Source organism: Kogia breviceps, chromosome 16, assembly GCF_026419965.1.
Source record: "Kogia breviceps isolate mKogBre1 chromosome 16, mKogBre1 haplotype 1, whole genome shotgun sequence".
Taxonomy (NCBI): domain Eukaryota; kingdom Metazoa; phylum Chordata; class Mammalia; order Artiodactyla; family Physeteridae; genus Kogia; species Kogia breviceps.
This window is the reverse complement of record NC_081325.1, coordinates 9,189,900-9,294,007: the sequence shown is the minus strand read 5'-3', so window position 1 is coordinate 9,294,007 and position 104,108 is coordinate 9,189,900. Positions and strand designations below refer to the sequence as shown.

The window sequence follows — 104,108 nt, the reverse complement described above, 5'->3', positions numbered from 1 at the left end:
CATATGGCGTGAAGGTGACTATGACGGTAGCGGGGACGGTAATCCCAGCTCTGAACAGCAGTAGTGATGTCATCAGCAGTAGCTTGGCCACATCTACAAATCCTTCGGGTGCTTCCCGTCCGGCTGACGATCCCGGATCCGTTCCCCGGACAGACCACAAAGTCCACCCTCACAGAAATGAATCCAGTGCATTATTCACTTATCACTGAAAACATTTGCTAGTCTGGAAAAATGGTAAATACTCTTGCATCATTTTGGAAATCAGTTACGTATAAGCTACAAGAAAAATGTAGTGTTAAAAAACACACGCATGGATGCTTTTGGTGGCGTGGCTTTAAAACCCTGTCCCTGGCTATAAAAACGTTACAGGCAAAATTAATGAAAAACAATTTTTATTAAAAAAAAAAGGAAAGCATTTTACTATACCAAAACTAGTTTAAGACATTTCAAAATCAAATTTTATGCAAATACCTCTAGAAAACTGAATTATATAGTTAAAATGTTAAATACAGAATATGCTTTAAAATTAATAGTGTATTAAGTTACTGTATATTAAAGATAGGATTTGGAAATTAGAGCTGTTTCAAAATACTGTCTGCAAATTTCATTGTTTAAGAACCCTGGGAAGTTGCCAAATCACCATGCGGTCCTCCCAGAATAGACTGGGGGGTGTATTCTGAGTCTGGAGAGAGTCATTACATAACATACAAATAAAAATAAGAGTAAGGGCTTCCCTGGTGGCGCAGTGGTTGAGAATCCGCCTGCCGATGCAGGGGACACGGGTTCGTGCCCTGGTCCGGGAAGATCCCACATGCAGCGGAGCAATTAAGCCCGTGAGCCATGGCCGCTAGGCCTGCGCGTCCGGAGCCTGTGCTCCGCAACGGGAGAGGCCACAGCAGTGAGAGGCCCGCATACCGCAAAAAAAAAAAATAAAATAAAAAAAAAAAAAAAATAAGAGTAAAACACCAGGTACAATTAGTTTAATTCACTTCCTGAGACTCAGAGCTCAGTGACTTGAATAAAATATGACAACTTTTTTTTTTTTTTTAATATTGAGAATATTATCTTCCGGCAGCAGCCACTACACTTTTGTGTTACAAGTAGGTCATAAAGATAGGGCTTCAGGGAGAAATAGAACACAGATGAACCTATAAAGGAGGAGAAAGCTCTCGCAGAAGACTGATTATTCTCTTTTTATGAGGTACAAACAGAAAAATAGATAAAACGTAACAACCCGGATTATAGACTACAGGGGATCTTTCATCACTAGACTTTTATGATGTTTTATGAATGATCCTTAATACAGCAGTCTTCCTACTGAGTTACCAGGAAATAATTTCGATCATCAATAATATGGTTAAAAAGTTCGCCCCATTGTAATATCCAGATCAAGAGACCTTCCCTCTTCTTTCTTTTATGTATATAATTACTGACGATCACGTCTCTCCAGACTCACGCCCAACTGAAACTTTCATTATAATGAAGAGACAGGACAGGAAGGAAAATTCTGGTACCATTTATTTTTCTATGACAGAAATAAAGCTGCTGTTTCACAGCTTGAAAAATACACAGTAATCATTGTGTATTACAATAACTGCATACTGCTAAAGCAAGTGATCTTTCCCAGAAAACAAAAATCTGTTTCCCCTATGACTCCTTCCCCACCCTCAACTCGAAAATTACCATATAATCACGTCCACCTAAAGTCAGGAAGCTTCCGAGGCTGCATGTCGCACGTAAGCAGTGTGATCCAGCACAGCAGGACAATGCCAGTCTCTGCTTCTGTGTCCTACCTGTGCCCACGGGCCACCGTGCTTTATAACTCTTCTTTAAAGCCTTTCCGTGTCTCCTGCCTGGCTCTGTCTTCCTCACTGGGTGCCAACCATGTGAAATAGACCTTCACGGGATCGATGTTCCAGTGCTTGTGGAACGATATGGGAACTTGGTGAGAGAGGTAGTCCTTAGGGTAATCCACAGGCCGAGCCTGCAGGGAGAACAGAGAATCCCGCTCGATCGAAAACAATTTTGCTTCAGAATAGCATTTAAATGCGTGAAACGATTGCTCTCCTTCAATATCTGATGTTGGTTACGGGCATCTAAAAGCAAGAAGGAAAATCTTTTCCACTAAAATCTCCCCTCTAAGTGCAGGCTCTTTGCTTCTGCATCTCCAATTACTTTCGTATCCCAGATGCATCGCTTTTTGCTTCTAGGTTCCACAGTCATGCCTCTGGGATATTCCTCAGCCGTGGTAATAAATATGAAAAGTTTTCCTTGGTAAGTCATTTAAGTTACTATTATGACCTCTGCAGAAAGGCAGAAAAACTTATTTACCAGGTCTAAAGAAACTAAAAGAAACTTTGGCCATACGAGGTTGAGTGGCGAGGCGGGGCAGGGAATTTGGGGCGTCCCCACGGCCTGCCCGCTGCTCGACCTTGGAATTAGGCATATGTTTTTCAGAGTAGGGAAGGCCTAGAAAAGGAACCGTTACGGAGACAAAGCAAATCGGTGGTGTCCTGGGTCTGCGAATGGGGGTGGGGAATGAATGCAGATTCACGCAAGGGAATCTGGGTGGACATGATCCTAGTGTTTTAAAACTGGGTCTGTGGTTGCCTAGCTCTGGAAAGTTGCTAACATTTTTGAAGGTGCCATTCACACCATTACTGTGTGTGAATTGTGTATGGTATATAAATCATACCTCAATACAGCTGTAAAAAAAAAAGTGTCTAAAATACAATCAGTCTCCATGTGGTACACTGTCCAGTGTGCTGTAATCTTTACAGATAAGGTTTACATTTTGCCCAATTTCTGTCCCTCTCATGCAGCTTAAGCCAGCTCTCTTTCCGTGTGTACAGCTTCCCACCCGGCCCCACCTCTGCTCCTAAGTCCTCCTTCCTCACGCTGACCCTGCCTGTCTGGGACTGTCTTTTGGCATTTGGGGCACGGAGGTTGATTATAGACTCCTCAGCATCACAGATGCCTCTTTGGACGCATTTTACTCTTCTAGTTTTGTCTTGTTCTTTTCCATGACCTCACTTATCAGAAATGATTAGCACATTCTAATGCTTAATAATCCAGCTCTTCACTTGCAGAGATGACTCCTGAGAGGCAATTAATCACTTCTGGAATCTGCATTAATAAAGGCAAAAATATTATGGATTTATTTTTTCCTGTGTTACATCTATTTATATCTCCAACAGTTCATTTTTAAGTGTGAAAAACAAGCAACAATTTTAATATATTGCTGGACTCAGTTTGCTAATATTTTATTATGGATTTTTGCATCTATGTTCAAGAGTAACACTGGCCTGTCCTTTACTTCTGTAATGTACCGTTTTAATTCCTTTGTTAACTTTTTAGCTTTTTTTTTTTTTTTTTTTTTTTTAAGTGATTTTCTTAGTGCTTGCTCTAGGGATACAATGTACATCTCTGACATTTTAGGTTAATGTTGGCCTCATAAGCTGAGTTAGGAAGCATTCTTGCTTCTCTAATTCAACTTCATCAATGTATATAAGTTTAAATACATTTTCTATTTCTTCTTGAGAAATAGCCTTGCTTAAAAAGTGTAATCTAGAAATTTCTCCATTTCATTTATTTTTTTAATTTTTTAATTCATTATTAAAAAAAAATTTTTAGTAGCTTTACTGGAGTATAATTAATTGCTTTACAATGCTGTGTTAGTTTCTGCTGTATAACAAAGTGAATCAGCTGTATGCATTCATATATCCCCATATCCCCTCCCTCTTGAGTCTCCCTCCCACCCTCTCTATCCCACCCCTCTAGGTGTTCACAAAGCACCGAGCTGATCTCCCTGTGCTATGCGGCTGCTTCCCACTAGCTATTTTATGTTTTACGTTCGGTAGTGTATATATGTCCATGCCACTCTCTCACTTCGTCCCAGCTTCCCCTTACCCTCCTGTGTCCTCAAGTCTGTTCTCTACGTCTGTGTCTTTATTCCTGCCCTGCTGCTAGGTTCATCAGTACCATTTTTTTAGATTCCATATATGTGCATTAGCGTACGGTATTTGTTTTCTCTTTCTGACTTACTTCACTCTGTGACAGACTCTAGGTCCATCCAGCTCACTACAAATAACTCAATTTCATTTCTTTTTATGGCTGAGTAATATTCCATTGTATATATGTGCCACATCTTCTTTATCCATTCATCTGTTGATGGACACCTAGGTTGCTTCCACGTCCTGGCTATTGTAAATAGAGCTGCAATGAACATTGTGGTACATGACTCTTTTTGAATTATGGTTTTCTCAGGGTATATGCCCAGTAGTGGGATTGCTGGGTCATATGGTAGTTCTATTTTCAGTTTTTTAAGGAACCTCCATACTGTTCTCCATAGTGGCTGTATCAATTTACATTCCCACCAACCGTGCAAGAGGGTTCCCTTTTCTCCACATCCTCTCCAGCATTTATTGTTTGTAAATTTTTTGATGATGGCCATTCTGACGGGTGTGAGGTGATACCTCACTGTGGTTTTGACTTGCATTTCTCTAATGATTAGTGATGTTGAGCCTCTTTTCATGTGTTTGTTGGCAACCTGTACGTCTGTTTTGGAGAAACGTCTATCTCCATTTCATTTAAATTGTCTAATTTGTTGGCATAATTGTGGTAGGGTATATAATGATACCCCTCCATTTCTGATTTTGGCAATTTTTGTCTTCTCTCTTTTTCTCTTGGTCAAGCTCGCTAAAGGTTTACCAAATTAGAACTAATTTTTGGCTTAACTGATTTTCTCTATTTTTCTGTTTTCTATTTCACTGATTTGTGCTCTGATCTTTAGTATTTCTTTTATTCCACATAGTTCAGATTTGATATTATTCTTTTGCTTCTCAATGTAGAAACTGAGATTATTGATTTAATATCTTTGTTCCTTTCTAACATGTTTAAAACTGTAAATTTCCTTCTAACCACTATATAGCTGCACTCAAAGTTTTTGATATGTTGTGTTTTCATTTTCATTCCATTGAAGGTATTTTCTAATTTTCCATATGATTTCTTTTTTGACCCATGGGTTATTTTACAGTGTGTTGTTTAATTTTCAACTACTGGGGGAATTTCCCTAATTTTTTTTTTCTCGATTTCTAATTTCATTCCATTGTTCTGGGAGGTGAGTCTTGTTTTATGACTTTAGCATATGGCCTATCCTGCAGAATGTTCTATATACATTTGAAAATAATGTTCATTCTTTTGTTGTCAGTGAAATACTTTATATGTGACCTGTCAGTAGTAGTTAATACTTGTCTATTTCTGTTTTCAATTCTGTCCATTTGTTTCATGTAATTTGAAGATCTGTTGTTAGCTGTATATATACATTTATAATTGTTTTATTCTCTTGATGTATTGACCTTTGTCATGAAATGGCCCACTTTCTGTCTAGTAATATTTCTGTTCTTAAAATCTACTGTTTTTAATATTACTATAGCCACTTAGGCTCTCTGTGATCTACTGTTTGCACAGTATATCTTTTTTATTTAAATTTTTGAAACTTTTTAAATTGAAGTATAGTTAATTTACAATGTTGTGTTAGTTTCAGGTGTACAGCAAAGTGATTCAGATTTTATATATATATATAAAATCTGAATATATATATTCTTTCCATTATAGATTACAAGATATTGAATATAGTTCCCTGAGCTACATACAATATGTCCTTGTTGTTTACATATACATGCTACTATATATAAAACAGATAAACACCAAACTCCTAATTTATCCCCCAACCCCCAGTCTCTTTTGGTAACTATGTCTGAGAGTCTTTCTGTTTTGTAAATAAGTTCATTTATATCATTTTTTTAGATTCCGCATACAAGTAGTGTCATATGATTTTTGTCTTTATCGGACTTACTTTACTTAATATGATAACCTCTAGGTCCATCCATGTTGCTGCAAATGGCATCATTTCATTCTTTTCTGTGGCTGAGTAATATTCCATTGTGTATATATATCACATCTTCTTTATCCATTCCTCTGTTGATGGACATTTAGGTTGCTTCCCTGTCTTGGCTATTGTAAATAGTGCTGCAGTGAACATTTGGGTGCATGTATCTTTTCAAATCATGGTTTTCTCTGGATATATGCCCAGGAGTGGGATTGCAGGATCATATGGTAACTCTATTTTTAGTTTTTTAAGGAACCTCCATATTGTCCTCCATAGTGGCTGCACCAATTTACATTCCTCTCTATGATCAACTGTTTGCATGGTATATCTTTTCCTTTTATATTCAACCTGTTTGTGTCTATGAATCTAAAATACACTTGACTCTTATAGACAACATATAGACAAATCATGCTTTTTATCCAGTCTGACAATCTGTGCCCTTTGACTGGGGTATTTAGTCAATTCATATTTAATGTTAATACTTGATATAGCTGTATTTTCATTAGCCATTGTGGTTTTTTTGATGCTTTGTTTTTATTTCCTTTTGCTATATACCAGGATGTGGTATTACTGCAGCATATGGTCCTATATTTAATTTTTTGAGCAACCTCTATAGTTTTTCCAGTGTATATGTGATTTTTTAATACATTTTTTTATCCATCTGTTCCTCCTTTATTGCCCTTTTTTGTTAAAATCTTTTAGTGTACATTTAAGTTTCTTTAAAAATATAGCTAAAACATCAAAAAAGTTACTTTCTTAAAGGTTTCTCTAGGGATAACATGTATCTTTAACTTATCGGGTTAATACTGACTTAACTCCAACAAAATCAAACTTGCCCCAATAAAGCTCCACTTCTTTCCCCTGCCTTTGTTCTATTGTCATCATATATATTGCATTTATCTATGTTATAAAGTCAACAATATAGAGTTATATTGTTTTAAACAATCTTATGAAAGAAATTGAGAAAAACATCTGTATGTGTATATACACATCCATATATTTTATGTTCATACACACATTTTTTCCTCTCTTATATACACATAAACATGTATATACATAGTCTTTCCAGTGTACTTAATTCCTTCCTATATATTCCAGGTACCACGTGGTGCCATTTTCTTTCAGCCCAAAGAATTTTCTTTAGTTTTTTTAAGGGAAGGTCTGTTAGCAAAGAATTCTCTCACTTTTTGTTTATCTGGGAATGTCTTTATTCCACTTCCATTTTGGAAGGATAGTTTTACTGGATATAGAATTTCTGGTTAACTTTTTTTTTTCTTTCTGCCTTCAGGCCTCTTATTTCTTTTTCTTTTTTTAACATCTTTATTGGAGTATAATTGCTTTACAATGGTGTGTTAGTTTCTGCTTTATAACAAAGTGAATCAGTTATGCATATACATATGTTCCCATATCTCTTCCCTCTTGCGTCTCCCTCCCTCCCACCCTCCCTACCCCACCCCTCTAGGTGGTCACAAAGCACAGAGCTGATCTCCTTGTGCTATGTGGCTGCTTCCCACTAGCTATCCACCCTACCTACATTTGGTAGTGTATATATGTCCATGCCACTCTCTCACTTCGTCACAGCTTACCCTTCCCCCTCCCCCTCCCCATGTCCTCAAGTCCATGCTCTAGTAGGTCTGTGTTTTATTCCCATCCTACCTCTAGTCTCTTCATGACATTTTTTTTTCTTAGATTCCATATACGTGTGTTAGCATATGGTATTTGTTTTTCTCCTTCTGACTTACTTCACTCTGTATGACAGACTCCAGGTCCATCCACCTCACTACAAATAACTCAATTTCATTTCTTTTTATGGCTGAGTAATATTCCATTGTATATATGTGCCACATCTTCTTTATTCATTCATCTGTTGATGGACACTTAGGTTGCTTCCATGTCCTGGCTATCGTAAATAGAGCTGCAGTGAACATTTTGGTACATGACTCTTTTTGAATTATGGTTTTCTCAGGGTATATGCCCAGTTGTGGGATTGTGGGGTCATATGGTAGTTCTATTTGTAGTTTTTTAAGGAACCTCCATACTGTTCTCCATAGTGGCTGTATCAATTTACATTCCCACCACCAATGCAAGAGTGTTCCCTTTTCTCCACACCCTCTCCAGCATTTACTGTTTCTAGATGTTTTGATGATGGCCATTCTGACCGGTGTGAGATGATATCTCATTGTAGTTTGTTGAGCATTCTTTCATGTGTTTGTTGGCAATCTGTATATCTTCTTTGGAGAAATGTCTATTTAGTTCTTCTGCCCATTTTTGGATTGGGTTGTTTGTTTTTTTTGTTATTGAGCTGCATGAGTTGCTTACAAATTTTGGAGATTAATCCTTTGTCAGTTGCTTCATTTGCAACTATTTTCTCCCATTCTGAGGGTTGTCTTTTGGTCTCATGTATGGTATCCTTTGCTGTGCAAAAGCTTTTAAGTTTCATTAGGCCTCTTATTTCTAATGAGAAATCAGCCAGTAACATTTTAATTTCCATTTTCATTAGGTTTTTTTGTTGCTTTTAAGATTTTCCCTTTGTCATTGTTTTTCAGTGATTTGACTATAACATGTTCATGTGTGTTTCTTTTCCTGATTATCCTACTTGGGCCTTGTTGAGTTTCTCAGATCAATAGATTGTTTCTCATTACATTTTTGAGAAAATGTATTTCTTCAGAAAAATTGTTTTTGTCCCATTCTTTCTTTCTCCCTTCTCTTTTTAAAAAGGACCCCCATTAAATGTATGTTGGTATACTTTGTTTTACCACTTGTCTTTGAGGCTGTGTTCATTTTTCTTCAGTCTTTTTTCTGTTCTTTGGATTAGGTAATTTCTATTGATCAGCCTTCAAATTTACTGTTTCTTTTGCCATCTCAAATCTACTGTTATGTCCATTTAGATAATTTCTCATTTCTTTTATTGGGTTTTACAACTATAGAACTTTCATTTGGTTCTTTATCATAGTTTCTATTTTTCTATTAAGACTTGCCATTTGTTGAGTTAATGTAATCATAACTTTCCTTTGACTACAGTTTCCTTTAATTCTGTGAATATAGTTTTTTTTTTTTTATTAGCTGCTTTGAAGTCTTTGTCAAACCCAACATCTGGTCCCATTCAGAGTCCTTTTCCCTTGACTATTTTTTCCCTGAGTTCAATGTTTCTTTGCATGTTTCACAGTAATTGACTGGAAACTGGTTATTTTTAAATAATGTATTATAGCAACTCACAAATCTGTTTACTACTCTTTTTTAAAAACTAATTTGCCTGAACTTACACTGTGGAATCTTTCTCCCTAGAGTGTGTGGCTGCTAGTTTCTCAAGATTTAGTTTTTATTTTTATTCTTTAGGATGACTTTCTAGAAGTCACTCCTGTGCCTGAAAAACTTAGAAGTTAGTTTGTAATACAGGCAGAGATTGTGCTCAAATGTTTCAAGCCCATGAAGCTTCAATCTGTGTGTGGATTGGAAAGGACATTCAGAGCTTCAGTGGGTTTTCAAACATGCCTTGGCTTGTAATTACTTTCATCCACTGTCCCATGTGCACGCACATAGTTTCCCAATGGGCCAGATAACTGTGGCCAGCTTCTCTAGCCCTACTGTGCTCTCTTATTTCCAGGGTATTAGGTACTAAACTTCTGACCAACAATCCCTTCACTGTAACTGAGACTACAACCTCAGGCCAGCGAAGACGCAGGTTTTTCTTGTTTCCTATCCAAATTTGACAATTTTAGCCGACATACCTGTGGGTTTTCATCGCACCCACAAATCAAGTCCACCCCCTCTGACAGCAAACCTGTTGTTTTTTTTCCAGCCAGGCCCATACTGGTGAAACTACTGCTGCTCTCTCCAACCAAGCTGGGAAGGAAGGTGCGTAGGGTGGGGGCGTTTCAGGCAGAAAGGCCTCAGACTCTGTTGCTCTTACCCAGAACTACAATAGTTTTTCAGGAATTAATGCTTCTCAGTGCTTTTTGGTTGACGTCCAGATTCCTGAAAGTTATTTTGACAATTTTGTGCAGAGAATTCACTGACCCTTGCACACTGCCATACCCATTAGTAGCATATAATTTTGGAAGAGCAGAAAACCACATGCTGTAGACACTGTTTTTAACAGAGGGATATAGTAGACATTCCTTGAGGCTTCCCTTCTGAACCTGTGATCTCACAATAACCTTCCCTGACTAAAAGGAGAAGAAATGTGGCCCAGGAACCTTTGTATCTGAGCTTGTTTCCAAATGCCTGCTATAACTTACCAGGAATCCTAGATTTTATCTCTTTCTCAATATGAACAAATACACTGTTTGGACCAGTGTTCAAACATTACAAATGGAAAGTAATGTCCAATCAGAGCCTCTTAAAAGAGGCTTAAGAATTAGAAGATAAAGCAGTGTCTGTTGGGGAGGATACATTTTGAGCATACTTTATGACTTTGGAAAGGTTTAAAACATATATGAATTATAGAACACTTAAAAAATTTTTTTAAATTATCTTCAAAGGACTTTTACATAAGGAGAAAAGAAGGAAAATAATCCCTATCACTTCATTTAGTATTCATTTTTATTCTTCCCTAAGTGAAAAAGGCTGCTACAAAAACCTAAGACCGGGTCTTCCCTGGTGGCGCAGTGGTTAAGAATCCGCCTGCCAACACGGGACACGAGTTCGAGCCCTGGCCGGGAAAGATCCCACATGCTGCGGAGCAACTAAGCCCATGTGCCACAACTGCTGAAGCCCACAGGCCTAGCGCCTGTGCTCCTCAACAAGAAAAGCCACCGCGATGAGAAGCCCGCGCACCGCAACGAAGAGTAGCCCCTGCTCGCCGCAACTAGAGAAAGCCCGTGCGCAGCAACGAAGACCCAACTCAGCCAGAAATAAATAAATAAAACCCTAAAACTATGATAGTTAACAGTGATAAATTATTTCCCTTATACACCAACCGTTTTAATTACCTTTCCTTTCTGTGAGTGAAACGTTATGAGATAGAGTGAGAGAGAGGGTAAGAGAGAATAACTTGCTTTTCTAAGTCCTATAACACCACACATAGGCTCAAGGTTTTAAAAGATGGCAAAGTACCTTCTGACTAGTTCCAGGAGGGAGGTTTCTCGTACATTTCTTATTATAAAGGTCTATCTATATCTTTCCTTGCAGTCTTCAAGAATGCAGAAATGGATTCTGCCTTTCTTGGTAATGCAAGCACTTTCTTTGCCTTGTTCAAGTGATATCCTATAGCGCTATTTCTGTCATGCCCAATTCTCTATACGGCTATAATAGCGCTTGCTACTGGTTACTAAATAAAGCATGAAGACTATATTTTCAATGTAAGGGAGGGCACTTAAAATACCTATGCATTCAAATTTCAAAAAGCTTTGGCTTTCTTAAAGGAGAGCATTAAGTGAATGTGGGCTATGGTTATTTTTAGTGCAAATATATCTGCTATTATTCTTATAGTATCAGAATAGTCACTGATCAGAATATTCACTAACCCGATTCTTCAAAAAAGAAACTACTAAAAAGATTGCAAAAGGATTCCCTTCTTACCCCACACTGCAGGATGTATTAGCACCAACCACCTCTGGTAAACATCATCTCATCTCTTCTGTAACCCCCAGAGTATATGCTTATTGAGATATTATACTGAAATTTAATTAAGTTTAGCCTGTCAATTTAATAGCAACCAAAGAAAGCCCAATAGACAGTGTAAGGACTGAGGACAGCATAGAACTGCAAACACTTGGTGGCTGGCGGGACGTTAGGTCAGTCCTGTATACTTTTAAACAGCATATGATAATTTTTAAATGCCATCAATTTTTTTTTAACTCAAAGGAAAAAAAAAAGAACAGCTTTTACCTGAGCCTACATGCAAGGATGCTGGTCAAACACCATTTCATTTTCTAGATGTTTCTGCATTCCATCTTCATGCTGTACCTGGTACAGCATCAACCCTCTGGACAAAGAGGTCTGTTAAGGATTTCCCCCTGGAGCCTGTCCACACAGTTCTTAAGACTGTTGCCAGAAGAACAGGTGAAGGGAAAGGAGTAGTACCTTCAAGTGAGAAGAAAACCCCCCTCTCTCCCTCTGAGGTAGGAATAAAAACATTTTTCTCACCTGATGGAAGAGAGGGCTGTGTGTCACAGGGACTCCTAACCCACTAAAGCACATCCCCAGGACCATATCATCTGGAGCATCATTGCTGTAGCAGCGACACTTGCTGGCGAGGAGTCTCCTGATTGCCTCTCTGCTGAAGACCATCCTGGGGGAAGCCAGAGCAGACAGAGAAGGCGGTTAGGTTAGCGCCTCGTGACCGGTCATCTGAATAAGGCAACAGAGTTCAGAGCCACATGTCTGAAAAAGATGTTGACGTCAGCAGTGTTTTATATTTGTTATTCTGAGGAGAATGTTTCTGTTTCTATGAAGGGAAAAGCACTTTTAATATGTCTGCCTATCTAATAGGCAATTTGATTTCTTTATATATATATATATCCTATACACTAACACTTGGCAGTGTTCTTTTTCTAGTATGTCACTGGAAGATTAGAATAGTTCTTAAGTTTACACACTCTTGATGAGATCAGTAACAAAATCCGCCAACATTCCCAGCAGGTAGATGGGCCCAGAAATACTAGGCACCTCAGTCATACAGGTGATGACTGACAATGAGATCAAATCTCATTGGAAAAAAACATGCACCGTCCAAGTGATTCCAGTCCACAGAAGCTTCCTTAAGGTAATTTCGAGAAAGAGGGGAAAAAAGACAGAGAGGGGGAGAAAGAGATTGATATGCCTCAAATAGTGCTAAGATGCTGCTTGACCAGATACACTGGGTGCTTTCTGGTGGAACTCGGCCATCCCCACCTTTCTGTGCTCTCCTCCTCAGCACTGCAGGAGGCTAGAAACTCTACAGTATTTTCCAGACTCCCTGGCCAGATGGGTCCTGGCTTCGTCCTGATGACAAAGGGCCGAATCCTGGGGGAGGCCATCTGCTTCTGGCTCTGGTGGTCTCTGTGGCAGAGGCAGGTGATGGGGCGTGGGTAGCCACAGGCTCCAGCACAGCCCGCGTGGGGTGGCAGAGCATCGGTGATGGTCCCAAAGCAGCAGTGACCTGGAGCCCATCCCAGGTCTGCCCCAGATGCAGTGCTGTTAACCCGACAGTAGCAGCGGCCACAGCAACCCGCACCCTTTGCTCCTTCAGCCTCAGAGGCAACAGTGCTTCCTATAGTTACTGAGCTCTGGGTTAAGCCACCTACTCCCTCTTATTCCTCGGGCCCTTTCCAATACATCTGTACCAAGTTCCTACAATAAATTCTCCTCTTTTAAAAAATACAGACTGGTTTCTGCTTTCCTTTCTGGTCCTAGAGTAGTAAGGGATCTTCTCATATCATGAATACCCCAATAGCTGATAGGGCTGATATGGTTCACAAGTTCATTCCCAATAAGCAACAACTTTCTTGAAGGCAAAACTATCTAAAATTTATCCATATATTCCCATAGCCAAATACAGGGTCTTACATACAGTAAGCCCTTAGTAAAAGTCTAATGATCCAACAAGTGAGGACAAAGCTGCCTTTGCAAAGCTCTTCCCAGGGAGGGAGAGTTCTATGAATCAGTCTAGTCGGGAAGGAAAGAGGACAGAGCACTTGAGCACAATCCCTGATGCAAACATGTCGATTCCTGCTCAGCTGGGCTCAGTTCAGTGCCATATAACTAACACCAGTGACCATGGTTGGTGATGCAGCGACACGGAAGACACTCCCTGCCCGTACTGAGATGTCAGAAGACTGGATGGAATATGACCAAACAGGAGGAAAAAGAAGCTCTTCATTTAAGATGATACAAGGAAATATGACTGTACAAGAAGAAAAAAAAAGTGCTTATGACCTATACAACAGGGAAAACTGCAAGCCTGAAAACTCACCATAAATTGCCTCTCTCTTAAAAATCTAGTGTCCATCAGTGACTCAGGGCCTCACACCTATGTGCTGAGCCAAACTCCTGCTCTACTGACCGATCCCAGGAAAGAGCCTGTGTGAGGGGACATGTGTTCACCATAAACAGACATTTGCCTTGAAGTGTCTGCCTGATGCCCTGTCAAGGCAAGTTTCATAGGTAACTAATTGTCCCAATCACAGCGGGCATCTCGTCCTCTCAAACCCTATTTGAATAAAAATGCTTCTCTTCTGCCAGCATCCAGTAGACCGAAAAAGAAAAGGAAAGCCTTTCATTTTGGCCTGCTCTACCCACCACCCCCCACCCCAAAAAGAAAAATTATCAGTTACAACATAGTATGTCTGTTCTGCCAACTTTTAAATATTAAAAAGATGTTGATCAATAAAACCAAGAGCTGGTTCTTTGAAAGGGTAAACAAAATTGACAAACCTCTGGTCAGGATCACCAAGAAGAAAAGAGACAGAAACCAAATAAAAAGAAATGAAAAAGGAGAAATCTCAAATGATACCACAGAAATACAAAAAACCATAAGGGAATACTATGAACAATTATATGCCAACAAATATGACAACCTAGAAGAAGTGGACAACTTTCTAGAAACATACAGCCCACCAAAACTGAATCCAGAAGAAATAGATAATTCAAACAGACCGATCACTAGAAGTGAAATAGAATCTGTAATAAAAAAATTAAAAAAAAACTCCCTACAAACAAAAGTCCAGGACAAGATAGCGTCACGGGCAAATACTACCAAACACGCAAATAACTTATACTGATCTTTCTCAAACTCTTCCAAAAGATTGCAGAGGTGAGAACACTCCCAAAGACATTCTGTGAAGCCACCATCACCCTGATACCAAAACCAGACAGACACCACCAGAAAAGAAAATTACAGGCCAGTATCTTTGATGAATATAGATGCAAAAATTCTCACCAAAATGTTAGCAAACTGAATCCAACAACACATAAAAAAGATCATACACCATGACCAAGTGGGATTCATCCCACGTTCACAAGGATGGTTCAACATATGCAAATCAACGTAATACACCACATAAACAAAAGAAAAGTAAAAATCCACATGATCATCTCACTAGATGCAGAAAAAGCATTTGACAAAATTCATCCATTCATGATAAAAACTCTTACCAAAGTGGGTATAAAGGGAACATATCTCAACATAATAAAAGCCATTTATGACAAACCCACAGCCAATATAATACTCAACAGTGAAAAGCTGAAAGCCTTCCTGCTAAAATCTGGAACAGGACAAGGATGTCCACTCTTACCACTTCTATTCAACATAATATGGGAAGTCCCAGCCACAGCTATCAGACAAGAAATAAAAGGTATCCAAATTGGAAGGGAAGAGGTAAAATTGTCACTATATGCAAAGGACATGATACCATATGTAGAAAACCCTAAGGACTCCACACAAATACAGCTAGATCTAATAAATGAATTCAGCAAAGTAGCAGGATACAAGATTTACATTCAGAAATTGGTTGCATTTCTTTACACTAACAATGAAATATCAGGATGGGAATGTAAAACAAAAAACAATACCTTTTAAAATCACACCAAAAAAATAAAATACTTGGGAATAAACCTGACCAAGAAAGTGAAAGACTTATATGCTGAAAATTATAAAACATTAATAAAGGAAATTAAAGAGGATTCAAAGAAATGGAAAGATATCCCATGCTCTTGGATTGGAAGAATTAATATTGTTAAAATGGCAATACTACCCAAAGCAATCAACAGATTTAATGCAATCCCTATCAAATTACCCATGACATTTTTCACAGAACTAGAACAAATAATCCAAAAATTTACATAAAACCAAAAAAAGAAAAAAAGAAGAAAAAAACCAGAATTGCCAATGCAATCCTGAGGGGGAAAAAAACAAACCAGGAGATACAACTCTCCCAGGCTTCAGACAATACTACAAAGCTACAGTAATCAAAACTGTGGTATTGGTACAAAAACAGACATACGGATCAATGGAACAGAATAGAGAGCCCAGAAATAAACCCACACACCTACAGTCAATCTTCAGCAAAGGAGACAAGAATATAAAATGGGAAAAACATATGAAAATGTGTTTCCCAGTCTCTTCAGCAAGTGGTGCTGGGAAAGTTGGACAGCTGCATGTAAATCAATGACGTTATTAGAACACACCCTCACACCATGCACAAAAAAACCCCACAAAAACCTCAAAATGGCTTAAAGACTTAAAACATAAGACATGACACCATAAAACTCCTAGAAGAAAACATAGGCAAAATATTCTCTGACATAAATCGCACCAGTGTTTTCTTAGGTCAGTCTCCCAAGGCAATAGAAATAAAAGCAAAAATAAACAAATGAGACCTAGTCAAACTTACAAGCTTTTGCACAACAAAGGAAACCATAAAAAAAATGAAAAGACAACCTACGGAATGGGAGAAAATATTTGCAAATGATGCAACCGACAAGGGCTTAATCTCCAAAATATACAAACAGCTCACACAACTCAACAACAAAAAAACAACCCAATCGAAAAATGGGCAGAAGACCTTAACAGACCTTTCTCTAAAGAAGACATACAGATGGCCAGTAGGCACAGGAGAACATGCTCAACATCACTAATTATTAGAGAAATGCAAATCAAAACTACAACGAGGTACCACCTCACACTGGTCGGAATGGCCATCATTAAAAAGTCTACAAATAATAAATGCTGGAGAGGGGGTGGAGAAAAGGGAACTCTCTTACACTGTTGGTGTGAATATAAGTTGGTGTAGCCACTATGGAAAACAGTATGGACGTTCCTCAGAAACCTAAAAATAGAGTTACCATATGAGCCAGCAGTCCTACTCCTGGGCATATACCCAGACAAAACTATAATTCAAAAAGATACATGCACCCCTATGTTCATAGCAGCACTATTCACAATAGCCAAGACATGGAAACAACTAAAATGTCCATCCATTCAATGACAGATGAATGGATAAAGAAGATGTGGTACATATATACAAAGGAATACTACTCAGCCATTAAAAAAACAAAATAATGCCATTTGTAGCAACATGAATGCAACTAGAGATTATCATTCTAAGTGAGGTCAGAAAAAGAAAGACAAATACCATATGATATCACTTATATGTGGAATCTAAAATATGGAACAAATGAACCTATCTACAAAACAGAAACAGACTCACAGACATAGAGAATAGACTTGTGTTTGCCAAGGGGGCAGGGGGAGGGAGAGGGATGGACTGGGAGTTTGGGATTAGCAGATGCAAACTCTTACATTTAGAGTGGCTAAACAACAAGGTCCTCCTGTATAGCACAGGAACTATATCCAGTCTCCTGGGATAAACCATAATGGAAAATAATATTAAAAAAAGAATGTATATATGTGTATAGCTGAGTCACTTTGCTGTACAGCAGAAATTAGCACAACACTGTAAATCAACTATACATCAGTTTTTTAAAAATTAAAAATGTTAATAAGAAACATGTTGAAAGGCTGTAAGACTAATAATATGACTTCCTTTAATACACAATATACTAATTTTAAAAATAAGAAAAACTGAAATGAGAGGCAGGGATCTGCCCAAGGGAATACCTGCAAATCAAGAACAGCCATGCAGCGTAGCAACAAACAAACAAACATACAGCACGTACGGAAGATTGACTGCATCGTCAGAAACGGGCCTGCCCCCCTGGACTCCTAGCAGATAAACACAGGTCACGGCTGTCTCTTTGGGCAACACTGCCAGGGCCTCTTCATCCTGACCATACCTTCCTACCCAAATATATGTAAGGAAGTATTTTCAAAAAAGAAAATAGTTATTGAACTAATTGCCTCCAAATACCCAAACTTTCAAGAAGTAAGCAACAAAGCGGAAAACGGACACTTGGATTCAAATACTACAAAGGTCTCATTTTCCAAACAATACAGAGTACCTACACATAATCCCTGGAGTCCACACTCCTGGGTTAGCTCTGATAGTGGGGCTTAAGAGGGGTGATTTAAGGCAATGGTTTTCAAAAACTTATTTGACTATAACACAGTGAGAAAACAAGAAACACAGTTCATATGCAACCATTTATGTTTTGTGTATGTGTGTGTATAAAGACTGGAAAAATATCACGTAACAATAATACTCTTACTACATGTGATGTACATGATACATCTGTTATTCTATTCCAGTCTGAATTTCATTATTTTTAAATGACGGTATGATCCATTAATTGGTTTTACCGTCCGTTAGTTGATCCTGACTTGCTGATAAAAAAAAAAAGCTGATTCTTAAGCTAGATCACCAGAAAAATCTCTTGTAATATTAGAGAAACTATTATGTCTGCAGCTTTTATCAATGGTAGATATAAGACCATCTCATGAAGAATGTTTCTGCATCTTTGTAAAGTGCTACTAAGAATATTACACTGGTCAATGTTAGTTATGTAAAGATTAGTACCAGTGTTCATGCATCTATTCATTTATCCCTTGTTTCCTGTAAAAAAATGAGTCCCCATGCTAGGAAGGGGGAATGGAATGGGAAATGAGACTCAGGTGCTGCCTTCAAATAATTCATAATCTGGGTGGAAAACAAAAAAGTAAATAGGCAATTAAATGATAATGGTTTGTATCATATGCTATGAAAGTGTATTAGAAAGGCATCAAACCCAGATTTCAGGGGCTGGACTAGGCTGGAGGCTTCCAGGAATGAGTAACTGAGAGCGCTGTCAAGTCCAAGGGAAGGAGGAGGACCGGCCAGGTGGCAGCCGGGAGGCTGGGGTGAGGGGCGGTGCTGCGTACAGACCAGCAGACGCCGCATCGCAGCGGAGGAGTTAAAAAGAGGGTGCCTCTGAGGAACTGAAACAGGTTCCGCACAAATTCTTTTAAGATGCGGGTGCAGATAAACGAGGCTAAGAAGGTAAAACAGCGTCTGCCAAGATCACAGGAGGCCCGGGGAGCCTCAGTGAGGAATCCGGACTTAGATTCTAGCGGCAACGAGAGGCTATAAAAGGATGTGAAAGACTTTCCCTCCCCTGGTAACGTAACGCAAAGAAAAATCCAAATAAAATAAAAATGGCATTAACCTACGCCACTGTCGAAGAGATGGATGGCGTGAAGCCTAGGTGCTTCCAGGGAGGAGCCCTTCCCGGGGGAGTAGCGAGCGGGCAGAGCGGGTCTGGGGGCGGGAAGGCGGAAGCAAAGACCCGCGAGAGACTCTGGCTCCACGGCCTCAGGAGCACCCGGCAGGCTCGGAACTGGGCAACGAGAGGTGGTTAAAATCGAGGCCTGATCCGGATCAACGTGACTCTGGTTGAAATCTGAACGATGATCTCCTAGTCGGCTGACAAAAGTAGGAAAGAGTTCGCACTAGAATCGATGGGAAGGCAGCACAAGCCCCCGAGCAGGGGAGCGAGAGGACCAGGTGCTCTCAGAGAACCTGTGTGACTGCGGCGCGGAGGACAGCACGGAGCGCAGGAGGACGGAGGGCAGGGAGACCAGGAGGCTGTGGTTGTTCCTTCCGGGTTCGAAGTGTTAACAGCCTCCTGCTACAAAATATATAACCCCCGGTACAAAGAACAGGGCCCTTTACAGAAGGGGAAAGCTCTGGCTTAATGGGCACCAGCAACCTCACCCAGGAAACGAATGCATCACCATAAGCCTGCAAAGAGCTGGAACACACCTTGAGTATATGAGCTCAATACGCCTTGGCTTTACGCTTTAGTGTCTTCTCAAAGGCCTCTGTGGACCTCTGTCTCCTATTGCTAATGGAGGATCAACCTTAGCAATGGATCAGCAAAGCTCAGTACTCCTGCCCAGGCCTGGTCATCACTAGGAAAGGGTCACCTCCGCACCAATGCTGCAGTCACCGCTGAACGGGCCAGAGCAAACCAGAACACCTGGAATATGACCCCGGAGTCGTGGTCCTGCAGCAGGAATGGTTCTAATCTAGGAGATCGCAAAGTAAGAATATAAAGTCCTAGCCTTCAGAAGTCTATAATCCAGCGCCTAGAATGTCACTCAGCACATAGTGGCCACTGAACAAAAACTTGCTGAATAAATTTAAATTACTGTAGTGGATAACAAGCTTCTCCCTAGATACCCCAAGAGCAAAGACTATAGAAATAACAGAACAGACTAACTGCTCAATAGATTTACTTGCATAAATCAAAATCTTTCCCCATAACAGAATTAGGCAGATGCTTATTTAAAAGCACTGATTTTTAACTGTTATTTAAACCCTATAAATCCCAAACAAATATCACTTAATTGCTTACGTCTAAACTTCTACACCACTCTTTTCCCAAATGTGATTTATAAGCACCGGGTAATTAAAAAGTCTAATGACTTATTTTCTGAAATTAAAATCGATATCCAAAATTTTCTGCGTTTAGACTGTCAAAGCGAACTGGCTGCCTAGAAGCACTCACGACTAAAGGGACATTTCTACCGAGTTCCCCGACATACATTTATATACAGTGTCTTCAAGGAGTAAAACAGTCTTCCCTGTGGGTTCTTTTGAATGTCCACCTTCCTATTACAGTAGCAGCTCCTACTGACAGAGCCCTTGCGTATCAGTACAGATCCCGTGGCCACAGACCCACCTCTGCAGGCTGGAAACGGAAGTGTAATGTCGTGAGTGTCTGCAGAAAGCCACGTTCATAGTTACCCTCCTCCTCCTGTGACGTAGCTGTAGCCGCCGGTGCCCAGGCCGTAGCCGTAACGCTCTCCCAGGAACACGGGTCCACTGGCATCGTAACAGCTCAGCAGGTGCTGGAGCCTGGAGATGCTAAGATTCCCAAGGGAACAGAAGCGATAATCACTTAATCCAAATGTGTTTTCAGAGTAAATACTAAATGGTTCTTACAGCCCACTGGTCATATTATGCAATACTATATGGAAGTCATTTCCAGATGAAATTCAAGGGACTTACAGAAGAAAGATTTTTTTTAAAAAAGAAAAAAAAAAAAAAACGGAACACCATGCATTCCTGGAAACAGGAGAGAAGCTGAGAAACAAGGGCCTCCTCCCCAGTTTTACCAAAGCCCCTGCCTGGCGCGGCTGCCTTGTCTGGGTGGGCAGGGTGGCAGGTGTCCTAGCTCACTTCTACCAGTCCTGCGCCCCTCACTGAGCGTGAGCTAATCATCACACCTTTTCAGGTGTGCTTGGTATTTTGAAGAATTCTTCATGGCTAAAAAAGGAACTTCTGAAGTATAGATGAGGTCCACGTCAGGCAGGTAGCTAGCAGGTAGGGAAGAGAGTGTGTGAGCAGCAAAGCTTTCCAGGAAACCTTCAGCTTATGCGCCACTGTGCTTATGCTCTCAAATGAGGCTTCCCTAACCTACACTCTTTTGTGTCCATTTGTTTATACCTCTGGCCCCTATGCTTCTTTGTCGTGTGTCTTGCAAAGGGCCTTGAGAATATCCGTGAGCTGCTCAGAAGAAAGCCAGCAACTATGGCTGCTGTAAGGATGAGAAAAAAGGATTTCATAGGAAAATAAAATCTATAATTTTTTTTTTTAAGTGGAGACAAAGGTTGATGTTAAGAAAGGCTAGTTTTCCCATGTTTTAAGAACTTCTGTCACTTACAAATGCCTTGTGAAGTCCTTCTACTGTTTCTTCGAATTTAGAGCTTTTCAGGTCATACACACCAAATCCTAGCTTCCCTCATGATATTAATCAGCGTGCCTTGAAAAAAGTTTTTCCATGGCCGACTTTGGATTAAATACTTTCTATGCATGAAGTAAATTTCAATGTTTCTCAAGCCTGTGATTCATGAGCAGCATGCTTCTCTAAGAGCTCGATATGTCAAGCATTTCTCTCAATTATTAATCGTGAATTCTTTTCTCAAGAGCAACATTAACATCTAGAACACTGCTGCTCTGGAGTCTCATTTTTCCTGTCTTTGAGATGTACAGGAAGGGCCATCTTTTCCATCTGTGCTTATGCATCTTACACCCAGCTACTAAAGCTGACGCTGAAAGAGAAGAAAAAAAATTTGATGTATGAAAAAAAATCTCTTACAAGTGCGGTGCTCAGAGTCTACAAGTTGACTGATCGGGTTTATATCTGCCTAAAGGTCAAGGGCTCTGATAATGGTGACGGTTTCTAAGTGGCCAGAAAGTGTTTGAAAACTACCCTATTTTTGACACAGAAGTTAAACATTCTAGGCTCCTAGTTTGGAATCAGTATTCAGGAAGTCATCTAATAAATACCTCTGCAGGGGAAAGCAAGGAAGGGTGTGGACACCTAGTAAATCACCATTCGGTCATGGAGAGACAAAGATCTCTAAGGAAATCGCAGCCTTTGCTTGGTAAAAAGCTCCCTAAAAGCTCAAAGCCCCTTCTAGCAAATGCGTGAAGAAATGAGAAGCATTTCCCTTCTTCCTGCATATTGTAAAATTATCAATTAGACCATAAACCCTCAATTTCTGAGGTTAAAATAACTAGGATTTAACATCTCATCTGGGTTTCTTTTCCTAGTAACATTAACTGTTTCCGTATTTGCAAGATCATATTAAAGCCGAAGAAGCATAAACTGAGCCTGACAACTATTGCATACTTCATATTTGGTAAAAACTGGAAATGTGGCTAAAGCGGGCAGATCTCCAGTTCAATCCAGTTGAATTGGCTACCGAACCAGGAAAAGAACTTCATTTAACAATCTGTTACCATTTCAGGCAACGTGAGGCACAGAAATGAACGGAAACAGTATGGAGATGTTCAAGAGCAGTCAAAATTGTATTTTTACAATTTTGGTGTTTTATCGTTGTCACTCAGTTTCTCTCTATATACACACACACACACACACACACGTATACACAGACACGTATCTGTATTACGCCCCTTCCCCCCAAACAAACCGATGTGTATATTCTAAGAAGAGTGAAAGTCAATCCACCTCGGAAACTACCACTGACACAAGTTTCTTAAGAAGTTAACACGCCTATTATATGTCCCAAACACGCTGCTCCTGAGTATTTAGCCGAGACAAATGAAAGCAGATGACTAAACAAAGACACGCACACAGAGGTTCACAGCAGCCTCAATTATAATCCAGAGCTACGAATAGTGACACAGTGCCTGTATCTAAGCTAACACCCATTTTCCAATTTTATCGACTGACCCAATAACATTCTTTATAGCCATTTTTCCCTCCAATACAGGATGGAGCCCAGGATCCTTTACTGCATATCTTTATTATTCACTTTATTCTCCTTTAATCTGGAACAGTTCCTCAGCTTTCTGTCTTTCATGACATTGGTATTTTAAAATAATAAATGCCCACACACCCCTTTTTAATACGTTGATCCTCATCTTGGGTTCGTCTGATGTTTCCTCATAATAAAGGCAAGGGTACGCATTCCCAGGGGCAGTATCATATACGTGATGCTGTCTGGCATGTGGTGTCCACCCGTCCTCCAATGGGAGCATCTATTTTGATCACACGGTGCTGCCTGGTGTCTCCCCCGGACACTTAGAATTTTCCCTTTGCCATTTCTCAGTCTCCAGGCAGACACTTTAACAACCAGCAAATATCCTGGTCCTCATCAAAATTCACCCCGAGTTTAGCATCCGTTAATGATTCCTGCCTGAATCCATCTTTACTCTGACGGTTACAAAGAGATGACGTTTCCAGCTCCGTCACCACTCCACATTTATCAGTCAGAACTCCTCGTTACCCCGCTAGCAGGAGCCCGCCTGTTGTGGACTGAATTCTGCCCCCAACCAAAATATTCATATGTCGAAGCCTTAATCCGGGATGTGACTGTATTTGGAGATGGGGTCTATAAGGAGGTAATGAAGGTTAAATGAGGTCATAACGGTAGGACCCTGCCCTGACAGAATTAGTGCCTTTCTAAGAAGAGACACCAGAGAGCGCTGTCTCCATGGCACGCAGAGAAGAGGTCCCGTGAGCACACACCAGGCCGGCGGCCACCTTCACACCAGGAGAGGATGCCTCGGAAACCTCCCGTGCCAGCACCTTGATCTTGGACTTTTCCAGCCTCCAGAACTGTGAGAAATAAATGTGTGTTGTTTAAGCCACCCAGTCTATGACATTTTGTTATGGTGCCTGATCTGCCTCCTTTACTTACTTAACTATTTATTTCTTTATTTTAAGCATGAACTCCCTGATTCCTGATTTTAATGGTTGACAATCCATTACCATCCTTAATCATACTGATGCTCTTGTCCCAGATTCTGCCAAAGAGAACCTTTCCAAGCTCACTTCTGTGTCCTCCTGACATGCATTTTTTTTTTTTTTTTTTGCGGTACGCGGGCCTCTCACTGTTGCAGCCTCTCCCGTTGCGGAGCACAGGCTCCGGACGCGCAGGCTCAGCGGCCACGGCTCACGGGCCCGGCCGCTCCGCGGCACGTGGGATCCTCCCGGACCGGGGCACGAACCCGTGTTCCCTGCATCGGCAGGCGGACTCTCAACCACTGCGCCACCACGGAGGCCCGACATGCACTTTTCTTTCTTTTTTTTCTAAGCACTTCCTTACTCTCTGGTATAAAAAACAATGTTCCAAATATCTTCTTGTATCTTCCTTGCCTCGGCCTTAAAATCAGTGATTTCTCTGAGAGTGGTTCCTTTTAGTAGGAAAGTAGCAATATTAGTTCTGGTCATTAGTTCCTCGGGGTTACTGGGGTATCTTTGCTTCTGGTGGGAAGAACTAGGAAGATGTATGTGTGCGCGCGCGCACACACACACACACACACACACACACACACACACACACACACACACACACTTTAGAGATCATGAGTCTCACAGAAGTTATGAATTCTTGCAGATCTCTCCACTCCCAATCTTCCAGCCCTACCTTAGGCCTCCTCCTTGACCTGGCCCGTCCCATATCCTCCCCCAGTGGGCACCGCAGTTCTCAACCAACACCGTTACCACTTACCTACTCAGCCCTACAGCGCACCTAAAATACCTTCAGAGTTGCTTCACCCACGTGGCGACTGAAAACTCAGTTGTCTGACTTCCCCCCCAGCTCCCACCCCTGACTGAAGGTGTGTCTCTAAATCCTGTCTTCAGCAGTATTTGCATTTAAACGTTATATTTTCCCTTTAGTGTGATTATGTTTTCATTTGAAATGCAGTTGGGTTCATTTGTTTCAGCTCTCTCCTCATCCTTGTTGACTTTCCTCATCCTTACAGATTTATTTTATTTTTCAGTAGGTAAAATACTAGCATGCTTCCCAAAGTCAAAACTAAACTAAGAGGTAAACTCAGCAAAGGGTCACCCACATCCCCCACTCCGTCTACCCAATCCTCCCATCCACCCCTGTTTGGAAACTACTTCATGGTTTTCTGGCTTATCTGTCCATTTGTCTTTTGTACAGGTAAGTCTACATGGGTATGTTTTATTTCCCCTTCTTTCTTCCATACAGGGAAGAAAACTAAATACATTCTTGTGCACTTGGCTTTTTCCATGTACTGCTATCTTCTGGAAATCACTCAATACAATTTGATTTCTTTCTTTTTTTTTTTTTAAAGGAACCAAAATTTTGGTTCATTAGTTTGATCCTCTGCTTTTTTGACCTCTACTTCATTATTTCTGCATTTATCTTCCTTATTATTTTCTTCCTTGTTTCTGGGGGGTTGACTTTGTGATTCTTTTCCTAACTTGTTGAGTTGGGAATTGAATTTTTTATCTTTATTGTTCCCGTTGGCTTGGCAAACCTTATCCATCCCTTTATTGTTAGACTTTTTGAATGATTATGTATCTTTCATATAAAGCATAGAGTTGGGGTTTGTTTTATGAGCCAATGTAAAAAGTTTGTTCTTTTATTAGGGGAGTAAAATCCACTCACATTTTGTGATATGACTGATGTTTGATTTCAACACTAAAATTATTTTAGATTTGAATTATTATACATATTATACTATATGTACTGTGTCTCTTTATCTACTAACATTCTGGATATTAGAAAGTTTTCTTTTCCTGGTATTTATCTTCTGTTTAACTTTTCATGTCTTACCATGCTTTTTTTTCTCACTTGGTCTGTCAGTTTTACATCGGTATCCTTTGAATTCCATCCATTACCTGTATAATAGGCCATGATCTTATCCTATTGTCCTTTTTCCTTCCTTTTTTTTTTTTTTTTTTAAGTTGCAGACTTTCTACTTTGTCAGAACATATAACATTTACATACTGTTATTTACCCATGTCCCCACCCCTCTTGTGCTTTTAGTTCTACAGTTAAATACATGAAATGCCCACCATCAGTCGTTTTACCCAAATTTCATCTTAGTTGCATGAACTTCTTTCCCTAATATCAGTATATCCCTTAGGAAGGGCATGTGTGTACACTATTCCCTGAGTTTATGTACTGAGAACCTTTTCTGTAGCCTCAATACCGAAGAACATCTTAACTGCGTATAAAATCCGTGAGTCACAATTTCTTTGTTGAAAATGTTCCTCCACTGTTACCATAATTCTTATGTTATTTTGTGAAGTCTGACACCAGTCTAATCTTGTTGGTCTTTAGATTATTTCATCGTTTTGCCTAGAGACTCAGAGGACTTTATGATCAAAATCTAACAGTTTTACTAGGATATGTGAAGAAGCTGATGATCCCAGGTCAGTTTTCCCTGGGACCTACTAGGCCCTTTCAAGATACAAATTAAGGTCTTCTTTTATTTCTGGTAATTTACATATTATTTCTGTTCTTTTGATTTTCGTCCATCAGGGGCTCCAATTATACATGTGTTAGATTTCATTGCTTTCCCCCATTTCAAACACAGACATTGTGAATTTTACTTTGTTGGGTGCTGGATGTTTTGTGTTTCTATAAATATTCTTGAGCTTTGTTCTTGGATGCAGGCCAGTTACTTAGAAACAGTTTGGTCTTTGGGGGTCTTGCTTTAGTATTCGTTAGGCACGACCAAAGCACTGCTTAGTCTAGGGTTAGCTATTTCCCACTATTAAACCAAGACCCTTCTACAAACTCTACCCAATACCTATGAATCAAGGGTTTTCCAGCCTGGCTGGTGGGAAGAGGTACCATACTCAGGCCTCCGAGAGCGGTGGGCACCACTGCCTCTAATCACTCTGGTTGGTTCTTTCTCCAGCCTCCAGGAGTTTCCTCATACATATGCACTGACTAAACTCTACTGAATACTTAAAGGCTCCTCCACAGATCTGCAGTGTTCTCTTCCTGTGCAGCGCTCTCCTTTCCAGTGCTCTGTCCTGTAAGCGCTAACGGCCTTGGTCTCACCAGGCTCTCAGCACCATCACTCCAACTCAAGGGCTCAGCTGCATTCCACCTGGGCTCCCCTCCCTGAGCAGGGGCGTGGAAATGCTCTACGACAGTCAGCTGGGGCAGTCATAGGACTCACCTCATTTGCCTCACGTGCCTCTTGGATGACTGTCGTTTGTCGCCCAATATCAGTGTCTTAAAAACACTTATTTCATATATCGTGTCCTTTTGGGGGGGGTTGTTTCAGATGGGAGGGTAAATCCAGTCCCTGTTACTCCATCTTGGCCGGCAGCAGAAGTACCCATCACAGTTCCTGACTATGAATATATGTAGAATTTAAAGCCACCCTAGGACAGGAATGTCACCTTACCTTATTAATGTGTCATCATCCACAATGACTAACCATGCTATTTTGTCATAGCTGTGATTCAGAAATCTTTCCAAAATGGCAAATGTCTTTCCACAATGACCTAGGAAAGGTGAGAAGAAAAGTTAAAATGCATTATTTTCCTTAAAATATATAGAATTCATTTGGAAACATTATTTTAATTTTAAAGTGTTGTAAGTAAAAGTGTAAACATTGACATACACCTTAAGAATTTGAAATTTTAACAATTATCCTTTTCTAATTTCCATAGACATAGTGAACCAGGAAGAACATTAGAGATCATGAAGTCAAAGTCATTCATTTCGCACATGAGGGACTGAAGACCTAGAGAGGTGAGGGGAGTTACACAAGGTCAAGTACAGGTAGGACTAGTATCTTCACGCCAGGCATACAAGGAAGTTGTAAGCCTCGAAGAAATTACAGGAGCCTGGCATCTTTCCTTAGATCTACTTATTCTGAAGGGAAATGTTAGCACCTCAAGCATCACAACCTTAGGGAAACATGGTGCAAAAGTCCAATATTACACCTTCAATTATTTATTTTGTAAATATTTGCTATTAAGTTTCTAATATGCCAGACATGATGGCCAGTTCTCGGATGTGCACTAAAGATACAGTACTGAGTAAGACAGAGGCACAGTCCCCTAGATGCCAACAGATATCGAAGCTTTAATGGAAAATGCTGGGGCCAGGGTAGCAATGAAATGCTTGGGAAGAGAACTCAAGTCGATAAAAAAGAATAAGCCCCTCTTTTCAACAAAGTATCTGGTGACACAGTAGAGAACAAACCACTTGATTTAACCTTTATTTTCCTTATTCTTGATCTCTTTATGTATTTTTAACCAGTATAGTATGTATTTTTGAAAGCCACCTCAAATTCCTTTTGGATAAAGCAGAATATAAATATGAGCAATAAGAAGGTCAGACTAAAAATAAATTAAGAAATCAAGTAAGGAATGCATCAACAAATAAATGATTATTACAGTCAAAGTCTAAAAAGCAAGATTAGCAGAAACAAACAAATTCAAACAAAAATCATTTTTTCAAAACAGACAGACTTATCAGTGGTATGTTTACTAGCCTTGTCAGAATAATCGATTAGAGGAATGACATATCTGATCTACACTGTACTTTTATCAATCAAGCCATTAGGAGAAACACTGCCATAAAATAATCGAGATAAATTACTCTATAGAACAAGATAACCAACTTACTATTTTTTTTTTCATAAAAGGGTCTGGAGAAACTAGAAAACTACAGAAAAAACATGGCAGGAACACTGGATAAAAATTAAGATGAACAAAGAACATCTGAAGGTGAGGTGGCCAAATTTCTACTTCCTTTTTTTTGAAATAAAAAATGTTTTGAATTAGAAAGCCTGCAATCTGAAGAGAAAAGCAGGTATACTTCCAACAATTTACTAATTAAAATATTAATATAGAAGGACACATCTATATGAGCTTATACTTCATATAGCCCATGTAGAGTGTGGCTAAGTGCTACTCAGAAGTACAAGCAAAACGCGTCCTCGACCATAGCAGACCGTAAGCTGCAGGAGGGTGCAAACTGTCAGCTTCCCTCCCGCTTCCCTCAGTGTCTACCAAGGGCTGGCATATGCAGCAGTTGGGTAACAGTCCTGGCTGGATAAATGGCTGAAATTAAATGAGATGCTTTGTATGGGAAGGTGATAAATTAACTCTGGACACCCCATCATGGCCACAGTGAACTACGAAGGTACAAAGAAACCTATGGTTAAACTCTATCGTAACTGTCACATGCATAATTGTGATGTGCGTCAATCATATCAGTATGACCGACTGAAAACTTGTAACCTGTTAGCACTAAAAGCAGCACTTAAACTGCAAGAATCCGTCCACATCCATGGGTAAAGATGTGAGGGAAGGAAAGAAAGAGACTTACACGTGGCAAAAATTATACCATTTGTAAAATATTTCATTTTTATCCTAATTTATTTATTATATTTATATTTACAGAGTGGACATTTTGCTTTTTTTTTTTTTTTTTTTTTGGTGGTGGGATGGTGGCTTGCCGCACGGCTTGCCGGATCGTAGTTCCCCAACTAGAGATTGAACCCGGGGGCCACAGCAGTGAAAGCGCAGAGTCCAAACCGCTGGACCGCCAGGGAATTCCCCAGAATGGGCATTTTTGAATAAGAGTCGTCAGAGCTAAGGACTCACCTCTTTCTGTGTTAGGAATTCCCAGATCCACCGTCGGAACAGAACTGTCTGCGTAATCGCTGTAGTATTCTATGTGGCCTGCCTGCCCCGCCCAAGTCTGCTTTACGATGGGGACTGAAAAAATGAAAGAGGGGACGTCACTGGCACAGGCATCTAGGAAGCCTGGAATCTCAAAGAGGCGGGATGACCACCTATAAAGGAAGGGAAGCGTTACTTGTTCTTCTTCAGGTGTCTCAAGACTAAGAGCTTGCTTTCTACCCTGAGAAATGCCAACAGCACAGGAATAAAAGCCTCTTCTTGAGGCATTTTCACATATACTCTAGAGCCGAGCACTTCTCACTGCTGGCGATAAATACACTGCCTCCATATGAGGATAAATTTTCTAGTGTGATTACACTGTTGTGTTTACATTAATTTTAACTTTAATTAATTTTTCTCTTTTCCCAATAGGCTGCTTCATTTAAAATTCACAACTGGACTTTTTAAATGCTTTTGGGGGGGGGAATATAATTACTCCTAAGGATTGGAATATTGTATGTGGTTGTAGCTGAGATGTAAACTTGCCTCCCTCACAGTGGAGGGGGGGACCTTTTCAAACTACGCGTATCTCTGCCCAAAGATTCTTACAGGACCACCCAACCCTATACAGGGCATGACCCTACCCCTGAGATTCACTGCATATGATGGCTGATGTTACTGAGCTGCACTTTCGGAAGATGTGGAAAAAGAAGATTGAGAACCGTTGCACATTCTAAAACTCTATCATGAACAGATAAATTATTTTAATACAGTGAACACGAATAGCAGAAAACTCTCCTGGTGTTCTGCATTTTAGGGCGAGACGCTCAGAGGTAGCTGTGTCTCCACACCTGACATACAGAAATCTGCTTGATCACTGTTTGATATTAATGCACTTGACCAACTATCCCAGTAATTATTTTCTTCTGTACTTTTTTTCAGTTACTATCTGCATCTCTAAATTTTAAGAAGGGGTTTCCGTTGTTATTTTAATAGAAAAGATCATCATATCTAGATTTTATATTCTGTTGATTTAAGAATCTCAACTCTGATGAACCAAATCTTCAGTTAATATTTTGAGACTTTATCAGATCACTTATCTTTCCCTTTTTCCCAGTCTAAATAAAAATAAATGATATGCAAAAACTACCCAGGCAATGCCAAACTTAAGTGTCTAGCTATGTCTGTCAGCAAACTGGGAGAGAAACTCAGACAGCCCTTACATAGAAAATACAAAAAGTGCACCATTTTATAGTGCCACTATCGACCAGCTTTTTAAAAAGAAAAAGAAAAAGACCAATGAGTTCTGGACATTTGCTACAGTCATCTCCAAATTGTGTATTTTAAGCCACTAAGTATTATTTTTATACATTAAAATGCGATTTTTCTGCAATCATAAAAAGGCAGATATAAAGATTTCTCCATACCAGAATGGACAAAGATGCAGTAAATAATAGATAAGGTCGCTGAGGGGGAAAAAAAAAGAAGAAAGAAAAGAAATCCTTACTCTGTCCAAATTCCAGCCCAACAAAAATCAACCCTGGCCCTGCAGCGGCAGTTTGCTTTGCATATAATAAGCAGGACTCACCCAGACCAGGCTCCCCGCGGCCCGCAGCCGCTAGTGGTTGCGCTCTTGGGTAAAATGTCCTCCACTGCATAACGGGAAGAAGCTGTGAGGAAAGGCCAGGAATTTCCCTGGGTCCCAGCACCGGGGTCCTGCAAATTCTGCTTGCACTTTCCTCAGCCTTTAGCCTTTAGATTCTGTTTGCTCTAAGAGCTTTAATAAGCAGCACAGGCATGTCTTCTCAATTCTCTAATTTCAATGAAGTTAAAATCAAGTGTGAGTTAGCTCTTCACTACACCTAACTACTCGCTTCCAGTTTTCATTTGAAACAGATGAAACAGAAACATCACCAAAGGTAAGAATTACTGTTAGACTCAGTGCCCAACACCCCACACAGGGCCAAGGACATAGTAGGTGCTCAGTAAATAGCAGACTGAGGACTGGGTTTTCTCAGAATTCCAACAAAAGGCCAAGGGCTCTTTTTGGAACTAGTTTAAAGGAAGGTTTTATTCTTATCAACGATTCATCCTTTGGTACAAGACTGGTACCACCATTACCAATCATTTGAAAATAGACAAACCGTTTCAACACAGTAACGTGTTCTGAAACTCTTAACACCAAAAGCATCCAGCAGTGTATCATCTGTCCCCTTATCACTGTAACACCTGTGCGTTTGGAAAGTAAGGCTGTCTCCTACAACAGCAGGTGAAGACTGTTTGCGACCAGAGTTGATTGAAAATTACTTTAAAAACATTGGTCTAGTTTGTTGTCACTATTTGAATCCTAAGTTGAATTCATTCTGTTATTTATAATATATTTCACATTATTTTGAGGCACTAGATTCCTAAAGATATTAAACTTGGAGAAAATACTTCAATATAGTTATGTGATCTACTGTCTCATTTTCAATACAGAGAAGCATACTTTCTCCCACATAATAAAACAATAGTGAATGCCTCTTTCCAGAAAGTTTGCCACAAGATAATTTAAAATTGGGGCAAAGTAAAAACTGTACTATTTAAAAAAACTCTCTGCCCAGATGGCCCAAGTCTTCCACGTGGCTTTAAAGCTTGGAAGCAGGAGATGCATCTCCCTACGAGGCACAGAACCCACTTTTACTCCCAGTGAACTGACGTGCACAAGTGAAAATGAACTGACGCTGGAGCCCTGTACAAAACCTACCGCACAACCAATTGTGCGTGATCACTTTGATTTAAGGAGCCTGCTGTTTTCAATTAGCGAACGGACCTTTTGTCTCAGCATGACCACAAAGTCAAGCCCTGGTTTCTCTTCTCTCCTCAGGGAGAGACTTGGCGACAGCACCAAGCCTGTGCTCCGATTCCCATGTTTAGAGAGGAGGCACCTGGGAGACAGAAGAGCGCCCCTCCTGGCTGACCGAACGCAGCAGTTCAGGGCAGTCTGGCGGGTCTTCCTCTGCGCAGCAGCCAGGGGAGACCCAAACTCTCCTTAACAATCCACGCGCTCACTTCACCTAACACGGGGTGTGGCCCGCTAGCCGGCTGCATGTTCATTCACCCCCTCGTGTCTTCAGTGGGCTGACTGTGCCGCGGCACCTACCACAGGGAACACGGCTACCACACGCTCTCCCGGGTCAGTGTGTTCAGGCCTAGAGGGAAGATCGCTGCAGCGAACACGGCAAACAGGGCTTTTTTGTATTCTGAAAGGAGTCGGTGTTTATTTTTAGGAGCTCAGGAAGCTGTGAAAAGGAACTCGAGGCTGAGCAAATGGCAAATTAACCTATTTAATGAGAGGGAGGCGGCAGGAGGAGAGACACCTCAACCCACCGCGAACAGGAACGGTGGCCGCCACGTGGTATTTGAGACCCCGCGTGGGAACCGCGTGGCAGAAGGACACAGAGAAAATTCGTGACGTACACTGACAGCTCACGTCACACGAGGAAAAACACGAAGGCCAGGAGGAAGTGATCAGGTGGAACGTTAAACTCCAGAGATCCTTTTCCCTCCTTAAACGTAACTTCACGTGCCGTGGCAGTTCATCACTCTATGTAATACCTTCAAAGTTTCCTTAAAACCCTACCGACTGCTTGCATGTCAGCCAGCACTGCTGTTCCAATGCTGTCAATATGTATTTCTTTCTTCAGCCAAAAGACAGAGTATATTTTTGCTAACTGTGTCCTAAGCTGCTTTATTTCACCTAAATCAGAGTCAAGACACAAGCAGTTATCTAAACGCTTGTTTCACTGTTGGGCAAAAAAAAAAAAATTACAAGATGTAAAATCATTTTTTCTAATTTTGGAACTTGGCTTTATTATCAATTTTTCCAAAAGAGTATGAAAAACGAGGTCAATGTATATGTTCCCTTGCCTTGACCACAGCCTTAAACAGAATGTTCCATCCCTCACCCTCGTCCCTGGAGGAGCCAGGAGTAGGGGCCATGGCTAGGGCCCACCTACGCTCGGAACCCAGGGCAGTGCACACACGGTGAGAGCCCGCCTCCGGAAAAGTCACTGACTGTGTCGCCAGCTCTCAGCTGCTCACAGGTAAATACAGTCTTGTCTGTGTTTATTTCTTCCTTCACTGTCATTTGGTTCTTGTAACTTCAAGTGTTTCTACCAGAGTGCATACAGAAGAAAAAAGAAAACAAACCCCCCCAGTCCGTGTATTCTGCTTGACTAGAGCAGTAATATGCTAGGACAAGATGGGAATCTGAATTCCCAGCTCGATGTATATTTTAAATCACCTGCGGGTTTGAATTCCTGGCGATCCCCTCCTGCTACTGAAAATAAAAAGCCTCCCGCCACAGATTCTGGCCACATCAAACCTGACCCTGAGCACAGCAGAGCATCAACACAGCTATCCAATACTATTTATCAAGCATTAGATTTATAATAAATCCACAGAGAGTGCAGCACAGCTCTCTGTGGCAGAAAGAATTGGGAATTTGGAGCCAGAAACCCTGAGCCCCAGCTCCTCGGCTCAGTCTACAAGATGCCAAGCTATTTGTGTCTCAACCCAAAGGCAGCTTTCTCTATGATATCAAGTGAATAAAAATAATGACCACATCGCAAGGAACTGTCAACATGAAATCAGATGACAGAATACATGTGAAAAACACACCAGAAAATGTAAAAAAAAGATTAGCAGTCAGAAGCAGCTACTGTGGCGTTTTCACTGAAACTAAAACGATTACTGGATAATTCTCTGGGACAACTGGTGACTGGACTAGATTTCCAAAACGAGAAGCAGAGCCCACTGGCCTGGGCAGGTTTCACTTCCATCGAGCAAAATGGACATCAGAACCCCTAAAATCCTGCTGCCTAGACTATCTTTTCAAACAAACAGGTCCAAGTTTAAAAGTGGCTTGTCACAGCAACTCGGTTGTGAGATCCTTAAAATACCTCTTAGGTCTCAGGCTGCAGTGATCCCAGATCCAAATTAAGAGCTGGTTTGGGGAGGCTTGGTTTTAATGCTCCTAACAGGCTTCAAAGATTTTTATCATTTTTAAAGACCTTTGACTCAAAATTCAAATATAAAAGCATTTGATAGATATCTGAAAGGATTATCACAACCTTATGCAAAGTTAAGAAAGCAATAAACTAGATTATTATAAATGACTACATTAAAATTAGCAAACTTTTTTTTTTCATTTCTGTAGAACATGAAAACTACAACAGGGACGGTCCCTAATTTTACTGCTTTACTGTCAACTTGAAAAATGTGTTTCTAAAGAGAAAATACTACCACCCCCATTCCTAACATTGATACTGTACTCCAAATGCAGCTTCAAGAGATCAAATAAATCAATTTGAGCACTTCTGCTTGCTGTTTAAAAACAAAAACCAGCTAGTTCATTCCCCTTGACCCTTTTTTTTAACATCTTTATTGGAGTATAATTGCTTTACAATGGGGTGTTAGTTTCTGCTGCATAACAAAGTGAATCAGCTATATGTATACATATATCCCCATCCCTTCCCTCTTGCGTCTCCCTCCCACCCTCCCTATCCCACCCCTCTAGGTGGTCACAAAGCACTGAGCTGATCTCCCTGTGCTATGCGGCTGCTTCCCACCAGCTATTTTACATTTGGTAGTGTATATATGTCTGTGCCACTCTCCCACTTCATCCCAGCTTACCCTTCCCCCTCCCCATGTCCTCAAGTCCATTCTCTACATCTTTGTCTTTATTCCTGTCCTGCCCCTAGGTTCTTCAGAACCATTTTGTTTTTTAGATTCCATATATATGTGTTAGCATATGGTATTTGTTTTTCTCTTTCTGACTTATTTCACTCTGTTTGACACACTCTAAGTCCATCCAGCTCACTACAAATAACTCAGTTTCATTTCTTTTTATGGCTAAGTAATATTCCATTGTATATATGTGCCACATCTTCTTTATCCATTCATCTGTCATTGGACACCTAGGTTGCTTCCATGTCCTGGCTATTGTAAATAGAGCTGCAATGAACATTCTGGTACATGACTCTTTCTGAATTATGGTTTTCTCAGGGTACATGCCCGGTAGTGGGATTGCTAGCTCATATGGTAGTTCTATTTGTAGTTTTTTTAAGAAATCTCCATACTGTTCTCCATAGCGGCTGTATCAATTTACATTCCCACCAACAGTGCAAGAGGGTTCCCTTTTCTCCACACCCTCTCCAGCATTTGTTGTTTGTAGATTTTTTGATGGCCAATTTTTTGATGATGACTGGTTTGAGGTGATACCTCATTGTAGTTTTGATTTGCATTTCTCTAATAATTAGTGAGGTTGAGCATCCTTTCATGTGTTTGTTGGCTATCTGTATATCTTTGGAGAAATGTCTGTTTAGGCCTTCTGCCCATTTTTGGATTGGGTTGTTTTTTTTGGTATTGAGCTGTATGAGCTGCTTGTAGAGATTACTCCTTTGTCAGCTGCTTCATTTGCAAATATTTTCTCCCATTCTGAGGGTTGTCTTTTCGTCTTATGGTTTCCTTTGCTGTGCAAAAGCTTTTAAGTTTCATTAGGTCCCATTTGTTTATTTTTGTTTTTATTTCCATTTCTCTAGGAGGTGGGTCAAAAAGGATCTTGCTGTGATTTATGTCATAGAGTGTTCTGCCTATGCTTTTCTCTAAGAGTTTTATAGTGCCTGGCCTTACATTTAGGTCTTTAATCTATTTTGAGTTTATTCTTGTGTATGGTGTTAGGGAGTGTTCTAATTTCATTCTTTTACATGTAGCTCTCCAGTTATCCCAACACCACTTACTGAAGAGGCTGTCTTTTTTTCCATTGTATACGCTTGCCTCCTTTATCAATATGCGTGTGGGTTTATCTCTGGGCTTTCTATCCTGTTCCATTGATCTATATTTCTGTTTTTGTGCCAGTACCATACTGTCTTGAATACTGTAGTTTTGCAGTAGAGTCTGAAGTCCAGGAACCTGATTCCTGCAGCTCCATTTTTCTTTCTCAAGATCGCTTTGGCTATGCGGGGTCTTTTGTGTTTCCATACAATTTGTGAAATAGAGTCATTTTCACAATGTTGATTCTTCCAATCCAAGAACATGGTATATCTCTCCATCTGTTTGTATCGTCTTTAATTTCTTTCATCAGTGTCTTACAGTTTTCTGCATACAGGTCTTTTGTCTCCTTAGGTAGGTTTATTCCTAGGTATTTTCTTCTTTTTGTTGCAATGGTAAATGGGAGTATTTCCTTAATTTCACTTTCAGATTTTTCATCATTAGTGTATAGGAATGCAAGAGATTTCTGTGCATTAATTCTGTATCCTGATACTTTACCAAATTCATTGATTAGCTCTAGTAGTTTTCTGCTAGCATCTTTAGGATTCTCTACGTATAGTATCATGTCATCTGCAAACAGTGACAGTTTTACTTCTTCTTTTGTCATTTGGATTCCTTTAACTTCTTTTTCTTCTCGATTGCTGTGGCTAACACTTCCAAAACTACGTTGAATAATAGTGGTGAGAGTGGCTAACCTTGTCTTGTTCCTGATCCTAGTGGAAATGGTTTCAGTTTTTCACCATTGAGAACAATGCTGGCTGTGGGTTTGTCATATATTGCCTTTATTATGTTGAGGAAAGTTCCCTCTATGCCTACTTTCTGCAGGGTTTTTTATCATAAATGGGTGTTGAATTTTGTCAAAAGCTTTTTTCTGCATCTACTGAGATGATCATATGGTTTTTCTCCTTGAGTTTGTTGATGTGGTGTATCACGTTGATTGATTTGCGTATATTGAAGAATCCTTGCATTCCTGGAATAAACCCCACTTGATCATGGTGTGTGATCCTTTTAATGTGCTGTTGGATTCTGTCTGCTAGTATTTTGTTGAGGATTTTTGCATCTATGTTCATCAGTGATATTGGCCTGTAGTTTTCTTTCTTTGTGACGTCTTTGTCTGGTTTTCTTATCAGGGTGATGATGGCCTCATAGAATGAGTTTGGGAGTGTTCCTCCCTCTGCTATATTTTGGAAGAGTTTGCGAAGGATAGGTGTTAGCTCTTCTCTAAATGTTTGATAGAATTCGCCTGTGAAGCCATCTGGTCCTGGGCTTTTGTTTGTTGGAAGATTTTTAATCACAGTTTCAATTTCAGTGCTTGTGACTGGTGTGTTTATATTTTCTTTTTCTTCCTGGTTCAGTCTCGAAACGTTGTGCTTTTCTAAGAATTTGTCCATTTCTTCCAGGTTGTCCATTTTTGGCATATAGTTGCTTGTAGTAATCTCTCATGATTCTCTGTATTTCTGCAGTGCCTTCACACTTTTTTAATGAAAGGTATTTGTCAAAATTCATCCTACGCTGCCAATGCAGGGGGCACGTGTTCAACCCCTGGTCCGGGAAGATCCCACACGCTGTGGAGCAACTAAGCCCATGCACCACAATTACTGAGCCTGTGCTCTAGAGCCCACGAGCCACAACTAATCAGCCTGCACGCTGCAACTACTGAGCCCACGTGCCACAACTGCTGAAGCCCATGTGCTCTAGGGCCCCTGTGCTGCCACTACTGAGCCCACATGCTGCAACTACTGAAGTCCGCATGCCTAGAGCCTGCGCTCCACAAGAGAAGCCACTGCAATGAGAAGCCTGCGTGCCACAACAAAGAGTAGCCCCGCCTCGCAGCAACTAGAGAAAGCCCATGCACAGCAACAAAGACCCAAAACGCAGCCAAAAATATATAAATAAATAAAAGAAACTTAAAAAAAAAATCATCCTACAGAGCCCTTACAGATTATGAAAAGAATATTAAACCTAGGTTAAATTTATGATAAATGAAATTTTTAAGTGCTATACTGATTTTTGATAGTATTTTAGGACTCATATAATGAATGCATATGTTTATTTAGGCTGATTTAATAGGACTTAGAATTTATCATGACTATTTTAGGTAACCATGAAGGTTTATAGTAAATGTACTTTTAAGATAGTGTTGACTATAACAAGATTTGAATTTATGTCAGTGTCTTAAACAACATTTTAATCCCAAAGTATAATATTCTTTTATTTGGAAAATATGTTCCCCTTTAAAATATAATTTGTAAATATATTATCACATAAATTATATAAATGAACTCCCCACATAGCTCTAATCTCACAAAAAAAGACAGCTGGTTTAGAAATCTCTCCTCTATAAATATCACACTCTTGGTGAAATTGAGTCTGTTCATGGAAAAACATTAAAATATGTGCTAAAATTAGAAAATGCAAAAGACCGTCTAATCTTCAATTTCAGAAAAGTGCTGCTTGAAATACGGTGAAAAAAGAGATAAATTATGTATTTATATTTAAGGTAGGCTTTTTAAAAAATCGTATCATAATAACTTAGTAGAATTCTGTAATGACACCCACAATTTGAATAAAAACAACATTCATCTATCAATACATGCAGGATTTCCTTAAGAAGGAACCGTTGCTTGTAAGGCACATTTTTCCTTTTCTCTGTATATCTACATGTGAGCAAATACATATTCTTACTTAAAAGTTCTGACGTGTGCATTTGAAATAAATATAAGAAGAAGGAACAGTGTTAGAAAAACATTCTTTTTGGCGTTCGGTTACCCTGAAATCCCCTCTCATACTCTTCGCACAGCTCAGAGACTGCACTTGGACATAGAGGACATTGTTTTGCAAAATGGATTGTTATTCACTAACTGTCTCCTAGATTGCCACAGCTGAGCTTTTCCATTTGCAATTTAAAATACTGCTCTGATCAGTCCTTAGAAGGTCTATGGCCACTCATGTTGCAATACAAAATTGTCTTTTCTAATTGATCTTGGTGACTGAAGTGGTCTGATGAGGAATACTGATTAAATAACTGCTTTTACTTCAATGACATATTTGTCATTGTCCGTTTTATTTAGGTTGCGTTTATATCTGGTCTGTACTGTTTTTTTTAAAGGCAGTCTGGATTTTTCAAGTTCAATAAAAATGAAATAACCCAAAACATACTTCTGTCGCCATGAAATTTCTTGCATGTCTTTACTGCAACAAAAATATCCTTCTTCTTCACTGGATTTCCCTAAAAAAAGGAAAAAAAGAAAAATATATGCATACATGAGTCAATGCATCTTAACTGCACATCCACACTAGCTCTCACATGCTCTCAAGTTCAAATTCACCAATGTCAGGGACATCAAACTTGTCTCCAGGATTAAGTTTTAGGGGAAAAAAGGAACCGTAGCTCCGCTGACCACAAAGCCTTTGTTCGGCCAGACAGGCGCGGGGATCCCAGCTCTGCATTTCCACTATGTCACCTGGACGAGTGTCCTCAGCTCTCTGAACTCCTGTCTGCTCATTTAGGAGACTCGGGTGATAACCACCCGTAGGGCTGGCTGCTTTTATCACTACTATTTATTAAGCACATCACAGGTACCCAGTAAATGCTGGCTACCTTCCCTTTCCTTTTTCCAGCTGGTGAAGATTTTGACAAAGGGAGAGAGAAGTAGGGGGATGTTTTAGTGTAAAATAAGAGATGAATCCCTTCTGGGGGCCCAGCCTTACTTTGATGTTTAAGTATTTTTATGGCCCTTTATCGTCTACCCAAATCTCGGCAACAGCGATGTTGTGTCCTCTGCCAAAGGCAGGATAACTTCCAACACTCTGGAGGAGCCTGGAGCCCTGCCCCGGTTCCAGCCCAGGCTGAGCACTCAGATGAAGGGGCTCACGGAGGGGCTTGCGGACAATCCACACCCAGGCCGTGGGTGCTTCACGGAGGGAGCTGGGTTGGGCGGTGTTTTCTGGCCCCTTTATCCACCATCTTAGGCCTGTAGTGACACTCAATCCAAATTCTGCATCATTTGGGGCTGGTTTATAGCAACAAGTAACTGCAGTGTTGTCACGTCACTCAAGGCACCAGGAGGTCAACCCCTCCACACTGTCCAGGAGAATATTAAAGAACAAGCAAGCATAATGTCTAAAAAGCATCTCCCCCTCGGGAACTGTGCCAACAGTACAGATTCTCTCCCACCGTTGCAGTGTGTGTGTGTGTCTGTGTGTACGTATATTCCTCTTTGAAAAGGCAACACACAGACTTCTGTATCAATGACTTGAAAATAACAGACAACATCAGAGGTAGTGAATGTATTTTTCGTGATGAGGAAGGATTGTTAACCACCCAGTTGAGTCCCGGGGTCTTTGGGCCCATCCTGGGGACCGGTCCAAGGGTCTGCCCTAACAGGTAGGTTCATTCTGAAGGTTCTGGACCGTCTCAGGTGAGATCAAAGCGAGGTCACCGGCTGAGAAAGTAAAGGGGGGTGGGCTCGAGGACAAGGCTTAGGAGAAACGGGAAATGTCTGCGATTGCCTTTCTAGGAAATAGAATTGGAATTCCAACAGCGACATGCTACATCTTCGACAAAAGAAATGAGTCCGGGCTACACCTCCGCAGCTCTCAGCGCCACTGTGCTCTCTTCTCTTGGGCAAAACAGGGTAACCACAGTGCTTACCCTCATGGAGCCGATACCCCTAGAAACATGACACACAGTTCGCACCGGGCACACGGCAGATGTTAGGGGTTTTAGGAGGGAAAGTGCTAGGGCAACACTGTGCACAGCATGTGTGTTTCCTTTGACACGCGGGGAAGCTGTCCTTCCATTACTTACGCAAAGCGGTAGAAAAGAATGAAACGTGGTGGCACAGGAAGAGTCCACGCCGTCTGTACAAAACTCAGGCACAGGAGTGAGGGGCGGTCCATCGCCTCTGTCCCAGATGTAGAGAGCGATCTGTCACACAGGAAACTGGCATGAATGAAAGCTCTTAACCAGCACCACAGGTCCACGAAGGTACGAAACATCTCAAGGCAAGCAGACCTTTTACCTTCTCTAGAGAATATAAAAGTGAACCACGTCAAGATGTCAGCAGTCAACAGGGTTTTTGGTTTTTTTTTTTTTTTTTTACTTAAAAAAATAGTAATTCCATGTGGAGCAATCTAATCTTTTGTTAACCATAAACAATTAATTAAGAATCAGTATTCTGACCTCCAAAAAATTCCAAATTGTCGTAAGCAATTTTAGGGAAGCTATTTTAGGGATGCTAAAACATCACAGAGAAAGATAAAAGGAAATATCATGACTCTGGTTTCCTGCCGGATGGTAATTACATACCCTGAAAAACCGACTGGCTGAAAACATCTAAAAATATTGGGATAAAATACTTTTAAAAGCATTTAAAATGTATTGCCAACTTGGCACAAAAATGTGGAGCTTATGAGGACAAAAATGGAAAGTGAGAACCTGGGGGAAAAGGCCACTGAGGGCAGTTTTCCGCAGTAGGTATCAGCTGGGCTCTGAGGATGCCAAAGTTCTGATGCACGTTAAGAGAATAAAGCGTGCCCAAGGTGGGGCGTCTCTAACAGCAAAGCCCCACAACTGGCACTTGAGGGAGGGAAAAATCATCTCCAGATACCCTGAGATTCTGTAACCAAAAGCCAGGCCCCCCTCACTGGTCCCCTACGTGTTCCAGAAACACCTCGGAGTCATTTAAAGTGGCCCTAAGTCAGCCTGAGGCTCTAGCGGCAGGCAAAAACGAATGCAAATCCTTACTGAGGAGCCCACAACCTTAATATAGGACCCGGGGGACGGCCACAGTTCCCAAGGAGCAAAAGTACTCGGAAAAACCACACAAAGTAGTACAAAGAGACGAGTTGATGGGCCAGCGCCAGCAGACACAGCTGGCTCAGGCCCAGAAGACTTCGGGGGTTGGAACGATCGGGCACAGAATAGAAAATTACTGTTTCGTATATTTTTTATAAAGAAAAGAAAAACTTTGAAACATGAGCAAAATTTCTGAAAGACTGTACAAGAGAGCAAATTTGAAAAAGAAGTATCTAGAACTTGTAGATGTGAGAAATATAATGCTTAAAATGAACATTTTAATGGTGAGGATAAACAGCATATTAGACACAGCTGAATAAAAGCTAGGGAACTAAAAGATGAAGTCCTCCAAGTTATTTGAAATGTAGCCCAGCAAGAAACAGAGATGGGGAATGTAGAAGAGAAGTTCCAACCTCTAGCATGTATCTAAAGTTCCAGAAGGAGGTAACGGAGTGGATGAGAAAATAGCTGAAAAGACAATGGCTGAGAATTTTTTTTTAATGTAATTTTTTAAAAAATAGGATTGCTTAACAATCCTATTATAGAAAGGCCCAATGAATGCTAAGCGGGATTAGAAAAAAAAGAGTCTGCACCTAGACATGTAATATATGCCACAGTGAAACGGCAAAGAACAATCTTAAAAGCAGCCAGAGAAACGGCAGATTCCTGACGAAGGAACCATGTAAGAGTGGTGGTTGATTTCCGAAGCCAGAGCACAGGGAAACAACAGTATTGCGATGAGAGAAAATGTCTCACAACCTAGAACTGCACACGCAACGCAACTATGTCTCAAGAACAAAGTTGAAATTATTATTTTTTTTTTATTTTTATTTTTATTTTTTTGCGGTACGTGGGCCTCTCACTGTTGTGGCCTCTCCCGCGCAGGCGCAGCGGCCACGGCTCACGGGCCCAGCCGCTCCGCGGCACGTGGGATCCTCCCGGACCGGGGCACGAACCCTGGTCCCCTGCATCGGCAGGCGGACTCTCAACCACTGCGCCACCAGGGAAGCCTGAAATAAATTACTTTTAAAGAAAAAAAACCACAAAAAACGGAGAATTTGCCACCTCACTAAAAAGGACATTCTGCAGCGTATACTTCAGGAAGAATAAAAATGATCCCCACTGCCAGGTCCAAGAAGCAAAACAGAAGAGTGAGCACAGACACGGCAAATACAGGGTTAAACTAATACAAATGATTTAACTGTATAAAGTAAGGACAATATCTGAGTTGTGGGGTTGAAAAAAAAAAACAGAACAAAAATACTGGACAAAAGAGCATCAAAACTGGGAGAGGGATAATCAGAGTTATTATGCTCAGGCCCTTAGATTTTTAGGCTATTGATTAATTAGCCACTTACTGTACACGTTAAAGTACAGTAAGTCCCCTGCATACGAACAAGTTCCATTCCAAGAGCGCGTTCGTAAGTCCAATTTGTTCGTAAGTCCAACAAAGTTAGCCTAGGTACCCAGCTAACACAATCGGCTACATAGTGCTGTACTGTAATAGGTTTATAATACGTTCGCATCTTTGAAAGTTCACAACTTGAAGGTTTGTATGTAGGGGACTTACTGTATTTAAAACAACCATTAAGAAACAGACATTGAGAATGAACTTCAAAAATAACAGAGGAGGGAAAAAAATGGAATAAAAATTTTAAAAATCTAAAAGAAAGCAAGGAAATTTTCAAAAGAAAAAAATGGGGGACAAAGGATAAAATAAAGTGTTAGTAATCATGAAAAATGTAAATGTAAATTTGCATATGGTTTGAAGATAAAGATTGTCAAACTGGGAGAAAAAAACAAACACGTCCTCTTTAAGAGACACGCATCAAAAGAGGACACAAAAGAATTGAAAGAAATAAATGAAAAACAATGATGAAGCAAACACCAAAAGAAAGCTAGTATAGAAGTGTTCCTATCAACAAAATAAATGCTAAGGCAAAGAGCATTACTAGAGATAAAGATAAATTTACCGAGAGGAGGTAACAATTCTAAACTTGTAAGCATCTAATTAACATAGCCTCAGAGTATAAATAGCAAGAGTTGGCAGTTCCACAAAGAGACACTGTCACCACTATCATGGAAGATTTTCACATTCCCCCCTTAGTAAACGACGGATCAAGCAGACAAAATGAAAGCAGGAGAAGGGAGAGAGGGAGGAAATAAAATATGTGAAAAGCACAACAGATTAACTGATTAATCTATTTCCTCTTTAATAAACATAAAAAGAATATTATACCCCCCCCCCAAATTAGAGCACATACATCCTTTTCTCCGTTTATGAAAAGTGAACATGAACTAGGCCATAAAGCAAACCTAAAAATATTTCAAATGGCTGTTATATAGACCAATCATACTAAGTTAGAAATCAATAACAAAACACAATAACAACACGCAAATATACTGAGTCACAACGGAGAATGTATTTTTTAAATTCGGTCACAGTCAAAAAGCAGTTTAAAAGCTTCTGCCCTAGAGAAACTCTTGTAGATGATCATCATGACGCATGTCAAAAATATTCACAGAAGTGGTGACCGCAATAGCAAAAACCAGTAGCAACCCAGAGGCCCACTGCCAGCAGACTGGGCAGATCCACTGTGCAATGGTCCTGCGAGGGACAGTTATACAAAGTGACAATAGTTCACTGAAGCCACACGTTATCAACACAGATGACTTTGAAATTAGAACATTATTCAGGGTACAGTTCTGTTTATATAAAGGCCAGAAGGATGCAAAACTACATATTATTCAGAGATACATTCATATGTTATAAAATACGAAGAAAGGGGGAGAGGGAGAGAATTCAAGAAAGTTGTTGACTCTTGTTAGAACAAAGGGGGACCCCCTCCTGGGGAGATACTTACAGGTGGCCTCCAAGCAACTGATCAAGTTCAATCTCTTAAGCAATCTCTGACTGATCTTTATACCTTTCACGTATGTTAGAGGGTTTTTTTTGTATGTTATTCAATGTTTCATAGACTCCCAAACCTGGGTATCTATACCTGAGCTGACTTTTCATTAAAAATATCTAGACAGACCCTGGCTTTCGACTAGTCATGCTTTCCCTTCTGTGGAAAAGAATGATTTTTGACATGAATATCTCTCCTCAAATAACCTACTTCATCATTTAAAAATACTCCCCGAATTATAATCTTGTGAGCGCCCTTTTCACTCCTGGCAGGCTGCCAGCACCGCTGGACGGAGTCACGATTGGCCCCAATGTCCTAAAATACAGATTCCCACAGAGGGAAAGGCAGGTCTGTTGCAGGCAGTCAGATGTACCCATGAATGAAATGCACAGAGACCTTCTTGATGATGATCCAGGAGAGATTAATGCATTAAGGACGGGACGCCCGCCACCTGCCTCCAGGACGACTGGTCACAGATGTCCACTAAATGCCAGGGTGCTGGGGGACCAGCTGGCCCAATTCTGCTCCACAGGGTCCAGCACAAGAGACGTGTGGAAGGCATTATGTGCAACCAAAGCACAAAATAAGACCAGAGGTATTTTACTGACATTTCTGCGTGTTTTTAAAAATCCATCTCTGGACCCATCCACCTATAGCTTAAAAACAAAGGACGAAGAATCAGAGACACAACTGTTTTCTCCACTGTTCCTTCTCCACCTAAGTGACCAAAATGGGCTTAAAGAAGACGGCCCTCTCGGACTGTAGCATGTGCAACTTCCTTGTTGGGAAAATATGGATGTAAGTGGCAGAGGGGACGCACCTTTCAGGGAACACGAGACACCTTTTGTATCAAAAGACACGAATTCTTGATTACAAAGACTTTTAACCAAACAAATCATGACCTACCTCATGTTTTAAATCTATTGTGAAGTCGGATTTCAGGGACTCACTCTTCAATCTCTTGGTAAGCCTAGAAAAGAGAGACAATTTGAGTTTTTTGAAAAAAAAACGAAGAAGCATCAAACAAGAATAACACATTCTTGAGACTTTCTAATGTTTGAAAACAAATAAAAATATAAATTAAGACAAAAATAAGAGTTTAATTTCCTTGAGGCAAAGGACTATGAAAACACAATTATTTGTGGACCAGGACACGAACGCGAGGCTTGTTGCAAATGTAGTGTGCCTTATTCAACATCTGGAAAATAACGTAAAACAAAATATGATACAATAAATGTCTTTTAAAAAGCCATGGAGTGTGCTGACTCCTGATAATCCTTGACTAAATAATGACAGAGAAAGAAAAAGAAAGGAAAAAAGATTGCCTGATAGAGAAACACAAGTTGCTACTTTTCAGTCTCCTACTTTTTTTTTTTTTTTTTGCGGTACGCGGGCCTCTCACTGTCGTGGCCTCTCCCGTTGCGGGGCACAGGCTCCAGACGCGCAGGCGCAGCGGCCATGGCTCACGGGCCCAGCCGCTCCGCGGCACGTGGGATCCTCCCGGACCGGGGCACGAACCCGCGTCCCCCGCGTCCCCCGCATCGGCAAGCGGACTCTCAACCACTGCACCAGCAGGGAAGCCCCAGTCTCCTACTTTTAATGACCCTATGAATTACAGTTTGTGGAGTTTCCTGGGGGGAGAGAGCATGTGATTTCGGGGAAGAATAACAGTTTCAAGTCATCTTCTTGCTTCAGAAAAGCCGCAATGGCTCTCTTCAACACAGAAGAGAGGCCCAGACCCCTGGGCCCGGGCTCCAGAGCCCCCCGCTCGCCAGCGCACAGCGGCCGCCCCCGAGGCACGCTCCTGGCCACACGGCGGCCCAGTTCGCCCCGACCCAACCTCTACCTGGCAGCCTTTTCTCCAAGACCGAATTCAAGGGTGTCCACACTTGCCCACGAGAATAACTGGAAACTTCCTTTGCCCCCAGAGTGGGAAGCACAGCCCCGTTCGTCACACACGGCGAGCCCCCCGCGCACTCCTCCTGCTCTGGACCCCCAAACAGCGCCCACCACCCGGGCCCCAACGAGCACTCGGTGAGCGATCTGAAGGGGTGAGGGCAAATCGCAATACATTCCTCCGCTCCGGGCTGAGTGAGGCACGACGACATGCTTCCCGAGCCCACTGAACTGCCACAGCGCTTACGTTTACTACAGGGCTACAGACGGGACCCTCACTTCAATTACGAACCTCCTGATAAATGTTTTAACTACAAAGAGATAATCGTCATTTTAAAAGGAAAACTAGTAAATCGGTGTCAAAAGTCCTCGCTGAGTTTTAAGCCTGGTTGAGCCACAGACATTTCTTTAAAAATGTATCTCTAATCGGAGGAAAGACCAAGGAGGACACAGGTTATCATTTACGTGTAGTTGATATGACTGTGGCTTGAGGGCGCACAGCTCTGAAAGCAGCCCCATGGAACCTCTGCCACATTCCTGCTCAGTACCTGCCCACCGGCCCGTGAGCAGGAGTGGGTGAGGACAGTGCACAAAGCGACTGCGTTCTCAGAACATTCCCGACACGCATTAAGAGAAAAACCCGCCCTGCTGTGGAATCTTGTCCAACTTGAACTCTGCTTGGTTGGAGCCACTTTTCATGAAGAAACTCTTTCAAGGTAACTTGGGGATTTGGGTTCATGCCAAGTGCCTTCAGAATCTGAGCCAACCACATTCAGACACCAAAGGCCAAAAAAAAAGAAAAAAGAAAAGGCATACCTGGGCTTATCGCCACAGCCAAGGAACACAGAACTGTGATCAGAGTCCAATGGCATGTGACATCCACCGTCAGATGGCCACACTGCCTACACCCCTTCTTAACAGACAATAAACACCTCTGAACTGTTACCCTAAACATGCTCTCTACTCTCCTTGACTTTTTGCGGTACGCGGGCCTCTCTCACTGTTGTGGCCTCTCCCGTTGCGGAGCACAGGCTCCGGACGCACAGGCCTAGCAGCCACGGCTCACGGGCTTAGTTGCTCCGCGGCACGTGGGATCTTCCCGGACCAGGGCACGAACCCGTGTCTCCTGCATCGGCAGGCGGATTCTCAACCACTGCGCCACCAGGGAAGCCCCTCTCCTTGACTTTTTACGTTTCTTTCTCGTTCAATTCTTGTACATCTTTCTCCGAGGGAGACCGGAGAAAAATGTGACAGCCACTGCTAGAATCTCTTTAAGAGGAAAGAATCTCTTCAGGATGAACACGGACTGACTGGAAACAAATCAGTATGTACACTGACATGTGTAAGTGGCTACGTTTAGCTGCCTGTGGAATCTGCCAGAACCAGTGATGGTTACCTCAATATTACGAACTTCCGCGTGGATGAGTCAGCCTCATGGGACACCCGGGGCCCAACCCAGTCACCTTGCAAACAAGTCCCAGTTCTAAAAAGTGTGCAGGGGGGCATTCACCCTATTTAAAGGCCAGTCCTAGTGGTGGGAACTAGGTTTCGTTTTCCTATACACCAAGCAAGGGCTATACCCACGGGCTTTTCAGATGCTAATTTCAGGAACCAACAATGCCAAAAAAAAAAAAAAACAAGGCCAGGAATCCCAACTACTTTGCGAAAATATTTCTTCAATGGATATGCAGTTCCTGGCAAATAAGAATTTGACATTCAGCTTTCCTATTTTTAGAAGGCACCAAGTCATGTCCCAATAACACAGTTCTAATGACACAACCAGCTAGACCGGAAATTTGCAACAAATATAGGGCTCCTTCAACTCCTTCAATACCAGGAAAACTTCCTACCTGACTTTTCTAGTCCCACTTGTGAGACAGTCAACAGAGCAAGATACTGCAGGAAATCTAGATAAGGTTTTCTGATGGAAAAACAACAGGGGAAACCAGGAACAGCGTTCTGTAGTAACAGCTATTTGAAGAAGTCATCTTACTGAAAATCAATGAGCGTTTCTCCGAAGATGCGAGTTTTTTTTTTTTTTTTTTTTTTAACTGATGCTATCGTTAGGAGATCACGTAGCTGGAGCACTGGGAAATGCTCGGCAGTGTTAATTCAACGCTCACCGATGCACGACTGCTGGGCCCCCAGAATATTTTCGGTGAGAAAGTCTAAGAAAGTGAGTGTCATAAAGTGTCTTTAAGCAACCAGTTTTCCTGGTGACTTGAGGAGAAGAAATACTTGAGTCACTATAAATCGTTACCCTACCTACCACGTGAGCCATAAAGTCAAGGAAAGGAGACACAGGGACTCAACACTCCCGTAGTGGGCACTGTTGGTTACCCACGTGATACAGAGCCTCTCCTTCCTTCCTCTAAGAGAATTCTGATTTTGATTAATTATTCAGGCCAATAAAGGGGCTCCAGGGTCAGAATCAGTCTGATCCCAACTGATGCACTGAAGTTCGCTGGCAGCTGTTAATGGTGCAGAGGATGGTACAGGCCTGAAGTTGGCCCAACTGACTTCAATTGGACAGGATCCACCTAGAGGCTGGGGATAGGTACTTTCATTGCATGGTTAGAGGCTGTCTCCTGCTGTACATAAATAAGAAGTTCGTAGCCCTTACTGCCTTGAAAGCACAAAGCAAACCAGATTTAGGATGAAATGATGCTGTGCACTAAGCCAGAGAGACAGAGAGATCCAGCCTCTCCTCAGTAACACTGCTGAACTCCTGCACCAACCACCCACCCACCTCCGCTTCCAATTCCAGCAACAGTATTCCCTTCAACACTCGGCATGCTTTTCTGCTACCTGCATCGACATTGGGAAGGAGCGTGTTACACTGTAAGGAACTTTCAAATGTCAAGGGGCTAGTCCAGAAGTTTCCAGCAACCACAAATGACAAAGTACCTACTACCTTAGATTACTCCAATGGGCTACAAAAGCTTTTCAGGACTCCAAACCCTAGAAACAGGACACTTACTGTAAGAAATCACAGAAACATTTTCATCATCTTTGCAGATATAAAAACCACAACTGCCCTATCAACTTTCCATTCCCTAAAGAACAAAAACGCACAATTAATCTGCACTATTTAGGTGAAGAGGACAGTCAACAGCCATGCTTCTCCTGAGTTACGACTTATCTTCCCCTTTCACATGGAAAACAGCATTACCGTGATGATCACACCAAGAGCCGGGCATGCCTCCTGCCCAGCCCACGTTTACACGCGTCTACACACCCACGCACGTAACCGGTCACCCCCCCACCCCCAGGCGTGCTGCCGATTCATTTCCGCACTGACCGTCGGAGTCCCGGCTGGAGCTCACAACGGTGGTCGCACATCTGGGTGCAGGGTCCCGAGCCCTCGTGGGCCCCGCCTCAGCCTCACGGTTGAGCGCTCGCCTCGTGTTCTGCAGCTGAGTGCGAGGAAGGACGGCGCGGCCGAGCGCGAGCCTGAGCGCGTGCGTAGGTGGCGGGGCCTGTGTCCGGCCCCGGCCGCGGGTCTCCCTGCACTGCCACGCGCTGGCTCTGCTGGGACGTGCACTCAGATCCGCCAAAGGCGAGGCTCGGCGAAATAAAGGTTGATTCACACACGAAACGAAACGACAAGAAAGTCTAATAAGTTCTTACTTGTTTACCAGTGGAATACTAAGGGCCCAGCCAGCAGCAAAGTCTGGATATTTAAAAACTGTAGGATTTTCGGAAAAGGCATAATGGTGAATTATTGTGGATTCTTCATCATGTAATGCTTTTCCTAAAAACCATTCCTGTTAAATAAAGATATAAAAATTTTTTAAACAGCCATTTCATGCACGACCAAAACCAAATTGGTGTCAGTTTTAGTTCAATACCCTGGGTGACAGAGAATAAGCACGGATCATATGTTTCTCAAGAATTTTAACAAAAATATAATTATTACTCATATGACAATGAATACAGCATAACCTTGGTCTATAAAGAAAATAATTTAAGATCAGGATGAACAAAATGTTAGCATTATACTATAAACACAGAAGAGTGGTATTTTATAGAATATTCCATATCAAAATACTATTAATGTGAAGAAAACCGTGTTCCTTTATGTCCCGCTGAGGTTTGCAAAGAAGAATTTGAAAAATTCCTTCCAGAATCAGTGCCTATTTTATTCATTTATTCAGTCCTTCAATTAACGTTTATTATCATTTGTTATCAGTTAACATTTATCCCACGCCAGGTAGGAACAGAGCTTACACAATAGTGGGGAGACAGAAAGTAAGCAAGAAAGTAAGTTCAGATAGTGCTATGATGAAAATAAAACAGAATGACGGGTGACCCTGGAAAGAGAGGGAAACCTCTTAGGAAGTAACAGTTGAACGGCGAGCAAATAACGTCAAAGAACCAGCTAAGCACACATCTGGGGAACAACAGGTGAGGCGGTTAATACAAAGTCCCTGAGGCGGGAAAAAGCGTGATATGTTCCATCAGAACATAAGTGCAGTGTGCCTGGAATATACTGGGTATACATGGTATGAAGGAGAAGCAGGAGATAGACCAGGGTTCAGATGTCACAACAGAACAGCCTGGATCAGACCGACTTCCCCACCAAGAACCAGTACAAAAGCTGGAGAAATTCTTAGAGCAAACGACTGAGGGCATCAAAAAACAACAAAGGCAAATAGGATGTGAGGGCTAACATCTGAGAGAGAAGGGGAGCCCACCCATGGGAGCCCCAGATTCACCTCCTTTTACCCTCAAGGAACCTGCTGGGTCCCCGAGCAGAGGACAGCACACGACCCAAAGCAGCAGCTGGGGACTCGTGTAATCTGGCTGCACTGCAGAGACAGAGGTTGGAGCTGCAAGCTGCTGAGATGGTAGAGATTTAAGGGGATCCCAGAGGAGTGAGCCCCAAATTCTACCAATCAGAGTCACGCCTGGAGCTCACAACAGTGGTCACAGAGTCCTGAGCACTTGTGGGCCCTCCCTCAGCCCACGAGTTTTGGGCGACTCCTAGGCTGCACAAAAACCAAGGGGAAACACAAGAACCAAGCGGAAAACAGCAGTGAAGTGGCTAAAATCTGGGCAGAGACTTCAGCAGTAGTTCTGGGAGCCCAAGGCTGGAGTGCAGGGTCTGCGGGGGGAAAAGGGTCTAGAAGTAAGGGCAGTCTGCAGACAGACCTACCCAGACAAGGTCTACAACCCAGAAGAATATTCAATGCACAAGACCAGACTGATAACAGAGAAAAATGAGAAACAGAGATCGACAGATAAACCAGGTTTTGTAGTTTAAAAATATATAATTAATATGTTTAAGAAAATAGATGAAAAGATGATGATTTTTACCAAAGAACTAGAATCTATAAAGAGTCAAATGGAAATCCTAAAACTGAATAATGCAATGACTCAAGTTAGGAATTCAAGAGAATATTAGACATAACAGAAGAGAGAATAGGGACCTGGAAGGTAAGTCAGTCAAAAATATCCACGTTTATGCACAAAAAAGAAAACAAAGAGGAACACACAGAGAAGAGCTTAAGTGCAACACGGGACACAGTGAAAGGTCTAAGATACATGATGCTCAAACTAAGCGAAGTAAGTCAGAAAGAGAAAGACAAATACCATATGATATCACTTGTATGTGGAATCTAAAGCATGGCACAAATGAACCTATCTACAAAACAGAAACAGACTCACAGACATAGAGGAAGAGTGGGGTTGCCAAGGGGGGGGGGGGGAGAAGGATGGACTGGGAGTTTGGGGTTGGTAGATGCAAACTATTACATTTAGAATGGATAAACAACAAGGTCTTACTGTAGAGCACAGGAACTATATCCAAGCTCCTGGCATACATAATGGAAAAGAATACTTAAAAAAAGAACTATGTATGTGTAAAACTAAGTCACTTTGCTGTACAGCAGAGATTGGTACAACACTGTACATCAACTATATATACTTCGATAACAATATAAACAAAACACATGACGTTCAAAACCCAGAACAGGAAGAGACAGACAATGGAACTCAATCAATATTTGAAGAAACACAGACTTAGAATCTTCTTAAAAACGAACAAAAGTCATCAAGCCATAGATTCAAGAAGCTCTATAAACTCTAATCAAGAGACATACAGGGCTTCCCTGGTGGCGCAGTGGTCGAGAGTCCGCCTGCCGATGCAAGGGACGCGGGTTCGTGCCCCGGTCCGGGAGGATCCCACGTGCCGCGGAGCGGCCGGACCCGTGAGCCGTGGCCGCTGAGCCTGCGCGTCCGGAGCCTGTGCTCCGCAACGGGAGAGGCCACAGCAGTGAGAGACCCGCGTACCGCAAAAAAAAAAAAGAGACATACAAAGAAAACCACATAGGCAAATGCTAGTTGAAGAACCAAAGATAGAGAAAATCTTAAAAGTAATGTTGGGGGAGAGGTGTACACATTTCTTTCAAAGGAGCAAAAATAAGCCATACAATTAGCTTTTCAACAAAAACGAGAGAAGTGAAAGAACGGAGTATCTTTACAGTGATAGACAATTACTGTGGACCTGGAGTGCGACACCTCAGGAAACTATCTTAGGTGCAGTGGGAAACCACAGGAAGTTTTTGAGCAGGTGAGCAAGAAGATCTGAATTACAGAGATACTGGATTATGGGGATGGCAAGAATGGAAACCAGGAGATCAGCTAGGATGCTTAAGTCACGGTCAAGGACAGCGATGGCGGCAGCCTGAACCCGAGTAACAGTATTCAAGGCGGCGGGAAGACAGATGAGAGGTGTATCCTGGAGGGAGACTCCACCGAATGTGCCAGCATGAGGTTGAGGGGAAAGAGGACTCCATCACCGGCCCCAGGTTTTTTCCATATGAGCAACTAAATAGACAGTGATGCCATTTCTGAGATGCAGGAGACTGAAGATGGAAGAGGCTAAAAGGGGGCATGAAGAGTTCAGTTCTGAACAAGTTGAGTTTGAGGCTCCCGGTAGACAAGGAGGCGGCTGGACATAGGAGTAGGGAGCACATAACTCCCTCCCTCGGTTCCTTCACGCTTGGCTCCAATGTGACCTGATCTGTGAGATTTTTCCTGAACACCCTCTACAGAACAGTAAGCCCATCCCAATCTATCCTTCACCCCTCTTATTTTGCTTTATTTTTCTCCGTAACACTTATTACCACCTGACACATTGTTTCACGTTTGCCTGTCTCCCCGGCAAGAGACTGTCCCCTCCTTGTGACCAGGGACCTTGTCCGTTTTGCTCACCGCTGTATCCCAGGATACCTAAATGTCCCAGGTGCCCCTAGTTTTGTGTTAAATGATGCAGCAAGCCCCGGAGAGCTTCCGAAGGCAACTATGAAACAAATGTCAGCAGATAATTTAACTCAAGTACCCTAAGTTCTAAAAGTTTTATATATTTTCTCTCTTAACCCAACCATCACCCCCTCACTCCCTATCCCCTTATCAGAAAATAAAAGCCGGAGGGATACAGTGCTGTCTCCGCAGGACCCTCTTCTGCTCATGGCTGTGTTCCAGATACCTCCCGGAGTCTTAGTTTGAGTCAATTCAGCAACAAGTCATAAATGAACATACGTGAAAGCCAGTAACACAGCTGCGTGTCTACGTTCATAGTTCCACCCGAGGACTTCTTCCTGACACTTTATGGATATATTAAGTCACCACTGGGCAAGAGAAGTAATTATAAGGCACATAGCCTTGGCTTGAGATAGAATATTCAACATCTTTAAAAAAAAATCAAACTACTAAACATTAACCAATATGAAAACCATCACATTTAACACACCATGTAAATATAGCTTGTTTAAAGAAAATAAACACTTCAGTATATTTTAGCACCTTTCTCAATAATCTTTCACTATTATAATCTCCTGTTCCAAACATAAATTTATGCAGAACGTGTTTTTATGTTTCAACAACTAATAGCAGTGTTCAGCTATTATCTAGTATATAAGATTGTTTTTCAATATTTTGGGGGGGGGTTGTTCTGTAGACTGCTCTAAGGGAGAAATTAATACAGATTCTGTGAAGAGACACTCCCCCATCTTTCTTAATAATTTTCTTAATGCCTTCTTAATAAAGACAATTACAATCAAGACAGACTGTAAAAGAATAACTCAACGTTCCATTAGTATGTTAGAATTACTCTTTGCCAGCACTCCTGTTTCACCTCTATTAAAAATTAAAGACATTTCAGCAAATACACATGTATTAAAAGCATACTGTGGGGAAAAAACAGAAAGACTTCAATAAGATATAGAAATTTACAGAAATCACCTAGAAAGGCAATTTAACAAAGATTAATTACGTTAATAAAGAGTAAAGTTTTTCATTTAATATATTGTATAACAGCATAAATTTGCATTAGTAAGAATGACAAAATGATATTGAGGGAAAAAATGTCAGAGTCCAACAAAGTAACTGATACTCTAACACATAATTATGAGTTTAATGTTGTTTATCTCTGTCAATATCAAAGCCAGGTTTGTCTTATACTTTTTTCCTAAAATGTCATATGGTAGGGGGGAAAAAACACACTGGTTTGAGCCAACTTCAACATGATGTAATTTTTATTCCCTAATGCTAGTTTCAAAAGAAACAAAGCATCCTAGATTTTTTTTCACGTGGTATTGCTCACAGAAGAAGAAGAAAGCATCTCATTTTACCTCTGGCTCTGTACTTGCTTTTCATGAACTTGCTTTGAACTTATTTATCATTCCAATTTTCATTAAAAAGTACAGTGAGTCACCATCTTCTGTACAGAATTAGAGCTATGGATAATGGAAAAAAATAATCTCCAGGTGAAAGGAACACTAGGAGGAGATTAAAACTCCTACATCCCAAAAAAGATCTGGGAGTTTTTCTCAAGTCAGAGGCAAACATAAAAGCCTAACAAATGTTTTACATAAAATATGGCACCGAGTACACAGCTGCTGCTCAGCACCATCTGAAAAGACTAGAGGAGACACGTTCATAATTCTTTTCTCCTTTGAAGGAATTATTCTTTTAACCCCACAACCTTCTCATTCAATTATATCTGTACTTTCCCTGAAATCAAATGCATGAAGAGAAATCAGAATGGGTCCTTCCAGCATTTAAAAAACATCAAGACCAGTGGTTTTATTATAATGACAGACTTTCCAGCGTTTGAGAAATCAACCTGATGATCACTGTTGCCCAACTCCGTGTGTCTACATCAACAAACCAAGTGGGCACCCAGAAGCCACGGCTCCTTTTCCACATCCTCCTTAAATCTGACTCACTTCTGGAGTGGGCTTCACAACAGGGGTGGGGCAGGTGTCCAGTGATCCCAGAAAGGACCCAGTTCTGCTTATTCCACATTTAAAGAATTCCATAAGTTGATCAGGGTGCAGCCTGGGCTGCTCCAAGAGAACTGAACAGCCTGATTTCCTCTCCATATAACTCCAGGGCTGCCTCTAAACCTCCAGAGACATTGAACGTAGCCGAGCAGGACAGCTGACGTTACAGAGTTACTCAGTCGTATGCAAATATTTATTAACCATCTACTAAGTGTTAAACACTGTGCTCAGTGCTCAGACGGAACTTAGAGGTAAAGAAGATCCAGCTGCAACATCACATCTGCACAAGATAAAAATTTGTTAAAATATGAAACTAGCGGTGAATTTCTCACCCAAGATGCATGCTGTCTCACCTCCAGACCTTCTCAAATATTGTTCCCTCTGCTTAGAGCACCCTCTCCTATTAACTCCTACTCATCCCACGGGCTCAGATTAAATGTCACTTCCTGTCATGACCTTCCCAGATTCGGTCTGATACCCTGCTGTGGTGCTTCTAACAGTGCGCGATGTTTCCCTTAAACGTCTCCCTTTTTTTTTTTTTAACATCTTTATTGGAGTATAATTGCTTTACAATGCTGTGTTAGTTTCTGCTTTACAACAAAGTGAATCGGTTATACATATACATATGTTCCCATATCTCTTCCCTCTTGCGTCTCCCTCCCTCCCACCCTCCCTATCCCACCCCTCTAGGTGGTCACAGAGCACCGAGCTGATCTCCCTGTGCCATGCGGCTGCTTCCCACTAGCTATCCACCCTACGTTTGGTAGTGTATATATGTCCATGCCACTCTCTCACTTCGTCACAGCTTACCCTTCCCCCTCCCCATATACTCAAGCCCATGCTCTAGAAGGCCTGTGTTTTATTCCCGTCCTACCCCTAGTCTCTTCATGACATTTTCTTTTTTTCTTAGATTCCATATATATGTGTTAGCATAAGGTATTTGTTTTCCTCCTTCTGACTTACTTCACTCTGTATGACAGACTCCAGGTCCATCCACCTCACTACAAATAACTCAATTTCATTTCTTTTTATGGCTGAGTAATATTCCATTATATATATGTGCCACATCTTCTTTATCCATTCATCTGTTGATGGACACTTAGGTTGCTTCCATGTCCTGGCTATTGTAAATAGAGCTGCAATGAACATTTTGGTACATGACTCTTTTTGAATTATGGTTTTCTCAGGGTATATGCCCAGTAGTGGGATTGCTGGGTCGTATGGTAGTTCTATTTGTAGTTTTTGAAGGAATCTCCATACTGTTCTCCATAGTGGCTGTATCAATTTACATTCCCACAAACTTCTCCACACCCTCTCCAGCATTTATTGTTTCTAGATTTTTTGATGATGGCCATTCTGACCGGTGTGAGATGATATCTCATTGTAGTTTTGATTTGCATTTCTTTAGTGGTTAGTGATGTTGAGCATTCTTTCATGTGTTTGTTGGCAATCTGTATATCTTCTTTGGAGAAATGTCTATTTCGGTCTTCTGCCCATTTGGGGATTGGGTTGTTTGTTTTTTTGTTATTGAGCTGCATGAGTTGCTTATAAATTTTGGAGACTAATCCTTTGTCAGTTGCTTCATTTGCAACTATTTTCTCCCATTCTGAGGGTTGTCTTTTGGTCTTGTTTATGGTATCTTTTGCTGTGCAAAAGCTCTTAAGTTTCATTAGGTCCCATTTGTTTATTTTTGTTTTTATTTCCATTTTTCTAGGAGGTGGGTCAAAAAGGATCTTGCTGTGATTGATGTCATAGAGTGTTCTGCCTATGTTTTCCTCTAAGAGTTTGATAGTGTCTGGCCTTACATTTAGGTCTTTAACCCATTTTGAGTTTATTTTTGTGTATGGTGTTAGGGAGTGTTCTAATTTCATACTTTTACATGTACCTGTCCAGTTTTCCCAGCATCACTTATTGAAGAGGCCGTCTTTTCTCCACTGTACATTCTTGCCTCCTTTATCAAAGATAAGGTGACCATATGTGTGTGGGTTTATCTCTGGGCTTTCTATCCTGTTCCATTGATCTATATTTCTGTTTTTGTGCCAGTACCATACTGTCTTGATTACTGTAGCTTTGTAGTATAGTCTGAAGTCATACATCTCCCTTTTAACGGTAATTGCTTCTTTAATGGTCCCTCCTCTCCCTGCTACTCTGTACCATCCAGGCAGTCAGGACCCTTGTCTGTCTGTCCTAGCCTCTGCTATCATAGTCCTTGATACACAGTTGGTACTCAAAACATATTTCTTGTCTAAAATAATGTGGTCATTGTTGATAAAGAGAAATAACCAATTTAAATTTATTTCTTAACTCAAGGTTATATCAACAGTTTTTTAATTCTCTAAAATTGATAACCCATATAAGTAGATTTTTTTCATTTAAAAATGCCTCATTTTAAGTTCCATCCTTCTGAAAGCTCCAAACGTCAAAGAGAAGTATTTAACATTGCTTCCAGATATTCAACTGTTATTTCATTCTTCTTTTTTTTTTAAGTGAAAGCAGGTATTTTTGAGAGAGATACACATTACCTAGACAGAATGTGCTCCGTTTCACAAGGCAAGAGCAGCCTATTTCATCTTAATTTTAAATTAAGTGTTTTTATTAGACTGAAAGAACTCTTAATCAAAATTAAACTTCTTTTAAGCATTTTCTCCAAAATAAAAATACTCGTATTGAAATTGTATTTACCTTTGATGGGTCATATCTTCTGAGTGCTTCTAAGAGTTGTGGAATTTGTATTCTTGTCTCTTCTTCACAGAAGAAAATCCATGATGAATTTCTGCTGTATGTTACAGAAAAGCTGACAAAAACAAATAGTTTATAGTAATCACCTTTATAAAGTGAGTTCATAATAACGTTTAAAACTGATAAACAGGAAATAGATGAAGGACATACAAAATGGCCAGAAATCTGTATTTTTCTTCCCATAATATTTTTCTTCTGTGCATAGTTTAAGCATATAGGAAAGCCAGATACTAACGGTTTATGAAACAGCTAGACTTTTAAAAGTTAGTTCTTTCTATGACAAACCCCAATTCAGAAGAGACACAATTCTCAAATAAAATATCAAATATATTGACATGATATCTTTTAAGAAAGAAACGTATTTAAAAATAAAAGCTATTCATGATTAAGAATCGATCATCAATGCTTAAACTGTATGAATAATGCAGTTTGACTATAAACATATCTAATTTTCTCTAATATTAAGTTAAAGTAGTTCTAAAGACCTATGGTACACTAGATATAAAAACAGGAGACTCAGAACTGAATGATTTTTATAAAAAATCCAAGAAATACCTAATTAGCTTGAAGTCGTACTTATGATGTATAGCTTGGGAAGAATTGTTTTAGATACGAGACAAACAGTAAGGAGCTGGGGAATTACGGTCAGTGTAGATTAATTCAAATAAAACCCATTGCCTAGTGAAACATGAAAAAAAAAAAAGAATCGGTCATCAAGAAATCCGATTACAGTAGGGGTCATAGAGTCCAAATTGACTTTACTTCCTGACTCTGAAGAAAAATCACCCTCTGAGTAAGAAAACTAGGGAGCCTACGAGCGTCAGGTAGAGATACCAATAATGAGCACGTGTCACGTGAAACGTACTGCGGTAACAACGGAAGTATGGTCCACGCGCCTTCCTGCTGAGCCAGCTGGTGAAGGAGGATGACTCTGGGGACTTCCTGAAGAAATGACCGTCAAAGCAGAGAAACAAGTAAAAAACACAATGTGACCGCAGCAATTTCTTAAAAAGACTCAAATTTAAAACCAGGTATTTTTAAAGATCTGACACTTTGCTCTTCCTACTCGTCTCTTTTTTCTTCCCTTTGGGAGCTACTAGAAGTGAAGGATTTTAGCTGAAGCCACACAGCCTCCTCAGCCCCCATGCTCCACATGGCGCAGAGGCCCTCCAGGAAGGGTCTCCAGTGACACCCGGAGCAGACCTGGAATTTGCAGACATGCAAAGCCGACCGGAAGTCAAGAGCCCAGCGGAAGTCAGGGCAAACTCAGAGGCATAAAGACAGCTTTCTCTGTGTACACAACAGAGGAAGCACATGGAAAATAAAACACTTCGGGCTAAACAAGAGGATATAATAGCCAATTTACCTCAAGTGAAGAAAAAAATTTAGAGTGCCCTAAAAACACTAAAACACCATCATTATGAAGAGCTTTGGGTCTAAACACTAGAAATAGAATCCTCAAGTATTCAGGCAACAACAGTAATAGCGTAGTGATGTAATATCAAAATTTATAAACTGAGGAGGAACTAAGATCCAGAAATAGACACAGCTACGGTTACATATACATACCTGCTCTACTACAGAGAGAGAGAGAGTCATATCTTTAAAGCTATAAATGTGAGCTTTGAAGCTAAGCACTATTTAATCCATTTCATGTTGAGACAAGTCAAAACCCAGACACCTAATATGCTTGGACACCCCCCAACTAACTGTAGGATATTCTGTTTTGTAGTGCCTACAGCCTGGTAATTGTTACAAAAGACTTTAAGAATACATGCTTAACTATATGAAATATTACCACACTAAAGTAGATGCCATACCATTCTTTAAGTTCACATAAGTTTATTATTTAAGAAGAAAAGAATGGTTTCCAATATAAATCTTCTGGATATCAAATAAGCCTCATTTCTTCATCGCATGCAGTATTTTTTTAACTGCCGTGTACAAATATGAAATGTAAAAACAGTAATCAAAGGTTAAATCACACGAACAATATGGCATGTCAGAGAGAAAAAGCAAACTCCTGAAGGCTGAATTAGCAGCTCCCCAATGTAATCTGGGCTTTCCTACTGTTGATTCCGAATAATGAAGTAAGTTTCATTGTCTTTTCAAAAACTGCTATATATGTGTGTATATATATATATATATATATATATATATACATACATACATATATATACATATGTATACATACATATACACATATATATGTATGTGTATATACATATATACATACATATATATGTATATATGTGTATATATATATACACATATATTAGCTATATGCTGTATCCATGTATGTCATACACATGCATATGTATGCCATATCTATACATATCTATACATATACACGCATATATAGCTATATGCTTATACATACATATGGCATATATACATATATACACATACATATATATCACACACATACATATTCATGAGGATTATATAAGAGCAAAAATCATGTGTGAAGAAAACTAGTAACATTAATATTTGCATAAAACTTTCAAATAATTATGGGAGCATGCTAACATGAACTAGCTAGAAAAGAAACACAGCAAACACTAAAAGAAATCTTACAAGAAAAAAGTTGCAAATGAGCTATTATATAGCAGCTGAAATTATAATAATGAAGACATTATGACAATGGGAATGTCTTTCTGTCAAAGGTTAAAACACATAATTCCAACCATGTAAAACAAAATCACAGATGAATAGAGACTGGAAAGGAGCCAGAAAAATGAAAATATTTGGGTCAGAAGGATGAAATTATTACATATATGCTTTAAAATATATTTTAAATAAAAAATTGTTTTGAGCAAAAATAAATACAAAAACGTGATTATCAAACAAGAAGCACCCTTCTGAGTTTTAGGACCTATACAAGTGATGTCAACATTACTTTTTGTTTACTAAATCACATGCCTGGATTTTGTATTTGCTTCAGTTGGTGAACACAAAAATGACAATCAAGTTTTCTGTACCCCTGTATCTCCAAATAGAAACATTTCAAAAACTAGTATATAGCTATGTTGGTAACTATCTCCAAATATGTGTGAATACCTTTGTCTTAAAAGTATAAAACAGGTCCTCCCTTGATACTCAGAAACCTGGTCTTGATTAACTCTTGATTAAGCCAAAGCCATTCTACTTATAAATAAAGTTTTGTCTACTAATCCTCAAAAAGGAAGAAGAGCTCTTATTCTTGTTTTATATATATGTGTGCATATATATATATATATATGCATGTATGTTTGTGTGTCTGTGTGTATATATACCGTGTGTGAATGCACATACAGACCCAGACTTAGATACACACATACTCATCTGTATTAGCACCTCTAAGATAAAAATAATTTAAAAGGTCACAATAAAATTTTCCATCAAATGATCTTATCTCAGTTCTTACCACTCAGGATTGTAATAATTTATGTTATTTATATCTACTGTCTGTTCTATCCACAAGACTTAAACCTCCTTAAATATGCCAAAGCACCACCTGACAGCACTTTTAGATGAAAAGAGAGTTTTCTAGTATGTAATTGCAGGGTTGAATAAGGAAGAGTTTTCAAACGAAAAATCAAGGAAAAAGTAAGAAAATGTTCTATCAACAGAGCCCTTTGGAATAAAAGCTAAAAGCTATAACAAAGACAGTCCTGCCTGTCAGCAATCTAAATGATGCCTATTCACCAAACCATGATTCTATTTCAAACCTAAAAGTTGAAGGTAAAATTCTATCAAAAATGAGATAACACCATAACAGAGGCAAGCATAAAGGGACTAAAAATGCAAATAATCAAATATGGGTAAATGACAGAAAAGGAAAAGAAAAAGTTGATCACAGTAATTTAAACATCGTACGTTAACACTATTTGTCTTGTTGAAGCAAAATCTACCTTTATTTCCATCACTGGCATCAACTGCTATCCTAATAAGCATTTTGAAGTTAGAAAGCCTACTGGACCTTCAGGCAGTACTTCCTTTGAACTTTTTTTTTTCAAGGCATATGCACATTTAATGCCATTAATAATTACTGAGAACCAACAAATTCAAAACCAACACTCTACTTCATTACCTGGTTCTCATACATATTCATCACCTTCATTTGGGAAAGGGTTTTGATTTCATAGCTGAGCATTCTAAAAATGCTTTGAGAATGGAGAAAAAAGCCCATTATTCTTTATACGGAGGCAGAAATCATTAAAAATTTATATCTAGAAATAGTATGAATGAAAAAGCCGACATTTGAATATGAATCAAAGCAGCTTAATATTTTAAATGTCATAAATAACTTTATTAGGCAAATTGGGTTTTGAACCACTTTAGTCTTTCTGCCTCTGTCTGGAAAAAGTTCAACTAATTTAACTCCATGATGCTGGCCTCTTCCCTTGTCAACAGTTGTTACTTGTCCACATCTTAATTTAGGTACATGAGTTTATGGTCTAATTTGGTCTCATTATTCAGACCAAGTACTAAATGAGAAAGCAAAAACCAAGATATTTGTTCAGTATTAGGTAAAAGTTCTAAAGGACTGAATCCTGCGTTTAAGACTGATTCCAGTTCAACTGTATTTCCAAATTCCAACTATTACATAATTCTCAGGCACTGAACTGAGCTTTTACACCAACAAGTAAATCATGACAAAAATTAACATCTGTTTATTGTTATTTCTTCCATAAGAAGTAGGTCTATCTTACGAGGATATAATATCCTGTTTGGAACATATATCAGACAGATTTACTAGCCTTTAAAAGCCCAGGATTTACATGTGGACCAGGAGATTACAGTGATGCTATAATGACAAACATTCCAGGCATCTGAGCCTATGTTAAAATATATTTTTTCCCCAGAAACCTGTCATTTCCTAACAAGAGAAAAATATTACCTCATCATTGATATAATTTCTTTTTATTAATTATTTACTGTGAAATGCATTACTATGTACATTTTTATAGCTCATATAACTCTGTTTTAACTGATCATTCACTCGTTCATGAAAGGCAATAAAGCTTAGCATGTAGGGACCTGATTTCTGGAGCCAAAGTGCTTGCATCAGAATCCTCGCTCCAGCTCTTCTGAGCCCTGCAGCCTTGAGCAAGTTCCCAGACCTGCCTGTGGTCTGTGATCTCATCTCTAACATGGGGGTCACAGCAGTCGTGGGGATCAGTTGAGTTAAAACATGCCAAGCACTTGGCACAAGCTTGCGTGTGATGGTTATTAACAGTATGATGACTGTACAATATTTGTTGAGCAACTACTATGTGCCAGGCGCTGTTCTAGGAACATAGTAAACAGCTGTGAAAAGACCGGGCAGAGTCTTGGATCTGACCTCTTGGATCTCAGGTTCTAAAGAAGGATACAGGCAATAAGCAAATATATCTAGAATACAATGCCAAGGATAAATGGTATTGAAAAAAATAAATAAAGCCGGGCAGGGTGAGAGAGGGCACAGGCCACTGCCTGCGAACCGGCGTGGATTACTTGCACACAGCAGCCGCAGCGATCTGTCACCTGGCCCCGTGATTAAGGCCCCACCTGTGTGTCAGCAGGCAGATCAGAACCGAGACGCAAGCCTGGCCGCACTGATCGTTAGAGATGTGAGCGTGGGCGAGTCGCTCAAGCCCTCTCAGCCCGTTTCCTCTCTCTAAATGGGGAGAATTACAGAAACCACTTCACAGACTTCGATGAGCTGAGGCTTGAAGGCGGCTTAGTGTACTGGCCTGAGCGCGAGGTAAAGTAACACTTGGCGAACGTCAGCTGTGGTCACTCCTGTGGCTTCCAACCCTCCTCCAGGGTCTCCACCGCAGACCCCGGCGCCACGTATTAGCGGTCTCACTAGTCCCCTCCAAGCCCACCTCCCCAAATGCGAATTCATGGTAGCAGCTCACAGAGTAGCTGGCCGCTGTGCCAACATCCTGCGAGACCCAAGATTGACTCTCTCCGTCAGTGGGGGCCCTCACAGCCGCCCCGGCACACTCTTCCTGTTTCTCCAAGGCTCAGTTCAAATGTCGTGACAGAGCCTCCGCTGACCTTTCCCGGCAGGGCGGGCGGGCTGCTGCCTGGCCTGTGTTCTCACGGTGGCTGCTGACGCGGCTGCAGGAAGTGACGTGCAGTGCCCCGCCCCCCCAGCCCAAGCCTCCCAGAGGGCGGCACGGGCAGGGCCCCCCCTCCACAGGGACTCACCGGGAAAAGGTCGCCCCGCAGGGCATCACCCGCCCCAGAGCACTGGCCTCCTCCAACACATGCATGCACACACTGCCCCCGCCCTTGGTCCCCTGGGCACCGATGTGAGATCTAAAGTGACCAGGAGAGTGAGGGCTGAAGTGACCACTCGGGACTTCCCCGGTGGCACAGTGGTTAAGACTCCGCGCTCCCCATGCAGGGGGCCTGGGTTCGATTCCTGGTCACGGAACTAAGATCCCACATTCATGCCGCAACTAAGAGTTTGCGTGCCACAGCTAAGGAGCGGGCAAGATGCACCTAAGGAGCCCACCTGCCACAACTAAGACCCAGCACAACCAAATATAAATAAAGTAAGTAAGTAAGTAAGTAAATAAACCACTTGTAATGGGTCCCTAGCTCCAGACTCAGAATCCCGCGTGGCAACATCCAGCTGGCCACCCTCCGTGAGCTGGGGAGACCCCGAGTCTGGCCTCTGATGTCCTGAGTGGGCCGAGCCCACTCCCACCAGAGTCGCACCAGGTAGAAATCTCCAGTAAGGGAAGGTGTCCAAATGCGGGGTGCCAAACAGAGACCCACACTCACGACGCGGTGTGAAGAATTCATTACAGCGGAGCAAGCCCCCCCCCGAGGAAGTGCACTCGGTCTCACTGCTCTGTTTCCTCTTGGAGCATCTTGCCCAGGCCCTTGCCTAAGTAAATATTCCACAAATACTTGGTAAAAGGATGCATAAATTCTTCACAGCAGTGTAGTAAGAACTCCACTTTAATAACTTAATGTGATTACTTAACACCTACCGATTACAACAAAAAACAAACTTTCACTAAGTAATTAAGCATCCAATTGCTCTCACCTAAAAAGGAAAGTTTTGTGAAAGCGACCTGACTCTCACAGCTAACCTTTTCATGAAGCCCCTCACGCCGTCTCCTTGCCAATAAAAAAAGAGTCTAAAACTAGAAAACACAAGGCCATTTTCTCAAGCTTCTTCCCGCTCATCTATGAAAGGCTTTGCTCCCAGCTTTCCTGGCTTATCACATGGAAATGAGGTTTTTTAAACTAATGAGCCAAGACCTAATTCTTCTTGAGAAAACAGTGACTTCCAAACCTTTCTGTGAATTAGCAGAATCATTTATTTGTAAGGTTGTGATTCTGCCAGCTTTTAAATGAAGTTCATACCACAAAAGAAGGCAACAAAATTGGAAGCGTCTGTTCTCTTCAGAAGCTATGTAGCTGTGGGAAGGGAGAGTATGGAGGTTTCTAAGCAGCTAGTCTGGCCCCTTTGGGCCTAAAACAGAAAATGTAATCCAATACTGCCATGAAATGAAATTTACAGGGGCACCATACCCCCCCCCCAAAAGAAAACCTTAAAAGCCTAACCCACTTCTGAATTTTCTTTACTGTATTTGGAGGATGCCTTAAAAATGGGTCCATACGTAGACGTAGAGAATGGACTTGAGGACACGGCAAGGGTAAGCTGAGACGAAGTGAGAGAGTGGCATGGACATATACACACTAGCAAACGTAAAACAGAGAGCTAGTGGGAAGCAGCCGCATAGCACAGGGAGATCTTTGTGACCACCTAGAGGGGTGGGATAGGGAGGGTGGGAGGGAGACGCAAGAGGGAGGGGATATGGGGATATATGAATGCATACAGCTGATTCACTTTGTTATACAGCAGAAACTAACACAGCATTGTAAAGCAATTATACTCCAATAAAGATGTTAAAAAAAGGGGGGGTCCATAACTTATCCGCGGTTCTGCCCTCCCTCAGGTCCTTTCTTCATTCCCAATTCAGCCTGTCCCCTCTTGCTGACTGGTCACTCCTACATGGGCTTATTCCCTGTCTCCCATTCAAAGTGATTCCCCAACCACACATGACCTGTGCCTTGTGCTAAGGTCATACTTCAGAGTCTTCAAAATGTACATGAGTCTTTATTTTACTAGAACCTAGTTTTAAAAAAACACAATGATGCTTTCTCCTCTCTCCTTTATTACTTCCAATTTAATCTTGTTTTGAAATTCCTTTGGTGAACATTAATTAGGTTTCTATAACTTTAAGCAAGCGTTGATACATTTCTGAAGGTGCAGTAAAAATTATGTCAATCTAGGATCAGCCTTGGTTACCGGATCCCAGGTCCCAGAAGGGAAAAAATACTCTCATTTTACAGCCTCTCCGTCACAACATAAACTCAAGCTTCTCCAACTGAGTCTTCACCAGAGACTGAGCTGTCTGCGCCCATTTCATGTCACAAAAAAAAATAAGAATTTTCACACAAACATTCACTCAAGAAGGAATTTTTTTTTTCAAGTTCAAAAAGCAGAAGTCAAACCACAATTGACACGCAGATGCCATGCACATAATAGGTATTTAAAACAAAACACACTCAAGGGCCTGATTAATCCAGAGACTGTCGTACAAACTCTCCTTATGGGTTTCTGTTAGCCTTACCTCCACCTGGCTTTTGTTCGTGCACCTCTTTGTAGAGTCAGTCTTTCTAAGTTCACATTACCCTTCCATCTGTAATGCAGGGAGAAAACACTCGGGAAAAAAGGTAACACTTCTTCCAAATGTGCATTCTTCTATCCGTAGATGTACATTTAGGAACCCTGTACCGGTCAACCATATTACCAGCTCTGCTTTCCATCCACTGTGATCTAAAAAGAGCACTATCCCTGCTAAAACACGCTTTCCTCGCCCCCCTGAACAAATCCGAGGTCCCCTGGCACCCTCAAAGCAAACCTTCCTGATGGTTCATGCCTTCGTCTTCCAGATCTGGTTCTCTGTTCCAAACCAACATCTCTCCAGCTCATTTCCTGTCTCTCCTATCTGATCGGATAAAAGTCTTCCTTCATGCGCTGTTTACATATCGCTCTACTTCCTAAACAGCTTCGTGACCATCGTCTTTCTCAAGGGCCCCATGGACTGTCCAGAGATGTCCTGTTACGTTCAAAAGTACCTAATGTAGCCACAGATGTGCAATTAATATTGTTGAATAGATATTTTAGTAGACTTATTTTGTGGTACGCAGGCCTCTCACTGCTGTGGCCTCTCCCGCTGCGGAGCACAGGCTCCGGACGCGCAGGCGCAGCGGCCATGGCTCACGGGCCCAGCCGCTCCGCGGCACGTGGGATCTTCCCGGACCGGGGCACGAACCCGCGTCCCCTGCACCGGCAGGCGGATTCTCGACCACTGCCCCACCAGGGAAGCCCAGTAGACTTATTCTGGATTTCCAATTTCTACTTAATGATACAGTCATTTCTATTATGAGATCGTTACCATCTATCTTATAAGTAATTCAAAGAACTAGACTATCTTTTCTAATTCCTCTCTAACTCTGTTCCACAACAATCCAGAATGGTTCTCTGTACATAGGAAGCGCTTGGTAAAGCCTGCTAGCTTTCTGACTAGAAGAACTGTATCATTATAGACTTGAAAACCATTATGAACTGCCTTATAAGCATCAAACCTGGAACTGGGAGTGACAACTCACAATGACCCAGATTGTTTCAGAAAACAAGGGAAACCGCTTCACCACTCTGGTAACAACTCCGAGTACGGTATTACGTTTCAGATAGAAAGTTCACTAAGGCTCCTGTTTTTATACTCGAATGAGAAGAATGAAAAACGTTTATGTTTTCAGTAAGAACACACTGTAGCATCTTGAGGCAAAACAGGCGTAGGCAATGACTTGCCAAAGCAGAAGAGAACAGCTAGAGGCAGATGTCTAACTGCAGAAACCATTAAATTTTTGCACCTTAATTTTTGGCAGATTTCGTAGTCAAGTGCAACCCGACGGGAGTAATGAATAAATAAACAGCAGTTCTAGACATCCGGTGGTGTGGAAGAGATATTTTGGACTATCAGATAAATATTCAGATGACAAAACTTGCGGCTGATTCCTCCCTCACTAAGCAACTGCGGTGAAGGCTCGTGGTGGGCAAATCGATGGAGAAAACCGAAACCGCAACCTGAAGACTTCATGATTCAGGTCGCAGGTGACATCCTGTCCCATTAGAGGCGCAGCGCAAACCTGGCAAACCATGGAGCTGACCCCTCAGAGGAGCCAGCCCGCCTCTGCAGCAGCACTGGGGATGCCCTGACAAATCTGCCCCGGATTCAGCTGTCCGCATCTTCCCCAGCTGCTGACAAGGCTGTCAGTTCTTTTGCAAGAATATGTCAGTTTCTTAAACCAAGTTCCAGTCAAGTTGCAACTAGGTAGCCATTAGCTCCCTCTCCAAGTGACTTCGCTGCCCTAGAGTATGTGCATCTCGGCACTTAATTCTCTGCAGTTAATCTTCTTTCTCTGTTTTCACGTAGTTCTGGGTCAGGGTAGCTCATCATTGCCCCAGGTAATGTCTACAGACCCGGTGTGAGCTTTCGACGATCTGTGGGTCTCCAAGATGCTATTCTTGGAATAAATTCAACTTTAAATCACATACATAACATACAGAACTCTACAAAGAGAAAAAAATGAACCAGTATCCTGTACAGGTGCAAACTGTAAAATCTTTCCAGCCATTTCAACTACCAAAAGACTTGTGAACCCAAATATGAAATTACCTAGGTCGTAACAGTACAGCCTGGACCTTGTGAGCAAATTAAATCCAAGTGCTAAAACGAAATTCTGTCATAAGTACTTCAGTACTCATACTGGCTTCCATGCTAGGAAAGCACTGAATAAGAAAAACAGACTATCTGATAATTAAAGGGAGGTTTCCAATTGCTTTAGTCTGGACTCCATTTATTATCATCATTTAAATCAGACGCTGGGGGAGAGGGGTTTGCCTGATGATACTGCTTAATTAGGTGTCTTTAAATGTAAAAGCAATACTGCCACCTAGTGGCAATCTAAGTCACCAGCTAAACGGGTGGTCTAAGTGGCAAACTGTAAATGCAAAGGACAATACAATACCAATGAAGTAGAAGCACACTGAAACCAAGCAGAAGCACAGAATAAACTGCTAGAAAAGTCCAACACTTGGGAGGAACAGAACTGTTTTCTAAGTTTTGAGGGTTGAGAAGCATGCACCCATGAAAGCACAGCTGCTAATATCGTGTGTGTACAACCTCAAGGTTATATCCTTAAAAGGAAGCTGCGTGCCCGCCACACGCCAGCATGCAGACGTGAGGGTGCTTAGCCCGCTTCAGCAACACAGACGAGGACTGTGCTTCTCAGCTTATGGCAAAGGAACGAGACAGAAGGAAACCAGAGCAGAGCTGCCTCCCCCTGCCTCCCCCAAGAGGGACTGTTTGCAGTGGAAGTAAATCACCACCTTCCTGAGTCGCTGTTATACTGTCTGTGTGAAAGCAGGCGGTGAGCTTTCTGGTGCCTTCCCATACTGACATTCACTTATTCATGAGATCATACTTTCTGAGCATCAAGCCACGCTTAGTGTTCTCGTCTACTCTTCTCCCTAAACGCTGTGGCTTCCCCGGGGGGAAGTAAAATAGTAGTTACCCTTAATATGAGAGGGGTTGGCCCTTATCAATTTAAAAATTAACGAAATAAATTTTTAACAGATAAAATAATTCACTTAGAATAATGTTTAGCTTTCATTTGTTCGATTTATTCTGGATTCAATTCAACTGTCCTGTGTTGAACACCCACTATGCTGAAGGCGCTACGGAGGAAGCAAAAACAGAACAAGCCACAGCAGCTGCCTTCAAAGACCCTGTGATTTCATGCAGGGTATGTATGTGTTTGCGTGTGTGTAGACGAAAGTGTTCCCAGCAGCACTATTTTCAATAGGCAAGATATGGATGCAACCTAAGTGTCCATCAACAGATGAATGGATTAGAAGATGTGGTACATATATATACAATGGATACTACTCAAAAGAATGAAATACTGCCCTTTGCAGCAACATGGATGGACCTAGAATTTATCACACTAAGTGAAGTCAAACAGAGACAGACAAATATCATACGCTATCACTTGTATGTGGAATCTAAAAAAAAATGATACAAACTTACTTACAAAACGGAAATAGATTCACAGACATAGAAAACAAACTTATGATTACCGAAGCAGAAAGGAGAAGGGAGGGAAAAATTAGGAGTTTGGGATTAACATATACACACTAGTATATATAAAACAGATCAACAACAAAAGACCTACTTTTGTATAAGCTAAAATGGAAAAGAATCTAAAAAAGAGTATATATATATATATATACATATACACACACACACACATAAAGCTGAATCACTTTGCTGTGCACCTGAAACTAACACAACATTGTAAATTAACTATACTTCAATTAAAAAACAAACAAACAAACAATGTAAGAAAAAAGCAACCATACTATAAGAGAAGTAAAAGGAAACTTCTATTACAACAGAAAAGAGAATAAGGAAAAATTAGATAATGAATTTCAGGGATTCAGTTTAATGAACATTCACTGAGGACCAGGTTCAGTACATGGAAAGCTCTGTGCTGGGTTCTGAGGCATCAAAAACGAGTAAGACACACTCTCTGCTCTCGAAATTTATAAAAGAGACAGAGACGTAACAAATAAAAATAGTATGAAGTGAAAAGTATACAATAAAAGTGGAACCAAGGAGGAAGTGATTTGTCCCTGCAAGTCAAGACACTGCCCAGAAAGGCTTCATGGGGACCCGGGAGCTTGTCAAAATGAAGGTCGTCCTGTGCAAGGGACCAGAGGCTTGGCCTGACAGGTGACCCCAGGGACCACAGGGAGTTCGAAACTATCAGCAAAACAATGCAAGGGCATGAGTGGTGGCAAATGAAGTTGGGATCAGAGACGGGGACTCTAGTTTACAAGCTCTGGTGAGACCGTCTTGGCAAAAGCTAAGGAGGTTCCCACGGCTCCACTGGACCCACACCCTATCAGCTGCAGCCACCTGGCCTCCGTCACTAAACATGACGACCAAGTGCAGCTTAGATGGGACCCTGTAACCATGCTCCCCAGTCTACGGCCAGTTTTCAGTACCCAGTGGTCCTGCCTCCCAGGCCAGATCCTCTAAGGAGCCCCAGGCCTCCCGAGGAAGCAGGCACTCCCAGCCCCTAGCAGCACCTTCCGCCTACAGGGCAGAAAAGGAGGAGGAACAGTTTATAATCTATATAATCTATTTTGCTTCCCACCAAAAGGCACCCCATGCCTTTTCCCCACTGTGAACCAAGTGCTGGGAGCAATGTCCTGCCCCTGGTTCCCTGGAAGCTCCTCTTCCCAGAAGAGGGAAGGGGGAAAGGCAGGTAGGGAGCCAGTGATGTGTACCCGTTTGCACAAAAAAGGCCAAAAAAAAAAAAAAAAAACCACACAATTTAAAAACAACAAAAAAGGAGCTGACAAATAGTAGAGGAAGTACTGGGGGTATATTCTCGATCAGCTGGCCTTCGCTGGCAACGTACGGAGTCACCCACGTTAACAGCAAGGTCTATCAGTATGAATTAAATGGGGAAGATATGTAATCTGAAACACACACGAGGGCTTCCCTGGTGGCGCAGTGGTTGAGAGTCTGCCTGCCGACGCGGGGGACACGGGTTCAAGCCCCGGTCCGGGAAGATCCCACATGCCGCGGAGCAGCTAAGCTCCTGCGCCACAACTACTGAGCCTGCGCTCTAGAGCCCACGAGCCACAACTACTGAGCCCTCATGCCACAACTACTGAAACCCACGCACCTGGAGCCTATGCTCTGCAACGAGAAGGCACCGCAATGAGAAGCCCACGCACCGCTACGAAGAGTAGCCCCCCCCCCCGCCACAACTAGAGAAAGCCTGCGCGCAGCAACGAAGACCCAACGCAGCCAAAAAATAAATAAATAAATTTATTTTAAAAATAAATAAATAAAACACACATGAATCTGCCTCTACAAAAGGGAAGGTGTTTCTGGGAACAAGGTACAGAGATATATGTGCCCTTAATTCATATATGAATTCAAACGATACATAACTCTGTCCTGACATCATCACTGATTCACAGTTTGGGGTAACAGCCAAGGCCCAACTGAGCTAAATTCCACGAATGCTCACCTGGACCCCACTGAGGGACTCTGTGGGCCCCTGCTCCCCGAGCCCCGCAGAGGCCTCTACCAGAGCCCTCGGAGGAATCCCAGCCTGTCATGGTTGCTGCAGGACTTCCTCTCTGATGGAATCTGAAACGGTTTAGTAGAAGAAAATCTCCAAAGTTGGGTTTCCAGACAAAGGGGAACTTTAAACTCATCAAGGCTGCTCCTATCTCCAAGTACCCACAAAAACAAACAAACAAACAAACAACCCAACCACCTGTCTACAGGCTGCAACACTTTCCTCTCCCTTGAGAGGGTACGATGCTCCAAGTAGGGGAACCAAGGGTCTGTCCTTGCGGGGACGTGGGGACGGTGGATGAATTTCATACGTAAAGCATTTAAAGATTAAGCACAGGAAGCCTTACTGTCAGCAGTGCCTTAACCTTGAATACCGTTACAGTTGTTCATTTTTCCGTTGATATTTCCAACCCTTTATTTCCCAGCTCCCACCAACAGAAAGAAGCTGTCTGTCAAACACACAGGTCTCTTGTCAGAGAGATCTTGATGGCTTTTACCTCCAGACAGCACTTCTGTCTTGAAGGCCACAGCCATATAGTGGAGCGGGCTGGGAGGAATTTCTTTGCTTGGCTAAAAAAGGAAGCTCCTACATGGCAGCACAAGAAGGTAGATCTTCCTTTGTCCCAAACCTCCAGCATCATTCAGGACAGACTTAAACTCAGTTCACGCCTATTTTAAACATTACTGAAGTATACCTGGACGTGTCAATCTTTCTCTCCATAATCCTTCTTGGATATTACATTATAAATCAAATCAAAAGTTCAATTAATAAGATCCAATTAAAAAACGGATTAAGAAACTCACAGAAGAAGCACCGCACTAAGGTTAATGAAAGTGTTATTTCAACATAAAAATTGCCTTAGAACTTGTTACCAAAATTTTGAACGTTAATTATCTTTGCTATTTTAAGCTCTGCCTTTAAAAAGTTACTTCTTCCACATTTTTCTATCATACTTTATGATGAAACCATGATAGTCGTATACATTTATATAATTCTCTTAAAATATATATATAATAATTTAGAATATGATGCTTTGAGCATTAGAAATTAACTAGAGCCTTTTAAACAATACAGTCCATATTAAGCCAGCAAAACAAAAAAGACGTATTTTATCTAAATAAAATTGATCATCTATGGACCAAGAGCTTTGGAAAACATAAATGAATCAAGAAATAAATAATTGTCTGACATTCCAAGTCACCTCTACATACCTGTGTAAGATCTGCAGCTTGCTTTAAGATGCTTTGTTTTAACTGTTCTGCTTTCTTTGCATGAAAAGAATTACTTTGACTCTGGATGACAAATGCAATTCCTTTTAAATCTAGAACAACAACAACAAAAAGTTTTCGGGTTATTTTTTTTAACAACGACTTGAAATAAACTTGAAAACAAGTCAAAAAAAAAAGCAACCACAAGGCAAGCCTTCAGGCAATAAACTCTCAGGGAAAAAATCAATTTATATGTAATTCTAATAACAAAATCTCCCTTTGTAAACTGATCTCTGCAACTTCCTTCCTACAAGTTAGTAAGTAAATAAGCTTGCTGTAGTAGACCAGGTCTGTGGTAACGAACTGTGACTTGGCTCCTGCATCTGTCAGAAAGTAGGCAAATGTTAATGTGGGAAAGAACACTCGCTTCCCTAGTCACTGAAAATCCCACGTTTGCAAGAAGCCTTTTAACGATTCACACATAACCCTACCGTGTGTCTACCTGTTAGGGGCTGCACTGTGTCCCCCAAACTTCACGTGTTGAAGTCCTCACCCCCAGTACCTCACAATGTGACCTTATTTGGAACTGGGTCTTTACAGAGGTGATCAGGTTAAAGTGTGGTTATTAGTATAGGTCCTAATCCGATATACAATACTTGGCGTCTTTATAAAAAGAGGACATCTTGGCAAGAGACACACAGAGGGAGGGATGCTGTGAAGACACAGGGAGAGGACGGCCACCTGCAAGCCAAGCAGGGAGCCTCCGAGGAAACCAACCCAGCCTCCAGAACCGGGAGACACACTTCTGTTGAAGCCGCACGGTTTGTGGCACTTTGTTTCGGCAGCCCTAGCAAGCTAACACTCTACCTCAAGCATCCTCTGGACAGCCCTCCAAGGTGACGCTCAGCAATGACCTCACAGGCACCTGGCCAGGATGCAGTGTTACCGCCAGGAAAACAGCCACGATTCCACACAGCAAGGGCTGTGGCAGGAAGGGCTGCATAAAAAGCCTGTCAGCGACACTGGCCATATTTGCCGCGAGCTAAGACTGGCTTCAGGGCAGCCGGTGTCTTGACAGGGTCCAGACCAGGGGAGACCACAGAGGTCTCGCCGCACAGGGGGCTGGCTCGGGCCCCGCACCAGGGAAGCACATCAGGCCCGCCCAGGTTCTCGTGATAAAGAAAAGAAACTGCCGTTGTGTCAGGACCCTGCCACCAGACAGGGGTGTTGGCCGAAGGCAGACGTCACATAAACTTTTAGCCTCCAAGCAACGTGGATGGACCTGGAGATGATCATACTAAGTGAAGTCAGGCAGGGAAAGACAAATATATGATGTCACTTATATGTGGAATCTAAAACCAAAAAAAAAAAAAAAATACAACTGAACGTATTTACAAAACGGAAATAGACGCAGACTTAGAGAATGAACCCCTGGTTACCGGTGGGGAGGGTCGAGGGGAGGGACAGACTAGGCGTTTGGGGTTGACATGTACACGCTGCTATATTTTAAATGGATACCAAACAAGGAGTCCTGTACAGCACAGGGAACTCTGTTCCAGTACTCTGCGATAACTTAAACGGGAAAACAATAGATATATGTATACGTATAACTAAATCACTTTGCTAACACAAAACTGTTAATCAACTATACTCCAATATAAAATAAATTTTTTAAAAAATTTAAAATTAAAATAAAAATAACTGTAGCCTCCAGCAGGCTGACAGTAAACGAATGTGAGGACCCTCCCCCCACCAGAAGCTTTTCACTTTAACCCCTCGACTCAGGGACGCTAACTTGGTTTTAATTTATTCCATTATATTTTATCATTCTCATGTTCAGTTCTATCGTTCCATTCATTTATTCACTCAAACATTCATATAACAAATAGCTCCACAGTGAGCAGTCCAGATCCCCAAAATAATCCAAAATGCTCTCTGGTTAAAACTCAACAAAAAATTTAAAAGGAAATGCTGAACAACCTGCTGAATAGGACCTCATTCTTTCTTTGTAGGAGTTTATATAAATATGAACCTTCCACATACCCATCTCTGTTTTAAACCAGCTTCTTGGCTCTATAAATCAGACACACAGATAAGGCTCAAACGGGTATCTTCAACTGAAATGTAACCATCGATCCACTACATCTGAAACATTAACGTAACTGACTTATCAAAACGAAAAAGATGTGGCACGCAGGCCTCTCCCTGTTGCGGCCTCTCCCGTCGCGGAGCACAGGCTCCGGACGCGCAGGCGCAGCGGCCACGGCTCACGGGCCCAGCCGCTCCGCGGCACGTGGGATCCTCCCGGACCGGGGCACGAACCCGCGTCCCCTACATCGGCAGGCGGACTCTCAACCACTGCGCCACCAGGGAAGGGAAGCCCTTTTATTTCTTAATCCGAGTGGTAGATACACGATGTTACTCTTTGTAGCTTCCTGTATGTTCAAAATCATTCATAATAACTTTTTTTAAAAGAGCAGCTCAGACTTCCCTGATGGCGCAGTGGTTAAGAATCCACCTGCCGATGCAGGGGACACGGGTTCGAGCCCCGGTCCGGGAAGATCCCACGTGCCGCGGAGCAACTAAGCTCGTGCGCCACAACTACTCAAGCCTGCGCACCTACAGCCCGGGCACCACAGCGAAGAGTAGCCCCCGCTCGCCACAACTAGAGAAAGCCCGCACGCAGCCATGAAGACCCGACGCAGCCAAAAAATAAATTAAATAAATAAGTAAAAAACATTTTTTTAAGTTAAAAAAAAAAAAAGAGCAGCTCCATCTGTCCAAAGGTTAACCCTGCAGGAATCAGCTCCCACCACCTCCTCTACCAGATCAGCAAAGTTCCCACTGCTGGCACAGAAGCGGCTCTTTGGTGTGGGGAAGAGGCTTGGGGAGAAGAAAAAAAGCGAATTCTTCCCCCTTTCGTATCTGGGTCCTGTGCTGTTTCCTCTGCTCCTGAGAGACCATCATCCCCTTCCTTTATCACGTGCTTGGATCTAGCATGCTGTGTGCACTCATTCAGCAAACATCTCCAAGCCTCTCCTAAGCACGAGGATCCGGGATACACAAAGGAGCAAGCGTGACCCCAGCACGGGAGTCTAGCTCAGAAGACGCCATCACAGCACAAGGCCGTGGGTGTCACCGCAGAGCCAAGCGGGGACCCTGGGGGCACAGAGGAGGAGAGCCAGTGCAGGGAGAGCTTCTGCGGAGGGGTGTTTCCTGAGTTTCCTCTAAAACGCAGCAGTGGGACTTCCCTGGCGGTCCAGTGGTCAAGACTCCGCGCTCCCACTGCAGGGGGCACGGGTTCAACCCCTAGTCGGGGAACTAAGATCCCACGTGCACACAGTGCGGCCAGAACAGTAAAACATTAAAATTTAAAATTAGCATAAAAAATGAAAGTGAAATAAACATTTTAAAAGTAAAAAAATAAATAAATAAAACACAGTTTTCTACAGACTCGGGCACAGAAGGTAGCAGCTCAGTGGCAGAAAGAAGAGAGTTACCACAGAGCCCACCGTCCACCTCATCTGGGTAGCAGCCCTGAGACGTGGCCAGGGAGTTTACTGGGCATTTCTGAGAAAAGGATGAAGGGAACAGTCAGAGATAAAGTTAGAGAGGAAGGCTGCGCCAGCCACATCAGATCAGGAAGGATTTATGTACCACACAGAGAGGCCGGGTCTACACATTAACAGCTTTCAAACTGGGGAAGGGCCCCAGAGCGCTCTGGGACCCCAGAGAGCAGGGCCTCCCCAGAGGATGTGATGAGGACACCAAGTCCTGGGGACAGCCAGGGACGACTCTTCCAACAGAGAGAGCAGCGAAGGTTCGGGACAGCAAATGGAGTGTTGGGCCCTGAAAGTATTACAGTTAGGGGAGGCCGCACGGTGAGGTAAGGAATGGAACGCACGTGCTGGAGTCACCTGTATGAGGCAAAAGCGGAGCGGTGTACCCAGGTCCTACAACCCTGACACGGTGAACAATGATCACATGCGGCCCCAGCCCCATTCCAGAAAAGAACCAGCATGGGACAGTTTGGTTCTTAAATTCCTGCTGTTCTTTACATCGGCGCCAAGAAATACTTCCTGACGTACGGCCTAAGCCCTTCTGGACTGCATCGCACTCTGGCCGAGTCTAGACACCCGGGCTGTCTTCTCTGCTCACGCCGTTCAACCACCTGACTCTTAAGCTCTCACCGCCCCGTCAGTGGAACCGAATAATAAGACGATGCCGCTATTTCCCCATCCCTTTGCTGATACTTCCCTACACCCACCGCAGTTTGCCTTCAGCAAACACAGTCACAAGTCAAGACAGATTGCCACTGTTTCTCTTCCAGGAATGAGTGATAAATGGGTCGTGCACTACGTGCCTGACAATCACGATGAGTGTGACAGGCGAGAAGGGAAGGCAGTCAAGGATACAGCGAGGACCCACTCGGTGTCAAAGCCGAGGGCAGCTGCAGAACTTTCAGGAAACAGGACCAGAGATGGCTACAGAGGGAGCCCTGAAGGAGGATGAACTCTTCTGTGAAGGGGAAAGCAATCAAAGGTGGGGATACACAGTTTTTGAGGCAGAAGCCCAGTGTGTCTCCCTTTGCTGACAAAGCAATAAAGCTATCCTTTTCTTTTCTTTTTTCTCTTTTTCATAAATTATTTATTTTGGGCTGTGTTGGGTCTTCGTTGCTGTGCACAGGCTGTCTCTGAAGCAGCGAGCGGGGTCTACTCTACATTGCCGTGCACAGGCTTCTCATTGTGGTGGCTTCTGTTGTGCAGTGTGGGTTCTGGGCACACAGGCTTCAGTAGCTGCGGCACACAGGCTCAGTAGTTGTGGCACACAGGCTTAGTTGCTCCACAGCATGTGGGATCTTCCGGGGCCAGGGCTCGAACCCGTGTGCCCTGCATTGGCAGGCAGATTCTTAACCACTGCGCCACCAGTCATTGCTTCAAGATGGTGGAGTAGAAGTATGTGCTCTCACTCCCTCTTGCGGGAGCACTGGCATCACAATTAACTGCTGAACAATCATCGACAGGAAGACACTGGAACTCACCAAAAAAGATACCCCACATTCAAAGACAAAGGAGAAGCCACAGTGAGATGGTGGGAGGGGAGCAATCACAATAAAATCAAATCCCGTAACCGCTGGGTGGGTGACTCACGAACTGGAGAACACTTATACCACAGAAGTCCACCCACTGGAGTGAAGGTTCTGAGCCCCACGTCAGGCTTCCCAACCTGGGGGTCCGGCAAGGGGAGGAGGAATTCCCAGAGAATCAGACTTTGAAGGCTAGCGGGATTTGATTGCAGGACTTCGACAGGACAGGGGGAAACAGAGACTCCACTCTTGGAGGGCACACACAAAGCAGTGTGCACATCGGGACTCATGAGAAGGATCAGTGACCCCACAGGAGACTGAACCAGACCTACCTGCTAGCGTTGGAGGGTCTCCTGCAGAGGCAGGGGGTGGCTGCGTCTCACCGTGAGGACAAGGACACTGGCAGCAGTTCTGGGAAGTACTCCTTGGCGTGAGCCCTCCCAGAGTCCACCATTACCCCACCAAAGAGCCCGGGTAGGCTCCAGTGTTGGGTCCCCTCAGGCCAAACAACCAACAGGGAGGGAACCCAGCCCCACCCATCAGCAGACAAGCAGATTAAAGTTTTTCTGAGCTCTGCCCACCAGAGCAACAGCCAGCTCTACCCACCACCAGTCCCTCCCATCAGGAAGCCTGCACAAGGCTCTCAGATAGCCTCATCCACCAGAGGGAAGGCAGCAGAAGCAAGAAGAGCTAAAATCCTGCCTCCTGTGGAACAAAAACCACATTCACAGAAAGACAGACAAGATGAAAAGGCAGAGGGCTATGTACCAGATGAAGGAACAAGATAAAACCCCAGAAAAACAACTAAATGAAGTGGATATAGGCAACCTTCCAGAAAAAGAATTCGGAATAATGATAGTGAAGATGATCCAGGACCTCAGGAAAAGAACGGAGGCAAAGATCGAGAAGATGCAAGAAATGTTTAACAACGACCTAAAAGAATTAAAGAATGAACAAACAGAGATGAAAAATACAATAACTGAAATGAAAACTACACTAGAAGGAATCAATAACAGAATAACTGAGGCAGAAGAACGGATAAGTGACCTGGAAGACAGAATGGTGGAACTCACTGCTGCGGAACAGAATAAAGAAAAAAGAATGAAAAGAAATGAAGACAGCCTAAGAGATCTCTGGGACAACATTAAATGCAACAACATTCGCATTATAGGAGTCACAGAAGGAGAGGAGGGAGAGAAAGGACCCAAGAAAATACTTGAAGAGATTATAGTTGAAAACTTCCCTAACATGGGAAAGGAAATAGCCACCCAAGTCCAGGAAGTGAAGAGAGTCCCAGGCAGGATAAACCCAAGGAGAAACACGCCAAGACACATAGTAATCAAATTGGCAAAAATTAAAGACAAAGAAAAATTATTGAAAGCAGCAAGGGCAAAATGACAAATAACATACAAGGGAACTCCTGTAAGGTTAACAGCTGATTTCTCAGCAGAAACTCTACAAGCCAGAAGGGAGTGGCATGATATACTTAAAGTGATGAAAGGGAAGAACCTACAGCCAAGATTACTCTACCCAGCAAGGATCTCATTCAGACTCGATGGAGAAATCAAAAGCTTTACAGACAAGCAAAAGCTAAGAGAATTCAGCACCACCAAACCAGCTCTACAACAAATGCTAAAGGAACTTCTCTAAGTGGGAAACACAAGAGAAGAAAAGGACCGACAAAAACAAACCCAAAACAATTACGAAAATGGTAATAGGAACATACATATCGATAATTAAATTAAACGTGAATGGATTAAATGCTCCAACCAAAAGACACAGGCTCGCTGAATGGATACAAAAACAGGACCCAGATACATGCTGTCTATAAGAGACCCACTTCAGACCTAGGGACACATACAGACTGAAAGTGAGGGGATGGAAAAAGATATTCCATGCAAATGGAAATCAAAAGAAAGCTGGAGTAGCTATACTCATAATGGATAAAATAGACTTTAAAATAAAGAATGTTACAAGAGACAAGGAAGGACGCTATGCAATGATCAAGGGATCAATCCAAGAAGAAGATATAACAATTATAAATATATGTACACCCAACATAGGAGCACCTCAATACATACAGCAACTGCTAACAGCTCTAAAAGAGTAAATCGACAGTAACACAGTAATAGTGGGGGACTTTAACACCTCACTTACACCAATGGACAGATCATCCAGACAGAAAAATAAGGAAACACAAGCTTTAAATGACACAACAGACCAGAGAGATTTAATTGATATTTATAGGACATTCCATCCAAAAACAGATTACACTTTCTTCTCAGGGCGCAGAGAACATTCTCTAGGATAGATCACATCTTGGGTCACAAATCAAGCCTCAGTAAATTTAAGAAAATTGAAATCATATCAAGCATCTTTTCTGACCGCAACACTATGAGATCAGAAATCAATTACAAGGAAAAAAAATGTAAAAAAGACAAACACATGGAGGCTAAACAACACGTTACTAAATAACCAAGAGGTCACTGAAGAAATCAAAGAGGAAACCAGAACATACTTAGAGACAAATGACAATGAAAAACATGACGATCCAAAATCTATGGGATGCAGCAAAAGCAGTTCTAAGAGGGATGTTTATAGCTATACAAGCCTACCTCCAAAAACAAGAAAAATCTCAAATAAACAACCTAACCTTACACCTAAAGGAACTAGAGAAAGAAGAACAAACAAAACCCACAGTTAGTAGAAGGAAAGAAATCATAAAGATCAGAGCAGAAATAAATGAAACAGAAACAAAGAAAACAACAGCAAAGATCAATAAAACTAAAAGCTGGTTCTTTGAGAAGACAAACAAAATTGATAAACCATTAACCAGACTCATCAAGAGAAAGAGGGAGAGGACAACTATCAATAAAATTAGAAATGAAAACGGAGAAGTTAACAACTGACCCTGCAGAAATACAAAGCATCCTAAGCGACTACTACAAGCAACTCTATGCCAATAAAATGGACAACCTGGAAGAAACGGACAAATTCTTAGAAAGGTATAACCTTCCAGGACTGAACCAGGAAGAAACAGAAAATATAAACACGGGAATCTGTCCTCATTGGCAACTCAGTAGCCGAGGGAGTTAAATCCAACATATTAGCTGTTACTTCCAGTATGTCAATCTGCAAAGTGTTCTCCCTGTGTCTTCACGAGGGTAAACACCGGGCTGAACCAAAGACGGACTATTTGGACAATATTTATCCCATAAATAAAATCAGAAAGGAAAATTCACTTCACTGAAATATAATTTACAAGAAAGACACCCGGGTACATACTCTTAAGTTAAAAAAGAAATCATTACTCACCTATGTCATTTTTCTCTGATATACCACTTTTCTCCAAATTCTGTATTTTAAATAAAAGAGAAAAAGATAAATCTCGTCATTTAACACAACTAGCAATACACCAAATAAATATGTATGGTACATATTAACACTTGGGGGTAGACACTGAAAATGAGGGCTTGGAAATGCTTCCCTAAAGAAAGAGACCAAAATCAAGGGCGGGGAGGGGAAGCAGCAACAACGGATCAATACTTCTGCATCACAGCAGAAGATTCCTATGGGGCCGTTCCTCTCTTATGTGATCCTGAGCAAGTCACTGAATTGAGGTGAGGCTTGCTCTTCCCGAGCAAGATAGTTCACAATGCTCTTGGGAGGGTTGATTTTAAAAACTTGTAAATGCTAAGCATTACAAACATATCAGAGATAGTACCGATTCTAGTTGTGTGTTCCTCAGGTAAAAGAGCTCTACTAATTATCGTATTTAACATTTTGGGGGCTCAGACGTATTGCCGTCAAGAATGACACCACCAGGACTTCCCTGGTGGTCCAGTAGTTAAGAATCCTCCTTTCAATGCAGGGGACATGGGTTCGATCCTTGGTCGGGGAACTAAGATCCCACATGCCACGGGGCGGCTAAGCCTGCGCACCTCCACTACTGAGCCCGTGCGCCACAACTAGAGAACCCCAGGTGCCGCAACGAAGATGCAGCGCAGCCAGAAAATAAATAAATAAATACTGTGCTTGCGTGGTATATCTAAAAAACAAAAAAAAGAAAAAAGAATGACACCACCGTGTTCTCTCCTACCTGACAAGCAGCCCCGAGGGCCTGAGTAGGACCGCGGAGGGGGTCAGCCTCGGGCTCATGAGATTTCATGAGCACAGAAGGGACGTCTCAGAGCTGCAGAGCTTCAGACGCAGAAATCTGGACGTGGGCACGTGAGCACAGAAGTACCTGATCCTGATCATGAGTAAACCAGGGGAGGAGCTCTTCAAAGACTTTTCTGACAGAGCACTAAGTGTCAGCAGCTAAATCTGCCACCTTCATTGTCTCCTCTGGCAGAAGGAATTTTCTCTCTAACTGCCCCTTTCCATTTGCAACTGCTACTTGCCATAATTATGACAAATGATGGTGGCAAATACCCCTCCATTTTCTTCACAGACTGCAACAACAAAAAATGCAGTTGTGAGCCTTTACCAACAAAACTGGAACAGCTTAAAAGCCAAGATACTGCCACAGAGACGTGTCCTCTTAGGATGCAGGAGGGCCAGTGACAGCAAGTGGAGGAGACGGAGAGGAGCACAGGGGAGCGGCCACCTTTGGAAGCATTTTCTGGGATTATCTTTGTCTCAAGAACAGAAATACCACCGAGTTGAGAGAAACCTCAGAGTTACGTACTGATTTGCTGTACCTCGGGATCAAGTGACACTTGACCTAATCCCGATAAAACTCTTCTCCGAAGAGCCACTCAAGAAGACCGGAAAGCTCAAGCCACTTCCCTACACGTGCTGAAGCGGAGCCAGGCCATCGTCCTAGGTTAGCGCGCGTGGACTCACTGCCCCTCCGGCCAGGAGCATGGCCTGTGCTCGGGGAGGGAACCCTCGGCTTCCCCTTGGGCCAGGCTGCCTTCTCCCTGCCAGGCCACAGCTTTGGCTGCCAGACGAGCATAACGGAGAATTGGAGATTTTAGATTTAACATTAGCACTGGAATGGATGAAGAAAATGTGGTCCCTCCATGCAACGGCCTGAGAAAGGAAGGGAATTCTGACACCTGCTAGGATATGGATGGACATCATGGACATTATGCTAAATAAGGACATTATGCTAAGTGAAATAGGACAGTTATAAAAAGACAGAGACTGTATGACTCCACTTACATGATGTACCTAGGACCACTGAATGCACAGATGGAAAGTAGGGTGGTGGGGGGCTGGGGGAGGGGGATGGAGAATTGTGGCTTACCGGGTGCAGAGGTTCAGTTTTGCAGGATGAAAAGAGTTCTGGAGACTGGTTGTGCAACAGTATGTATATGGCTCAACACTACTGAACTGTACACTTAAAAATGGTCAAAATGGTAAATTTTATGTTATGTGTATTTTACCACAATTTTTTAAAAAAATCGCACGGGAGATGATCCAATCCAACACTCCCCCTTTGCAAGGAAGGGAGGCTCAGAAAAATACAGGATTTGCCCAACGTCCAACAGCCATTCCAGCCACAGAGCCAGGATTAAAATCCAGGTCTCCGTCTCCTTTCCAGCGTTCCTTCCTTACACCCACCGATAATGCATGCCCAGTCCTCCTCCAGAGGCGTTCTTCAGAAAATATGTGTCATCAGATGGAAATATACTCTGAGAGTACGCTAAGAGTATTACCTACAGCAAAAGTCACCTTCATCCAGAAGTAGAACACAAAAAAATATCCTGAACTCAGTGATTCCAGACTAAATAAGCTGGAACAGGAATTGGACTTTCTACCAGATGCCTTGGTAAAACCAAAGAAAATCAACCAAACTTCCACAGCTTTCTATTTCTACCAGATGCCTTGGTAAAACCAAAGAAAATCAACCAAACTTCCACAGCTTTCTATTTGTTATTAAGCACTGCAGCTCCGACTGCCTGACACAATAGCTAGGACATGATTAGCCTTTCAAATGGCTCAATTTGTAAACTGTAAAAATAAAATATCCAAGAAATACTTGAATTAGGTGAACTGAAACAGGACCAGAATGGTCTTCCGTAATTTCCCATTTGAGAAAGAAAATTAGACTAAATGAACGAATTGACAGAACATTTAAAATTCTGTCTCCAGCTTCCCTCGTGAAAAGGCTTAGTTCTTCCTAAGAAGAAACACATGGTTTGTTTTATTATCTCTGCTGCCGCATATTTCTGACACTGGTGATCAATACCCATCAAAATGTGCTCACTGTCAAAGTTTTCTAAGTCAACGGAATTGCTGCTCAGACAGGAAAGACATTTGCTACCAGGACATCTACCCCCTAGACAGCGCCTACCCTAGCCAGGAAAAGACAAATCCAACTCACCCTTCCGTGCAGGTTTTATTTTTAAGGCACAATAGATTTCAACACTTGCAATCCATATATGTGATGCTTAGTTTATAAATCCTTCATTAAAAGAAGATAAAACAACCTCAACGAATTTGTTATGAAATCTTTTAAGAACAAAGAGACGTAAACTGGCATCTTCTACACGGTTGCAAACAATCACCACCCGCTAGATCTCGAATAAAATGAATGAATCAGATGTGGTCATTACACTCAGTTGTAAGCTGGGCCCGTGCTCTAATTCTGCCTCCACCATTGCACCGGTTCAGGGCTCGGTTTCACTGAAATAGGAATCACAAGACCTACTTGCTAGGGTTGTTGTGAGGGTTTCGTTAGATGACGTAATGTCTGCCCAAAGCAAATGCTCAGTAATTATTAACTCCCACTCTTTTTATCATCCTCATCACCCGCTTCATATGAAGTCAGCAACCGCCATAAAAGAAATTTAACTGATAAAAGCAGGAAGGTCTATGGTTCCTCTGTTACTTTGATCTGTTGCATGAGACATCTCTTGCTGTTACAGCAGGTCAACATTTCAACAGGGGCCAGCACTGCTCTACGTGGTGGACACACACGGACACACGCACCCACTTCATCTCCAAAACAGCTTTTTGAGGGCAGTCCTGTTACCCCGTCTTACAGACGAGGAGGATGAGCAGTGACGTTTGGAGAGTCCCACGGGGGTCCAGCGTTGTAGAAGGGCCGAGAACCACAGTAGTTTGGCTCCAGAGCCCGGCTCTAGGCCTACGCCCCACAGGGTCCAGGATCAGAAGCCAGCACAGAACGTAAGGCCGGGCAAAACCGCAACTGGAAGACAGTGTGGTGGCTTGGCTGAGGGAGCAGCCTGAGCCCGAACCCGGGAGGGCGGGCTCCACGGAAAGCTGGGGTGGCTCAGAATCTGAGAGAGCCAGGGGCCAGAGGTCAAGCTCCAGGCAGGATGACAGGGGACCGGCAGCCTCGGGTTTCTGGTATGAAGCCACCAGATGCCAACCAGCGCATGTGATCGGTCTGGGGAAGGACCCCAGCCCTGAGCAGGGCTGGCCTAGTTCTAGGGAACCAGAGCCCCTGGCCAAAGCAAGCAGTGCAGTGAGCAGGACGGAAGGCGGCCTTCTGGGCAGCGGTGTCAGATCCCGATCACTTCTGCTAAGAGGGATAAACTAATGATAAGCCCGGATTAATGCGGTTATTGGAAAGAGCCTTAACTCCTATCTCAGGTTCATCTACAGACGACCTTGGACAAATCGATTCCCCTCCATCTCCCAGCCTTGGGTATGGGCTACAGTAGACATTTTATCACTGCCGCCTCATGGGATTAATGGCTTTTCGGCTCTGCGGCCTAAGCACAGATGGGGTTAATGGCATTTTTCAAGGGCTTTAATACTTTTGCATGAAAGATGATACTAAGATATAGGACTCGCCTTATCTCCATCTCTATTTATATATGTATTTAAGGCCAAATATATATATATTTCCTCTTTTGAAAAGATTAGTAAAAACCTCCATTTGAAAGAATGGGCTATAATTTCTAAATTTATTACACAAAATTTTAATTCCCTATTAATAACCCTTAAATTTATTATAAATGAGCCTCATTATTGCCAAACACACACGTGACAAGGTAGTACAAAACTGCAGTGTGAAAAATTCAAGGAGCCTGAAAATTGGATTCTGACTTCACCTTTTAACAGTCATGTGACCTCGATCAAATCACTCAACTTCTCCAAGGGTAAATTTTCTCTGCTCTCCATGGGAATGTCTGCTTTACTTACAAATAACATTCACTGAGAAAATCAAATTAAATGAAATGTCTGAAAATGCTTTATTAATCACAAAGAATCTTAAAACCGTAAGGAATTATTATTCGCATTTAGGGATCCCATGGTATAGTTAGAACAATCATACTCTGTTGGTAAAAGAAACATTCTATTTTAAAAATGCTTTTATGCTAAATTGTGAGGTAAAAAAAAAAAGAGAGTCAACTGAGCCTTAATTAATGTGACAAAAACAACTCATATTTTAAAAATATTCTGCTTCTCGTATGCCAAACTGATCTAACGCAACCCCAAATGGTAAAATTTAGATGCAGTTCTTGAATGCGACCAATGATGGCAAAGGAGCAGCTCTGAGATTCGGAAAAGTGCTATATCCCCTCTCCGTGGGTCCCCCGTCTCTTGGTTTCGGGTTCTGACTGCACAAGGAGCTTGGCAGTCACCTTGGGGGGTCTCTTGACCAGTCCCCAGGATGCCCTCTCAGACGGTGCCACCTTCAAGGTAAGGGACACTCAGGCTCTTGTGACCCTGACGCAGCATAATCCTTTCACAGGCTGGGAAAATTAAGGCCAAGGTTAGGACACAGTAAGACTGGAGAAAACTACAGTATCCAAGCAAGACTTCTAAAATGTCTAGCTTCAGAACCAAGCACCTTTTTTCTTAAAATGAAATTTAAAACCAAGTGGATCTGCCTTAACTGTAAAGGATTTTTTTTTTTTTTAAAGCGAGCCTATCTGTAAGTTGCTGCTGTGGGTTCACAAATCTATGTTAACCAACATTTCATTAATTCATTGCAAGATGAAATCATTACAGGTCCCATTAAAGAAAATACAGACAAATCTCAGAAAGGAGGAATAGATTTGACTTTACAATTAGTACCTTAGACTGTTTGACCTCCTTCTTCACATCTTTAGAAACCAAAGCAAAAGCTGGAAAAAAAGAGAAACATTTTTACATTCAAATCAGCAATAAGGACTCATTCTCATATTCAACGGTTTTACTTCAAATGGGGAAAACAATCATAGCGTAACATGATGAATTTTGCTCATTTTTAAAAGCACCTGCCTGCAACTGCTGCAGACTAGTACCGCAGGCTGCCTTTCTCCAGGCTGAAGATTATCCATCCGTGTGAAGGCAACATGCTTAGGTTACCAGCTGAGGAAATACTATATCAAAGGAGTTAGGACCTGAGTATACCATTCGTGTCTGTAGCTATGAACCACGAGATAGATGCATACGGAATACAACTTCTTAGAAACCTGGATTCTGGTGCCTTCTGAAGCAAGGGGGAATTGCTGAGACTCGAGCAGGAAGAAGTACAAATTCCTACTCTCACATCCATGCCAGAGCCTGGCGGGCCGCAGAGCTAAATCTGGGGCAAGCTTTCCATCTCAGTGGTCTCGGGTCAGCAGCGCGCTGCAGATACCGCTGCAGGCACGCAAGGGCAGCGTTACCAGAACCCTGCTGAAGCCATGGGGCCAGGGGAGCGAGAGGAATTAGAATCCTTCCCCATTTAGGATGATTTAATGTTTTGAGTCAGAGCGTGTAAACAGACAAAGGTATCCCTAGAGACACATCCAGGCTCCACATTAAAAATAATAATAATAGTAACCTGACAGTAACGTGTGGAAAATAGAAAGCAAAATGATAAACCGGGGCTTCCCTGGTGGCGCAGTGGTTGAGAGTCCGCCTGCCGATGCAGGGGACACGGGTTCGTGCCCCGGTCCGGGAAGATCCCACGTGCCGCGGAGCGGCTGGGCCCGTGAGCCGTGGCCGCTGCGCCTGCGCGTCCGGAGCCTGTGCTCCGCAACGGGAGGGTCCACAGCAGTGAGAGGCCCGTGTATCGCCAAAAAAAAAAAAAAAAAAGATAAACCGAACAGTCAGGAAGGTTAAAAAGAGTAACAAAGAATAATGCCTTAATTTTACAGGGCACTTCTGAAAAGCAAAGAGGAAAGCATTTCGTAGAGTTTGCTTTCTCCAATTAGCGTTCCCAGGAGAAAAACGAGCAATGCCGCGGAGCAAGAAGGTACTGAAGGGCTGGCCAGGCAATTCCAAGGAGCAGTAATGCAGTGCAAGGACCATGGGGGTTGGGGGGGGGGGAGTCCCTGAGTAGCAGGAGGTCCTACTCAGAAGCAGGAGACAACGCCACCCATCCCGATACCTGTGACCCCTCCCACCCTATCCCCAGACATCCACTACCTCAAATTCTCTCTCAACTAACATGTGCTCAAAGGAAATCATCTAACACATATTCACGCTAAGAAGCAAACGACTAACGTAGCTGAATCATTCCCACCTGCAGGATGACATTTCGGAAGGCAGGGTGAGATCCAAATGAACCTCTCTGTGGGGACTGAGACGCCCGCCGGTGCTGTCTGTGGCTCGCAAGAGTAAAAGCCCACCACGGCCCCCGCCCTTCCCTCTGCTTTATTCTCCTCCAGAGCTCTTACCCCCACTGACATAACATATACTTATTTGTTTACTGCTTGTCTTATATATTAGTTTAATGTAAGCCCCATGAGGGCAGGAATATGGGGTTTTTTTCCTTAGGAAGGTGGGTTTATGTACTGTTTGCCCCTAGAACACAGCCAGCACACAAAAGGTGGTCAATAAATATTTATCTACAAGTCTTCCCAATCCGTCACTTAAGGGCTGTCTCCTCCTCACAGTGAACGTAGCCAACCCAGCAGAACAAAGGAGCTGAGTGCCCCCATTTAATTTATGTTCACTAGGGTATGCTCTGCTTTCTCACTTTTTTTTTTTTTTTTTTTTTTTTTCCTTTTTTGGCGCGCGGGCTCAGCAGTTGTGGCTCATGAACTTAGTTGCACCGCGGCATGTGGAATCTTCCCGGACCAGGGCTCGAACCCGTGTCCTCTGCACTGGCAGGCGGATTCTTAACCACTGAGCCACCAGGGAAGTCCTGCTTTCTCACTTTTTACGCACACACGCACACACATGCGCCAAGGCAAATGCAGAGCCCAAATCATTCATTAAGTTCTAAGAAGAGAGGAGAGATTTAACCTCAAACACCATTTAAATTCTGCTTCTGGGTATTTAATAATTTGGTTTTGTTTATCTCTAAACTAGCATACACATTTAAAACCCTCAAGAAGATCTCAAAAACAGAATTATTAATAAACATCATACAGGGAGGTTGCAACACATCAACACCACTCAGCATCACAGAATTCCAGAAAACAGAACACTGTAGCAACTTGCCATATATAAAAACTGAGGTCAATCTAATGTAGGACCTGAGACTCAAAAATCCATCTTCCCCAAACCCATGGATGCCTTATTCCAAACATGTACAGTCAAAGCTCTCTGGGTTAGAATTTCCTTTTTTATCAAGAAAAATAACCTTCCCAATTTAACAAGTTCAGGGACCCCTCAGCTAATAACCAGTGTTAGTCTTACCTCACTTTTTTGCCAATCCAGGTAGCTATGTGAAAAAGAAGAGTATGTCAACGCAAAAGCCCCTGCCCTTCAGAACACAGACTCTGTACTGAAGAAAAACTGTCTTTAGTTGGTGTTGGTTCTAAATACGACTAACACATAACCTTTCATAAATAAGCAACTAATATTAGTTGACAGTGTTACTGTTTAAAGTAGGAATTACAGAGAGGAGAGATGTTTCCCGGAAATCAAGTGAACTCCACAAATCCTTCTTGTCTCTATGGAATAAAGACAGCATACTTTTACTCAGGCAAGGCTGCACTGAGGGAAGCGTAAACTAGATTTTAGTTCTCTCCCAAAATACACCGGCCTAATGGTAAAATATCTTTCTAAAAAAAAGGAAACAAAACATATTTCTCCCTATCACTCTGCTGTGAAATTAAGGACTCCTTTTTCCCACGACAGAAATAAATTATACAATATTTAAAGCAATAACATAAGAAATGCCATTGCTTTCAGGCATAAGAGCATATCATAATATGGCAAGATAATAATCCCCATTACATGAATATTAAAAAAAATACTAGCTGGTTTATCTTTGCATTTCCATAATCTAAATACCAAATGCATTTTGAAGGCACAGAATATGCTACACCATTAACAAATCCAACTTTAAAATAATGAATCATTTACAGAATTCCTACCAACAAAATGCCAGCTTTTGCGGTTTGTGGAAATGAAGGAGAAATGGTGCCGACAGAGGAGGAAAGTGAGAAAAATTAGCAAGTGAGGTAAGAGAAGACCTGTCACCTTCAACAACCCTAACAGGAGCACAGAGTAGGTATCTCACACAGCGGGGGAGGGGGGCCTCCTGAGGCTCAGTGTTTGTTGTCTGGCTTCATAATTTCCAGGTTCAGTGGGGGAAAAAAATATTCTTGAAGGCTTGGCCTTAATGCACAGTTGGAGAAATATTCCAAGGTAAATCATGCTCTCCTATGCCAAACTGCTGTTTAAAAGTAATTTTCCCTTTTCTATTTTCAACATGAATTCCTGTGAGTTGCTACAGGGAACTATATTTAAAGTGCAAACCAGGGCAGGCAACAGAAATAAGACCTTTCTCACCATAACTTTAAATGATTCAAGCCAGCTAATGTGCGTTAGCACACCTATCCCGACAGATAAATCAAATTGTGCAGCTAACCTGGGCCTAAGATTTATAGGCCAGCCTAGCCCTCGAGTGCGAGAAAACGGGAGAGGAATTAGTTGCAATGATTTAAGCAACACTAACCTACGGTCTTCTGTTCCCGGGAGGGAGGGAGAGAGCAGGACCAGCCCAGGCAGGAAGGCAACTGCGCCTCCTAACTCCTAACTGTTCCGTTCCCGTGCGGACTTATCCTCCCAAGCTCTCCCGGTAACATTTATCAGAGAAACCAAATTAAACACCAAAAATCGAAAGCAGTAAGACGTTAAATGACCCCCTCAGAGAAGAGCTGCCAGGATGAAGTGAGACGAGGCAGAAAGAGTCCAGCGAGGGCTCAGCATACACTAAAGGCTCAGGAGGTGCTGGCGGTAGCCCTGCTGGAAGAAGAAACCAACGATCGATCGACCGCCGTGGGGCCGGGTGGTCGTGGGTCCTCCACACAAGCCGGGAGGGAGGGATGTGAGCCGGGCCGGACAGGTCGGAGCTCACCACACCCCTGGGAGCCCGCGGCTGCAGCCCCCTGACTCAGGGCTCCCCCTGGTCCGTTCTTCGCTGCGACCTACTTCACCGAACAGGTTTCAGCAGCACAGCCTTGCCCCAGCGACTCGGGCTCCCTAGGGCTTCCAGGTTTAATGGCAGCTCCTCTGAAGGGGCCTGAAGCTCCAGGATGCAAGGTCTGCAGCCAATTTACTTTGTTCCAACTACCTGCTTTGAAGATAATCCCTGGCAGCAGAGGAAACAAACGCGCTTGGTCCAGGAACCGGGGCAGGACCTGCTTTCCTCGTCCTCCTCTGACAAATCCACTGTCTCCAGGGTTGTGGACATGTCGGAGGGAGGAGGGGGCACCCAACCACAGGATGGAGGGCCCCTCACTACGCAGGGCTGAGGACAGAGGGCAGAACCAGCCGCTGGCGGCCGAAGATCCAGTGGTGGAGCCCACGTAATGGGCCCAGAACAGGGCCTGGCACACTCTGAGGGCTCTGGGTATGAGCAGCTACTGTCACTATCATCATTAATCTACGCTATTGCTTGTGCAACAGAAAGTCAAAGAGTGGCTGCATGTGTTACGGGCCATGCACCGTGCCAGGAGCCGGGTGAAGACGGAGAAGCAGCCCCCCAAGGAGCTGACGGTCTCATGTGACAGACGAGTCGCTCCACCAATGAGCGAGTGCAGACGGGCACCCTCTGACGGCAGCTGTTCTAATGGCACCGCCAAGGGAGCCCCCGGAGAGGGAGAGCAAAGCACCAAGCAGGGCAGCAAGCTCAACGCGGGGCTTGAGCAAGTAAACTCCAGACAGCAGAGACTTCAGGCACAGGGCAGGCGGCCTGCAGACAGGCTTCTGCACACAGAGCACGTTACACAGCCCAGTGTGCCCAGACCGTGGGCAGCCGGGAGGAGGGCGTGACTGGGGCCAGAGCTGGGGCTGGCGGGGCCACACGGGAGAGGGGTTAGCGCCAGGGAGTCTGGTTTTGTCCTGAGTGCCACTAGAAGCCTTGGGAGGCTTTTAAGGAGGGGAGTGCCACGTGGAAACGTGTGCCCTAGCCAAGTGGCCAGAGGCAGCGTGTGGGGTGGGCTGTGCAGGGACAAAGAAAGACACACACGCACGCCGGCTGGGAGGGTCACGGAGCCGGGCGACGGGAGGCCAGGGGCTGAGTCAGGACGAAGCAGCCCCCGGGCAGAGCTGCGTGGGAAGCAAGAGTGGAGCTGGAGATACCGAAGAGGCAGAGCCTCCAGGCCTTGAGACGGACCCTGCAGGCGGACGAGGGCAGGGAAGGAGCGGGCAGAGACGAGCGTAGGTGATTCCGGGTTTCAGATCCCCGGGGCCGGGGAGACTGGGGTGCCCGTCACACGCTAGAGTATAACGAGCGGCGAGCGGACTGTGGGAAAACTCAGTCTGGCTCCGGATCTGCCGAGGTGCCGCCGGGCATTCGAGTGGACACACCCCACAGCAGCCTGGTCCCCGGGGAGCCGCTCGGCGGGGAGGCGTGAGGGGCGCCTCCACGCTCGCTCGGTGTGTCCACGCGCCAGGGAACTGAGGGTGCACGGCTGGACGCGGGAGACGGGGGCAGGGGAGCCCCGGTATCTCGGGGACAGAACTGCAAGGGAGACAAAGAGGCACGGCCAGGCAGAGAGGAGGAGGCAGGCGTGCAAGGCGTCTTCAAGGTGTCCTTCGAAGGAGCCCTCCCTCTCCTGAGAGCTCCACAGAACGAGGGAAGGCGCCGCATCGCGGGGCTCCCGCGGGACCCCGAGGACGAGTGCGGCGCCCTGCTCACACGTGGAGTCTAACTCACACACCACGTGCCACCCAACCCGCCGCTGGGCGGCTCAGCAACGAGGCCTCTGCGAGCTTCTGCCTCCCCCGCTGCACAGGGGGGGATTTAAACCAGGGAGGGCTAAGGCAATGCTCGCACACGCCCAGGGCTGTGCCTGGCCCACGGGAAGAGCTGGAGCTGAGCCGGTTGCTCAGGTGCCCGGTACCAACAGCAAACTCTCAGGGAAAGAGATCTGCCGCCCTGGGGACAACGCCAGCACGATCCTGCCACCGCAGCAGGTGGAGGGTGGATGGCATTTTGTGTGGGGAACCCCTCTGCGGTGTTCCATGGGTTCACTGACAAAGGACGCAGCCAGCTGGGAGAAGTGGCGAGAGGCGCGGCCCCTTGTGGCAGGGAGCACACAGACCTGACGCCCCCCCTCGCCCGAGCCCACGGCTGCCCACACCTGCTCCATCTGAAACACGTCCCCTGTTTCCTCATAGAAGCCAGTGGGAAAGTGGAGTTTGGAGTACAGATTTTTCCTCACCTGGAAACGACGTTTGCCAGGACCAGTAGATTCTATGTGCCAGAGGGTAAGCAGATGCACAGGAAGGACAGTAAATGGAAAGGAACAGAAGAAAAGGGAAATAACCGTATATTTTAGGAAGGAAAAGATCTTTGGCTTCTTTGATTCATATCTCATTTAAACAGATGATATGAAAACCCATATGCCACTCAGGATCTGAAAACAAGAAAATTCTAACTCAAACAGAGTTTGGGGAGAGATTCATAAGCACGTTCCATAGGCTGAGTCATGGGTGAGTGACTGATCACACAGCCCATTCCAGAACACACAGAAGGGCTCCCTCCGGGAGAGCAAATATACAAACACAAGCAAATCGAGCAAATCGACACTCCGTACAATTCCTTTACACTGCTAGAGTATACTCAGCAGTTAACTGTCAGGCTCATTTGTGCCTGACTTTTGGTATCTTAATTTTATTTTATTTTATTTTATTTTATTTGCAATACGCGGGCCTCTCACTGCTGTGGCCTCTCCCACTGCGGAGCACAGGCTCCGGACGCGCAGGCTCAGCGACCACGGCTCATGGGCCCAGCCGCTCCGCGGCACGTGGGATCTTCCCGGACCGGGGCACGAACCCGTGTCCCCTGCATCGGCAGGAGGACTCTCAACCACTGCGCCAGCAGGGAAGCCCTGGTATCTTAATTTTATAACATAAAAAGTCGGTCCCCAAAAGCACCCCCGTTGGTGCCACTGAATCCACAGCCTGAGATGTTCTAGCGCCTCTGGGAACTTACCTGTCTCTATCCAAAAATCTCTGCTCCAACAACGTACTAATCCTGTTTTTGAGACTCACGCTCCATGCACTACAGTCCCTCCAGTGGCATCTATGAATCTGCCAAACGGTGCCGGAACCAGAGGAAGACTTCTTAGCTCGAGTTCTGGGGTTTCTAGTTCCCTTTCCAAAGAGACAGAAGACCTGACTGCTGAACATCAGGCCTCAGTGCCACAATTTGCTTTCTCCATAACAGCTCCTTACTTCATCTTAAAGACAAAGCAACCAGCAATCGCCTTTACATTCTACAGACTTGCAGAAAAATCACCCAGTAACAGTCCCAGTTTACACCTGGGCCAGGGGGGCCTGAGAACCGTCCTGCACCTGACAGCACACACAACTCACCTGTTCCCTTATTAAAGATGCAGACCCATGGGGCCTCATTTTGGCTCTCTTGAATCAGAAAATTCTCAGGCTGGGCCCCAGAAATCTGCATTTTAACAAAGGGGACTCTTTAAGACCCTGAGGTGCTCCCGTATGTGCTGAAGTCTGACACACACAGGCATGCACGGGGAGACGCATTCAAGGGAACAGAATAAGGCTTTTCTCCCAACAGGCTTTGGCCATTTATCTTCCTTTACTTCCGTCATTCCATAAATGAAAAACAAGCTCCTGCATATCCACCTTCGAGGATCTGGAGAAGATAAATTCAGCGTGATGTGCAAAGGGCCTTGAGCTTCTTATGGGAAGCAATGATGTAAACCAAAACATATCACTTTTTCAGATCATAAAATATTCCTTTATGAGTGGAAGCAAGTCGTATCCCTCGGAGAGACCAGCATTGCTATCCTTGAGATGCATTCAAATCTTATCTGATGGTACTTTAACTCATTTGTTTTGTCTAAACCTACAGCTTTACATCATATCAGCTTTACAGAGAGACTGTTTGCTTCCCCAGCTGCTTCCAAATCTTCAGTACACATACATTTTGAGTAAACGTTTAAATAAATTTATATTGTCAATCAAGGCTCTCTTCTTTAAAAAAGAAAAATAACAAACAAAAAACTCACGTGTCCCCCAAATCTCTCTTGAGCTGACCTCTCCTCTGAGTTCCGGACCCGCAGATCTAACTGCCCACCAGACGTGGTACCTAAGCATCTCACATGCACCCCCAAACTCAACTTGACCAAACGAAACTCATCATCCTCACCTCCCCTTAAAATTAAAGGTAAATTTTAGAAAACCATCTGGGTACTTAATGCCACAAAACTGTACACTTAAAAATGGTTCAAATGATTCATTTTATGTTGTACATATTTAACTAGAATAGAAAATTCCTTCTTTTGATTAAATCTGGTCCCTCTCCATCAGTGCCCTATCAGTAAACAGAGGCACTCTCCACCTACAGCTCAGAGCAAGAATCTATGACATCCTCGACCCTCCTCTCAGCCCACTGGACCAGTCAACCACCGCGCCTCAGGCCTCAGACTCTTAATCAGCTCTCACGTGGCCTCCTCACCGGTCCCTCACGTCCACACCGGCCCCTCCCATCCTTGTTCTAACCAGCGTGAGCTTCTTAAAATGGAAGTCAAATCACTGTCACTCTCCTAACAACCCTGCAATACCCCCTACCACTCTAAGGACAAAGTCCAGAATTCCTCCCCTAGCCTTCACAGCCCGGAGTAAGCCCCTCCCCTCTCCAGTCCTGTCCTTTCTCCACCAGCTTCCTCCAGCACAGCTCGGGCCCTGCGGGCGTGCTCCCCTCCTCCCTCCCTCCCTCCAGGCACCTGATCTCTGCTTCCCCTTTGGGTCTGAGCTCTGATGCCCTTCCTTGAGAAACTCCAGAGTTCCCTGGTTGCCTAGTGGTTAGGAGTCTGGGCTTTCAGTGTTGGGCCCTCTGGGTTCCATCCCTGGTCCGGGATCTCAGTTCCCACAAGCCACACGATGTGGCAAAAAAAAGAAACTCCAAGGTTTCTCAGCCCGGCACTGTTTGACGATTTGACCGGATAATCGACTCTTTTGGGGTGGGAGCTGTCCCGTGCACTGCAGGCCACTCCGCAGCTCTCCTGCCAAACCAGCCCCTGTGACAGCCATCTACAAGCGCCCCCTGGAGGGCAAGATGGGAACCACTGCCCCAGACTCCAGGTAAAAAGCCACAACCGTCCCTGCAACACTTAGCACAGAGCGCTGGACGCCGTCACCACAGCACCGGGCAGGCTGCAGTGCTGCTCCTGGTGCAGTTCGCGTTCAATGTCCCCTTCAAGACTGCAAGCTCCACAAGGGTAGGGACGGACTAGATCAGTCTCCTTCCTGCCCTGTCAACCCCAGGGCTTGACACATAGTAGACAGTACTCAACACTTTCGGAATAGATGAAGAAACTGTGAGTACGGCTCTTCCTTTTAACACGATTTAAATTATTAACACGTTCTAGTAGTTCAAATCAGCACCTACACTGAATCTGTTTTCTTTGGGAGGAGCTTAGTGATCAGACGGTTGAAATGTGACATTAAGAGAGACTCTCATGGGCTTCCCTGGTGGCGCAGTGGTTGAGAGTCCGCCTGCCGATGCAGGGGACACGGGTTCGTGCCCCGGTCCGGGAAGATCCCACATGCCACGGAGCGGCTGGGCCCGTGAGCCGTGGCCGCTGAGCCTGCGCGTCCGGAGCCTGTGCTCTGCAACGGGAGAGGCCACAGCAGTGAGAGGCCCGCGTACCGCAAAAAAAAAAAAAAAAAAAAAGAGAGACTCTCAATCAATAAGAGGTCTGATAAACCCGACACCCACTATCATTTTTCCTTTATATTTGGAAAGATGGAATTAGCACTCCTGTATATGGTTCTTCAGCAAGAATCTGCTCAACACCAAGATGGACTCCCTGTAATGCTACAAGGACGCAAAACGTGTAACATTTGCAAATTAGGCTTGCTTTATAGTGTTTCTAATGAAAAGCAAAGAACCTGGCCCTTAACAGTCCAAATGAGATCAGTAATTACGACTTGCTCAAGTGCTGGGAGCACAGTGTTTCTCTCAGAAGAAGTTAACAAGAGGGTGCGGACATCTCCCCTCCCCCACCACCAATGTGAAACAGCTGCTCTTCCTCCCTCACCTTCCACCACCACCACCCCCACCGCAGAGCCTGACTATTGGCCACAGGCCAACCCCCCTGGGTCAAGTCCATGAGCAAGGGGGCCACGCCAGCTTGGGGGTCCCGGACTACCTGGGCAACAGAGAATCCATCCAGACGGTTAAAATCTGTGCCAGTAATTTCTGAGTACTGCTGAGGAAATAAACGGAGGGCTTAAAAATCCAAAGTAAAAAAACACAAACCAACCTGGAGCCAGGTGTGACTCTTGGGGTCCTAAAATGCCTGACGTACTGCAATGAAAAGAATCTGAGCAAGACCTGGCTCAGAATGAAAAATCATCCTTAATTTTGGCAGGCACTAAGAAATATAATCCTGATTCAGAGTAGAAACGGGGATACGAAAGATAAACTTTAACATCTACTATTTTACCACTGGTTCAAATAAGCTTCTTCACAGATGTATCAATTAGAATTAGGTTTGGCTGCATGTAATAACCCCCCCACCACCACCAACCACTGAGGCTTAAACAAGGCAGATTCTTTTCTTTCATGCAATACAAGTATGGAAATAGGCAATGCTGGCCTGGCACAGTGCTCCACATCCACCTTGCACCCAGGGGGTGCCATCCTTTCTGCTCTACCATCCTTACTACTGGTTTCTGTCTTCAAGGTCACCTCATGGTCACAAGATGGCCACTGTAGCTCCAGCCATTAGATTCACATAATAGGCCATGGGAAGGAGGAGGAAACAATGGCAGAGGACCTGCATCCCAGCTGGGTCAGCCACCTTTAATAAGCTTTACCAAGAGACGCACCCAAAGAGCTCTACAGGTAGCTAGCTCACTGGCTCCCGCTGTTTGCAAGGGCCAATGAAAAATGTTGTCCACTAGACACACTGCCACCACCACCACCACCACTACCACTCCTACACCCTTCCCCTTCCCCCTATGTCATTAGTTGGCTAGGGCTGCCATAACAGAAACCATAGACTGGGGGGCTTAAACAACAGAAATTTATTTCTCACAGTTCTAGAGGCTAGAAGTCCAATATCAAGGTGCCAGCAGGGTTGGTTTCTGCTGAGACCTCTCTCCTTGGCTTTTAGATGGATGTCTTCTCACTGTGTCCTCATACAGCCTTTTTCCTCTGAGCCTCTCTGGCATCTCTTCCTCTTCTTATAATGACACCAGTTGTATTGGATTAGGGCCCCACCCTTATGGCCTCTTTTAACCTTAATTACCTCCTTAAAGGCGCCTCTCCAAATACAGTTGTACTGAGGATCAAGGCTTCAACACAGGCATTTGAAGGACACAACTCAGTCCGTAACAGTGCTGATTATCTAAGAGGTTTTTCATCCAGGAAAAGAAGGAACTAAGGGTTTTGGAGTAGCAGATAGCAGATTCTGCTACAACAGAATCAGTTAAAACTGTAAGAGATGGCAAAGTTCTAGTATTTTATCTAGTCTATGCCTCCTGTTTTATATGAGAAAACTGACTCAAGGCAATGAGAAGCCACACAGTGGCTGACCTAGAGGCATGAATAAATCTTCTGAGTCTAGCACTAGCTTTGGACTTCAGAACTGAAGTTGCAGTGGATTTTGTCTGTATAACCGTATGGGTTTAAAATAAATGTTCTATATTGACTTTTCTCTAAAAGCTCAAATGAATATACTACAATTTGTGGGAAAACTAAACTATATACAGTCAGCCCCCACCATGCCCTTATAAGAGAATATTTAAGGTATCTTTACTCTGTCTGGGTAGTTCACATGCCTTGGAACTCCTATCATGTTCTCTATTTCACCAAGAGTCCAAGAACCCTGATTTCAAGATATACAAAGACTGGGTACCACAGCTTTTTATTTCTTGGTGCCCCTCCACTACATCAAAGCCGAGCTCAATAAAAGGAACTCAAGATTTACTTCAGGACTGGAAGAAAACAGTTTCCTCTCTGTACCAACCCATGAAAGCTAGTTCACAAAGCCAAATGTCTCCCGGAGAACTCTTAATAGGTTTTATGTTTTACTTATTGTGCTTATCTGACAACTTCACAAGGCTAACAGACATCTCTAAAAATATGTGGACATTTTAGTCCATTCTTTACGACCTTTAATGTATCACCAAGTGTGGAAAGTGCAGATATTCCCTTACACCAAGTGTGGACAGTGCAGATATTCCCTTACATGCAGTGAAAAATAGATACAGAGAGCAACACAGGTGTGCACTTCAGCCTGTATAGTGAATATATTATATACATATATTATATCCCCAGTACATCTTACAAAGTGCAGGGCTATAAATAGAATGCCAATTTCAGTTACCACCTACCCCATTTGGTGAGTTGCAAAACATCTAGGTAGCAGGCCAACTGATGCAGCCAGGAGTCCCCTAGCCCCGGTCTCACCCCTCCTGCCTCCCCTTCTCCCAGGGCTGCCTGCCCCCCTCCCAAGCAATGCACTCTTTCTTCCACTAACGCAGACCCCCGCCAAGTTCAGTTGCTTCTCTGCCCAAGGTGCCCAAACATTTTTAATTACATTGTTACTTACTTAACCTCACGCACCTGAACAATTACCAATTAATCTCACTCGATTCTCCCACACTTACTGAGCTCCTATAGACATGCCAGGGGTACACAGATTAAGGTCCTTATTCGGAGACTTTAAGTCCAAATCGAAACGGCTGTCCGGTGGGCTACCAAAACATCGGTGTACAATGACGCTATGTCTTTTCCGAAACTGCACCAGTCTGCCATTTCTAAAAATCTGAAATTACTGCCTCTTAACAGGCTGGAGACACAAAAGTCTGGGATAGAAGACAACCCTGAGAACACTGAAAAGGAATAATTTTTCCTCCAATCTTGAACACATCTCATCATGAAAATCAACGGCAATGATTTTTTAAAAAAAACTTTCATCACATTATTTTATGCTAAAGGGGGGAGCACGCTCTTGTGAGGAGCATGGAAGAAAAAAGGGAAGGGGCATTAAAGCAGCAGCAGACAAGCACTGTTCGCAGAAGTCTTCTCTAATTTTCCCCCATGGAGACCCAAGATTCGGGAAGGCTTCCCCACGGCCTCCCCAGAGGCACGACCGATACACGGAGGCCCAGCCGGACACCCGGTCCTCCCTCCCTGGTCAAGGAATCCGTAGAAGGGGCTGGTGCCCGGCGGGCATCCCAGCCTAGGGGGCCAGGGCAGGTCCGCGAGACCGCTCAGGAAGCCCCGGGGGCACCGCCGGTCGCCCTCGCGGGCCGGGGCGGAGCGGAGCGGAGAGCGCGGGGGCCCGGGCCACGGAGCCCGCCCGCCTCCAGCCTCTGCTGCCAGCGCCGGGCGCGCGGGGGGCCGGCGGGGCGCGGGCGGAAGGCAAGGGGGCGGGCCCGCGGCCGCCGCTTCCCTCCATCCAAAGTTTCTCGCAGTTGCGTTCACTCCGCGCTTCCTGTGGGGGTGGGCGCCGCGCCCTCGCGGGCCGGCCACCCGCCGGCTCGCAGCGGAAGGAAGCGGGAAGACGCGAGTCGGGCCGCGGCGGCGGCGGCGGGACCCCGCGAGCCGAAAGGGGCCGGGAAGGCGCGCCCCGGGGTCCCAGGGTCCGGGGGAGCCGAGTCCGGCCGGGGAGCCGCGAGAGGGCGCCGGCGGGGCGCGGGCGCCCGCGGGGCAGGATTGGGCCGCCCGGCGTCTCCCTCGGCGCGGACGCGGGGCGCGGGCGGCTGCTCCCGGTGAGCCCGCGCCTCTCCCGTGCGCGCCCGGGCCGCCCGCTACTTACCCGGGGAGCAGGTGAGCAGCGAGAGCAGTGCTGCGAGCGCCAGGCGGCGGCCGCGGCAGGCAGGCGGCCGCATCCCGGCGGCGGGGCTGCGCGCCCTGTCCGGACGCGGGGACGCGAGACGCGCGGGGCACGGAGCTGCGCCGCTGCCGCCGCAGCTGACCCTCCTCCGCCGGCTCCCCTCTTCCCTCCCCCAGCTCCGCGCCGGCTCCGGACGCGCCCTCTGGCGGCCGGTATCGGGAGCGCCCACCTGGCTCGCGGCCGGGGTGCGGGTAGAGTTGGCCGCTCCTCCGCGGGAACAGCGCCCTCCTTCCAGATATCTGACCTCTGCTCCCTGCGGTCTCCACCCGCCCTTTTCCTTCCTCTCCCTCACCTAGGCCCCATCCTTTGGCTGGAAGGAGAATCACTTTTCTTCCCTGCTAATTTACCATCTGCTATATTAAAAAAAAACAATAATTCAACTCAACATTGTTGGCACCAATGTTCTACTTTGATGAAGGTGCTTTTAATCAGCTCAACTAATTTACTTCATATTCTTTTTTTAGTGGAATTTGGCCAATAGCTTAGGCCTGGAATTTGGCTTTTAATAGAAATTTGTGTAAACGTAATTCTGTATAAATGTAATTTTAAGTGTTCACCATAATGGAAGAGGGAGGGACTTTTATTCAAAAGTCGGATAAAAAATAAATTACATTCGAATGCAGAAGAGTGGAGGGGCCTCAGAAACCTCCTTTGGAAAGTCCCTCTTGTCCCCAGGTGACTGTCCCTCCGCAGCCGGGAAGATGGTGGCCTAAAAGGAAGCAATTACAGAGGAAGAACTGCAGCCCCCTCTGAGGGTCCTGCACCCGCCCTGGCTCCCCCAAGCCTTGACTCACTTCTTTCTCCCAGGAAGGAGGCAGGACCAAGTGCTAATGCTCACCTGAGTTTAGACCGTGAGCTCCTGAAGGTCACATCAGTGTTTTCATTCATACTTCGTCATATGTTTTGGATGCCCACTCTGTGCCCGGGAGTGTCCCAGGCACCCCATGAACACCAGCATCTGCCACATGGACATGCAGCGTTCACCCACTCGCTAAACATTGCATGAAGACCAGTGCCAGGCCCTAGGGATACCAGTAAGATGTGGGGAATATAGAGAAGCAGCTGCTGAATGAGTGTTTGCTGTCTTGAGACTAATAAACATGAATGCTCACTGGGAGGTTTCACCTTGAATACACGAGGCCAGTATGGTCATCTGTCCTTACAACAGCCGCTACAAGTTTTTTAAAAGGAAGTCTGGAGACAAAGGGTTTTCTCTCTCTGGTTTATGTTGCCATCTTAAAACTGGGAACTGAATATTTTGTGTGTTTTCCATTTTACGTGAATGCAAATAGTGCTATTTGTTCCATTCGGCCAAGATTT

At 43.2% G+C, this 104,108-nt stretch overlaps 1 protein-coding gene across 2 annotated transcripts; it reads right to left on the bottom strand.

Annotated features, from left to right (window-relative positions):
* Nucleotides 1-1,500: 1,500 nt before the first annotated feature.
* On the bottom strand, nt 1,501-102,865 carry B3GLCT (beta 3-glucosyltransferase). 2 transcript variants are annotated; one of them, XM_059042191.2, is made up of 15 exons: nt 102,711-102,865; nt 88,606-88,655; nt 82,918-82,957; nt 74,520-74,629; nt 59,948-60,024; nt 59,026-59,137; nt 50,684-50,820; nt 46,064-46,127; nt 41,259-41,378; nt 39,608-39,677; nt 29,618-29,731; nt 27,403-27,502; nt 20,494-20,613; nt 11,978-12,122; nt 1,501-1,984 (listed from the first exon to the last, which is right to left on the bottom strand). In XM_059042191.2, exons 1-15 carry the CDS (start codon nt 102,781-102,783, stop codon nt 1,817-1,819), a joined length of 1,500 nt encoding a protein of 499 aa, XP_058898174.1. In that variant the 5' UTR covers nt 102,784-102,865; the 3' UTR covers nt 1,501-1,816. The 2 variants fall into 2 exon arrangements, with proteins under 2 accessions (XP_058898174.1, XP_066872898.1); XM_067016797.1 differs by lacking the exons at nt 88,606-88,655; nt 102,711-102,865 and adding an exon at nt 83,702-83,797.
* Nucleotides 102,866-104,108: the final 1,243 nt, after the last annotated feature.

What these genes read in the sequence shown, in the direction of transcription:
- B3GLCT (XM_059042191.2), bottom strand. Translation starts at nt 102,783, where the DNA reads ATGCGGCCGCCTGCCTGCCGCGGCCGCCGCCTGGCGCTCGCAGCACTG. An exon ending in AGTATTCCACTGGTAAACAA is followed by an intron (nt 46,128 to 50,683) that starts GTAAGAACTTAT and finishes TCTCTTTTCTAG; the next exon opens with GCTTACCAAGAGATTGAAGA. An exon ending in CAATAGATTTAAAACATGAG is followed by an intron (nt 41,379 to 46,063) that starts GTAGGTCATGAT and finishes CCTGTGTGACAG; the next exon opens with ATCGCTCTCTACATCTGGGA.